At 35.0% G+C, this 144,179-nt stretch overlaps 1 protein-coding gene across 5 annotated transcripts; it reads left to right on the forward strand.

Moving 5' to 3' along the window:
- Positions 1 to 13,304: 13,304 nt before the first annotated feature.
- Positions 13,305 to 113,917, forward strand: LOC131036497 (sister chromatid cohesion protein SCC2). Of its 5 annotated transcripts, none has more exons than XM_057968395.2 (28): positions 13,307 to 13,951; positions 35,262 to 35,374; positions 47,140 to 47,273; positions 47,794 to 47,896; positions 47,993 to 48,249; positions 51,162 to 51,269; positions 51,532 to 51,634; positions 61,042 to 61,138; positions 61,261 to 61,447; positions 61,568 to 61,990; positions 62,076 to 62,608; positions 62,704 to 62,914; positions 63,032 to 63,082; positions 63,176 to 63,334; positions 63,457 to 63,624; positions 65,281 to 65,580; positions 65,698 to 65,850; positions 66,232 to 66,401; positions 71,759 to 71,879; positions 80,149 to 80,304; positions 80,433 to 80,537; positions 80,624 to 80,860; positions 81,095 to 81,228; positions 81,327 to 81,611; positions 81,727 to 82,030; positions 95,471 to 95,563; positions 95,777 to 95,902; positions 113,119 to 113,917. In XM_057968395.2, exons 1-28 carry the CDS (start codon positions 13,740 to 13,742, stop codon positions 113,428 to 113,430), a joined length of 5,355 nt encoding a protein of 1,784 aa, XP_057824378.2. In that variant the 5' UTR covers positions 13,307 to 13,739; the 3' UTR covers positions 113,431 to 113,917. The 5 variants fall into 5 exon arrangements, with proteins under 5 accessions (XP_059077704.1, XP_057824378.2, XP_057824380.2 ...); XM_057968397.2 differs by lacking the exon at positions 113,119 to 113,917 and adding an exon at positions 97,321 to 97,378 and having other exon boundaries at positions 61,258 to 61,447; XM_057968394.2 differs by having other exon boundaries at positions 13,308 to 13,951; positions 61,258 to 61,447.
- The last annotated feature ends 30,262 nt before the right edge of the window (positions 113,918 to 144,179 follow it).

Here is a 144,179-nt window from a genome sequence, read left to right on the forward strand (position 1 = left end):
GCCCTTACCTTCTGCTTTGATGTAAGCCCATACTCTATTCCAAAGCTCCCATTTTGGCACAGGTAGAGAGTACGTTGGCAAATAAAACTGATTGAAATGGAAATCTATTTGTTGCATTGATTGCATTGTGAGGATGCTTATGTATTTCATCGACAGTATAAAGCAGGAAAGGACATGAGAATATCTCCTCGGGGAGGTATTCTATGACAGCTGCGAGGTAGATGAGAGTTTCTTATGCCATTTGCTTTGTTCTATGCAGTCAAACGCGAGAACACTATTTGAATTCAAATGCTAACAATGATTGTCTTTTTAATGGAAACAAACGGGAAGGGACATCAAGGGAAGGAATGGGCCCACAACACACCTAAGCAGTCAAAGCTTAGTGTGTGTTGTTTAAGGCTGCCCCCTTAAGACATCATAATTAATTGGCTCTTCACTCCTAAGACCTTCAAAAGTCTTTAATGGCTTCATTGAGTCCTTTTGTCTTCCAAATGCACCTGCACCAACTTGAATTCTCCTTCAATGCTTGATTGCCTGTTCACTTGGAATTGAATTGATTTTATAACTAAGAGATCACTTGAATTGTAGGTAGACCCCTTCAAATGATAGGGTAGGCTTCCTTGTATACCTTATATATGTCTTGAAAGCATTTTTTCCTGATGGCTTTAAATTAAAGTACTTTCTCTTCTATCTGGTATTGGTGGAGCAGAGGTTGCATTGCATTGTCCTAGGATACATATTTCCGCAGATACAACACAAGTCAAATGTATTCCAGGTCGATGCAAAGCAACCTCTGCTCCAAAGATCACCAAAAAATAGAGAAAGAACTTTAATTTAATGCCATCAGGATAAAAGTCTTTAATCAAGACAGATAAATGGTATGCAACTGGATCTATTTGGAATGCATTACCCAAACACTGCAATCTATCAGTCACCTTTGAAAAGAAAGTGGTATGATGAAATATTTAGACATAAAATAGATGAAATGCACTCCATACTACTGTTGCACAATATTTTGGTTGATGATATTTTTAAAATAGTAAAGGAAGGTGTATGGAACAACCAAATTCTGATCATTATAAACAATGAATATTTTAAGATCCTTTTATGATATGTAAGTTGAGAATATTTTATGAAAGGTGCCTAAATGAATACACTTTAAACTGATTTTAATATACCTTGAAGTGTGCAATATGGAAGGTTTGTATTCTTAATCTCCTACCCATTTCTTAATTTAAAAGATGATATCTTTATTAAATATCTTTATTAACTTGATTTCTTCTTCAATTCTTGATGAATGCTTGATTGCATGTTCACTTGGAATTGAATTGATTTTATAATTAAGAGATCACTTGAATTGTAGGTAAACCCCTTCAAATGACAGGGTAGGCTTCCTTTTATACCTAATATATGTCTTGAAAGCATTTTATCGTGATGGCTTTAAATTAAGTACTTTCTCTTCTATCTAGTATTGGTGGAGCAGAGGTTGCATTGCATCATCCTAGGATACATATTTCCGCAGATACAACACAAGTTAAATGTATCCCAGGTCGATGCAAAGCAACCTCTGCTCCAGAGATCACCAAAAAATAGAGAAAGAACTTTAATTTAATGCCATTAGGATAAAATTCTTTAATCAAGACAGATGAAATTTGAGTTTGATTGTCATCATTTACTTTGCCAAATTCTTCACACGTAACTCCTGAATCAATTTCCTACTCACAAGAATTTTATTATGTCTCGAATATAGGGAAACAGAAGGCTTCAAATAGAAAACTTGAACATGCAACTAAATCCATTGACTAACCAGAAGAACAAAATTAAGAAACAGTTTGATCATTTGAGAGATGTTGTAGACTTGCAACTCACCAGCTAAGTTTTTGCGGGTAAGAATTTTTTTTGTTTTGGTTATGGTTGTGGTGTTTATAGGGAGACATTTACAAATTTATATCTATTTTCACTATTTAATGGTTTATGGGTTTGTAATGGTAATTTAATGTTCTTTCATATTTTTGTATATATTCTTTATAATAGCCTATTATATTGATTTGTTCTATTATGCATGATGGTGTGGGTCAAACGACTTTGTCGTCGGTGCATGAAAGCATTGAACGAGTTCTACTTTTAAAAATTACATGAAACATTTTTAATTTATTTGATTCAGTGTTATTTGCAAAAAATGATTATCAACGATGTTTCCTTTCTCCGAGAATTGTCTAGGATCTTTCCATCAGATAATATGTAACATCGAATGACTAAATCTTTTCATTACAAATGCTTATTTTATTTAATTATTATCTGAGCGTGAATTAAAATTTATATCTGTACGGAAGCAGAACATACAAGTTGAAGAGTCATGTGCAAGCAAATTTCCTAAAAGAAAGCAAGCAGGCATCATCTTGAATGACATGGAAACAAGCTCATCAGCTACCTAGAAGAGAGCAATTGGAGAATGGCAGAGGAAAGTGTTTAAGGGTGATAAATAGATAGATAGTATGCAATACAAACAAACAATGTCTGGAGTGTCTGATGTGACGTCTCTAATTTATGTTTGGAGGGACTAACTGGTTTTGGAGTTCCTGCGAAACCTATTGGCCACGCTTGGAGGAAATCAATGTGTTCATGCAAGGAGCACCTTTTTTCTATTATGAGAATGATACTTTTGCATCGAGGGATATTTGGAAGTCAATATCCAAAAATTTCTATAGTGTGGAACCAGAGTTGGCAGACTCGAAGTAATTTTCAGCTTTCAGAAGACCAAGAGGTTATGTACACAATCTCCCAATAGAAGGGCAATTTCAAGCATTACCTCTCCCCCCCATGACTATTCAGGAAGCACTTCCTTAGACAAAGGACTATTGGCCAGCATGGGATCAAAGAAAAAAATTGAAGCATAGACTCTAGACGATGTGGTGGTGTCCTTCGTGAAGAACTCTGCACTATAATTGAAATTTCATGAGGGAAACTGCAAGATAGTGAAGAGAAATACAATCTTGAAAAGTGAGAAGAATGGATCTTGGTTTGGGTGGGGCCAAGTCAGGTGGCTCCTCTAGAGGTTGACGAGATAGAAATCATATTAGGATTTGAAAAAGATCACACTCGTGGAACTTCGTGTGCGAGTGATCGATTGTGGTGTTTGGGTAATGTATTCCAAATGGGTAATGTCTTGATTAAAGAATTTTATCCTGATGGCATGCAACTGTATCTATTTGGAATGCATTACCCAAATACCGCAATCGATCACTCACACATGAAGTTCCATGAGTGTGATCTTTTTCAAATCCTAATATGATTTCTATCTAGTCAACCTCTAGAGGAGCCACCTAACTTGGCCCCACCTAAACCAAGATCCATTCTTCCCACTTTTCAAGATTGTATTTCTCTTCACTATCTTGCAGTTTCCCTCGTGAATTTTCAATTATAGTGTAGAGTTCTTCACGAAGGACACCACCACATCGTCTAGAGTCTATGCTTTAATTTTTTTCTTTGATCCCATGGAGGCCAATAGTCCTTTGTTTGAGGAAGTGCTTCCTGAATAGTCATGGGGGGGAGAGGTAATTCTTGAAATCACTCTTGTATTGGGAGATTGTGTACATAACCTCTTGGTCTTCTGAAAGCTGACAATTATACTTCGAGTCCGCCAACTCTTGTTCCACACTATATAAATTTTTGGATATTGACTTACAAATATCCTTTGGTGCAAAATCATCATTCTCATAATAGAAAAAAGGCGCTCCTTGCATGAACACATTGATTTCCTCCAAAGCGTGGCCCAATAGGTTTCGTAGGAACTCCAAAACTAGTTAGTTCCTTCGGATATAAATTAGAGACGTCACATCAGACACTCCAGACATTGTTTGTTTGTATTGCATACTCTCTATCTATTTACCACCCTTTAACACTTTCCTCTTCTTTTCTCCAATTGCTCTCTTCTAGGTAGCTGATGAGCTTGTTTCTATGTCATTCAAGATAATGCCTGCTTGCTTTCTTTTAGGAAATTTTCTTGCACATGACTCTAAAGCTTGTATATTCTGCTTCTGTACAGATATAAATTTTAATTCACGCTCAAATAATAATTAAATTAAATAAGCATTTGTAAAGAAAAAATTTAGTCATTTGATGTTACATATTATCTGACGGAAAGATCCTAGACAATTCTTGGAGAAAGGAAACATCATTGATAATCATTTTTTGCAAATAACACTGAATCAAATAAATTAAAATGTTTAATGCAATTTTTAAAAATAGAACTCGTTCAATGCTTTCATTCACCAATGGAAAAGCTGTTTGACCCACATCATCTCTCGCCGTCGGAATTCCGACGACAACTAATGGAACGTCCGACGAGGATGCTGTATATCCGATGTCACTGCCATGTCAGGCGGTTGTCGAGGAGCAATCATAACATCCGTTGGAAACCCGACGGAAATGGCATCGTCGGAAATGGCATGGTCGTCGAGGAGCAGATTTATTGGAAAACTTTCATTAGCTGACCAAGTGTGTTCTCATCAACAATTTGTGGATGACTCAATTATTATGGGAAATTCTTCTATGAAAGATTCTAGAAGCTTAAAGAAAGCTTTGGATAGATAAGGGAGTGCAACTGGTCAATTGATTAATTGGTCTAAAAGTTTTGTTTATTTCATAAACACTCTAGAGAGAAGACAGACTAAGATCAGTAATATTTTGGGTAGCCAAATTGGGAATCTCCCTACTTCCTATCTTGGGCTCCCTTTATGTCAAGTCCCTCTTGATACCTTTTGGGGTGCTTTGGTGGATAAAGTTCATAAGAAGTTAGCTGGATGGAAAGGCTCTTTGCTTAGTCAAGAAAGGTCCAGCTTCTGAAATCTACTCTTCAGAGTATCCCTCTATATGCCATTAGTCTTTTTAGAATTCCTATTAAGTTTGCAGAGGCTATTGAAAAAATTCAAAGAACCTTTCTATGGACTGGGGTTGAGGAAAAGAAGAGAATGAATTTGATTGCATGGGACAATTTGTGCAAACCAATAAGAAAAGGTGGTCTTGGTCTTAGAAGAATTAGAGGTATGAATGAGTCTCTCATGGCTAAGCAGATATGGAGAGGTTATAAAACTGAGGGAGAATGGAAACTAATATGAGATAATAAGTATAAAAGACAGCTCCCGACCCTTCATAGTTTCCTCAGGGTTGAAGATATTCTGATTCGCTCCAATATCTGGAAAAATGTCACTAGAACCAGAGATATTATTCTCAAAGGAGTGAAATGGAAGGTGGGGAAGGGTAATTTTATTAAATTTTGGGAAGACACTTTGTTGTTAGACTCTCCCATCAGTGACAACCCTGATTGGGGCAAGTTTCAGGATCAGTGTAAGGAAAATTTTGGTACTACTATGGCCGACTATTGGAATTTAGGTCAGTGGAAGGACCTATCCATTGTTGATCCTTCTCTTGAGCATTTGAATAAAGTTATGAATTCTATGGTGGTGGTTGATGACGAGGACCAGCTTATGTGGAAGCTTACTGCTGATGGTAAATTTTCTGTATCCTCTCTCTATTTTTAGCAATATTCTAATCAGGAGAGTCCTTGTTGGGCTAAGGCTTGGGTGAAAGGTCTTATTCGCAAAATTAATATTTTTTTTTGGACTGTTCTGCAAAATAAGATTTTGATGACTAACAATCTCAAAACAAGAGGCTTTTGTTTGCCTAGTATTTGTCATCTTTGTATGCAGAATGAGGAAACCATTAATCACATGTTTATCCATCGTCCTTTCTTTGCGGATATTTGGGCTAGATGCTTGGACAACTTCAATGTCAGATGGGTCTTCCCTGAAGCCATCTAAGATGTCTTCAATTCCTGGTTCCACCCTTCGAAGAACAATTCAGTTAATCTTTTATGGAAATTTTCTTTACCTCATATTTGTTGGGGAATCTAGAAAGAGAGAAATGATAGAGTGTTCAAAGATAAGGCATCAAAAGCTCAAATTATTTTTGAGAAAATCAAAAGACATATGGTGGAGAACCTATACATCATTGGTGGAATAAAGAATCCCAAAGATCAAGGTGATAACATCATTTTTAAGAACTGGAGAATAAAGGGGAGTGAAATCAAACATGCTAATCCTAGAGAAGATGTGAGATGGGAATGCCCCCCTCAGGGATGGATGAAAATTAATTTCGATGGCGCTTCCAAGGGTAATCCTGGTAATGCATGGTGTGGTGTGATATTAAGAGATGAAGGGGGAATATGTAAAGCTATCAAATGTATTACTATAGGTCACCAAACCAATCATGTTGCTGAGGCCATTGCTGCTTATCAGGGGTTGGTTCTTGCTAAAGACTCAAATTGCACTAAAGTTTGGGTTGAAGGTGTTTCTTTGAACATTATTAACTGCTTGAATAATGTTTTCCCTCCCTCTTGGTCTATACACAATGCAATCGAAACTGTGAAGGATATAAGTAAAACCTTTGAAATGTGTATTTTCACACATGCATATAGAGAAGCCAACAAATGTGCTGACTGGGCTACCAACCTGGCTTGCCATTCTGATAAAATCATCACCCTTTATGGTGAGAGTAATCTCATGTGTGAGGCAAAATCTATGTTAGAAATGGACTAGATCCAGATGAAGCAATGTGTCTTGGCTAATCATAATATCTAATGCCTTTTCCTCATATGTCTATGATTGATCACAACGATGATGAGGCTTGCTTTAATTATCATATCATATTTATTTTGCATGGACTCTGGGTGGCTCTTCATAAAAACAATAAAATTGTTAGGTTTTTTCACAAAGCTCACAGAGAAAATAATAGAGCTGCGATAAGGAAGAATTAGGAATTCAAGGATAAAATGGGGGGTAACAAAAAGAGGTTTGAACCGACTTCTTGCTCCGATTGGAAGAAAAACAATGAAGTCTGGGAGATTCTTCAAGAAGGTTGTTTGAGTGTTTTTATGGAAAGGCTTTGTGGCAAAGATCCTATGGTCACTAAGCATTTCATAAAACACTGGAAGAATGGTAAGATTCTTGTTGGCACCCAGATGATGCAAGTGGATGAGGATGTCATTACGGAAGCTACGGGTATGGTGAAAGAAGGTATGAAATTTTACAAAGACCGAAGCGTATCTGATAAGGCCATGGATAGGTTTCCTATTAGGAATGGTGAAAAAAGGAAATTGGTGAAGGCAGATAATCCTTACTATTCCCCTAAGCGTATTTGCAGGCCATGGAGGTTTGTGTTGTTTGTCACCATCAACTACATTACTCTGGACGAGAGATTCACAAGGGCTTATGGGCATCACTCTGTGTTGCTCAACCACTTTCGCCATGGTGATAAGGTTAGTCCGCCTTACTATCTTACCTGCTCTATGGATCATACTATTCGTGAAATGCATAAAGATTCTCAAAGAGATCACGCCCTACACTAGGGTTTAATGGTTTTAGTTTACAATATGTTGAAAGGGAAAATTATTGAGAAACCCATTAGCAAAGGAAAACAAATTAGGGATGATGATACAAAAAGTGAGAATAGTGGGTTTAATCTCTATTCTGAAACTGAGGGTGAGTCTGAAGATTTTAATAACAAGGAGAAGACCAAGGAAATGAGCAAGGGGACTGTTGTGGACTCTGATCTTTCGGACTCTGAGTATGAGTCCTTTGATGATAAAATCATAAAAAGTAAGAAGAGAAAGGGAATGGGTAAGCAAACCCAAAGGATCAAGAAGACTAGGAAGGGGATAAATAAAGTGAAAAGGAAGATTATTATTTCTTATGATGAGGATTCTGAGGCTGAAAAAATGGACAAGAACAAGGGTAAGGAGGAAGATGAAATGTTGGAGGGAGACCATGGGGAGAACCTGAACACTCAAAGAATGCAAAATGAGGATCAGGAGAATAACATGGGCAATCAAAATGTCTGCCAAGGTGCCATAGGTAATGATAGCATCAAGGGTTTCTATGAGGTCATTAGCAAAATGGCGAAAGAAATTGGGGACCTGAAGATTGATCTCAATATGATCAAAAGGGCAACCTTGGGTGAAAAGCCTCTCTTTGAGAACATCAAAGAACTAATGATTGCAATTAACAAGGTTGAAGCTATTGAGGCCATGGTTGGCAAAATTCTGGAAACGACAAACAAGGTGAAAGAGCTAGAAGGAATCAAAGAGGATAAAGGTCTGGAAATTAACCTAAACAACCTGGGCAATAGAGTGGACAAGATGGAGCTTACTGTGAAGAGGATTGTTGAGCAAAATTTCCAGATCCTCAAGGCCACTGTTGACCATGTTAGCATGCTGATAAGTAAATTTGAACAAATTAAAAACAAGGAAGATGAGAAGGATCAAACAGAGAAGATGGGTCATGAGAAAAGAACTAGGGCCAATTCTCAGAAACAGGTGGGCATCAAGGAAAAAGAGCTTGAGGATATGAAGAACTCTGTGGTCAATATGAAGCAGATGGTGGTCCATGCGGAAGAACTCATAAAAAATATCTAGCAGTCCTTGTCTTTGTGCTGTCTTAGTGCTGTCCAAGAGTTGTCTTCTGCTGTTTTCTTTGTCTAGTGATCCCTTTTTGTTTTTCTGGGATCTGATCGTTGTTTGGGTGTCCAGGCACTGTTATTTCTTGCAACTTTAATGCTTTATCTTTCTCCTGCTATGTAATTAAGGTTCCGGGTTCCTTCCAAAAACCTATTTTTTATTAATCAGAACTAATGAGTACTCAATGAACATTTATTTTATTTTAAAGAAAAAATAGTTTCCTCTATAGAAAGTTATTAAAGGTAGCCATTAACCATAAAATTTAAAACTAAATGAAAAATATATTTTTAAAAAATATCCAAAATTAAAGATAATATCTCTAGGTATGTGCTAATTAAATTAGATAGTATAATTTTAAAGTTCAATAAAATCAATTAACAATCTATTTTTAAAGAAATTTCTATTAATTGAATAGTATAATGAATAACTAACTAAATTGCACTCAATGATTTTTTTAATTTCATTTAAAGAAAAAATGATTTAAAAAGTTATTAAAGATATCTATCAAACATAAAATTTAAATTTAAGTTAAAGGATTTTTTTTTCAAAATATGTAAAATTAAAGATAACATCTCTATGCATGTCCCAATTAAATTAGATAGTATAATTTTGAAGTTGAGCAAAATCAAAATTTCAAAGGCAATTTCTATTAGTTGAATAGTATAATGAATAACTAACTAATGTTTGCTGGCCCCTCCTTGGGCGCTGGGTTTCCTACATTAGATTCGCTGGAGTGGCAAGCTGAGGCTGCTAAGGTTGAAGAAGATTGGATTTCAGTTAAAAGCAAACATTCTAAAAGGTCTTCGCCCTCTTTTGACATGACCCTTAGATCCCAAAAGAAGGGATCCAAAGGGAAATCCTAATGTTGGTTGTTTGCTCTAGGTTGGGGGAGCCTGTTGTTATTACCCCTTTGGGCAGCTGCTTTTTTACTGCTCATTTGTTTCTTCTTTTGGATATCGGTCTCCCTGCATATTTTCCATGTATATGCTTTTATTTGTCATGCAACTTTTCTTTTTGGAGGGGTCAGTCTTTTTCGATCCCCTTTCTTGGCTTTGTTCTGTCTCGTCTTAGCTCTATTTCGTTTAGTGGTTATTCTTGAATATCTTTAGATGTGGGTTTCAGGTTCCACCTAATTAACTTGCTTTGTACAGGGTTTCGGGTCCCTTCAAAACATGTTTTCCCTTATTCAAAAACTAACTAATTTTGTCAATGCAAATCTATTTTTTTTAAAAAAAAAAATAGTTTACTTTAAAGATATTTATTAAAGATAGCAATTGAATTAAAGATGTATTTTAAAAAAAATTCTAAAATTAAAGATGATATCTCTATGCATGTCCCTATTAACTTAAATGGTAATTTTGCAGTTCAACAAGATCAATTTATTTGATTATTTTATAAGAAAATTTCTATTAATTGAATAGTACAATAAATAACTAACTAATATATACTCCCTAAAAAATTAATTTGTTAAGAAAAAATTTCCTTTTTAGAAAGCTGTAAAGAAAAAATGATTTCCTTTATAGAAAGTTATAAAAGGTAGCCATTAGAAATAAAATTTAAAATTGACTTAAATATATATTTTTTATAAATGTAAAATTAAAGATAATATAAGTAAAATTTATTCCAAATATTAGCATGTCACCAAAATTGAACCCACCTCTTTTAAAAAAATCCTTTCTAGACTACAATTATTAATCTGATTTGTCCAACCTCAATAGTCATTGATCACTAAATGTTAAAGACGTTGTTTCTTATGAAATACAATAACAACAAAGGTTGCCTATTGATGTGAAAACCAAATCTATGGTCTGGTTGCAAGTGTTGTAGCTACAATTTGCATAATGGCAAATGGAGGAAGGTCTTGCGTGCAATTCAATTAATCAAGATAAATGTATGCATAACTATTTAAGTTTAATTAATTAGCATGTTCATTAATCATATTATTTATTGATCTATTTCCTATTCAAATATCAAAATACAATAGATTTTTATGTATTCCAAAACCACAATTAAAAAATAATCTTTTAAATTAAAATAAACAAAAATTACAAAATTTTGCTTAAAAGTAATTCATCACTTTTATTTCTACCTCTTCACATGCCCATTTCATATCTAGTTATTCATTCATTTTTAACTCCAACACATTTCATATCTAGTTATTCATTCATTTTTAACTCCAACACAGTAAAATCTTCAAAGCAATATGACAGATTTACTATTAAAGTATTCAATGAAGGAGAATTTCTCAAAATAAAACTTAACATGACTACTTTTCTTTACTCTGATGTGGCCTTTCGATACAAAATGTGACCAATTTATGGGCCAAATCGAACATCTTGCTTGAAAAAACATTGGCCATGAAATGAGTAAAAGAAGAGAAATGTTACCATCATGGATGAAATCCTTTGATTTCTTCAAGATCAAAAAGATGCTAAGGAGAATTGGAGGAGAAGCCACAAAATCTTGATGATGTGCATGAAATGCTAGGGAGGAATATAATTTATTTCTTCCATTCTTAACTTTGAATTCCACATCTCAAAACTATCATATCTTCATATCTGAAATCAAACCCTCCTTCATGATTGATTTTACCTAAAACAAGTTTAGACAATATATTGATTTACAATGTGCTATATATATAAATTTTTGCAATGACCAAATAAGAGAATTGAATTATGAAAATAAAAATCCAAATCTACAAACTTTAAAGGAAAACATGCATATCACATTAAAACGAAAAGTTGCCTAATATAACAAATTGGTTGACAACCAAATGCACACCAACTTAAATGAGTTTCATTTTTATTGATGAGGAATCTTGCATCTGTGTGTGTGAGCTTAATACGCCTCTCAGCGTAATTATATTTTTAAATCTAGATTTTATTGAGACTTCTATTTTTTTTACATCTAAATTATTTCATATTGTAAAATAAGACCCAATTCTAAAAATTATTTAAATCTAAATTTAAAAGAAACTTCTATTTAAAAAAATTATGTTTTAAAATCTACATTTAAAAGAAACTTCTATTTTTATTTCCATGCAAACCATTTCATATTCTAAAATAAGACTAAATTCTAATCAATATTAATCATATGAAATTAATTAATCTATGCTAAAGTAAAGATTTTTAAATTTGATATTTCGTGGTGTCTTCTACATAAATTTTATTATAGATATGCTAGTTAAAATTATTCAAATGTAGAACAATTGATTTATGGATTCATTGCATCACATTTGAAACTAATTTATAAATATTTTAAAACTTGATATCTCTAGATGTATTTTAATTAGATTTTTTCAAATATAGGTATGCTAGTTACTAATTACCATTTTCTTCTAGATAATTAACTAAATTTAATTATTTTCATATACATTTATTAAATAATTTTTAATTAAAAATCTATCTTCAAATCTCTCTTCAAAATTAAAATAGATACAAATATCTTTATTTGTTTTATTAGTTTATGAAAAATGACAACTTTATCAACTTTCTTTCCAATTTAAAAAATGGAAACAAATACTTTTATTTGTTTTTGTTGATTTTTGAAATTAATCACTTTGACAACTTATTTTCTTTCTCAATTTGAAAACGGAAATTAAGATAAAGAAAATAAGCTGTGCACATCTAAAAGTCATAAACTTTCCATTTTTTCCCTTCAAGGAAAGTTGCCATTCTCAATCTCTCTTATCTTCATCTCCTCTCACTCGATCTTGGCCATTCATCCTTTGGGGATGAATTCAATCTTAGCCATTGATCAATCATGGATCTTCTATTTAAACCCATCTCTTCTTTTTCAACAACTACAATAGCAACTTCAAATTATAACATCATTAAGCTTTTGTAATTTGCATTTTGTGCACACTTAAAATAAATTTCATACTCTGATTTGTTGAGAAGGGCAATAAAGAAAATGTGAGATGGATGCAACATTGTTGGTTTGATTTCGTTTATTTGTATTTGATTTCATTTTCTCCATTGATTCAATTAAGGTTTTTTTGCAATTAATATGAGTTTTGTGGTTACAAAACTCATAATTTTCTTGTTCCATAGTTTCTAAATGTTATAAGGGCATTAATTATTCAAATATGCTTCTGATTCAGCTGTGTAGAAGTTTGGTTAGAATGTACTAGATATGCCTATGCTCGTAGAGCTCTATAAACTTACTTTTTTTTGTCAAAATACTTTTTAATATCAAAAGTCTTTTATTATCTTGAAATACTCTAATAATTAAGTAATTTTATAATTGTATTGAATTTGTTAATCCATTCAAAGTTGTGACAATCTTCTCTTCGTTATTATTTAATGAACTAGTTCTTTATAATTTCATAAATATTTAAATTGTAAATCTATTGATAATTATTTTGTGAAGTCTAATATTAAGAAATAATATATCAAGTGAATGATCTATGATTGTGCATTTAAGACTAGATTTCAAGTTAACCTTTTTTAAATTTTTTTAATTTAAAAAAGTAAATTTTAAATCTCCAAAACAACATCCTACTCCTAAGCTTTGCATACAGAAATATTTATACGGAGACACAATTAGAGGTTCCTTTTATGGTCGTTTCTAAGTTTGGAAAAAAAGGAGTAAACTCAATCGCAATAATCTTTGCAAAAATATACGAGGGCAGTTTAAATTAATGATTTAAGCTCATCTTCATTTGACTTTACGCATACAAATTAAAATACTTGAACAAGTAACAAGTAATAATATAATAATAAAGCTTTCGGAACTCAAGAGACCCAAAGATATAACAACATAAAGTCCTCCATTCCAATTTCCGATAATAAAATAATTAGAGACCCAAACAAAAGGAAAAACGAAAGTCCCCTTCTCGCAGACACCTTACCTCTTTTCTTACCTTTCGGCAAATCACACACTAAGTAGGGAATGACTTGAACTCCACAGCAGTAGTCAAAATTCATACCCTAGCTCCATTTTTTTGCCCCATCTATGGCGGGACTTTACAGTTCCCGCAAATTATTAACGAAAGCTGCCAAAATCTCTACAGAGCGATTCCAAATTTGTCAGATTTGGTGAAATTTACAGTGAATTGGTGGCTGCAGAGCGAAATTTAGTGGACTCTAGGGCTTCAATTTCAGAGCAGATTTATTTGTATTTATTTTCAAACCCTCAAAAGTCGAGGTGTATTATACGGTATGGTGGTGTACAATATACGATGAGATTCGCGTGGAGGGTTTGAAAGGGAGAAAAAGTTGTGATCATGAATACGAATACGTATAGCCTCTCGAATACTACGTATTCGGAGGTTGCGCTGTCCTTGCCCTTGCCGAATTTGCCTATATGCTTCGGAGCAAACAGCGAGGAGCTTGCTTTGTTCGAGGATGGAGATGGCCGTGCGGCCAAAAGGTCAGCTGTTTTAGCGCAGGCTGGGAAAATAGCGGAGCTGTTAAAATCTACGGATATCAGTTACTTGTAAGTGTTTTTGTCGAAGTAATTGTTAAAAATGTAGTTTATTATTTTGACAATTGTTAGAAACTTTTTTATTTATTTATAGTCTGCCACGTTAATGTTATCAAAACTGAGAGATATCATGTTATTTGAACTGGGAGATATCTTGTAAATGGAATTGAGAAGTCTTAGCAGTATGGATATTTGCATTTTATTTTTAGGAAAATTATTGTCATTTGTAAAATCTTTCCTAAATTTTTTTATTTGGATTAATTTAAAAATTTTTCTGATAGAAAATTTTGTGGCTAAGATCACTTACTTTGGACGGGCTTACGGTATCGGAAGAAATCATATATTGTCAAACCTAGGAAACTTCACATCATGGATTTGTTTAGTGGACAATATTTGCCATTTTCTTTTTTACATTATTACCTTTAGAATTGGCTAATGTGAAAAAAATTGTATGGTTCTATTTGCTTCAAAATTTTCTGCCTCTTATTTATACTCGCCTTTATTAGCACTTAAACTGATTTAAAAACAAAATGTATAAGCATTGGCATGTTTGCTAGGTGTTTTTGTGCTTAAATCACCTTTGATTCTGTATCGGGAATTTCTTACTTTTTATCAGTTCAGTGCTTATCTTTGGGCTTGATCAAGAATGAATTACTGTTCCTTATTCTTCATTGCCTAAGTATATTATCTTATATGAGTGTGCACTATTTGGGCTCTGAAAGTGAACAAAGACCGTTGAATAGGAAATGAATTAAGAGTTGTAGGTTTACTTGAATGCAATTCGTTCCCATTTGTGGGCAAGTGTTGTTAGGGCCTGAAGGAAAAACAACAGACAACCAATAAAATATTTTTAACAAGAGTCAAGCCACATGTTACTTGTGATAGCTTACTAAGACATAGGAAAAGATAAGAGAAAAGGTAAATTAAATAGTTTTGTATCCGTATTTACCACTACAAAAAACAAAAACTGGGGGTGAACTTTTAACACAATTGTCAAGAAGTATAAATCGTTGTGAAAAAAAATGCCTTTCAATTTGCCATATGTTTTGGAAATTGAAAAAAGTATTGAGAAATTTTAAATTTTGATGTTGATTCACTAGTGATTTGGGAATGGAATTATGATTGTTAATAAGTAATTACCCAATAATTTTTAGAATTTGTAGGGTATGTTTTAGAAAATATACCTTGTTTTATAGTGTACAACTTCGTTTTCTTTATTAGAAAAGCATGCCTCATCTAGTGAATTTGGCTTTGTTTTGTGTATTTGTTAAGGAATATGTTCATTTTGGTAAATTTCACATCTATAATTGCATTTCTCAAGGAATTATGTTATTTATTGTGAATTTGGAATTAATTTTGTATTTCTCAAGTAAATATGTTTAGTTCAATGAATTTTGATTTATTTTTATTTCTCGTGAAAATTTCTATAAAGGATGATTAAATGATGTTTAATGAATGTTATCTAATTTTTTGGCAAGGGAACAATGTTGGAAAGCTAGTATAAAGGTTCAAAAATAGAAGAATAGCGCAGAGAGAAATATTGATATTACAAAAGAGTTTGATAAGGGGATAGGCTTAAAGAAAAGGTTTTGCAAAAAGGTTATCAGAAATTGCAATTATGAGAGATATACATTGACCCTTAATCGGCACAACATATTAGAGGTGGAAAGTAAGAATTTTGAAATTGAGGAAAATATGACAATTCAAGTATTCTCTAAATGGTGTTTAAAGGCCTTACTATATTTTATGACATATTGGTTTCTTTGCCCATGCTCATTCAAAAGTTTTGTTGGCCTTGTTGGAACTAAACTTTGGTGAAGGGGGTTGTAATCAGTAATTTAAAGAAAATTAACAAAAAAATGGTTAGATTTTGATTCATCAAGTTTTGCATCCATGATAGGGGTTACTATGACGATGACTCTGTTGGGTACGCTCCTCCCATTCATGCCGTTGTGATAATGTAGGCCACTAGGGAGGAGGCAAGGTGCAAGGCCTGAGTGATTGTTGATAGAAAAGATGTCCCTTTGATGTGGCATCTAGGTTGAATGCTAGTTTAAGCTTGTATCATGCTTACAAAAAATAGATAGAATTTAGTCAACTTGTCCCTTTGAAGTTGATATAAGCAATGTCATCTTGAGCAACATTTTGAGAAATATCAATGTTAAAGTGTATTTCTAGTGCTTGAAAAGATGTTTATTAGTGTGAAGAAGCCAATTTCTTTTTATCAAAACACTTGGGAGATAGGATGACACTAATATAATTGATGGAGTCTTGCAATTGCATGTTAGCTTGCCACATTACCTATTGTCAATGTAGCCCCCTAACTTTCTTTGTTTCTTGATTGCTGTGGACTCTAGCTCTTTACCACATTGTTCCATGTAGCCATTCTTGATTGGTTTTGCATGACGATGGGCTTCAAAGGGTTGGCCCACCACAAGGTCACAATACATTGGAATGTTGACACGTGTCTTGAGCCCACATATGATTGCTTGTTCCTCTCAAGCACCGACTTTTACTAACAGATCCACATGGCACCTTGGTACACATTCACGGGGCCAAAAAAATAGCTGACCAAGAGGCTCCGATGGTACAAGATCTTGCCAAGTGTATATATATGTTCAAAATTATAAATTATAAAAACAATGATATTCGTAAATCTATAATTGCCAATAAATAGAATATTTAAATACCTCATATTCATAATTTGCAAAGATGATAATACTTGAGTATCAAAATGTCATTACACAATGAAAATTCAAATTACAATCGATATTAAATATTCATCTTTTTCTTCATCACAAGCTTCATGGTCAACATTTGGTTCAATTTCATTTGAACCACAATCAATTGAATTGTCACTCCCACTATTTATGTCAAGGGCTAAAGTTGTGTCATCTATAGAGACCTTGGCAAGCTATGCAATTGTAGTATCTAAATCAGTACACTCAGGGTTTAGATCCCAATTCCTTGTCACACCCTCATTGTATTCAAGTTTCTTATGTGACAAGAGATGAAGGTTGGAGTGTATGTAGACCAAATCCTCTACTTTTCTGGCACCCAAATGGTTGCGCTTGACCAAGTGGATGAAGAGGTATGTACTCCGATTTCACTTAGTTGAAGAAAAACTTGCAGCTTGTTGAGTTTGCATACAAAATTTATTATTTAATTTTATAATTTAAGAATCAAAACATAAAAGCTAAACTCAAAACATAAACTTCAAAATTATATTATTATAAAATATAATATATAGCATGATAGCATCAAATGGAAAATGAGAAAAATAAAAAATAAAAATATATACTTGGGAGAGAATTTTAATTGCAAAAGGTTGCAAGAAAATGGAGCCTTCATTGTGTATATACCACCATTCATCAACACTTTTCATATATTTGTCTAAAAGAGCAGAAGCATCATGATTTTTTGAAGTTAAACTTGCCCAAGACAATACTTTGGATTTCTTCATCTTTATATAGCTTTCTAAACGTGGCCTTATAGCCAGTTACAACCTTCCCATCTCTATATGGTTCCACCCTCTTTGGCAATGAAAGTACCTCTTTGCTATAATACTTTGGCCACAAAGTAAATGCTAAGAGATGTAAGGGGGCAGTCATTTTGTTCCAAGAGTCACCAATAAACTTTTGCACAATTTCGAAAAATGTTTCTGTTGGGTCATGTTCCTTGGCTTATATTATTACTCTTGTTTTCTTCACCATGGAGCCCATGCCATTAAAAATTTCACCTAAACATGGGCGATTAGTATCAACATACCTAATCATGCTCATGATGGGCTCAATGAAATTTAAAACATATTCCACACAAGCCCACCATTCATCATATATGATAAATGCTTTTACTTTTTGGGCTCTTTTTGTGCTTGATTGCTTCCATACACTTCACAAGCTGTTGATGACCATAGAACTCAAGGCTTCTTGCACCTTCACAAGTTGTCTTAAGGCGATTGTGTGAGATGCAAGTCATGTTTCTGCAACCTAACATAATATAAAAAATACATGTCACATATCAAGCAATAAAAAAATAAACATCAAAAAATTAAAAAAATATCTAAAAATAAAATTTAAATTACCTTCAACAACTCCAACTTGAATATGGTTTGTGACAGATGATGATTAGTCACAAACATTTGAATCACCTCGGCCTCCATGTAGACTTGTTTTACGGTTACCCATTCAATTTGTGTGCCAATCATTTTGCAATATCAAAATGAGTGATTGGATTGCACATGGTGTCCAAAAAATGTGACCATATGTAGCCTCCACTATATACCCAATTGCCCTACAATTTTTAGCGTTGTTTGTTATGACTTGGACAACATTTTCAGACTCCACCATTTCAATGGATTCTATGAGGATATTGACAATAAAATTTGCATCTTTTACTTGCCCCTTATAATCTGCTGCCTTCAAACGCATCACCCCTTTAGTCGACTCTATTTTTCATACCCAAGACTAACATAATCAGGAGGTGTATTGCAAAGGGTATTCACCATATCCCGCCAATAAGGTGATCTAACAATGCTGAAAGGAAGCCCGTGGCCATAAATGCACAGAGCAATGCTTTGATCGGCAACCTCTCTCACTTCATTTTTGTAGGCCTTGTCTAATGGGCCTCTTTTTTGTGAAACTGAAGCATTCTATTCTTTCAAAGATGGTGGCATTGGCATGAAAGAATGTGGGTCAGTTAGCTGTGTGAAGCCAATAGGAGGTTTCTGCAAGCTTTTCTTGACAAGAGGATGTGCAGTAGCCTTTGATCTATTACTTCTCATGTTGGCGTCCTCTTGTTCTTTAACATAAACCGATATTAGTTCCTTTGGCAACCCTTTTTTATTTGGTCCCGATCAAACTTTTATTCCTTGTAAAGGGATGAAGCATAATTGAGCTTTCGCTCGAAAATATGAGCTCTTATACTCTTTTCCACAATGGTTACATGGCTAAAGGAAATTGCCACCACTAGGAATCTGATGAATCAAGAGGCGACACTACATCAAATATAAAAAAACTCTCTTCATTTTGGGCAACCAAACTAGTACTTCCAAGCATTTTTTATGAACCTAAAATGAAAATCATTACCAACTAAAAACACTACATTAAAAAAAAATTGGCATTATGCATTAAAAGCTCAAAAAGATGTTCAAAACTTACTAATCTTTTTAAAATAACTTGAATTTTAAAAAAAAATTGAAAAATCTTGAAAAAATTAATAAAACTTAAAAAAATGAAAGATCTACTCACCCTTGATGGCTAAATCTTTCTTGTGCAATGATTTGTAAGCTCTTGGTGTATGTCTTACTCTTTTGTAGTCTTAACCTTCGAACAAAAATGAAGCAACCTTCAAAACCCAACAATGGGCAGCGTAGTTGGCTAAGGGCTTTTGGGTTCTTCCCATATAGGTCCCAAGGTCGATTTTCGCTGGCCAGATTGAACCAATGTACATGGTTTGCAGGCGACTGCGCACATATCTAGGGGATTAGTCTCGCCTCATCTTGCCCCATTGGCACCCCAACTTGGCAAAAAGTAAGCCCAAGGCAAGGTCTGGTGGGAAATGCTGGGATGAGTCGCAGGTATACCTCTATGGCAAATGAAAAAAAACCAATGGCAGTTTGGAGAAAAGAAATGCCCTTCTTGGTGCTTTGTGTTTGTCAAATGACATGCAAACACCAAATTACAAGCACTTTAGGGTGAATGCAGTCATTGAGGGGGTACGAAATATATAATTTGTTTTTTGGTTAAAAAACCAACTTTTTTGGACGTCCCAAGCTGTGGGTTCACCTGGGTACACCAAGGGTACTGCCTGGGCTTCTTGGTACGCTGTAGGTCCTTCATAAAAGGACCTAAATGTATTGGGACACCTAGGTGGTACCTTGGACGTACCCAAACGGGGATCGATACTGGATCAGGACTCATATCATATTGGTGCGTGTACTCGGGCTTGGTTACAGGTACCTGGTAATTGTTGATTTCCCTTGCCATCCCCTAAAAAAGGCCTGCTGTTATCTGCTGTCTTGGAAACTTGTCCTCCCATTTCTTGTTGTTCACGACCTGGAAACTTCGTGTAAAATAGGAAAATATTAAATTTAAAAGTGAGAAATAAAGGCAAAAGCAAAACTGTGTGGCTGTGAGTAGGAAGAGGAGTAACAAAGAAGAGGAGTTTGAAAAACAGGAGTGATTCTGGACACTCTATGACAATGTGTAGGGATGCTGCAATAAATTTGTATGCTGCTTCAATCTTGTGTATGCTGTTATAGTTGATGCTGTTGGGTGGGAGTGAATTATGAAGTAACAACTGTCAACACACATTGTATGAATATTAACCTAGTTTTTAAATAAAATGGTAGTTTAATATAGTTCTCACTTTTTTAATATTATTTATAGTATTATAAAGTATACTCTAATATCTAAAACCTAAAATAGATATTTAAAGTGCACTTTAAATATAAAGTTTTGTATGTCAAACAATAGAATTGTAGATTGTGTGATAATACTGTGTATGTCAAACAAGGAAAGGTGCAGCAGTATGTAGTATGTACTGCTCCAAGCAAGGAAGACATTCAAGGACAAAAGTAAGACACAAATTTTACCTTTCAAAGATTTACAGTTAGATCCACTTTGTAGAATTTCACAACTCCATCCTAATTCGCTATCATGGATAGGAATACATCAATTGCAGAAAGCATTTCTAGGATTCAAGCATTACATATCTATAACATGGAAGAACAAAATCAAATAGAAGAAGATGGGAATTTTAAATTTCTTGACATATGTAAATTGGATCTTTATCTAGATAATGGAATGAAAGCTTGGATGTTGAAATGTGTAAAACAATTAGAATTGAACTTGATGGTTAAGGGAATTAGTATTGGACCAATTTATTTAACCTTTTGTCGCTGCTGAAGAGGTTAATAAATGGAAAGCCAAAGGCTATTTCCATATTCATTTTTCATACATAGATTGTATAGTCCATTTTTATTTTTATTATGATATAGGTGTAGAGTATTTGGGTTCATTGTTTGAACTTGATACTAGATGTTTTACTTGGAACCAAGAACCAAGCTATAGAGTCGCAATTTAAAGGAAAGCTTCATGCAAATGATAAAGGCTTTGTTAGATGAAACTCACTTTATCACTAGTACATTTATAACACATTCCATCTATGGCTCCATATAAAAGGTGCTATGCTTGCTCCATGATTTGTCTATGTAGCTATCTGAGATAGATGCATATTTAGGTTACTAAATACAATCTTTCTGCCCACAAATTTCCCTCAACTAGTAAGATTGCTTTCAAGCTCCAAAAATCTTAATAGATTGTCGCTGACACATTGATCATATAGGCTTCCAAATATGATTTTCAATAATTCAAAAAATAGGTAATGTTTCTGTACCTATCTTATCAAAAAATCCTTATGTTACTATGAGGAGAACCTCTACCATTAATCTATTAACTCTCTGAGATGAATCTATAGAAGAAATTACCCTTGCCAGACCACCATTTCCATTTATGGGTAATAATCAATTATCCACTGAAAGGTCAAGCATCAGTAAAAAGCCTTACACCCATTATGATTAGTTAGATCTTCCTTCCATAAATCCATATTTGTGCACATCTCCCATGGCAACCATTTCAGACCTCTGCAATAACCTCCAATTGGTGAACCTTTTCGGCAAAACAAGTTATCCTAAGGTTAGCACTCACTCAAAAGGTTGAAGAGAAGGAATAAATCGATGATTACGGATTAGAGGTGAAGTCAGTCAATGCAGTGAATAGGGAAAGAAACTTGCCAAGAAAAAGGTAGAAAAAAGAACTGAATATGAAATTCAGATAAATTACAAAAAGCAAAAGCTTGTAAGTAATGAATTAGGTAGGTTGCAAACCCTAGGCGGATTTATATTGTTAAATACAGATAAAAAACTTAGGGGAACTTATAAATCTAGGCTTTCTTTAGAAATCAGAACTAGCTAGGAAAACTCTGAAGTCTAATGAAACTTGCTAGCACAATGGAACTTGTTTGTTCAAGATAAGGTTGAACATGTAAACACCAAGTCTCAAAAAACAAGACATCATTGTCTGTAAATTTCATGCTCTAGATTCTTTCAATAGGCAGTAGATGGGGATATTTTCTTAAATTTTATAAATCTTCTATGATATAAAAAACTATTTTCTTTAATCATAATTGTAATTGATCATCAAAAGCAAGCCGATTAGATGACAATGGCAATTAAAAATGGTCAGAAGCCATTGTTAGTAGAAATTAATGATCACAAATCTACAGTATTCTGAGCTGCCTCTAAACTAGATAAACTTGGAGCATATGCTAAAAAAATCTATGTTATAGAATTGACAAGAAAACCTTGTGACCCAGTTATGGTTTGTTGCAGAATCAAGCATGATAAACTTTTTAAGGACTGGAATCGTTAGGAATTGTTGACATCCGTATCTAGGCAATTTTAGGTTGGAGGAATGATTTCCATTTAGCTTTAGCATTTCAGCATTGAACTTGCAGTAATTGGGAAAGCTGAAATCCTTTTGATGAAAGGTAGGATGCAGCCAATGTTCATTCTGATATTTTCCATCTTAATAGTGTGGGTGATGATCTCTAGAACTTAGTGGTGAAAATCATTTTGTCAATCACAAGTGTAGACATAATCTACCCTATCTGCCTACGACATGTGTTGGAATTGGTTCATGTCAGTCTAGAACTTAGTGGTGAAAATCATTTTGTCAATCACAAGTGTAGACATAATCTACCCTATCTGCCCATGACATGTGTTGGAATTGGTTTATGTTAGTTTTTTATGGTTGTCCAACTTGAAAGAAACATTCCAATTGTTCATATTCATTTGCCCAATATAGTTTTTTGACTGCTATTAGAATGCATGGGAGGGAGGAGCATGCGCAAAGGAAGCTTGATCCTCTCCCTCCTTTTTTTAAATTATAAGTTTTACCTCCAAGTTTTTGGTATTAAATTTGGAATATTTTATTTTTAAATTTATATTTTAACTATTAATTATTAATATTTTTTTAATGCCAAGAGGCATTCTACAATGGGAGCAAGGGTGGATTGTAATGGTGTGAGCTTGTTAACAAAAACATTTACCTTTTATCTTAAAATTGATGGCCATTTTCATGTAAAAATATAATATTTCTAAAATAAGTAATACATTAATAAATGATTTTTAAATGTAGATATAATAAAATTTATGTGTTTGTATAGTAAATAAAATAGTTTTGAAGTAAAAATAAATAAATTCTAAGTAACAAGAAAAACTCTAAATTGATATCTCTTAAATTTTTTTCAGATAGATGTATTTAAGATATCTACAAGTCATATTATATATATATGTTTTTTATACGGACATACCTGTAAGGCTGGAACACACCTGACCAACCTTTAAAATGTAATGTGCCCATTTTAATTCCTTAAGTTTCAAGTCCTAACACATAGAATATAAACCTGTACAATTGATTATTAATAGAAATTCCTGATTTTTAACTTGTTGATTTAATAATTATTGTCAAAATTAAATTTATTAAATTGCTTTGGATAAACAGAAATCTGCCCAGACATTTATCAGGTATTATTTTCTTTAGTATTGTCAGTTTTCTTCAAGTCTACAGTAGTTTAATGCTTTTGGTAAACAATTTCTTAATCTGTTTGAGTCGGGTTTTGTCCACAATCTCAACAAGGAAAACAAAAGGGTTTTTGCCCTTCAATTTCTGCCGTTAGGGGTTTTGTCCTCAAGTTAAATGAACCGCAGTGCCATGCTCTAAAGTATTGGAAAATTCAAGATCATCTACATTTGCACAGTGGAAAATACAAATAATGTTTATATTATTGAGAGTTACATTTGAATGTGTACAATATTGCGTTTATAAAGCATTTCAAACATAACTCCTTGAACTACCAACTTACAGGAATGTAACTAATTTATGCTGATTGAAACTGTACTATCCATTTTTTGAAATAGGATTTATTAATAATAAGTAATAATAATAAAATTAAAATATAAAAAAGGAAAATAAAATATAATATAATTGAAATTTAATTAAGTTTAATGAAGGGTCAAAAGGCATGAAATGAAGCATTGTGACTCTTAAACATTAGATATAAAAGGGAGAAAAGTTCATTTGAAAGGGGATATGGAGGAAGCAAGAAAGGATGGCACATGGGAATCAAGGAAGGATTAATAGAAGAGGAAAGGAATGGGAAGAAAATAAGGAAGTGACTCTTTTAATGGGCAGAAATGATGAAGGGTTGCAACTCTTTCAAGGGGTTGTAGTTGTGAAGGGTTGTGACTTTCAAAGGGCAGAAATGATGAAGGGCTGTACTCTTTCAAAAGGTGGTTAACTGTGAAAGGTTGTGACTCTTTCAAAGGGTGGTAATTGTGAAAGGTTGTGACCCTTGGTGAAGAGGTGTAACTCTCCCTCACATTGGAAGGTATAAAGGGGAAAAGGTTTCATTTGAGGAGGATATCCAAGGGAGATCCATTTGGAAAATAATTTATTATTCTCAAAAGGAAGCAATAGAGGGTGGTGACTGAATTCTTATGAAAGGTGGTGACCCTTTCACCAATAAAGTATAGAGGAGAAATCATTCCAAGCATTCAAGGATCACTTATCAATCATCACTCATGAATCCACAAAGCAATCACCAATTACCAAATCAAGCAAACAATTAATCAACAAATTATTTAATTAAATCAGCATTCATTCAATCATAATTCACCAGTATATCAAACCAGGATTCATTACATCATCAATCATGAATCATCTAATCAACAATCACTTAATCATCACTCGCCAATACCTCAAATCATACAATGAAAGGAATTCATTCAATCATTTAATTGCTCGTACAAATATCAATCATTCAACAACAATCCATGAAGAAGCAAGATAGAATAAATCAAGTCTTATTTGGGATTAAGTTCAGAAAAAGCAGATAAGGAGAGCAGCATAAAAGAAATAAGTGAATGAAGTAAAAAAGTAAAGAAATTTAAAGGATTAATAAAATATATCTATTATTCTGGCTTTAAATTAGAATAATAAATTCTGCATGTAGGTTTATAATATGTTATTACTTATCAAAGATGTATATTGTGATTTATGAATAAATTAGGTAAGATGATTATATTATGTGAATTTCATAACTGCAAACTAATTATAGTCTCAGTGAAATGTTTTATGTGGAATCCAAAGGAATAAAATGCAAATAGAAAGGTGTTTTGAGCCTTTCGAGTCATGAGTGGTGAGGGAGTTGCCCTACCCTACAACAAGCATGCCACCCTAAGTTGTCCTACCCTGCAACACGCACACCACCCTAAGTTGTCCTACCCTGCAACACGCACACCACCCTTTAACAATATAGATGCTAAAGAGAGTAAGAGAAAGAGAGAGGATACCCTTATTGACTCCAACAATACTCCTCATAAAGCTAGAGAAATTGTGAGAGGAAAGGGATGTTGGAAGTGAATCATGAAGATCTATCAAAATTGGAGTGGGCAAGTAAATTTGTTAAGAAGAGAAATGAATTTGCAAATTTATACTTGACTTTGAGCTTATATCACAGATTTACAACCATGAATTTATTTTTGAATCTGAAGTAAGATCTGTTTTTGTTCATAACTTTGGAGAGGGAGATAGAGGAGAAGGCAACATTAAGAAAAGTTGTGGTTAGTGATGAGTGGACAAACTCTAAGCTTTTCAAGGAAGGCATTGGAAGATGTTGAAGGAATCTTCTTGAGAAATGTGTTTTAGGTTAGGTGCTGAAAAAAATCTTTTAGTGTGAGCCAATTTTGAAAATGTTGAGAATAGTTGATTGTGGGAAATCTTATTGGGCGTTGTGTTTGAAGATAGAGATAGAGCAAAGGAAGGGATTTAAAGAGTTTTAGAAAAGAAGGAAGAAGTTCAATATATTTGTGTCATTGTGGACAAGCAATACTATATGCTTCATAGTCCTTTGCATGCACTAACTCTCTCTTCAAATATGAAGTTATTTGAGGTTGATTGCAATGAAGCTGTGGAGAAAAAAGGGGCTTATTGGCAACAATAGTTTGGTTGGTTGTTGATGAAAATGAGAAGGAAAAGGTGGTATAACAGCTTATCACTTTTAAGAATGGAGAGGTTGTTTGGTCTCAATGAGGCAAAAATGGACAAGATGAGGATGGAGCCCTATAAATGGTGGTAGACTTATGGGGTTTCTATTCTAGAGTGTTGTTTGTAACTAGGTAAGATGGGTTCGGATTGCCTTAAGGCAACATCCGAACCCATATAGGACTGGATCCTAAAAGGGGTAACCTGCTCCCAAGTTAAGGTCAGGCCCTTTAACCTTCACGCCACCCTAAAATACACCACGCCTCAATAAATAAATTGGCGCCAAAAGGAGGAAGGCTGACTTGGATTTAATAAAGGTTAAGACACATATAAAAAAAGTCAACTTGCAAATACAATCATTCACTTCATCTCTCATGCAATCAGCGAAATAGCTCTGCAATTGAAGGTGCGAAATAAAGGAGAGGATTGTGCGAACTTGTTCAAAGAGATAGAAGTCATTTGGTATTCCTTGATGAAGACTTGGTGTATTTAGAAGGGCAAATCTGATATGATAAAAGGAATCAGATCTGAAGAGTCAAGCTAAGTATTGTATTGATGCAATTAAGATTGAATACATAATCTGACCTGTGGGTCTTTAGTGCTGGGTTTTTCCTCCTTGGAGGTTTTCCCAGGGTATTTGTGTTGTTCTCTTGCTCTCTTGTTTTCATTCTTGCATCTACTTGATTATGGTTTACTTAATGCGAGCAAATAATTAAATGTTAGAAATCTGATTACTGATCTAGGTCACAAAATTAACATGGTATCAAAGCCAAGTTTTAATCAGAGGATGCCATAAGTTCATCTTTATCTCTTCAATGGGTATTTTTGAGGATGCCATATGTGAAGCATTGAAGATTTTACTTTATTTAAGAAATCATCCCGTGCTAATTCATTGCAAAAGAGGGAAGTGTCCTACAAGTTGTTTGATAGCATGCCTACGCAAAGTACAGAATTGGTGCTTGGCATCAGTGTTCGATGAATATCAACGATTTGCTGGAATAAAATCCCAAATAACAGATATGCAATTTATTGAAAGGTTTAAATTTACATCATATATAGGTCATGGTTATTCATTTACATTTCTTTATCCTTCCAGGGAATCAAATCATGGAAACTTGAGATTTATAATATACATGTCAGCAAGCCCTGTATTATAAAGTAATTTGTTTCTTGTAACATGGAGGGGTTATGATTTACCAAACTAATCATGGAAGTGGTTTAGCACTTCTGGTGTAGTATATGACCTTTACCAACATCGTAGCTAATAATCCATCAATTAGATAAAAAGGTTGGTTGACTTCACAATGCTACTAAAGTATATCCCTGGCATTTAAATTGTGCAACCAATTTGTACTTCCTACTAGTTGTCAACTGGGGCTCATAAATGGGGTTTCATTAGCAGGGAAATCAATGCCAGTTTTGGTTCCAGTTTAAAGAGACTGACTGGTTCACTGATGCCGCATGTTCCAAGTTGTGATTGAAATCCTTATTAGGGTTTCCATGTGCTTGTTCCAAACCTCGCAGTACATTCTTCTGGATTGTATTGTTCTATAACTCAAACTGAAATATATACAGCAGCGCACTTTGTATAAAGCTATTCCAAAGTGTCTTATTTAATCCTTTCAAGTCATCTATCAGCTTATGCAGCATTTTTTGTTTTCCAAATTATAGCTGCTTGGAGAGCAAATAAAAGCATGTGGTAAATAGATGAATCTGAAGAAGCAAATAAAGCATATGAGTTTTTATCATATCTCTTTTCTAGAATAGTGTAGTTTCAGATACTATTCATTGTGTGTTTTGGGTGTATGTACTGAATAACTCCATACAGACGACAACTGTGAGAAGTGATAATCCATGAGGCATTACATGTATCAAATTCTTTCCCAATCTTGAAGCAGGCTATGGGGTAGAAGGCCCCGGGTTGATTTGTTAGCAGCCTCCCCTCTACCAGCAGTTTGGATGTCATGTCTGATGGGCCCTCTCAATCTTGTATTTGCTATTTTGCTATGCCTTATGGGCCTTTTAATAAAGTTATTTTTGGTGATCTGATTTATTTTCAATCAACCCGGTTCACATTATTGCCAACTTTGACTTTTGTTCTAAAACCAGTGTCTCTCTGGGTTTACAGGACTTATTTTATTTTGTGGACAGGTTGACTATTAAAATAATATCCAATATTCACTGTTAAGACTTAGTAGTATTAGCTTTGCTCTACTCCATTTCTGAATGTTAGCCATGGTGTAAACAACATGAACAAAATTTGGCACAGTTTTCAACTTTCTGCATGTTGAAGATTAGCGTCAGTCAGTAATCTGATATGACTGAGTCATATAATAAAATAATAATGGATATACATTGTATTTGAATCAACTAGCATATGATTCGATTATTTGAGATAATCAACATACATCGATTAATATATTAATCGATTCTATGTAATGCATATTACATATGAATCAATTCATATGTTAATTGATTCTATGTAATAGTGAGAATTAATTACTTATTAATTCATGTTAACTGATGACGTGTTAATACTTGGTTCAATTCAATGATCAAACCGTATTATCTTCTTACTTTAGATGTAACCGATTTGATAGAGAGACATGATGGTTGGGAGACGTGATGATTAAGAGGGTCGTGTTGATTGGTTTGGATGTGATGTTCTTATATTAGTTCGATCTCCCTCTCTCTCTATATAAGGTTAAGAAGCAAGTTTAAGAAGGGCAGGAAAATAGAATTATAACTCTTCAGTCCCACATATATAGATATTTGAATTGTCCAGTATCATTAGCAGTTCGGATTTATTGTCATTGCTTTCACCATTCTCATTCAGTTTAAATCGAATCATCTCTCTGTCAGTCTTCACTTTAATCAAATAGATTTGGATTTCTCCTCTTGTGCCATGATAAATCTGTGTCTATCAGTTCATCTTTAAGGCAGATTGAAATTAAAATCTGATCTCTATAACTTAAGATCCAATGATGAAATGCTAATTATAGTTAGATATGTGGATGATTTATTTCTTACTGGTAAAGATGAACTTGATTTATTTCTTACTGGTAAAGATGAACTTATCATTAGATGTAAGAAAGATCTAGCTTCAGAATTTGAAATGAAGGACTTATCGTTTAATGCATTATTTCCTAGGTCTAGAAGTATGGCAAAGGTCTAACGAAATTTTTCTAAGTCAAGGAAAATATACTATTGATATTTTGAAAAGATTTAGAATGATGGATTGTAAACCTATGTCTACTCCTATGGAATCTAACTTAAAGAAGTTAAGTGTTTCTGTAGCTAATTTTGATTTTGCAGATCCATCAGAGTACAGGCAGTTGATTGGATCATTGATGTATCAGTTAACACTAGACCAGACATATGCTTTGCAATAACATGTTCATCTAAGATATTTGCGAGGCACAGTTGATGAAGCTGCTTAGGTTCAGATTGGTCAAGAAGTGTTACGGATAAGGAAAACACTTCAAGCATTCACCCACTGCGATCTCTTGGACCTACAGGGACAGTCCTCAGCTGCATTAAGTATTACTGTAGCTAAATACATTGTTGCAAGTGTTGCTTCAAGAGAAGCAGTGTGGTTTCTCAAAATTCTTGTTATGATGTTTTGATTTATTATCAGGGTTGTATAATGATGCCTGACAATTCAGTGTTTTATGGCAGGACAATCCTGTGTTGCAGATGTTCTCTTGAAGCTTGAGATAGACTTAGAGCTGTGAAGAACACCGCCTTGGTTGAGAGGGAGTCTCAACCTCAGTGATACATTGTGTTGTATCAACCACCCTCTGCGGGCAATGTAAGGTGGATCCAGTTTATGCTTGTGTGCGAGCTGGAAGACTATGTTATGTCGTTCCATTCTATGCTTATGTGCAAGATGGAAGACTACAACTTTTTCTGATTATGTCTATTCCATTTCTTGCTTGCATGCAAGATGTAAGATTATGGTGTTACATTCTTCTTTGGGAGACGACTGAGGTAAAGACAATGAATGATGGATATGTGTAATCGATGGCATGAAAAGACTCCATGTTGTGCATGAATAATTGTGTATGTATTCATGACTTGCAAGTGTACATGTTAAAGGTTGAAGTCATCCTCCACAGGCAGTAGAAGGTGGATACTATGGAATACTTGCTCTGATACTCTCTCAGGAGTATTTGAAGTTGTCAGCTAAGTTCAGACTACAATTTAAACATTGTATGCATTACTTAGGGCTGGGCCCTAATCTTGTAACCTGGTTGTAAGATCATCACCTCATTCGGGATATGGTGCAAAGAGGCACCATTCAGCTAAAGTATATTAGCACAGATGAACAGGTTGCAGATATTCTTACCAAACCCTTATCCAGAGTGAAGTTCAAATACTTCAGAGACAGACTCGGTATTGTGGAAAATGGAACCCTGGTTGAGAGGGAGCTCCAATCTCAGTGACTCTACCTGCAGCACTTTGATCATTCTTTGCTTGTGTGCAAGAATGAAATGTGTCCAATCTATGCTTGTGTGCTAGATGGAAAATTGTAATTATGTAAAGACCCACTTGTGTATTACACTTTCTATGCTTGTGTGCTAGAACCATCCTATGCTTGTGTGCTAGATCCATGCTATGCTTGTGTGCTAGATGGAACTCTAAAGGTTCAGATTATGTATTCTCTTCTTCCCTAGTTAAGAGGGAGTGTTGTTTGTAACTAGGTAAGATGGGTTCGGATTGCCTGAAGGCAACATCCGAACCCTTATAGGACGGGATCCTAAAAAGGGTAACGTGCCCCCAAGTTAAGGTCAGGCCCTTTAACCTTCACGCCACCCTAAAATACACCACGCCTCAATAAATAAATTGGCGCCAAAAGGAGGAAGGCCGACTTGGATTTAATAAAGGTTAAGACACATATAAATAAAGTCAACTTGCAAATACAATCATTCACTTCATCTCTCATGCAATCAGCGAAATAGCTCTGCAATTGAAGGTGCGAAATAAAGGAGAGGATTGTGCGAACTTGTTCAAAGAGATAGAAGTCATTTGGTATTCCTTGATGAAGACTTGGTGTATTTAGAAGGGCAAATCTGATATGATAAAAGGAATCAGATCTGAAGAGTCAAGCTAAGTATTGTATTGATGCAATTAAGATTGAATACATAATCTGCTCTGTGGGTCTTTAGTGCTGGGTTTTTCCTCCTTGGAGGTTTTCCTAGGGTATTTGTGTTGTTCTCTTGCTCTCTTGTTTTCATTCTTGCATCTACTTGATTATGGTTTACTTAATGCTAGCCAATAATTAAATGTTAGAAATCTGATTACTGATCTAGGTCACAAAATTAACATAGAGTTGCAAAAGGAATTGGTAGGGGCCAAGAAAATATCATATTTTGTGTTTTTGCATAGCAATTTATGATCATTTGAGTACTCTCTTGCAAAAGATGATAACAATCCTCTCATTGATGAACCATCCTTTTGCAATTTCCAAATTTTCTAGACCTCTCAAATGAAATGAATTTTCCAAATGTTGTAACAAAGACCTTTTATGCAATCTAGTGAAAGCACTTTACAATTTCAACCAGGCTTCACAAACTTGGTACATCAAAATAGATCCTTGATTGAAAGTTGTACTATCATTTTTAATATACATCCTAGAAGATTAGATTATGATAAAGTTAATATGGACAACTTGAACATCAATGATCACATAATTCATTAGGTACATAGACTTTTCTCCACTTTTGACTTGACAAATTCAGGTCCTTTGTATTATTGGTTTGGAGTAGCAATTTAGTAGACTAATGTGAAGCTTGAATTTGTCAAATGAAATTTGTGCGGGTGATTAAAAAGAAGATTCCACACCAATGGATAATAGTTTGAATATATTGGCCAGAAGCTATTCAAAATAGCTTTATAAATCACTCTTTTAGAATTTGGTGCACAACTCGAAACCACAAGGCTTGGTCTTGGTGTTGATGTCAACTACTTTTGTTTGTTCACAAATGAACCTAAGGTTGCTAATTGGAAAGTTGGCAAAGTGAATTTTGAGTCATGTGTAGGGTGCATTTTTGTGGCATTTGGTATGGCATTTATTGTGATTTTTGAATTTTATTGATGCTTGTTGTGCAAGATGCATAGGTGATAAAAGTCAACAATAGGACACACTCAGTTTAGGAGAATGTTTTTTGTTGGCCAACAAAAGTTATCAAACAGGTGCTCTTTAGTCCATTGTATAGTGCAGGTCAAGAGATAACAATTGTTCCTTTTAGATATCAAAGTGTGCTCAAGATATTAAAAGACTTAAACAATTCATGGTGAAGTGTGTGTTCTCTTTACTTGACAACCAATTGAAATACCAGTTGAGTTGCATTACGGTGCAATAGCTCAGGGGAAAATAAGCAACATCTCTTGGACTTGATTAGTTTGGTGTAGTCTCTTATATGATGATCAAGTGAGTTTTTGAATTTATGGAATGGTCATATTATATGTAGTTAAGGCAAAAATGTGTTTATTGGTGGTAATAACTTAGATGATAATTACGATGAAGTTATTTATTGTTTGATTTTTGGTGCTATTAGTGCATGTTGACAAGTTTAATCACAGATCGATAAAACATTGGCAAAAGCTTCTTTGGTAGAATGTAGCGGGTTGTTAGATTTCGTAGTTTGGCATGGAGATGTCTTCTTCAATAGAATATGTTGTTGTTGGATGTAGGCAATGGAGGTGCACATGTGCTATTGGTAGAGTGCATGTGGCGATGGTGGATGACAAGTATATTTCCTAGGAGATGTTTTAGATTATTGCAAGTTATTAGAAGTGATGTCTCTATTATCACAAGCTATGGCTTGGTTTTGGTTATGGCATTGTAGGAAGACATGCTCACTATTAGGTGTGTTTGATCAACAATCATTGATTAAATTGTTGCAAGAGTATATAAGTAGATGAGTTGATTGTTTAATTGGAGATGTCTTGTTAGAGGGATGTGTGGCATGATGAGATCATGGTGCAATCATGTTATGGTATGGGCATGTAATGGTTGTGTGACAATTGGTATTCCATTAGTGGTTAAAGTATTTAGTCAAATGAAATTCTAGACTAATGACTCAGGGGTACATATGGCCCATGGTGCAGATGGAATAGGTTGATGTATAGGTTGCATTTGATGATGTGATGATATTGTGTAGTGTGTTTTTAAGGTTTTGTTTGTTGTTTGCAAGTAGATTTATTGTATTTGGAGTATGTTTTGCAATTAATACAATTGCCAACTTTCTTTACTAGTGGATATGTTTCTTGAAAGGGTTTTAAGGTAAATCCTTCTGTCTCATGTGTGTGATTTAATGTTTTTTTTTTTTTTATAATTGCAACATAATCGTTATTTGGATTGCATAATCTTAAGGTTATGTAGTGCTTGGTTATTAGTCGTATCAGGATAAAATTCCCAACGCCCATTACAAAAATTGAGTTGATGAAGATCAATATAGTTGCAATGTAGACTTGACCATAGTAAAATGATTTACGACTCTTTATCTTTTTCCTTTCTATATTGTCTAGTGTTGTGGTATAATTGTTTTTTGTATTTGAATTATACATGTACTAAAGTAGAACTTTTTGATGATGATAGGATGTTGTCTAAGCCTATGGAAACAATGACACATATCATGGTAACCTAAAGAGTTTGGAGATCTGCAAATTAATTTGAAACGTGGTAATTGTGATACTAATATCAACATAATAAAATGATTAATGGCTAATAAAGATGGAGATCTCTTAACCTTAAATTGATTTGAAAGGTGGTAAATGCAACACAAATCCAAGCATAAGAAAGTGATTTATGTTTCATAAAGTTGGAGATCTCTTCAACCTTGGCAACTACAAGACCATAACGATTTGGCATACATTTTGCCAAACTCAATGCCATAGTGTTAGACATATAGTTTTTTTAGTACTTCAAGAGAGGTAATCTTGGAGTTCAAGAGTAGGTCAGCATTAGGAGAGATTATCAAGCCATTGGTCATGTGTTTAGAATTAGGGCTATTGCTGAGGAGGCTCATCATTGGTGTTCCTTAGTATTTTGTTGTTTTATAGACTCGAAGAAGGCCGTTGATTTAGTTTCTAGACATTTACTCTTCTATAGGATGCATGACATTGATATTCTTAATTCTCTTATCTGCAACCTGGTGGCTTTATGACATAGTTTTTGGACAATTATATACTTCTCATGGGCTTTTGACTTTGTAAAGTGTAGTGTTGGGGACAAACCAATGTGTTCTCTCTCAGTAACCTTCTTTGGCATTTACATTGTTAAGATGGAGGATTTTTGGTGGCATCGCACTCTAATGAATGATGATCTTATTTGAGTTGAGATGGCGTCCCTGAATTTTTTTTTCAGGCATCCCCGTCCCGGCGATAGGGGACGCCTAGGGGACTTCCCTATAAATTCTGCATATTGACAGTGAATTTTGACAATGAATAATGTAAGCAATTTGACTTTGACGATCAATTTAACACAAATTTGGCATAAGAACTCTGCTGGTTCTTATATGTTAAGGTTCTATAATGTATATGTGCATGTTTTATCCATGTTTTCATATGAATATTTTAAATTTCCCTATATATTTTAACTATACTTATTTTTATATAGCCGTCCCCTTTGCTGTCCCCAAAATTGGCAAAAAAAATTGCCGTCCTGGAGACTCGTCCTTCTGTCCCCAGCTGCCCCCGTCATGGAAACTCAGGTTAACATAGCTTTTAAATTTGATAATTGTTGTCTTTTGTTAATCTTTTGTTGCTATGCTTAATATGCAAAATAATCTTTTGATGGTTTATTATATATAAATGCCATTAACTAACTTTTAGATAGTACATTTATATTTTATTGTTGTGAATTCTTAGTACATAATTAAAAAAAAAAAGTATTTTGATTCTTAGCAGCACTGTTGTCCTAAATCTTCATTTTGTAGTTTTCTGAAACTTCTGTTTTGGATTCACTCAAGTTGAATTTTATAGCCATTTTAAAAATATGAATTGTGATGTTTTAAGTTGTTTGCAATTCTGGACCTCATCATCCGTTTGTTTCAAAAGTTGCATGAATTTTGATGTCGTATGATTTTCTAATACTTGATTTTTTTTCTATTTGCATGAAGTATTGATAAATCTGCTTATTCCCAGTTGTTTTACAACTTATGGTGTTCTGTTTTACAAATTATAGTATATTCTAACACAAAATTGGCCAGGTCTCTACGGGAAGAGGTTAGAAATGGCAAAGCTTCAATTTCAGCTGAGCCAGGGTCTGTTCTTTCTGCTGTTCTTCAACATGATTTTGAGGCATTTGATTATTCCACACCAGGTATAAAAGCGGAGCTAGATTCTATTTTGTCTTTTTTGATTTAGAATCTTATTACTTTCTTATCAATGAATGCCTATTTGGTTATTAGACTTAAAATAGAACTATATAATATAATGAGCATGAACAGATATACACGTCCAAACCAGGAAACATACACAAGAGTGACACATGGTAGAGTAATAGCTCAATATCTATTCATTTGCCAAAATATGTATGCACCTTATCACCTTATCCTCTAGAAACCATCCACCATTACTCAAGATAATTCCTTCCAACATGTGTCCAGTCTGTCTGTCTGTTGGTCTCTTTCTCTTTATAATGTAATAATATGATAATAGTGTTGATTTTAGGCAATCATATGTTAATCTAGTTACTTAAATTAGAATCAGACTGAGAATAAGCAGAAATAACAATAAAGTACACAACACAAGACACAAGTACCCTGGGAAAACCTCCCTCTTGGAGGAAAAACCTAGCATCAAAGATTCAGATTAGTTCCTTAATTTATAAGCAGAGTGCCAGTCTAGGGCAGACTAGACCAAGTATATGCAGCTGTAGTATATCTTCAGAGAGAGCAGAATATCGACACCACTTGGAGAAGGAGATCGCTGGAGTATAGACTACAACCTTGCTCAGCAAGCTGTCCAATGGATTCGCTCAAGGATCGGATAGACTTGCAGCAGCATGAAGATTTATATCGCTTTCTTCCTTAGCTGGCTGAATTTGCATAAGGCTAACGGTACTCGATGAAGATGATACATTTTTGTTTGAAGTGTAGAATGTATCTTGTTTATATACAAGATTCATGTTCAAGTTTTCCAAGTCGGCTTTAACCAAATTGCTGCTATTTTACATATTTTAGTTTGCACTTTTGGCGCCCAATTTGGGGCCTACATAACTTGCAAGTTGTAACACGTTTCCTTTTTTTTTGGGCCCAGCCCTATTAGACATGAATCACTTAACCTTATTACAATATGATAATATTTTAATTGCCACAAGGCAACATTAAAATATGATCCGAACTAGCTAACCATTTCAACAAATAGTTTTTAGCAAAAAGGGTGTGTTGATTTGAACAACCATTTAATGATCACTTGTTACACTTAAAGAAATTATTGCTCTGTTATCCTTAACAAAGAAATTATTGAAGCTCATAGAATTTAATTTACCTATTTTGTTTTTAGAAACCAAAATCGGGAAAATGCGTTGCCTTTTGTTTGAGCCTAGACCAAGATTCTTCTGGTGTAACATTCAATAAACGTTTATGGGAACTTTTATTTAGGAGATCTACTGCCATATTTACTACTTCTTCACAGTATCCATATGAGTTACCTTTGTTGTGCATCGTGCACCAGTCCATCTATGATAATTATGTTTCTCTTCTCAACCATTCTATTCTACTTAGGGGTGCATACAACTATCAGTTGTCTTTGAATACCTTCTTGTAATAGTCTTGGAATTGCTTGGAAGTGAACTTGTCTCATTATTAGACATTAGGGTCTTGTTTTGCCCGCCTTTGTGATTTTCAAGCAATGTTTTTTAACTTGGCAAAAGTTCAAAAGCAATTAAACTTTTTCTTCATTGAGAAATCATTACCAACAATTAGAAGTAATGCACATGAAGGGTTGCTGATGATATCGAGGATGGCTTACATAAATTTGCATGAATAAGATCTAAACCCTCTTTGCATGCCATGCCTATTGAGGAGGAAACAATTTATTTCTTCTTACTAGCGAAACACACTGCATGTAATGAACTGGATTAATCATATAATTAGTGATTTATAAGGTCACTATTACAGTATTAACAGACTTGACCCATCACCTTTGTAAAGACACAACCTGCTAGATATACCTCATAATTTTAATACAACTAATGTAATTCAGTTATTCTCACCTACCAGATTATATATTTCAATATATTTAATGCTTACTTGTGTACCTAGTAGGTATTCTACAAACTACAAATGGTAATTAGAGAAAAGGATCCCATTACTTGTGGTCTAGAAGAAAATTGGTAGCTTGTGGCTATGGTTGGCGACTATTTTTTTAGATTTGCAGTACATCCTTCTGATATGTGGCCAAATTCAAACAATTTACATTAATAAATAAATAAATAAATATATAGTTTATATTAACTGTGACTTGTAGTTATTTTCTCCACACAAAACTTACAATTTTTTGTGTGATAACTATTCTCTTGTTTTCTTACTTTGGAAGATCTGTTCAGTGAATTGTACTTGTTTATAGAACAGCTGATTGTGGGTCCAATTTGGTCTGGAGAAGTTTTTTGTGGCTCTCTGAGGTGTTTATCAAATTGTATGCTGACTAAACAAGGGAAGAGAACTGGTAGAGGAGAGTTGTTTTGAATTCATGGTAGAAGAAAAAGTTCTCAGGAATAAATGGTCAAACTAAAGATAAAAGTGTATTTTTTTTGTTTCTGTTTTCTTTTAATAAATCATGCAATAATTGGGTAAAAATCAGGTCAGAGTTAGGGATTTTGGAAGACAAAAAGTTTGGGTGAGGGTTTAAAAAATGAATTTTTTTTTCTTATATACATTAAAAAAGGGCCAAAATTCACCAAAAATGCAAATCACTAAGAAATGCAATTTAATCACGACTTCCAATTTATTGTGATTTCTTTGTTCAAAACTGTTGATTGTGCAATAAACAAAAAATTACAGTTTTCTAGCTCAAAATAATCCCAGGGTGATTTCTGTTTATCTCAATCTCTTGCCGATTTTTGTAACTTAAATTTTGATATGAGACAGTAGTGGGAGGAGTGCATTATGCAATTGCTGATCTTCAATGGTAGGAATCATTAAAGAAGCAGAATTCCCGGGAAGATTTGCTAAAATAAAGGCCAATGTTTCTGCCTTGACTTCAATGTTTATGGACATTGAAATCTACATTGACAAGGATGGAAAAGATGAAGCAAATCACAGTAGGAAGAGCTTGAGTCCCACCAATCATTGGAATGCATTGAACTTGGACTGTTTAGGATTTATCCACTTTTCATATTAGAGAAATTAGATGGGAAATCCCACCTCAAGTGGGGCAGGTGGGTATAAATAAAATAAGTAGTTTACTTATTGGTGCAGCTTGAAATGTAGTTCATGTTTTCTGCTTTTGTTGAAGAAGAATGGGCATGCTTTAGAGTTGGTGGGAGAGCTATGTGTAGTCTCAGAAAGCAAGCAAAAAGGCTTCCATCATAAAGTGGGATACGTTTAATAAACTGAACCAAGTTGAGTATTATACTGTTGTAAAAGTAAGATTGACATTTCATGTGGCAGACTACTGCCCAGGCAAGACCAAGGTATCCAAGAGTACATGAAATTTTGGAAGCAATCACATTTGTTGAACAATTTCCAAAACAACCCAAGAGTGCTATTGACTAACTTTCAGGGTCTGCAGAGTCATAATTCGAAGAACTTTGCCCTTTTTAATATGAGAAGAATTGCAAGAAGGATAAATAATTCATTTCAGAGAGGCCATTAGGAAAAGAACAACTGTGGTTATGGAAAAACCAGATACTAATGTTCCAGGCCTATTAGGTTATCTCTCTTTGTTAGTTTTGGGACATTAACTCCAGCAATGGATCCCTGATTGGTAACCAGCCAGCACTGTGTAGTCGAAACACTGTGTAGTCGAAACATCAGAAACCAGTGAATCTATAACCTATAATAATTAATTATTTGTTGCACTCTCTTTGGGCACTTATAAGTATGGATGTTTGACAGTTTGTTTTACTTTTAACTGTATCAATTTTATCAATCAGATGGAAGGAGTTACTTTTTATCAGAGAATATATTAGCAAATTGATGTCTTTGAAATTTCCTTCAATAAGTTTAAAATTTTTAATCTTTTGTAGAATATGAACTTCAATATCCCATGATCTTTAGCTCATGGATGGAGTTCCTACAATTAGATCAGCTCAAACTGAAATCAGGCAGGGGCAAGGGGAGAAGCCCAGGTGAATTCATACTTGATAGGCCAATGGTCAGGCCCCTCTGGTTGAAGACAGAGGCCAGGGCAAGGCTACTATCAGTTAGTGAAAGGTCACGGACCAAACATGTATCAAACTTTTTCTCATTAACATTTCCTTTCATTTCATGTCACAAAGTTCTCTGATGGGACTGCGTCAAAAACATCTTGTCCATCAATAATTTCCTTAAAAGAGTTTTGAAGTGGCCTCTAATTTTCTCATCTCTGCACTCTTCTGTGAGAGTGATAGAACTGGGTTAAATGTCAATTCGTTTGATAAGAGGTAGAACTTGAAATGAAAATCTGAAGGTTAAGATCTCTTATTGAGTAGCCTTACCTTGAATGTTATTGTCACAGTAGATAAGGATTTGGTTTCCTGAAACCTGGCATTTGGGCCAAAGCTAAACAACGTTCCCCCCTGAGGGTTCAAGGTGGTTTGAGTAAAAGGTAACAAACATTTTTGGGAATTGAGAAAAAGGTAACAATTATTTTTTGGGAATTGAGAAAGAGGAGTCAAATATCTTTGATTAGACCTGATTCTTTTGGCAGTTACATTTCTTGTTCAATCTTCTCTCAATCTGATTTCATGCCTAGATTTTGTAAGCTATTTTGCCTAGTTTACTTAAACGAAACTTGGTTTATGCCCAAGCCTATAAAAGGCCCCTTAATTTAATTTTCGGTTTTTTTCAGTACCCCTTTCAAGATATAAAGTAGGCCTTTGGGTTACCTTATAGTTAGGTTTGTATCCACAACAACTGGAATTTAACATTTAAGGCTGGCTCTATGAATGTCAAACCTTTGCATAGCACCCTTAGATCAAACCTTTGCATACCACCATTATGTTATACCCTTGCATAATTCCCTTAGATCATATCCATTATCGTTGCATTTTGAGCACCCATCCATTATCTTTGCATTTTGAGCATCCATCCATTGTTTATGCATTCTTGAGCACTCTATTTTCTTAGCATCCATTATCTTGATAATTTCATCTTGCATTTTGTTATCTTTATTTTGTTTATCTTTCATCTTGAATCTCCATTTTCTCATAGCTTTTCATAGAAGTGCATCTGATGAGAAAAAACATGAATACTTGAGGAATAGGAGTGCAATGGAGGTAAATTCCCATTGCATGCGTGTGTGTGTTAGTTTAGACATTTGATTTTTGCATGCATGTTCATTGCAGGTACTTCATTGTTGGGTGAACGATCTATCTGGATCTTCTCTCATAAGATCTCAGACAGATTTTCTCACCTACAATTGGATATTGCATGCTCTATCTTCTCCTTAGCTGATTTCATGCCTAAATATTGTAAGCTATTTGGCTTGGTTTTCCTCCAATCTTTTTTTGGAACCCCTTTCGATGTCTAAAATAGGCCTTGGGCTTACCCTAGGGAAAGTGAAATAATAATTGATTGTTATATTAACAAAGGAGAGGAATACTCCTTATATAAGCAATTACAAAAGATCTCTCCATAATGGAAACGATCAAGAACTAAAGACAAAATAGAAAGATTCTAAATACTAACCGACTGACTTACAGGATAGAAAGTTACTAAAAGCTAACTAAATGGCTTAAATGACCATTATAAGTTAAATATTACAATATTACTGTAATAACCTCCCTTAATGGTCATTATACTAACTACCATGCAGAAGACTTGTCATGATCTGCTGGTCTTTTGGCCATGAATGCATAGAAGGTTGACTGTTTGAACGTTCTACGACATGAGCCTACTATTGAGACCCTCTTTGGTTGGATTTTTGATCATACAACCATTATTTGCAGAACTTTTATCCAAAGACACAAAAAACGAGATAAAAACAGCTTCTGAAATACCTTTGATTTTTGTTGATAAAAATCAGAAAAAAAATTGAAACCCACAATATGTTAAAAAAAATAATGAAAAAAGAAAATGAAACAAATCCATGTAATGCTGTTGATGCCTACGAAAATCCTTAGGTCATGTGAGTTTAAAAGTAGCAGAAACAGCCTAGAAAGACACATGACCAAAAGCAGCTGAAAAACCCTCGACCAAAAAACCACAATTTTTATTAAAAAATTGTTCAAAAAATCTGTTGTTACAAACCCTCGATCTTCAGCAGAAAATAACCAGTGTTCCATGGCCGTTGGGGACGGGTTTCGGGGATGGGGGGACAAAGAGCCTATGTTTGGAGACGACGAGGGGACGATGGGGGGACAGCGGCGGGGTGGTGGTGCTGATATAGTTATACATATACTTACAGTACTTGAAAAACCAGTTGTGAAAAGATGTATAACAGTATAAGAATTACATTTCAAATGAAACTAAAGGAAATTAATAAAATTATAAAATAAAAAAATTTGAAATACTAAATCTAAATACAAAGATTTCCAAGTTTTTTCTCCTCTTCAGCTAGCTGGTAAAAAAATCAGAATTAGAAATGTGATGAAATCTGTAGTTTTAGTGGGTTTTGTATTGCATTGGGGGAAGGAGTGGGGCTCATGTCAAATTAGGGTTACCCCCCAACCCCCAAAAATCGTTCAAAACTTAAAAAAATAAAAATTTCAATTGCTTTTTTACATGTTAGAATGGGACTCCTACAAGTCTCCCTACCCCTCAAGAGACGCCTGGGAGTCTCCCAAGGAGTCTTGGAAATGCCTGGGAGTCTCCCAAGGAGTTTCCCAAGGATTCTTGGAGACGCCAAGACGTCTCCCAAGGAGACTTGGAGATGTCACAGCGTTTTCATGGAACACTGAAAATAACCACATGAATTTTATTCTATAAATAATCTGCCAAATAAACCCCACGATTTTTGTTTTAAAAAAAATTGATCAGGAAACTTCTAGATATCTCCTAAAAAGAAGATTTTTGTTGAAGTTCTAGGTAATTAAACCACAAATTTTTATTAAGTATTTTTGCCAAAAAACAACCTATGCTTTGATACCATGAAATAATAATTGATTGTTATATCAACAAAGGAAAAGAATGCTCTTTATATAAGCAATTGCAGAAGATCTTTCCATAAAGGAAACAATCGAACTAAAGACAGAATAGAAAGATTTTAAATACTAACTAACTGACTTATAGGATAGAAGGTTACAAAAAATTAACTAAACTTTAATTACCATTATAAGCTAAATATTACAACATCACTTAAATAGAAAGGAGTAGTACTGTAATAGTTAGGTTTGGATCCACAGCTGTTGGATTTTTAAAAGTAAGGCCACCTCTTGAAAGTCAAATTAATGTGGTTAAGAGTGGTCTCTTGAGTATTTACCTGAGCTTCCTCCTGAGAAGTTTCATAATCTTTTGTGGCAAGGGGCATATGACTTGAACATGCTCCGTCAGTATAGTATCCATTCCAAAGGAGACAAGAGTTCCTTTGTCAGCTTTCATGTCCTTCAATTTCTCTTCCGTTTGATAGTTTTTGTAGGGATGAACGAATAACATACGTAACAGAGTTCTTGGCAAACTTTTGTGAATTGTTTGCTTTCTCTTTTGTTTTATTTTTTGTGTTTCTCTTCACTTGTGTAAATCCATTCTGGCTTTTTGAAGGAAATGTAGCAGAGGGAGCACAGGCAATTGAGCTTAAGAAGGGCCACTCATATAAGGGTTTTTTTGTTTGTAAGGGTAATCTCCTCCAAGGTCACCATGTTGCTAACAGCTCTTGTATCTGAAGGGAAGAAATGAATTAGTTTAGAGTTTTTTGATTTTCCAATATCAAATCTCACTGCTGAATGTCAATGGCTTCAGAGAGAGGTAGATCACCAAGTATCAACCATTTGATAAATCTTCACTTTTCTTGAATGAAGATAGATATGCCTCTCTTGGTGCTCCCTTGTCAACTCACTGATGCCTTTGTAAAGGTTGCATTAGGCATACGATGAATTAAGGGCATAATTGGAAACCGAAAAGTTCAAGAAACAAAGACAAAACACTTCAAATCCCACGTTTTGCTTCTATGGTAAGGAATTTGCCTCTTTCTGAATACTGGTGAAAGTGTTTTCACCTCGTTCATGATGAATTTCTTAGTTTGTCAACCTTCTTTCACTTAATTCTTTGAAGCCATAACTTCTGTGTTCGGATTTGAAATGAGGTGATGTATTTTCTTTAAATTGCACAACTCGTTGAGATGAATTTAAATTTGCAATCATATTCCATATTCCACTTTCGATGCCCACTTAAGTAATGTTTCTGCCCTGAAACAGAACTACACTGACGAGGTTGGTGATGATTAGGGCTAGTCACAAGATCACATTTTCACTGCCAAGTCACGAATCAGGATCTACCATACCATCCCAAACATTTTCTAGCATATGTGACCTCCAATTCTATACTCAAGAACCTTTTTTACCAGATCAGTTGCTGTGGAATACAGTAAACTGTATCTTGAAATGTAATGCTATGATGAGGGTGAAAATACTGAAACTTTCTGCTGACAAACTCTTTTCCCTGTCTGTTCTTCCGCTTGAGTTGATTTTGCACAAGAGATTTGAAGTCTTTGAATTTGGAGAATGCTTCATCTCTGCTTTTGATGGAGTAAATTTAAAAGAATTAAAATACTCATCAATAAAGGTGATAAAATATCTGGCTCCTAAATGTGAGGGATTTTGAAGTGGTTTGCAGATGTTATTACACATGTGCTCCAGAGGTTAAGAGGTTCTATCAGTTTTGTTCTTCGGAATGGCTTTCTGATTGTATATACCTAGGCCACACCCTTCATAGACTTCACTTGGGAGGATGAATGGAAGGAACTCCTCTAATAATGTTGTGAGTGCTCATTTGCTGCATTGAGCTGTAGTTGGTGGCCCAATTTATAACATAAAAGAGAGCTCATATCATCCACCATTGTAATCGTAGCCACAATTGTTGATGTGTTGAATGATGAATTGCTATTGCCAAGTTTGTAGATTTGATCTGCCTCATCACAATACCTCGAGGCAGTTGTCTTGTAGCCATCATCCATGTCTTTCATGCCCGACTTGTCTCGCTGGAACTCAACTTTCTTGTTTGGATGAATGATGTGGTAGTTAGGTAGTTGGAAGATTAGGGACCATATTTGGTGCATGTAGCACTTTTTTAAAACATATATTGTTAATGGAGACATTACTGCTTCCAAATATATGGAGGGTAGAACCGTTCAATTCAGATTTATTTTTTCTGGATGCAGCATGGAGCAATTGGAGAGGAGGCTTTTATGACCAGTAACTTTGACTTTCTCTTGAGCAGATTGTACATTCAGTAGATGTTCTAGAATGGGAAGAAGCTTTTGTCCACCTATTTGCTTTGACTGTACTTTTGGCATTCTTTCCTATCGTGTATTTGCTTCCTGTAGTAGCTGCAATTGTGTTGCTTCCTAAAAGATGCTTCTCTTACTCAACTCATAATTTGTGGAACATACAATCAGCTTTAGTAGCCAAGGTGCGATTGATAACTGGTAAGAAATTCTTGATGTCGAAAATCATTTTAGTTGAGAGACAATGATGGTGGGGTAGATGCCCAAGTGACCTGGATATCCTATTGTTAATTTTGGCCTTGAGTTTTATTTAATCGCATCCTTTAGGAGGGAAGGGAGGGGGCATTAAATGTTTATTTTAATGGAGGGAGCCATTCAATAGTAATCTGGGCATTGTAAAGAAACAAGCTATTCTCAAAAATATTACTATTTTTGACATTCAATAAGACAAAAGACAGAAATGCTTTCTTTAGGGTGGGAATTGTTGTTCTAATAGATGTTAATCTACACTTATTCCATTTTTAAGTATCTCCATCACTATATACATTTATGTGTATAAGTCCCTCGCTTTTTAGGATGTCACCATGTATCACTTTCAGCTGTAGTTGAAATATTCTGTCTTATGTCCTCCAGGATATGAGCTCAATCAATCTCATTTGCAAATTCTATGGCTTGTGAAGATTCTGTCGACTTTCTTGTAATTCATCTTTTCCATATTGCCAATTATCATTACTATTCCAGCCATTTTAATTACTTTCTATTGTGGGCCTCTAATAATAAACGGCATGCCCTAACTACTGCACATTGTTCATATTTATGATTTCATCAGTCATTGCTCTGGTATATTATCATTTGTTCTTTTCTCCTTGTCAATACATTATTCTTGTTTACAATATCATCATTTTATTAATTATGAAATATTTGAAATTGAGTACAAACAAAGGTGGCTTCTTTCTTCTAGCTGACCTAGTACTAAATGCAGAATTTAGATTAGCTACAACACTTTGGGCTGAGTGGTGCCACATCAGCCCTACATTTCTTTAGTTGATACATGTACTCAAGAGAACAAGATTCTCTTGAATGCCCATTCCAGTCATTTATGTCCTCACAGCAAACAGTAATAACAGAAAATCTGGATTTGGAGGCAGAAAGGACTGCTGAGATCAAGCATGCAACTGGCTGACATCCAAAAATTGGTTGGACCTTTGTGGACTGTCTAATTGTTTTGTGGACAATAATAAACATGCTGCTGTTGGTTAGTCTGGCAATCTGCCTGTTAGGTATATAGTTGTTTGTAATATGTATCTATGATTCTATGTTGAATTAACTGCTTGGTTTGTGTTTGTTTTTGTACTTATTTTGAATTGAAATTCAATGGGATAGTGGCTTCTGTATAAGTTTGACTAAGAGAAGTAAATAGTGTTGAACATATGTATCTCACTCATTTGTAAATCCTTTGTAAAGGCAACTCATGGGGATAATTCGTGGAGATAATTTTAGGTAAGGGTCTATCAAGGTCATAAGAGGCACTCTGACTTGTTGAAATCCTTAGGTAAGTTTTGTTGTGAGGGTAATTTTGCCCAAAGGGTGCCATTGATTGTTTGGAATCCTCAGTCCAAGTTATTTGTGGGAATAAATTTGTATAAGGTGCAGCTGAGCTTGTTGGTAGCAATAGTGATCACTGATTTAGTTTACTTCCTTTTGTAACAATGTAGCTGCTTGCCATTGGTCTCATTGATTGTTGTGAATATTGGATTACTACATACTATTGGTGTTGTACTTGTATAAAGTGTTCCAAATCCTCAGTCAAGGTTACTTGTTGAAATAAGTTTGTAAGGGTGCACAATGGTTATTTGTGAGCCATTGATTGGTTGAAATCATTTTGTGAAGTTAATCATGGAGATAAGTTTGGATAAGCCTCAGTCGATGGATACTCATGGCAAGTTGGCTGGTTGAAATACCAAAAGGTTTCTCATTGGGATAAGTTTGGATTAAGGCTCAGTCATGGCTACTATAAAGTGATTGATTGGTTTGAATCCATAGTTGTTTATGGAGATAAATTAAAATATGAACAAGGCTCAATTGAGGTTATTTGTGAGCCATTGATTGAATGTTTTGTTGAGGTTACTCATGGGCCGTAGATTGATTGCATATTATTACAAGAAGAGTAGGTTGAATCATCAGTTTGGCTTTTTGGTGAGAATATTTGGACAGGCTATTTGAGGTTTTTTGTCGTCTACTTGCTGGTTGGAATATTCTGTTGAAGTTAATTGTGGGGATAAATTTGGGTATAGTTCAGTCAAGATTACTGGGTGGGCATTGCTTTGTGTTGCTAGTTTTTAAATTTTTTATTCCTCTTAATTTTATGGCTCCTGCATATAAGTTTATGAGTTTATAATTCAGGAAATGTTTATTGTTACTATATTTTCTGTTTCTTTTGCAGAAAACTAATATAAGGCCTTATGCAGGAATTATTGAATGAAAAATATGCTCATCTAAGCAGGCTTTCCTCTTTATGATTATGTCTTGCTTATTTAATATCACACTTGTTCAAGTTTACAGGTCTTGTTAAGGAGCGTGGTTTCCGAAATTTGTCTTCTGAAAAAAGGTCTTCTGCACAAAATATACATGGTGGAATTCTATCACAAAGTGTTTCTAAGGGGGCTTCAACAAATATTCCTGAAGGAGTGACCTCGGTATGTTTGCCTTTGCTTGGCTATGATAGACTTACTGCATTTATTACAACTTAGTATTTGTAATTGATAGCTATTGTTATATTGCTTTCAGGCACTGCAGTGTTGCAAGTGTATATTTGACTTCCTATCTTTTACCTTGTCAAATTCAGTATTGTTGAGATTTTAATCTTGGAGTACTGATGACATTGTCAATATTAGATTTTATTGCATTTATTGTGGTTATTTTTTGAATCTTGAGGAAGTGAAAAGAGTACTAAGAAAAACATTTTGATTGGTTTCTTTCTTTTATTACCAGAAAAAAGTCAAGAACAAAAATAGTGTTAGTCATATATAATTTCCAGGTTTTCTAAAATGTTTGATGCTTGACCATAAACCCTAAAATAAAAGATGATGGAAAGAATAATAAGATACACTTTTGTCAATTCTATCGGAATTTTAATTAGCCTTCCTTGTGGTAAGATTAATTATAATTGATGAATGCTGCTTTCCCTCTAAAATTAAAAATTATCATGCATTTCAGGATGTGCAAGAGCCTATGCCTCTTAGAAAATCCAGAATAAGAAGAAAAGAGGCTAGCAGAGATGTTGCAGATGATAGCAAGTCGGGAGTTACTGATCTTCAAGGTTTGCTATGTTGAATATTGTATTTTTGTGATGCTTCTCATTTTTATCTCCCTGCTTGTTACGTTACTTTCTAGGTTTGCAATATGTTATTTGCAGATGGTGGCATTGAAGGCCTTTGTGAACTGTTGGACAGTCATTTTGAAAGAACAGAAATGCCTGGGGAAAATGAAGGCGAAGAAGAGGGTGCATTGTTGCCTCTATCAGAAATCAAAATTCTCTCAAATGAAATTATGGCTGCACATTCAAAGAATACCCTTCATCTGGTTCCAGTTGACAGTATTGTGAGACTTCTAAATCTGCTTGATCGACATATACAGCATGCTCGTGACATAGCTGTTGATGAAGAGGATGATGTGAGTAACCTCTTAGGTTTTTAGTTTAGTTCCATTTGTAACATAGTTTACTTAGCAATTTTATATCCAAACTCCACCAAATATTTCTTTTGTTAATTTACTCGGAGATTGCTACTTTTAAATGGAAGTCCTTATTGGGCTAAGCAAGTGATGCTTAACGTTGTAAACATTGTTGTTCACTTTTCTTTTTGCTTGCTTGTTACAATTTTAAAGCAGTTTTTATTGGAAATTTGGAATAACAATTTCAAAACTTGTTTGGCATAGGGACAAATTTACAAAGAATGCAATAATTGAATTAAAGGAATTCTAGGTTTAGTTTCCTTATAATTATTTTAGTCAAGTCCCATTCCATCTCTTATCAACTTTACATTGATCTACAATACAAAAAAAAAAACTAAAAAATTACATTGATTGCCATAGAAATTTTGTAAAATGAAGTCTGCAATGTGTCAATAAATACTGACATTTCTGCATTTAAGGTAGTTAGTGTATCAAAACCCTGGAATATATATTCCTTGTCAGGGGCATCTAATTTTGTGTCTCAAACAGTGTATTGGTTTGCATGTAATTTTGTATCAAAACTATTTTACTTAGTGTCTTTTTGGCATCCCATTCTGTGGTATATTGTTTTATGTGTCAATTTATGTTATTGATTTTTGTCTTTTGGTGTTATTTTTTTGGTCATATTGTAGACGGGTAGCTTTTTCATCAAAATCACCCAAGGGCTGTCAAGGTCTGGTTCAACCATGGGTTGTCAATGTCATGGCGACTTAAACTAAGCCCCAAGTTCAGTAGTGTTAGTCAGAGGTTGACTGCCATAAACATGACTTGCATGTCTTTTGAGGATTTTAACCTGGGTTAGGACTTATCAACTCATTGCTTTATTCATTAAAGCACAACCTGCCTGCCAAAAAGGTTTTATGGTATACCTTAAGGCAGAAGCTTGAAAGGAATGAGGAAGGGCTTGAGTCTGTAATATGGCTATGTGCTATATTGATTCATGTTCACAAGTGCAGTCTCTATATTTGTTGCAAACATGTCCATTTGAAGCTGCTATTTAGCTCATGGGAAAGGATCCTTGTCCATATCTTTTTTGGATGTCAATAAATGCTTATTATTCATGACTACAAGACTGGATGCAATACCTTTTGTTTCTAATAGTAGCAGCCTAGTATGGATATCAAATGGCTTCTCTGGGCATCCTAAATATGAAGAAAGCAAGAACATTGCTGACCCAAATTAGAGGTAGGCCTAGACCTCCTAGACTTCTGATGCTGATGACCAACATAATCTACTTGAAGAAATAAAAGGTCATAGGTTGCATCAGATTTGCTGATCCTAGAGCTGCTCTATAATCTTTTCATAGCTCAGTTGGGAACCATAAGCTATCACTTGATTATCCGCTTATTTTGTACTAGAAGCCACACATATGTATAAACTAGATACACACCATTAATAATATCATCACTATAGTTACTTAGCACTTACATGCATGTAGTGCGTCAGATTATTTCTCACATAAGTATAGAGTGGGATTGGTCAGGCCTTGTTTTTTCTTGAGACAAGGTTGAAAGTCATGGCCACCTTTCAAATTGATATCTCCCTGTTTTTATCTGTCTAGGGTAAAATCCGAATTAAATCTTTTAGTTGTAGCATGGGACATGGTCATTGTAATACGTGGTGCAGTTGACTATTACTATATTATTTGACAATGTTCTCCACATATATGTGGACACAGAACTCTAGATTGTCCTCACTTGTGATATTGCATTGAAAATTGCTTCTGATGCTGTAAGTTGGTACTTGAGTATTCTTGAGATGTGAAAGAAGGTGTTTGTTTTTATAAGCAACATTACTATGACTTAAATATTTTAGGCTTTGGAATTAATTTTGAAGGAGAAACACTAAAAACACCTATTTTTTTTGCTGGTTCCCTCCTGTCCCCAATTAGGGAAATTTTTACACAGAAACTGTGTCTCTCATCCCTGTATCATAGAAATTCGAAAAATAACTGTTGCATCCTCTCATTGGTGAAACCTTATGAAGCGTTGATATGAGCTCTTTTGGAGGAGATGTAGCTGCACCGGGGAGTTTTTTCTGCATGTATGTTCTGGGAGGTTTTCAAAACTAGGTTGGAAGCCAAATTTGCATCTTAGAAAGAAAAAAAGAAAGAAAGAAATTCTAATAGCATCCCATGATTAATCCAGATAGGACAATGAGATTTACGAAGTGCGATATTATAAAAGAAAGAAAGAAAGAAATAGTATTAGTGCCCATGTTAATCCAAATAGGTTAATGGGACTCAGGAAATACAATCAATTACAAAAGAGAAAGGGGTAGGTGAGATTATCCTAGATTAAGAAAAGGAAGCAAACACACATTCCAAGATGAAGGTGAGAAATATGAGAGGGGTGGCAACCAAGATTGGTTAATTCCCTGCTCTGTCTATTCATGTAAAACATACTTCCATTTGTCAAATGGTGAGCTGTTCATGTAAAACTTACTTTTATTGGCATATGAACAAATGTTTTGTGTTTTGTTTGTATGCTTGTGCATGTGCAGTTTTACTACTGTTTGCATGGTATTTTTTTGCTATGTTATATTATACATGCATTGAGTATTGTTTCTGTCAGTGTTAAATGATTAATTATTACATGTCTGTTATTTGTTAGAGCCATGTATATTGTAGATACACCAACAATTTTTTTAAAAATTGATATTCGATTACCAAAAGGAGAACAAGCTGGTTACAATATATATGTGACTGGAACGTGGCAAAGCCTGGTTGCAGTTTTAATTTTTTTGATATTAGTAAACATCAAATTGTGGCAGGAAGGGGTATATATTGGCAAGAATTGTCAGGCTTGATATAAACTTTTTATAGACATGCCCTTGGTGAATTTGTTTTGCAGGTTGATTCAGATAACTTTTGTATTGTTATGTCTGCATTAGAGTCGGTTCACATAGCTCTAGCAATAATGACGCATCGGCACATGCCTAAGCAAGTTTATAATGAAGAGGTATTCTCCTTTTTAGTTTTTTTTTCCTTCTATTTGTTTGTTTCATAAGTTAAGCTATTGCAATCTTTTAAAATCTATTGTCAGTGTCAATTTGATATATTTTAGCTTTTGTCGTATTGTCAAATGAAGAATGGTGTATGATATTACCTTAAAGTTTCTTTCTCTTTCTTTTTGTTAGTACGTTTAAAAGAATTATGCTTTTCAGGTGACAAATGTGCAGCTTAATTTGTATATACTGACTGTATTTTGAGTTTGTTCTCAGATCATTGACAGGATCATCAACTTCTCAAGACAACAGATATTAAAAGCATATGATCCTTCTTATCGAATGATACATAAGGGTAGAGACCCTGATGTTTACAGGGGTAAGTACATTGGGATTGAAAAATCTTCAGTTAAATGGATTTTGGAATGTTGCTTCTGCTCATAACTCTGATTTATTTGTATGGTTGGTTTTCAATTTCAATTTAAAATTAAATTTAATACTTAATAAATGTTAATACACAAAACTCAAAAGTAGGAATGTGATGTATATGAGCTTTGATGCATTGTAGTGAGTTACATTTTTGAGGTTTACCTGCTCTGGAAAGGAGCTTGTGGCATTTTTTGGGCAGGAGATGTCAACATGTACATTGGTCTTTTTAGTAGGGTGAATTGTTACTATCACTTTTCAGCAAATTGTGGTCTGTTTGATTTGTATTCATGCTAATGGCATATCTATGTATTTTACTCTGTACGTCAAATTTTTTCATTATACAATTTATAATGACATCTGGAAAGCGAAATGGTCCATCAATTCACATTGGACTCTTTGTTATTTTCAAATTCTTGCATATGCATCAACAACAATTAGTTTTAAATAATGCCCATCAACAACATTAAAGCTGACCTAATAACTTAATGAAACTTAATATGATTTTAGAATTGTAAAAAAATACTAGTACTTTGTTCTTTAGCACATGTGACATATCTTCATGCCAACAGCTGCATAATTTGCATGTGCATTCATTGTCATGGATTTGTACAAATTTATTTGGATAATACAACCCTGGCATTAGTGTTTTATAATGTATTTCTATGGAGATGAGTGGTGCCATTTTATTTTGCTTAATTCATTTTTGATCTCTCTCATTTTGTTAGTTTGGTGGTTGTCCATAATTTATGGAAGTTTAAATTTTTTCTGGGATCTGAAGTAATGGGTTATAAACATTAATAACAGGTTTTTTTTTATTAGGGAATTTTGTCACATGAATTCAGAGTATAAGAGGTTAGGTCTTGAAACTTGTAACCCTTTCAATCACCTTGCTTGTTGGTTTGAAATACCCTAGATCGAAGTCAATGAATCAATAAATATGGAAGACCTTGTTTGGTACCAAAAGATGGTGTGGATGTATTCTAGGACTAGAGAGAAGATGTTCTGGACTGGTATGCTTGGATTCTTTATTGTGCAATTTCTGTCCTTTGCACACCAAAATTTATGCAGATGTTGTAGATGATGTGCTGAATCAAATATAAATCTGTTTTTTCCATTACATATTTCATACAATGAGAATACTAGGTTTTATCATCAAATTTCTTGTTATTTGATCTTCTTTCCAGATATAGTTAAATGTATATCGCTTTTCCTATATGTGCACGTAGATTTTTTTAATCCATTTTGGATCATCCATCTCCCAAAAGAAAGCCTTTGGTCCCTGAAAGCTTAGTTATGGAGAAGATGAGGCAAATCCTACTTCTCTTGCCCATTGAAGTACCATTTTGCCTTACTTGGAAGTTTCCCCTTGAAATTAACCTGCAAAATTTATGATTTTGTTGATTTTTTGTATCCATTGCAATAATATATCCTTAACGATTTCCTCTAGAGAATACAGTGCAAAATCCTCAATGGGATGCAATACTTGTTCTATTTATTCTCTATTCAATCTGGAAGATTCAATAAATTACAAGTTCTTGACATTGATAAATGAACATTCACTTATGTAAGAGTAGTTTGATTTCGAAGTTGTTCTGTCCAACATGCTGCTCAATCTCAAAAGGAATTGGATCGATAGAAGGTTCTTTCCTTGCCCTTGAAGCATATCTTTACCCAATTGAAGTCATACCATATCTCCTACTTCGAAATGGTTTTGTTTCCTGTTTTGCTCCCAGTGGGCCTTATGCTTGGCTTGAATTCTGGGCCTTATGCTTGGCTTGAATTCTCAAGTATTGATCTTTGGCGTATGATTTGATCATTTCAATAAACTTGGCAGCAGCTTTGGTTGCATCTGTGTTGGCTTCGCCCCATGTAGTGTTTTGTGATCCATGCTCAGCATTTAGTGGATTTTGAGTGGAATAGCCTAAGCATGTCTCAAACGGAGACAAAATAATTGATGTGTATAAATAATGTAGGCCAAACTTTTAATGTAGAAACCCTGTTGTATGAATTCTGAATCTAGGTGAAGCTTTTATCCTAATTCTTTGTAATTTTCTGGTTACTAACCGTCAAGAGCTGTCACAATGTCAGGTTTGGTACTTGCATTTTGACAGCCATTTTTGGATGAATATTGGTGAAATGCTTTAATCTAATTTCCATATTTCCTTTTACGATGGTTCAAATGTTGCCTAATAATCTTTCATGCCTATTATAAGTTATAGATTCAACCAATCCAAATAGTACCTATACACACATCTTAAACTAATGTAGCTTCATCACCCAAAATTGTCTTCTTTCATTAATTCAGGAAACATGTCTTAGGTAAAATGATTAACTGCCTATTTTAGAAGTGTGGCCTTCTTTAATCAGATGAACTCACTCTACTTGGGACATGTTGCATGGTGTCTTAAAAAACTCATCAACAATTTTGTTGATGTGTTTTTTATGACATCATGCAACATAGAATAAAATACTAAGTATTCTATCCTCTTTTGAACAAAGACCTCTCGGATGCTAAACCATGTGATCAAACGAGATGACTCTAAGGTTCTGATAGTCAGGTCTTGACTTTATATTGTGGATAGACTTAGTGATTGTGATGTGATTTTGTTGGAATCACAAGGGGACTTCCGTTTAACTTGAACTTTGCTGGAATGTGGAATCTCAAACTTAAAAAAAAGGGCAAACGGATAAAGGGTTGAGAAAGACTACACTACTTTAATAATGTAAGAAATAATTGTTGATTAGGTGAAACCAAAGCAAGCTTTGCTTCACCATACGGGATTAACTACACAAAGAAAGTGCAATCTTCTAAGGATAAATGAATAATTTTCATATCACCCATGCACACCAACATTATGAACAATGAGCATACAATGATTGAAGTTAAGCTCTTAATTAAGTTCACTTTGACCACGCATTGCAATTTGCAATCAACAAACTCCAAGTGGTATGAACATAGGTTTCGCCATTTATCAACAACAATATCTTCCATCCATCTAATCACATTAAAACAAATGAGAAGTAGAGACCATGCAAAATGTTGAATCAACACATGAAATTCACCATATCTTCAATGAAAATAATATGTTACTTGCAACAACTGAACAAAGTCTTGGCAACAATCTCCTTTTCTTCTACTCTACTCTATTTCTAATTGGCTTCTACTTCTAACTATTGTCCATTGATCCACTATTAACCTTTACAAATGAAGAGATTGAGCCTTATATAGAGAGCTCTTTACATTTCAAAGGCTCAGATTGATTCTCAAATCAATGGCCAAGATTTTGCAATAAAACCTCTATTAGGGTTTGTTACAACAAACTCTTTCTTGATCGATAAGAAAATTACAATGAATAGGACACATGTCCTCCTTTGAATGCCGACCAATGAGTGATGAGGTTAGGTACATTGAACTTTGTGCCTCCTCATGTGGTAGTTATCCTCCTCATTAGATGAGTCAAGTACATCGACTTTGGACACTTTGACTTGGAATGATGTGATTGGGTTGATAACGACTTCGCGCCACCTCAACTTGCTCATCTTGTAGATCATCAAAAAGTGGTGTGATTGAGCAATATCTCTTGATACTCAACATTCCAAATTGCTCCTTGATGAATGTGATGATAGTGGGAGATATTCTCGAATTGCATCATTTTTTTCTGATTTGATCACTTTCACCTATCCTTCTTCATACTTGGGAATTCACCTTATGATGTATTTCACCTTTCATCCTTGGAATCCTTTGCCTTGACTGCTCTTGACCTTGATCCTTGTATTGTTGTAGGGATATCTCCATGGTGTACTAGCCTTGAATCTTGGATTTCTGGAGGAAATTCAAGATAATTGCAAAATTTCCTCCTTTTCATTGCTCTATCTTGATGTGGCGAGTCTTCCATTGCATCATTGTAAAGTTCTCTCCCTGCTGATTATGAAGATAGATTTCTTTGACATGATGTTGTATTTTGCACGTCTCGTCGTTCATGCTTGTGAATCTCGACCCCTTCACCACCTTGTTGAGTCTTGCATCCAAGCATGAGCTGCATCTCTTCATTGGCTATGTTGATAATGATTGAATTCTGCTTCTAATGCTTGATGGAATCCACCAAAATGCGGCTGATCGGACTCTTATCCCTGCTCTGATTTTGTCTCGCTCTTGAAGGGATTGCATTAGATTGATGAGAAAACGAAATGCTCATCAATCATATATAGGTATTTGCATTAAGGTCATGACCTTTAGTGATTCATTTCCCAAGGCAGGCCGACTTTTTACTTGTATTTCCAAATTTAAGTTTGAAGTTAAAATGTTTTCTCTCTCAAAAAGTCGACTTGTGTGAGGTTGTATTAGCGCCACCCAAGCATCAAACAATGTTGTCATGTCACCCTGTTGAAGATATGTAGCTACGGTCGGATTCCTCTGACCGATCTAATCAAATGTCCAAGTGGCCTATCGGCCCTGGACATTTGTATTATTTACTATCACTATCCTACACTTAACTGCGGATCAGTATTCTGATTATCGATTAATATTGCTGTGTACTATTATTGATTTGCATTATGATCATTTGATTAACTATCGGTTCATATACATATCACCGATTCTATATGTAATCAGTAATAGCCATATATTACCGATTACATATATAATCGGTCATTAGTTATACCATTTGTTATTGGCTATGATTTGTTATCACTTATCAAAGATAATCGTAGACTCACATAGAGTCGCGACCCTATATGACCGTCGAACATATATATATTATTGCATATGTTCCATTTGGATGGTTGCCAAGGTGGATCGATAATATCGCGGAGAACATTCTGAGCAATAACACTGTGAAAGGAATATTGTGTACTCAGCATTAAAGAATCTGATAATTTGAACTGTGTATAATTCGCCATTTTCTGTGTATAATTTGAAATGTATTCAGAAATCAGTATTATAATAATCATTCTGCAAATTGAAATATCCAGTTTTAAGGTACATATAAAAATTAGAATTACCAGCTTTTCTAAATCTGATACAAACTTAACACACCCTAGTCAAGGAATTTGAGAAGTGACATCGTGGATTCCTGGAGGTCAAGGAATTTGAGCATAACACTTAACATCCTCTTTCCAGCTTTCTCTTATCAAAGATGTTTTGTTTGCGATTTTTGAAAATCCTCAAGGATGAATTTGGATAATACAACTTTCGCTTCACCTCACCTTCAAGCCTCAGTTGTGGATTCCTTGAGGTCAAGGAAAAAAGATCACTTCATCTTCATTCTTCACTTTCTTTTTTCTTGATTTTGCTTTATTGAGGTGTTCAATTGTTTTCATCATTTAAATCACATTGCTTGTAAACTTTAAAAATCCAAGGATAAATTGAGTTAAGGTGATTTTCATCTTTTATCTCATTCAAGACTCCTAAATCGTGGATTCCTTGGGTTAAGGAATTTGAGAAGTGACATCGTGGATTCCTTGAGGTTAAGGAATTTGAGCATTTAAGGATAACTTCTTTCTTTTTCTTCAAGATCACTTCTTTTTTCAATGTTGATTTCACCAAGTAAAAGGCGTTTGTTGCTAGTTTAATTGGAGATGAGCTCCCTTTGTTGAAATCATTAAAAGCTTCACCAAACTCATGTCTTTCACCTAAAGCTTGGAAAGTTGATCATCATGGATTTGGGCAACTCATTTAGAACTATCCTTCAAGACCTTAAGTCATGGATTCTTTGGGGAGTGATAGGTAGATTCTACTTATTTGGAGAGTTTAACAGATCAATGTGCCTTTTGTGATGTCCATAAAGAACCCCAATTTTGTGTAACTTTGTTCGTATTTGCCAAAGTATATTCTGCTCTATTAGCTTGTCTCTTTTCTGAGCATACAGTAGATATCTGCAAATTTTTGCTGCTTTCAAATTGTCAGATAACATATATACCTAATTTCATCAACCACTAGAATGACCAAGAAATATAAAATGGGGAAGAATGTTTGCTCTTCTGTTGTCATGTTGGATCAAGAGAATCTTTGTTTTGGAGATAAGGGATCAAGAATCACTGCCTTGGAAGGATATATTGTTCTATCTCCTTTGTCTCACAGCTGAAATAGTGTTGAACTAAAAGACGCTCGGTCCAACAACAATGACATGGTCTACAGACTAGTGTTTAGTTTTATTAATGTTCACAATTACTAAAGTCTAAAGGTAGTCAATGGGACTGGGAACAGCATCCAATTATGATAGGAAAGCTATAGGATGGAATGGATCCTAGGTTCTTAATACTGTCTAAATACTGAAAAGCTATGAGTAAAATGTGTAAATCTAAAAAGGCTAGATGCCAAATCATATGACCAGTTGCAAGTATAGTCAAGTGAAGGAAGGACATTCCCATGAAATGGAAGCAGGAATTAAAATGGGCCAAAGTAGGAGGCCAGCACCTCAAGCCTACATTGTCATATGTCTATAGCAAGACTGGGACTAGAGGAACCAACGTCATCATCCTCCCTCTCTATCTTGAGAGGTCTGATACAGCATCCAGTAATTCCTTGGAGAGCTGCCCAGGGCTAAAGAGGCTAAGCTGGGGAATTCGGGGACGAAGTAAGGTACTCTGCTTGAAACTTGTCACAGCTCAAGGGGATGAATATCTGGAGGTACAGAAATTTATGACCTATGATTATTTAATAATGTAATAAACAATGTTTCTTATGATGACACCAGTCTACTAAAGATATGTTCTAAGCATCATTTTGAAGTGAAGCTCAAGATGGCCTGTCATGTCTTCGTGCTATGATATTGCTTCATATCTGAATATAACTTTAATTGGGGTTGGAAATATTCCAAACCCCTAACTTGTGATGTGAAATAAAATATAGTTGTAAGAGTGCTCATTATGACCACTTGAGTGATGAAGAGTCAACAGTCCCTTTCGTGATTCATGGGTCAAAGATGTGATGAAGGGTCAATAATCCCTTTTGTGATTAGGGGTCAAAGATCTACTTGAAATGCACGACCAAGATTAGACAGATATAATTGGAACAGGAAATAACCCTAACTTGTAATTTTAAAAAAAGATATAGTTTTTGATGAGGTCATCATGCCCACTTATTGATGAAAGGATCAAATATCCATGTTATGGGATGAAGTTTCAAAGACTAGTTTGAAATGTGAGACCTAGATTGGAAAGATTCAAGTGCCTGGACATTTGAAGACAAAGATAGTTAGGAGAGAGTTAAATTAAAATTAAATTCAATTGTCATGATAAAGCTTGTGGAGCATTGAGTTGGAGTACATGATGTATGAGCGATATGATGTATATCTGTGGGTAGTGTGTCTCTTAATTGATGTGCTCCTTTTATGTATTTTATTGTTTGAATTTATGCCTATTGTATCACTTACATATCATTTTGTTAATTGTTTTGTAATATTTTGTTAATGTCAGTAAAAAAAAAATGCTTGTGCAAGCAATACAAAATTATGTCATACAATGATTTGTGATGTATACGTGAATCCTTATTAATGGATGTTATGTTGTGGTGTTAGTGTTGTAGGTAATGCAATGGTTAATTGACCAGGAAAGATTAGATGGGATGGCGAATACTTTGGTATATTATTTAATATTTTCATATGTAAATCCTTATAAAAGGATATTCGGCTGTGGTATTAGTGTTGTAGATATATTAGTTCTTGATTGACTGGGAAAAATTAGATGGGATGGAGAATACTTAAGTATACAATTTTTATTACCTACGGCTAGGTGTTGTGATGATTTATATTTGTTTTTAGTTATGTTACCAGATCTGTGAGCCAAGCTGTGGGACCTAGGTCCATTTTGAATTGGATTCAGGATTTGGTGTGGTGTGGTAGGGTGATGGAGGAGCATCCAAGGTGTAAAAGTAATCTCGCATCACCCAAAAATATTGTTTTTTTTTCAGCAAGGGCTAAAAAGGCTGGGTGGCTATTTTTAGTAAGTTTGCATTTGTGCATGTATGAACCTGAATACTTACCCAAGGAGCAAAAGTGAAAATTAAGTGAATGGTGAAAGAATCATCTGAATATCCTATGGCATTTTGAGAGATATTAAAGTTTTAGTTCTGGAAAATTTCTTCAATACAACTTCAAATGCAATTTTGAGGGCCTTATAAGTTTTGTATGGGTTTGAAAGTTGGGTAAATTCTGCGTTAGCGGAATATGGCGTTGTAGAACTCTTCGTGAGCTTTCCAACGATATATAATTATTGAAGAGCCAACCGTCAGATCGAAAGTTATGGCTCCCGGAAGTTGTTCTATTGAAATCCAAATTTCTGATTTCCAATTTTTAATAAAATATCTTCTTGAGCAGCAAAATGGACAGTTGGAGTTATGGTGTCCAAAATGGGAGTTACACTTTCCGGAGCATTCTAGGGCGGGTTACACTTTTCAAGATAAAGAAGGCAAATGTGTGATACAAAGAACAGTTCAGAGTACAGATTGTGGTTCTGACCTGCAGATTTTTGTAATAAAAAAGTCCATGTGGCTTGTACATTTTCTGAATGTTGTAATTTCATTTCATTGAGATAATAGAGAGCAGATGTTTCTTTCATGCATTTTTTGTTTGTTTCTCTGTTGTTGTGTGTTTGGGTTTGTAAGGGCATTACCCTTCATCACAGGGATCTGGTAAATTCTTGTTGCAAAGTAAGTAACACGCAGTGCTCTAGTTTCATGTCCAGCCAAACAGTGGTAGACTGAATAGAGGTTTGGGGAAAGAGCTGCAGATGAAATTTTAGAGCACTTGAATATATTGCTTTTATATTAAATTATTAATATTTGTATTAGTAATATATTTTTTTTAATATTTTTACATTTTTTAGTATGAACAAATTCAATCCAATTGTTTTTCTGTCAAATCCACGATTCGGATTGACAAACTTGAACCAAGATCCACACCATAACCAGCAACATAGGGTTTTAGCTGTATCTTTACAAATTTCAGTTGCACCTGGGCATGTTGTGGGCCTTTCCTTGCATTTTGTAATTTCTTTCCTCTGGTTCGTAAGCGTTTTGTTTCCTAGTCATCCTTATACATTTTTTCTCTAAATGTGGCATTTTCCATGACGTGTCTGTTCCAGGGCAAAGTGTTTTAACTTTTAACTTAAAACATGAATTGGAAAATATTCATGTTCATACATCGATGTGACAATACCCAATTGTAAGTTAGTGAAGTATTTTTTCTTGGTAATTTGTGTAGTCGTTATGATAATCAAATCTCTGGGTTGCTTATTAATTCTCTGTATTTGTTCGATGCTTTCAATGTTATTTCGGTATGGGTGCAGTTATCGTAAGGATATTTAATGCCATCTGCTGATAATGAAATTAATTTTCTCTCTTTTTGATTTCTTGTGAAGTTGATGAAGATGATGACGATGATGATACTGAGTATGGACCAGGGAAAAAGAGCCGTCGTAAGACTAAAGTTTTGAATAGGAAATTGAACCCGTTGAAGTAAGTAGTTTTGAAATTCTTGAATTCCAAGACCTGTTATTCAGTTTATAGACCTTGCCAACCAAATTATTGCCAGTAATAATCATATTATTGAAGTCTGTATTCTTACTATTTCTCAGCAGGGTTTCTGGTTCTGTATCCTCCATGCTTCAGAAATTGTGCAGTATTCTTGGGCTTTTGAAAGAACTGCTGCTAATTGAGCGCCTTCTTGACAGTTCTGTTCTACAACTGATAAAAACAAGCATTGCTACATTTGCCATTGATAATATACAGCTATTGCAATTGAAGGCTATTGGCGTAGTATGTGCGGTAATGCATCTCCTCTGTTTAGGCGTGTAATGAGTGAAGCAGAGTGATGTGTTTGTTTTGAATTTGATTTTCTAGACTACACTTGGATTGCTTATACTGAGAGTTATTATGGAAATATAGATTTTCAGCTCATATGTCCAGCACCGTACCATCATAATGGATGAAATCTTTCAGCTGCTTTGGAAATTGCCGTCATCCAAACGTAGTCTCAGAGCTTATCATTTACCAGATGAAGACCAGAAGCAAATCCAGATGATAACAGCCTTGTTGATTCAGGTGGTTCAATGTAGTGTTGCTCTACCTGAACTACGTGAGACAGCTAGTGCTGAACCTGACACAGCTGAACACTCTAATAGTCCAGCTAAATGTTTTGAACCTGCAGCTGAGGCTTGCATGCATTTTTGGGGAACTGTACTCCAGCGGTGGAATTCTCCAAAAGCTCAGGATGGATCAGACATTAAAGGAGTTGTTGAGAATCTTGTTGTAGATTTACTGACAACGTTGAATATACCTGAATATCCAGCTGCTGGACTTTTACTACAGGTAATGGACTGCAAAACTGCATGCCTTAGCCTACTTTCCATCATGATTTTTGTCAATAAATTGGTAATATATTTCATGTCTTCAGGTTCTTTGTCTTCTACTTTTTGGGAGTGTGGGATTGAAGTGTAAAGATGCTGTTGTACGTGGAATGGCAATAGACCTTCTTGGGCAGATTGCTGCAAGACTAAAGCATGATGCTGTAGCTTGCAGTAATGAGAAGTTTTGGATTTTGCAAGAATTGGTAGAAGATAAGTCTGAAGTTTCTGGAATGCAAAAACAGAAGTGTGCTATTTGTTTAGAAGGAAAAGCTGCAAAGTTTATGATTCATTGTGATGGATGTAAGAGATCATTTCATGGTGAGTGCATCGGTGTGACGGGATTGGATATGCTGGGTCGTGGCTGGCTTTGCCACTGTTGCCTTTGCAGGAAGCAACTTTCCATGCTTAGTTCTAACTCAAAAGGAGCTGTCAAAAATAAAGAAGGCAATCCAAAAAACAGTACAAGGCAAACAGCAGAAGTTTCACCTCAAATTTCAGGATTCGATGTCCTTCAGCAAATTCTTTTAAACTATCTGCAGGAAGCTGGATCCACAGATGATACATCTACTTTTGCTCGAAGGTATGTTAATTTTTTTGTAACATCTTGTTTCTTGAGTGGATTTTCATTTTCACTCTCTTGCATTATTTAAAAGAAGATGGACAAGTGTGATGCAGGTTTTATCTATGTCAGTGGTATAGAGATGATCCTAATGCAACACAGTTGCTTCCCTACTACCATGGAAGGTGGACTTCAAAAGCTCCTGTACAAGATTTTGGAGTTGCTCCTTTGCCTTTGTCTAGGAATGCCATTACAAAGATCTCAGCAGCATTAGGCCAACAGAGATCACTTGCTCGTGGGTTTGATAAAATACTTGATATATTGCTGGTATATACCTTGTTATATTTTTCTTTAAAAGTTTTGTTATTTTTCAGATTGTTTTTGTATGTTTATTTCTGATGCAACTTTTCTCTGCACCTAATTTATCATATCAATTTGTCACAGGCCAGCTTGCAAGAGAATTCACCAACTCCGCGTGCCAAGGCATTACGTGCGGTAAGTTAATTTACTGTGTAATTGGTAAAGTGATTATATATATCCTTTATGATATTCAACCGTGTTTGATTTGATTTATTTCGGATGTCTTAGGTTAGTGCAATTGTGGAAGCAGATCCTGGAGTATTAGGTGATAAACGTGTTAAGTCTGCAGTAGAGGGCAGATTTCTTGATTCTGCAATTTCTGTACGAGAAGCAGCCATGGAGCTTGTTGGTCGACATATAGCCTCTCATCCTGATGTAGCTGTACAGGTAAACATTGAACTTATCTGAGCATCTCCACTTATGTAAAAAAAAAATATTTCTTTTGTTTTCCTTGATGTGAAGGAATCTTTGTTAAGTAATAATATGCCATGCTACTGCAATTTTGTCAGTATTTCGACAAAGTTTCAGAGAGAATTATGGACACAGGAGTAAGTGTTCGTAAGCGGGTTGTGAAGATTATTCGGGACATGTGCATGTCCAAGTGTGAGTTCAAGCAAGCAGCAAATGCTTGTGTTCGTATGATCTCTCGTATCAACGATGAAGAAACAAGTATACAGGTATATTGCCATTTCAGTTATTTGAACTTTCACAATAGACTTAAAAAATGTGAAGTCAAAACAAAACACAGCTGAATCAAGCAGCTAGAAATTTGTTAAGATGCACATTTAGAACTGAAGGTATTAGAGGATTTTTTTTTTGGTGTCAATTTTCACAACAATACTAGTGTTGCAGTTTTTGAATATATATTTATTTACATAACACAAGCTGTCATGTAATTTTTAGCAGTATGAGTAAAACAAATCAAAGAATTACAGTTTTCTTGAATAGTTGTAATTGTTGTTCCCCAACATAATGATTATCAATTTTGAAAGATTCATTTTCTTGTTGCATGCATTTGACAAGAATCCACTGCGTTTAATGCAAATAATTGACAAGAAGCCACTCATTTAAAGCTATGTTACCGGATTCTTCTATTATGTTTCTTGTATTGCAGAAATGTGGTCCTGGTTCTGGTACAGGTTCAGGATAGTGATAGACCCATAGGGACCCAGGGTGCCGAGGCTGGACTCTTGGCGAACCCACAGGAACTGGTTTTAAAAATCTTGATGAAATCTTTGTTCCTATTGCTTAAGTCGCAAATTCACCATCTAAACCCTGCATTATACTCGTACAGATTTTTTAAACCTTATTTGAAATCAGAAATTGTATTTTTCACGTCTCAGTGTGCAAGCAGCTGCCTCTCTGCTTGAATGTCTTTAACTCTGCAATGACATTGAATGAAGCCAACATCTTTTCTGTCCTGTTGCAAACTTAAGGTTTATAATTTGTTGTTGCGAGATCCAAACTGTAGGTTTAAAAGTTAAAACTTTATCTTCAGGTTTAGAACTTCAACTTTAGGTTTATCATTTATTTGTTGAGAGATCCAAACTGTAGGAGTAGAAGTTGAAACTTTAGCTTTAGAACTTTAACTTTAGGTTTGTAATTGAAAGAAGCTTTAGCTTTATTTTTAAGAGTTAAAAGTTGAAGTTGAAATATTGTCATTCAATTTTTTAAGAGGTTTCATTTTATATTTGAATTTTTAATTTATAATATAATCATTTAGCTTTAGAAATTTCAATATGATTTATTTATAATTGTATGTTTATAATTTTATAGTTATCTTATATTCATTAATAATAAATATTAATTTTATTTTTTAATGAATATTAATATTATTTATTGTTAATTGTATTTCTTATGTATGCTTATTAATCATTATTAATATTTAAATTTAATGAGTGGAAATGGAATGGTCTCAAGTGTTAATTGTATCTGAAGATGTGAGTTTAATTGAGTAATGGCTGTAACCAGCTGTATTAAAACTAGGTTGAAAATATCTACTGTATCGCCAATCAAAACTTCTAACCTGTACCTGAACCCAAACTTCAACTGGCAACTTGGATTCTAAATGTGATTTACTTCATTTGAGTTTTTAGGGATGTCTGCTTTGTTCTACCAATTTCTATATACTAGCCTTTTCCAACCTTGCAGATCGAGTTTCGAAGTTTTCCAATTTCATTGTACTGTACAAGTCTGTGAAAATTAGTACTGTTGGCTTTAAGAGGGAAATACTGGGTGTATTTTGATTTCATGTTGAGGAGCTTTTGCCTTTCCAGATTCAAGCTTCTGTTTGTCAGAATAAGGCTCTGCTAATTGCTTGGCAACTGTTGCAGGACCTTGTTTGCAGAACCTTCTATGAGCTGTGGTTTGAAGAGTCTTCTGATACACAAACTCAAAATGTTGGGGATGGAAGTAGTATACCACTAGAAATAGCAGAGCGAACGGAACAGTTAGTTGATGTGCTGAGAAGGTTGCACACTCATCAGGCATTGGTTACCATCATTAAGCGCAGTTTGGCTTTAGACTTCTGCCCTCAGACTGCAAAAAGTATTGGTACAAATGCAGTTCAACAGGCCATTGTTCGGAAACACTGTGAACTAATGTGCCAGTGCTTATTAGAACGGATTTTGCAGGTACCAGGTTGAATGATAGTATTTATCTAAATCTAACACATGGCCTAAATGCAATGCAGATGCTTTCAAGGAAAGCATTTTGTCTCACAATTGGTTAAATTTCTGTAATTTTATCAGGCAGAAGAAACAAACAGTGAAGAATCAGAAGTTCGGGCTCTTCCATATGTGTTGGCATTACATGCATTTTGTATGGTGGACCCAACTTTATGTTCTCCTTCATCTGATCCTTCACGTTTTGTGATCACTCTTCAGCCATATCTGAAGACCCAGGTATGTTTTCAAAGGCCGATTCAATCATGGTGCATTTTGATATGTTTTGGCCTCATTCATATCTACAAATGTTATCCCAAGCAAAATGTGATGTAGGGAAGATACCATTTGATACCAAGATAATCAACAAATAAAGGGTTGCAATGCATAAAATTTTATGTACAATTGGATGAATAAGACTTGATTAGGGTTCAATCTAGATGTGCTTTGAAAAGTTTCTGAAGAAAAAATGTTTAAATTGATTTCTTTTTGATCAGTGATACTTCATTTCAAGATTATAATGCTCTACCATATGATGTGTTGTTTATTCTTTCATCAGGTATCTTGGTTGTGTTTATACTAGTGTTATAATCATCTTTTTGTGCTTGTATTATTCAACAGGCTGATAATCGAGATGTTGCACAGCTGCTTCAGAGTATTCTTTTTGTAATTGATACAGTCCTCCCTTTGCTTCGGAGACCTCCTCAGAATTTTGTGGAAGAATTGGAACGGGATTTGAAGCAAATGATAGTTCGCTATTCTTTCCTGACAGTTGTGCATGCTTGCATAAAGTTAGTCAGAATCGGTTTTTGATTTTTTTAGTATTCTTTTTAATGATATGTGAGATTTCATTACTTCAAATTTATCTTTGGATTAGCTATGGTTGGTTTCTATTTGAAAAAAAATGATTGGATGGAATTTTTGATCGGTTCCTTGATTTTTATTTTGCATGGTCACATTGTTGTCATTTTTTAGCATATTTTTAATTGTAATTCAATCAATGTGTAGTTATTCTTTAGTATACTTTTGAGACAAAAATTATCAAATTCAAAAGAGAAGATGACCATCATCAATTATGTTCTTGATAACGTCCAAAACTGAGGGTGGTTTGTGGGATTCAGAAAAATACGGATTGACATACCAACAAGAAAATGCTGTAGAATTCCATGTCAAAAAGTATCAACTGAGATTTCAGACTGATTATCTAGAACTTAGTGTGTGCTGACTGAAAGACAACGAGCAAGGAACATAATCAGCTTAGTATTGCTAGCTTCTTGATTACAACTTGAAAGCAATAGATTGGTCCTTAAATACTTTAGGAAATGGAGATGCAAACATTTACGCATGAAATTTCTGTTTTTGCCACTTCTGAAAGGTGCTAGATATAGAAGGGAGGGAAGAAAGAGGAGGAGAAAAAAAAATTAAAAATGATATTAATGTCCTTGAATAACCAAGGTCAATGGAACTGGAGAACACAAGTTACAATAACTGATGAGGAGTGCTTAAAGGTTCCTAATAACCAAATTTAAAAGACTAAGGCTAAGTCCAGGTCTTAAACCAGGAGGCAAGAGAATCAAATGAGAGGTGAAAATCCAAACAGAACCCAAGTTTAATCAATATATACAAACTTGTTTACTCTATTTAATCCTAAGAAAGGAAGGTGTCATGCTCTGAAGCTAACTGTTTCTAAGATCCAAGAGGTGAAAACTTATGGAGAGCAAGCCTCTAGTTTTGTTTGTTTTTCAATCACAATGAAAACATTGATATATTTTTTGATGAAGTATTTGAGAAGATGGCTTGGGCTAAGAGGGCCTGATTGAAAAATCTTGAGAGAAAAGCAAGGTATTCTTCATAAAATCATTCCTAACCTACATGGTTGACACCCTTTTAAGTATTGAATATTGGTAATATGTGTTTTTGCTTTGAGGCTAGGTAGTTCAGAGACTGCACACATTGGGACTTCCTGTCGATGTGTTTTGTGACATCCTACAGTTAATGTTCTTTTCTGTTAAATTCCAGCATTATATTCAGGCCATTACATCTTTAATTTCCTTTCCCTGGCTTAGTTTGAGTGGTGAAGAGTAGTTCATCCTTGACACTGTCACAAAGAATAAGCTGTTTCAGGTATCCTAGTGGCCACTTGCAGAGGGGATGTGGTATCGTGGATCTGTCACTTTCTGCCTTAGTGACTTTCATTGCTAATGAGTGTGTAATACAAGTGGCTGAAATTTGTGGAAAGAATGATTGGTTCAGTCTTTTGGCCTCAAAAGTCCCTTAAATTGCTCAATATTTTGAAATAAGTTAATCCTGTAGGTCAAGGGCAAACAACTTTGATCTATAGATAATGCAAAACATAGCAAGGGACCTCCTTGATGTCATTTCAAACATGCTACTTCCGTGGATCTATTATAGACAAGGCACCTGAAGATAAGTGGTTCTTTGATCTCTATCCCCTCTAAGAGGTCTTGATTGAAATGCAAGGAAGAAGGAAGGTTATTCCTATCAGAACTTTTCAGTTTCCTAATCTCCATGGTCTTGATGTCTTTTCAAACATGATATTTTCCTTGGATCTATTATATACAAGGCACCTCAACATAAATGGTTCTTTGATCTGTATCCCCTCTAAGAGGTCATGATTGAAATCCAAGGAGGAACTAAGGTATTCCTACCAGCACTTTTTCTAATATCCATGGTCTACAATCCTTTAGACAGAGACTAAAAATTGGTAGTGTATGTATTCCCATTTAGTCCAGACTCCAGAGTGTGAATGGTGAAGGGTTGCTCAGTCATAATGGACACCAGTGGAAAGGACACAATGTCACAGATATGTTATCATCTGCATGAGTGGCTGTGTATAAAATGGGCATTTGGCATTCATAGGGGTTGAAATACGTTGCAAGAAGGATAGAACCAATCTTCTAGCCTTGGAAGTAACTTGAAAAGCTTGATGCTTGAAAGTTTCTAATTCTAAATGTTACGTTGCTGTAAATGTACTGGACCTCCCCTAATCCAAACGTGTTTCAGGTACTGAAAAATTCTGGATTTGTGATGGAATTAGTTTAGAGGCTTCTGAAACATTGAGCAGTCCTAGGAAATTTTAGTTGCATTTTCTTGTTCTGCTTACAAGATGAAACAGCTTGTCATGGTTTTTATTAGTCAATCTAGGAGTACACACACATATCACCTTAAATCTAATCATCCATGTTCAACCCTAATTCTTATTATAACATTATATAAGCAAAATGATCATTCTTGTCTCTACTTCCTCGAACATTGAATGTCCAAGTCTGAACTGCTGAAAATGTTATCCTCCACTCAATCTGCATTTTGTGTGACAAGGAAGTGATGCAATTTTGAACAGTGAACATAGAAAGATGGAGTTTCATTCCACTTATTACTTATCCTGATCTCTCCTTCATTGCTTAAGTAGACTGCTTCAGCAGATATTTTTGATTTGTTTGACACTTTAGCTTGGCCTTTTTGAAGTCCGTATTTTCTGGACTTAAATTTCAAAGTTTCAAGTTTCTGCTTTTATTTGCATTTTGGATTTTTGATCAACTTTGTTCTTGAATTATTCTTTCTTTCAAATTTCCAAAGAATTTAAGTTTTGGTTGTTATCAAGTTTGTTGGCAATTCTAGCTTGTGTGTGCCAAAATCTGTTTTCTGTGTGCAATTGTCTGCAACATTGGCGTAAGTGCAATGAAAGGCCATAAAGGCTGTGGGATTGTTTCGAGTAGAGTTTGCAAATTGTATTTGCTGAAGATAATCAAAGGCATTTCCAGCAAGTGCAACAAGTCTGGTGTTGGTATGAGGAGCAGCAAAGCCCTACAGGAGGTTGAAAGAAAATGCTGGGCATAGGAACAGAGCAGCCAAGGTTTGAAAAGGGTCTGCTAGGTTTGATTATATATGTGTGTTTGGTCATTTGTGTAGGTTTTCGATCCAGCATTCATGGTATGTCATTTAAATCTGACCTGGATTACTTGAAGATACCGCAACTGATAATTGCCTGAATTTCTGTTGTTTAAATCTACATGCATAAGGTTAAGAATTTTATTATAAATTTTTAGGGTTAATATAAATTAGGGTTTGTTTCTTCCAGTGGAACGTTAATAAAAAATAGATTCTAAAACATCCCCTCCCTTGGTGGTACCCGAGATTGTTTTTGGTTGAGTGGGGAATTTTTTTTTGTTGCTCTTGGAGAAGACAGTTGTCGAGAAGTTTAAAGGAAGAGACATCCATATGTGGCAAGTCAAAATACAATTCATGATGATTGTAAAAGACCTATGGGATATTTCAATGTAAAAACACCAAAACTGATGAATACTGATGAGGTGATGGGATGCGTCATCAAATATTGAAAGGCTATGGCTATAACTTGTGTGCAGTTATCTCCTGCCAGGCATCATGCATATCTCATAAAAAACACTAAGGTGGTATATGATGGAATAAGCAGTCTGTTTAGTTTTCATGTAGCAAGTGCAAAACTGACTTTGAAGCAGAGTTTTTTGGTCTAAAGATGAAGGTGATAGTCTTGTGGAAAAACCAAAGAGTACACAAACCAAAGCAAACAAAAACCATATCCTTTTTGGGGATAAGGTCAGCACATTCAGAAAAGAAATATTTTGAGGTCCTTTCGGCTTAAGATTCCAGCAATTGTAGGTATGTAGGCTGATTGACTTACCATTGTACTTGGAAAAATTCTGATTTTATTGGTATTTCTCAATAGGTGGATGAAGCAGCTCGGACTACACTGTTATGGTCCAATTAAATCTCTGGAAATACTTATGAAGGAACCTTATGCCAGAAAAATGGAGGTTTAAAAATTAACATGTAAAAAATGCTAACGGAAGACTCATGGTCGGTACCGTAACAACAGGTTAATCTTTAATAAGCAAATCTAGTTGCAATATTAACAATTTAAAAGATTTTCAGAAACCAATCAGCATTAGTGACAGTGATTTGAAAACCAGAAGTTCATCATTATCTACAATGTGCATAAATCAATGTTTAGTGATGTGTAAGATTCAAAAGAACACAAGAATGGTTATAAACATAGTGCTGTGAAGATATGGAAATCACCTCAGGCACAAAATATCCAAGGGCAGTGTGGGCTCTGTATATGATGACTGCGAGGTTCCTCATCGACTTGCACAAAGATTTCAGCAAGACAGATCCTTACTCTAATGCCTTGAGTGGAAACCCATTAACTGCCTAACATTAATTATTTTATAACTGCAAGAAGTACTGGAAAAAAAGAAACTCTAAAATATGGAAAAGTGAATTTAAACAAAGAACACAAACCTTTGTTGTAAAAGCATTCGAAAACAATTTATCATCTTTAAGACTGAAATTCAGACTGTTAATATGGATACTAGTTGCAAAAGCAAAAAAGAAAGAAAGAAACATAATTGCAGTATTTATGAGCTCAGGAAGTATGCAGAAAATAAATAAATTTTCCTGAGGTGTTTTATTTTCAACTTAGGTCCTGAAACCCTCTAAATACTTTTGTTGGTGAAGAGAGTCTCCATAGACCTCTGTACATAACCACTACCACAAAGTTACATCCGCTTTAACATCTAAGATGCTAGTTAGAGCTAGTATTCCACGTTAGCTGTTCTCTATTTTGTATGCAAGACAATTAAACTACATTGAAGACTTTGTTAGTTAACACAAAATATGGTTGTCTAAATGTAAATGTTAATCATTAACTCACAAAATATATCGATGATTATCAAAGTTACTCCTGACCCACACAAAATGCCCATGACTAATATCTGGTATTGTAATTCAAAATATATCGATGATTATCAAAGTTCCTCCTGACCATCCTCAGGTATTGTAATTAATTATTATATCTGGTGGGCAAATGCATGTATCTTATGGCATCTTGAATAATGGTATAACATTTTAGAATGCATTCTCTATTCAATTTTCAAACTATTTTATTTTAATGTTATTTTTTTTTTGAAACAAAATTTCAAAAACATTAGTGGAAACTTTAACAGTGTAAATTTCAGCTTTCTGCATTGAAAAATATAGCAGTTTTGTGTCAGATATGTACATGATATTTTGAGTTTGACTTGGGTTTTGCAGTTTGCATGTATTTAATTTCATGTAAGTATATAACGGTAAAACATTTATTTTGCAGGTGTCTTTGTTCCCTTGGTAAAGTTCTTATTGATGGTGTGAAGTCATTTGAGTATCTCGTGAGAAGGTTTTATAAACATTTAGAAATTTACAAAGCACGGTTTGAGCCTAAAGACAAGTTGGTGAGTTTATCATGAATTATGAAGTTGGAGCATGTTTATAGATATGCAAATTTTTGCTTGATTACAGAGAATCTTTCAATATTCTCAGAATAAGCATGTGGTGATTTTCTATTACTTCAAGCATTTCTTAGAGTTTGATTTCTTTTTACCATAAAAGTAAATTATTAGGGATGGAAATCATTAAGAATTATGAATTATGCACCCTAACATGCCTCATTAAATACATTGTTTTCATTGTTGCATTGTAATGCCAGAGTTTGTACTGTGCCATTGTGTCGACTTAGATTTTTTATTGGTTTAACTTTACTCTGACTTACTGTTTTATTTATTTTCATTTTCACTATTTGTAATTTTTTTGTTATTTTTAATTTAGGCTTATTTGTGTTGACCTAAATCTTGTTCATTATTAACTAAATTATATTATTCTTGATAGTTTTACAACTCATATTTTCCATGGCATTCTATCAAGAATGGGGTTTAAAAATAATCCTGGTCCATAATCTTTCATTAATATTTTATTAGTACTAAATTATCGTTTTGAACTTCACACTTTAGATATTATCTTGACATTTACAATTGCTACAATTTGATTTATAAATATTAGTAATTATATAGTCTTGAGTTGGCTTATGGTGGGAGGGAACTTTTTTAGTAATTATCTGACTTTTTTAGCATGCAATATAGAATATGACATAGAACTGGTAATACTTGAGAAATTATTTTGGACAACACGTGATAAAATAGCAAGTTCCTACTGTGTATGATGTAAGGCTGTTATTGTGGTGTTGATACTGTCAATGTTCATGGTACCTTATTCACAGATTGTATCAGTCTTTTTCTTATTATACCATATTAGTATATTACCAAAGGTGTTATTGCAAATTCGCCCTGACATTGTCTGTTGACATGCATGTACCTCTGCTACTTATGTTGTGTAGAAACATCTTTGATGCATGCCTGGCCTCATATCAGCCTGCTTATTATCTATCTTAAATGTGAGGGCTTTCTGTTTAAACCATTATATTAGAATGTTATAATCTAGAGATACTAGCGCTTGTGGAAATGTGTTGGCACGATGGGAAAATACAACATGATAGAGGTGGTTATACCTAATTTCAAACAATGATCCCTTTTTCTTCTCATATTATGTGGAAAATTTAATGAAATCCTACCTTGAGGGAAAAACAGAGCGAAAAATAGAAGTGCAACAAGAAGCGAAAGGCAAATGCATTGAGTTAGTGGCAACTAGGGAAAATTCATTTGCATTTGGTAACACTGGATCAAAGCCTGAGCAGATCAAAATGTGTAAAGAGGATTCACATTTGGAAGAGATTATAATACTTTTGGCAACAGTTGAAAAATGAAATCCCTCAAGTGAAGATTGATGATCAAAAATTAGATGAGGAAGTAAAATTTCTACAAAAGTTTTCCATTAATTTATATCATCCATATTTTGTTTGGTTGTGGACAAACACAAGTAGTGAATGGAAAAGGAATGGAATGAAGAAATTCAGATTACTGTTTTTTGCTAAAAGGACACCAAATGGTCCTATTTTGAATTGAAGAGAGAAACATAATTTTGTTAGGAGTTGATGGGAGATGTATGAAGATGGAAAGTTTTCCATGGAATGAGCATTTCAAGGGAGTAGAATGAACTTGAAAACAACATAGGAAGTTCCTGATAGGAAGATGAGTATCATGGTGGAATCCATCATGCGTCCTGTTGACATCTTTTTTATGACTACGTCAAACATAGAATAAAGTTGCCTAACGGTCTCTTCACTCTCTCTTGATCAAAGTGCGATTGCGTGCTAAGATTGCAAAAAGTTCAAACAAACGACTCCAAGGTTCCTTTATGCTATGGACATGACTCAGTTGGCTGATGTGATTGCTGGTAATCCAAGGGGCCTTACATTTGCATCGTTCTTTCACTTCTTTGTTTTGGTGCCTTCATCATGCCTTGGGCGGAATTTCACTGTGGAGGAGGAATTTAATCAAATGTTGAATCCTCCATGACCCCTCCATTTTGGCGCCTTGCTGAGTGCTTGGGCGGAATTTCACTATGGAGGAGGAATTTCATCAAATGCTGAATCCTCCATGACCCCTCTATTTTGGCGCCCTGTTGAGTGTCTGGGCGGAATTTCACCGTGGAGGAGGAATTTCATCAAATGTTGAATCCTCCATGAACCCTCCATTTTGGCGCCCTGCTGAGTGCTTGGGCGGATTTTTGCCATGAAGGAGGAACTTGATGTTTTCTAGCAATTCAGGACATGTATATATATGAAATATAACATTTAAGTATAAGTGGCATCTTCAATATGTCTTTTTCCTTTCTTTGACTTTAAATTATATTTCATATATATTGTCAGGATGTTTGAGAGTGGTTTCAAGTCCCTAGGAATCATAATGCAAATTCTGGATTTTGGAAGATCTCTCAAATTTTCAGACTTAGTCAAATTTCAGGCCATTTTCAAATTAGGATGACATTGGTGGATTGATGTGAATTTCCAGACTTGGATGATTTTGAATGCTTTCCTCTTCTTGAATAGGAGTTCCAAACTTAACCCTTTTTTTGATCCAACTTGTCTACCTTCTGACTGTTCCAGATTTAGAAATGATCTTCAGGAGCGTTCAGTCTTCATTGTCTTCAGGGATGTTCAGTTTTCAGTGTTTTCCTGTGAAGAATCTGCCAAAAATAGATTTTCCCAAATAGTAAGTGTTTCAAAATGTCAAGGTTTGGGCAAAATAGGTTAGGAAAGCACTTACTAAAAATAGAAACTTACTAAAAATAGTAAGTTTGATTTTTGACAAAATTAGACCAATCTGGGAGGTAGTGAAACTTACTAAAAAAAGTAAGTGCTCAGAATTCGCTCAAATTTTATTGGAAGGTCCCTTGAAGGGTCTCGATTCCAGTTCTAAGTTCAGTTTTTCCAAAACCCTAAAAGAAACCCCTAAAATCTAGGACTGAAGGCAAAAACCTTAAAATAAACAAAACGAGTCCTAGACTTAACCAAATTTGCTCAAACGAAAAGCAGACTTGACCAATATGACCCCCAAACACTTGCAAATTTAGAGAGAGACTGACAAGACTGCTTCGAAAAAGACCCAAAAAACAGAGCCAAAAGATCGGAAGGGCCTAAAAAGTAGGGGGTCTCCATTTGCAATGGGGAGATGTGTGAAAACGTCACAACACGTCCTTAAAGAAAACTTCCACAACATATGTTGTGACAAAGAAAGTGGAGATCTCTCCAAATCACTCCCTAAATATTTATTCATTTCTTCTTTTAGTAATATTTCTTTGGATTTGGATGATGAAGCCGTTCTTTTAGATGCTCAACTCACCACAATTTGGGGCATAATACAAGTAATTGTGATACTAATAAAAGAGGGGGGTGAGGGTGGTTGAGCTTTAGAAAGAAAAACAACTTTGGATTTTGGAAAACCAAACCAAGTCCTTTTGGCCTCGAAGAGACATTGAAGGAGGGGACAAATTTTCTCAATGGAGAGTACTCAAGAAATTTCTCACAAAAGGAAGAAGAGGAAGGATTGAGCCTAAGAGAGTGTTTTTTGATTCAAAAATTCTCCGTTTCATTCATAACCACTAACTAAGGAAACATTAAATAGAGATAGCATTTTCGTCCAGCGTTGAGACTCACAGACATTAAGGGATAAAACATCAGCACAGTCACCGACCTGTTCTTAAAAATGGATATAAAGGCAGCATGTAATTAGAGGATGTGTAGACATAGTGTCAAGGCACGATGTGGAAGTTCGGATATAAGGATCAGTCAAAGATAAGTCCCTCCAATTTGCGGTAGATGTGAACAATATTCAAACAGCAATCCAACAATAAACTTTTAATCCTTTGTACCAGAAAAGATGATGGAGCAGGGGTCTCGAACTAGAAAGAAAATCTTTCCAATACCACAGTCTCCAGTCCCAATATCCACAAGTGCTCAGAAATAGTTTAAAGCAGCATCAATAATCAAACGCACAATACAAATACTTCTGCTCAGCTTCTTTTCATATTCTTAGCTCATAGATACACGCTGGACACTACCATACATGCTCAAATCAAAACCAACAAAAATTCTCGACTCTCCATAGAAAAAGATCGAAAATAATTCTACTCAAATCTACAGCACCAACTGCATTTTCCTTCAAAAATAAATACACAATGCCCAGCAATAATTAACACCCATGACCAAAGCATCATCAACTATATTAAGAACGGCTGGAGTAATTTTCAAAAAAATTGATTCCAAATGGTTTCCTTCATACACGGCACACGACACCCCAAATATAGCAAAAAAAACTTAACACAGCTCTCAAATAATATACATGAATCCAAATATAATGCACTACTCCAAATACAATTTGTCGATTTAATATGTTCTGACAGAAGAAAATCGACGCACCAATTAAACAATGGAACTTAAGAAATCTGCGATTACTCGATACTTATTTCCTCCGTCAGAAACAAAGAGGCCACATCTTAATAATTTATCGCCAGCTTCAGGAAGAATGAATAAATAAAAGACTTAATGAATTGGTTTAAAAAAGAAACGCACATTAAATTCACCCACACAATATAAACCTGAAGCCATCCAGAATTAAAATCATAGAAGTCGACCCATTGAATATTCAAATGCTGATATGGCACACTAATATGACATTTGTAATGTCCCCTACCTGATTAACATAATTAATCTATTTCAATATACTAAAATTGATTGAGAGACTAATCATGAAGCCAGTCATTAATGTTCTTCAATTTATTAGTTATAAACAAGTGCTTATTTATTTTTCTCATTAGATGATTAATTCATTATTCATAATTTTCAATATAGATATCAGACCCTGCTACTACTTCAGATTTAAGAGAGAAGGGTCTATGCATGTTACCAAAGCGCTTAGAGACCAAATACAATAGGTTCCCTCAAAGTTTACATATCCAAGCCCTTACCTATCTTGGGTCTATACCCTCAAGGCTTATGGGTTGCTGATCCCCACCCTCTCTTGGGACTTAACCTAGTGCTTGGATTTAGAATGCCCCTCTTTGGAACATCTGATTTCCATCTTTTTAAATACTGGCAGTAATAACATGGTTTAGACTATAAGCATACTAATTTCTTATGTATTATGAGTATATATATGAAATTAAGTATGACTGTCATACATATTGCAGTCCCTATTAATATTACTATTATTCTGCATAAGAACATTATCGGGCTTCATATATTAAGCATACTTATTAAACACATCCCCATGCATACCACCAAGAACAAGGATGTTACTGCCTGTAACTTAATAACAATTCTGATCTGATCTGATCCATGGTGATGTCACTGGATGCTTTTGGTTCCTTTCCTTTATATCTCTCAATGTGAGGGAGGGGTCACACCTCTTCATCATGTATGCCCTTTGGCAAGAGACACACCCTGTCACCATCAGTACCCTTTGAAAGAGTGCAACTCTTCATTATTTCTGCTCTTTGAAAGGGACACAACCTTTCACAATCACATCTGTACTTCTTATTTGAATCAGATCTGCATTTCTGATTTCCAAATTATCCGTCTCTCAAATGAGGTTCTCTTCTCCCTTTTATATCTCATTGTTGACGGAGTCACAACTTTTCCTTCCATGTCTTTTGACCATTCATTAACTTAAATTAAATTTTAATTAATTATATTTAACTATATTGTTTATATTATAATTTAATTTATAATATTTTAGTTTTATTTTTATTATTTATTATTATATTCTATTTCAAAGTGGGGACATTACAACATGGCAAAGAGGTGGACAAGTAAGCAGCTGGCAAGCAGCTCAAGTAGACACCCAGGTAGCTCAACTAGACAATCAACCACCTCAAGCAGCTCAAGCACCTCTAGCAAATTCTCTGAAATTTATACGACCTTGATCATCAACCTTTGACATCAATGACAACATACTCAACAAGAAGTACATTGACTCGGATATGAAATAAGACAATTTTTTTTCCCTAGTCATTCGGCAAAACATGTTGATCCAGCTACAACTAATTTCCATGCATCAACTATTGAAGAAAATGTGAGTATTCTTTGTTAAGAAAGATACATGCATCTTAACTTTCAATATTTGGCCAAACTCAGTAAAGCGCACATGGTTCAAGAGCTGCTTCTTATAGAATTTTTTTTTTTTTGTGTATTGGGTGTTTGTTTGGTAAACAAAAGAGGAAGCCGTTTCTTAGTAAATGTGCGTGGCATGGTAAGGGGCTGCTAGATCTCTTTTAATGCGAATCTATGTGGGCTATTGTGGAAATCTTCCACTGCATTCAAAGTAATTTATTTTCTAATGTTGGTGGATGATTTTTCAAGAAAGATGTGGGTTTACTTCATGAAGAAATTTGATTGCTTTGGTGCAGTTTTGAGGTTAAAGGCGTTGATGGAAACTTTCATAGGGCATCAAATCAAGATTCTATGGTTTGATGATGGGGAAATTCACATCCACTCAATTCAAAGAATTTTGTGAGCAAGAAATTATTCAACAACTATTGACTGCACCATACATGCTGACATGCTGTAGTAGAGTGTAGTGGTTGAAAGTTATAATATGTCTACCATGGAAATGACATGATAAATAGTAGAGTGTGCTCTATTAATTCTAGGGATAACTTGTGAACACAATGGTTCTTCTCCTAAACAGGAGCCTGTGCAAAATATCACATTGGAGGAAGCTTGGACCAGTAACAAACTTTTACATCCTTTTGTGTTTTTGGTTCAGCCATCTATACAAAGAATATACATAAGCTAGATTTCAAAAGTATCAGATATTTCTTGGCTAGCTATAGTGAACATTCTAAGGCATACAGACTCATTGATATTTATTATTTCTATTAATACAATCATTGTTAGATGGTATGCTAATGTAATAGAAACAGAGCCTCATTTTTCTATCGTTTCATAGAAAGTTAGTGAAATTTAAAAATCTAGTGATTTGGTGTTGTTGTAAGAGGAACCTTCTAGTTCCTTGTCTACTAGAGTGCATTGGGCTTCGCTCAGTTCTTCTCAACTTGTTAATTAGAGGTGCAGGACTGAAGGTTAATGCACTTTGACCGAGGTTCTGTTTGTGAAAAGTTCACATCCAATTCCCAACTGGAGCTTTACCTTCACATCATTTACCTATGGTACATTGAAGATGTAATTGGTATAATTCCACTTTAGAAGCTGTGCATGAGGATGAACTTCGACATCAAATGCACAACCTCAGAGGACAGGCAGATAAATTGATGATTCAGCAACTGAGCATATTCATTTTGCTCTTTTCAAATCTTTTTAAGGTGCCAGTTGCCATGAGAGTTGTTTGTACAGATAATTATCTCATTTTCTGCACATCTCAGGATTAGTCTACTAATTTAATGACTGACCCGCTTGATCATATCAAATTTCAGTATGACCTTGGTGTTGTTTCTAGTCTTGTGCAAACAACCACTGCTACCTATCAACACTTATAAGAGCTGCACAAAGCTGAAACAGTGTACTATTTTCATGCTAGACTTATGCAGATATTAACAGAATACATTTCCTCACTCTCCTTGTTTTCACTGCAAGGACTTATGGCATCATGATTTACTTTGGTATCATGAAAACAAACATGGAGAACTAGTCATGTGACAGGGTGGCAGAACTGTTATGTAATGCACTCAAACTCCAAATATACCTTCATAAGTTTGTTTTTTACTAAAATTCCTCCTTCACTAGCTTGAGAATTCATATGTATATTCTCATTGTGTTTGACTAATGTGATTAGTGAATCACTGAATCTACATACTAATGTGATTTACTTTGGTATCCTGAAAACAAACATGGAGAACTAGTCATGTGACAGGGTGGCAGAACTGTTATGTAATGCACTCAAACTCCAAATATACCTTCATAAGTTTGTTTTTTACTAAAATTCCTCCTTCACTAGCTTGAAAATTCATATGTATATTCTCATTGTGTTTGACTTATGTGATTAGTGAATCTACATACATAATGTTATCACACTAACAAAGTATATGCTAATTATTATTTTATAGTGACTGAATCATTTTCCCAATGAGGTTTTTATATGAAAGTCAAATATGATTTATTGATTTGTTAAAAAGCATTTAAAATGGCAATCCCAGAATCCAACTCACATAAATTCAGACTACTTTATGGAGCATAGCTAAAGTGTGAATTTGATTATAAAACTCTAAATGTGTAGAGTGAATGATTTTTAATATGTTCTTGATGTTTTGCAGAATGTACTACGCTGTCTTTTCTGTCTCGGCCTTCTTGTTCGCTATGGAGCAAATATGATTCCAAATAACAGTGAAGTTAACATAGTTCAAATTCTCTCTCTATACAAGCATTACCTGTGTTCAGATGATTTTAATATTAAGGTTCGATCTCTACAGGTAATTGTTTGTTTTCTGATTCTGCAATAATTCATTTTCTTGTATGTTTTCTTCTTATCTGTAATTTTAAGTTTTCACTGTAATTATACTTTTTCTTCAATGTATCGTGCTTTTTATACATTGTGCAGGCACTAGGATTCTTTTTTATTGCTAGACCTGAATTCATGATGGAGAAGGATATTGGGAGAATTTTAGAGGCTGCCTTGTCATCTGGTGCTGACACACACATAAAGGTACAGTAAGATCTCATTACCTTTTGATATGCCTTGCAACTCAGCTAGCTTATGAGCTAATTCTTTGGATTGTTTCACTTGATTAGATTCAAGCGTTACGCAATCTCTATGACTATCTAGTTGACATTGAGGAGCAAATGGGGATAGATGATTCTGGAAAGTCTAATAAACATGGTAACCAGCCTGAGGTGGGTCGTGCAGTACCTGTTGCTGCTGGAGCTGGTGATAGTAACATTTGTGGAGGAATAATCCAGTTACATTGGAATAACATATTGAACAGATGCTTGGATTTGATTGATCAAGTTCGCCAATCCGCCCTGAAGGTGTAATGCTAAAGAAGTATTTGATTTACATATGTTTTTCTCAGCTCTCTGGCTGTGCCTTGTTTTTTGTTTTTCTTGGTGTAATAGTCATCCATTTTTTCTCCTTGGAAACTACTTGGCAGCTAGTTTCAAATTGCATCTTCTAATTGGAAATTATTTAGCTTCTTAAAAGTTTATACTTCTGTTTTCCTGTTTTGGACATATACAAATTATTGGTTCCTTTTCTTTTCTCAGCTTGTGGAGATTGTACTTCGTCAGGGTCTGGTCCATCCAATCACATGTGTACCATATCTGATAGCTTTGGAAGTTGATCAACAAGAGTCAAACTCGAAGCTGGCACATCGCTTATTAACGCATATGAATGAGAAGTATACTGTTTTTTGTAGGTTTTTTCTCAGATTGCTTTTATTGTTTTCAGATACGTTCAATGATTTTCATTTATTTTCTAACAGAGTCTTTCTGTCAGGTACCCTTCTTTTTTTGAAAGCCGATTGGGTGATGGTCTTCAATTGTCTTTCCAATTTATCCAATCAGGTGCTTTCAGTTCCATTCAAGCACCTAATTCAAGCAAGGGATCAGCAAATATAAAAATTAAGCATGATGGGAGCACATCTGCTGCTGCAAAAGTGGGAGTTTCTCGTATATATAAGCTCATACGCAGTAGCCGTATTTCAAGAAATAAGTTTCTGTCATCTGTGATACGTAAATTTGATTTTGGAAACTGGAGCTATTCACCACTTCCATTTCTAATGTAAGTTGAAGGCAGAAAGGGGCATTTTTCATGTATGTGTTCTCATTTTGATTAGATGTCAAAGGAAATTATAAAATTGCCCTTCTAAATAGAACCTGAATTGATTATTTTTCAGGTACTGTGCTGAAGTTCTTGCTTCACTTCCTTTCACCCTACCCGATGAACCTCTCTACCTAGTTTATGCAATCAATAGAATCATGCAAGTAAGAGCAGGAAGCTTAGAGTCTGACATGAAGGCTTTGATTTCAAATAGTCCTTTGGGAGCTCTAGTAAAGGTCACTATTGAAACAAAGGAGGCTGAGAAAGACAAGGAAGGTGGAGAAGAATATAATATTGAATGTATTGAGACAATCAACAATTCATCTGTTGATGAAGATGATACTCAAGGCATTCCAGATGTATATATACAAAAACTGAAGGTAATTTGACCTATGATAATGCCTTGGTTTTTTGGTAAGGATGTAAGAAGTTATTTTGATGGCATTATGTATGTCTGCTTTATTGAAAATGTTGTACACATCCCCCTTTTTTATCACCCTGATATGCTGCCCTATATGATAACTCATTTAGCTAGAGTGATAGGAAAATGTCATTGAAATAGGGGTCATTTCTCCTTTTCTTTGATATGTCTCAGTGACAACTGGCAAGAATGTTGTTTTTGTGAGATGGGGTTGGGGACACCTGGATATGCCGAGATATCTGCTTGCATCCCCAGGAGTCTCCAGAAATGCCCTTCAGAAAGAACAGACAAAATTTTACTCTAAAAATATTTCCGAAACCTAGATTTCTTTCTTTCTACAAGGTGTCATCAGTGCCATGGCATGAGAAATTACAGTAAAAATTGACATGCAGTTCCTGATTTCAGCTGCATGTTGTTGTGTTCTTGTGTTGTAGTGCATCATTTTTGTGCAAACAGCTTTTCAATTTTGTTCATAAATGAAACTCACAAACATTTCTTCTCTAGTTTCTAGCTAATTTTTTTTCTTGGTAATACCATAACTAAAATTATTTGATTGTGGTTTTTATTCCTTTCTTAAGTTTATTGATGACTAGCATAAGAAGTAGCTGAAGAAGGATTTTGTGAGTCCAGGTGATTGTTGCTTTCTGTGAGCATTTCAGAGAGTGATTTATGAAATATAATACATAAAATGTTTGTATGTATAGAAGCTCCTGAACTAATAAAATATGATAAAATGATTGCTAGAAAGTCAAAATGGCAGTCATTTCTTCTAAATACAGCAGACTGAGGGTGAAAAGTTGCAGACTGTAGTATGATGGTTGTGCTCAAAAGTTCAGATGTTTGTTAAAGATATATCAGCTGCATAGAAATTTTGATAATTTTTAAACTATGGAAGTTCTGGTCAATTTTTGAGCAGGAAGCAAATACAGCCTTTAACTAGTGAAAGTTCTGCACACAACATCCAAAACCCAACCAGCATGAGGGAGACTGCACATCTCATGCTCAAGCTGTGGGATAAATTGTATAATGGGACATTGACAAGGATGAAGGCATATTTGATGCAAAAACGAAGAAGTAGAAGCCCATGGTGGTCATGAAGAGCAATATTGTAAATTATATAAAGCAAGAAAGAATTGAAGAAAGAAAACCTCTTCTCAGTTATGCTTTGGCCAGAAATAAAGTTTGAACAGGAACAGGAAATGAAGTAAATGTGGCGAGGAATTGCCTTGTAAGAGTCCATTAACTGACAGACAAATTCTGTTGTAGGCAATTAGGTTTCAATGGTCAAGAAACAGTTGATGGAGCCTTGGCAAGGTTTTTAATGCGAATTGGATTATATATGTCTGCTTTATTGAAAATGTTGTACACATCCCCCTTTTTTATCACCCTGATATGTTGCCCTATATAATAACTCATTTAGCTATAGTGATAGAAAAATGTCATTGAAACAGGGGTCATTTCTCCTTTTCTTTGATATGTGTCTCAGTGACAACTTGCAAGAATGTTGTTTTTGTGAGATGGGGTTGGGGACACCTGGATATGCAGAGATATCTGCTTGCATCCCCAGGAGTCTCCAGAAATGCCCTTCAGAAAGAACAGACAAAATTTTACTGTATAAATATTTCCGAAACCTAGATTTCTTTCTTTCTACAAGGTGTCATCAGTGCCATGGCATGAGAAATTACAGTAAAAATTGACATGCAGTTCCTGATTTCAGCTGCATGTTGTTGTGTTCTTGTGTTGTAGTGCATCATTTTTGTGCAAACAGCTTTTTAATTTTGTTCATAAATGAAACTCACAAACATTTCTTCTCTAGTTTCTAGCTAATTTTTTGTCTTGGTAATACCATAACTAAAATTATTTGATTGTGGTTTTTATTCCTTTCTTAAGTTTATTGATGACTAGCATAAGAAGTAGCTGAAGAAGGATTTTGTGAGTCCAGGTGATTGTTGCTTTCTGTGAGCATTTCAGAGAGTGATTTATGAAATATAATACATAAAATGTTTGTATGTATAGAAGCTCCTGAACTAATAAAATATGATAAAATGATTGCTAGAAAGTCAAAATGGCAGTCATTTCTTCTAAATACAGCAGACTGAGGGTGAAAAGTTGCAGACTGTAGTATGATGGTTGTGCTCAAAAGTTCAGATGTTTGTTAAAGATATATCAGCTGCATAGAAATTTTGATAATTTTTAAACTATGGAAGTTCTGGTCAATTTTTGAGCAGGAAGCAAATACAGCCTTTAACTAGTGAAAGTTCTGCACACAACATCCAAAACCCAACCAGCGTGAGGGAGACTGCACATCTCATGCTCAAGCTGTGGGATAAATTGTATAATGGGACATTGACAAGGATGAAGGCATATTTGATGCAAAAACGAAGAAGTAGAAGCCCATGGTGGTCATGAAGAGCAATATTGTAAATTATATAAAGCAAGAAAGAATTGAAGAAAGAAAACCTCTTCTCAGTTATGCTTTGGCCAGAAATAAAGTTTGAACAGGAACAGGAAATGAAGTAAATGTGGCGAGAAGTTGCCTTGTAAGAGACCTTTCACTGACAGACAAATTCTGTTGTAGGCAATTAGGTTTCAATGGTCAAGAAACAGTTGATGGAGCCTTGGCAAGGTTTTTAATGCGAATTGGATTCCATTACGTTTGGCTTACCCAATTCACCTATTATAACAGGTGCTTGTGTGATAAAGACATGACCTTTTTGGTTACAAAGAAACCTGGCTGTGAGAAGCTCTGTGATTTCCTCAATGATGAGGATAAATCATATCAGGAGATAGCATTGACAGTAATCAGGCTAACATGATTCATTGATCGATCTAATGTTGTGATTGACAGTTAATAATAAGATGTTCATTGACTTCTAAAGGTCATGACACATGCCAATGTCTATAACATACACCAATTTTCCTATGGGAAATTGCTTGTTTGGGGGAGAAGAACAAATTGTTTTTCAAAAACCGGCTATATGATGCCATTGAATGGTTTTGAAATCAAATGTTGTCCGTATTATTGTGGCATCAGCGCCAGTTTGCAATGCCTGCTGGTTTGTGGTTTAGAAAAAATATGGATATGTTTTGGATGCCTATTGTGTGCATGTAATGAACAAGATTGACAAATTTGATTTTAGCTGCACAGTTCACTGAAAATTGAAGAAAAACTCAGTCCAATGCAATCATCTCCACAACCATGTCATTTATTAGAAGTTTACTTGGGTGGATTTGCTCAATCCAGCTGATTCTCACGTTGACTCATCTTTCATTTGGCTAAGCTCTTGACCTTCTTTGAGTTATGAGGGGCATTATGTTCCATTTTATTAGGTTTTGCATAAGAAGTTTGGAGGTGATATTCATTGAAGCCTAAATTTGAGATGAGGGGTTTGATCCTTGATGATCAGTTTTGGGATGATGTAAACTGTGTAGGTTTAGAAATATATGTGACAATCAGAACCATAAAAAAATAGGGATCCATCTTTATACCTTTTGATATAGGCCCAAACATACCAGATAAAACGAGTCATACACACTTTACATGTGACTGTTTATAAATGCCTTGAATTTAAAATGGCAGAATATTGATATGATAAAAAATAGGCCTCTCTCCACATCGAGGTTGCTGTTTTAGGTTTGGGGCTTGTGTTCACTGGTATGTGTAAAATGGTGAGCATATAATTGCAGAATATCACACCATTATCATACAGGAAGATTAAAAAAAATATTATATATTGATTTGGAAGATTTGAGAATTGATTCAAAATATTTGATATTACATTTCATCATGGATTTATAGAGCCTTATTTTTCCAATAACCTCCCTACAGTAAATAATTTCCATCAACTAATTATTGATTAAAATCTAATTTTTTAATTTATAAACTATAAACTAATAAAAAATGATGTAATATTATTTCAACAGTATGGCGATTCTTTTCCCCTGAAGTTTTGTTAAAATAATATTAATATCTTCTATAATGGTCATCTTCTATTTTTAGTTGTGGACTCATTTAGCTTTTTAGTTAATTAGCTTTTAAGCTTAATTTAGCTTTCACGCTTTATTTAGCTTTTAGCTCTTTAGTCTTTTACTTTAATGTAATGTTCTAATTATAGAACATCGTCTTGTAACCTCTATATATACTTGTGTATATCGTTCAATGTAATCATCTGATTATTGAATCATTCATTCAATTTATTTTTCATGGTATCAGAGCAGGTAAATGGGATTCTTTAAAGTTTAGCGAATTTTTTAATAAAAATTCATGGCCTTCTTTCTGGAATATTTTCCAGATTTTTTTTTATTGTTTTTTAATAAAAAAACGATTTTGCTTTTTTGAAGGCTTTTGAGGGTTTCGAGGGTTTCTGGTTCGTGGGCGAATTTCTTTGTGCTAGGTAGCAGTTCATGGTTTTTATAGGGTTCTGGAGATTTTCGGGCTTGCAACCTGGAGGTTATTTTTTTTGCAGATTGAAAATTTTCTTAGGGTTTCTGCAATTTTCGACTAGGGTTTTGACCTTTCAGTTGAAGTCAAAATTTTATTCTGGTTGCAGATTCTTGGTGGGTTTTTTTGAAACCTCAACTGGGTCATCGTCAAATTTTTTTGGGTGCATTGTTTTTCGTGCCTCAATTTTTGAGCTGTCGGATCTGCATTCTGTTTTCAGATTCTTGGTGGGTTTTTCGAAAGATTTTTTGGGTTGGTCTCATATTTTTCTGGGTGCCTTGTTTTCCGCACCTCGAATTTTGTGCCAGCAAATTTGCCTTGGAATTTAAAAACAGTTCGCAATTTTTGCTAATTGTATGGACGTTGGGAATTTTTTTGTCTTCTGGGCACCGTTTATGCTGTTTTAAGTTTGCAGAAAAATTTAATTTATGGGTTTCTTCCAAACCTCGAAATTCGCGCCTTGGAATTCGTGCCAGAATTCTTCTCTAGGGTTTCAGTTTTTTTAGCAGCTGCTTCTATTTTGATTTTTAATTAGAATCTTCTGTCTCATTCTTTGTGCCTTCACTAGGTTGACCACGTTCAACCTCAGTTTTTGTGATGGCATCTTTGACCAACATCATGTTGGAACACAGTCAGAAGTTCAGTAGCCTCAACCACAACACTTGGAAACAGTGCATGTTAACGATATCTGAATATCGTTACCTTTATCAGATTGATTTAGGCCAGACCTTGTCTTATAGGTCCCAGGGTTTTCACGATTTTTTCCTGAAAAATTGTCTATCGGTTTTCTGATTTTTTCCTCAAAAATTGTTCACAGGGTTTATAATTTTCCCTTAAAAATTATCTCATTTGTAATCCGCGATATTCACGTAAGATTTTAATTATCTGGGTTTTATCGTTTTTTTTCCACAAAAACTATGATATGTAGCTTCAGATTTCTTGGTTTTTCGATTTTCTCCCCAAAATCGTAAATTCTCTTTTCGAGGGTTCCTATTTCAAGGTTTAGAATTTTTTCCTTTAAAATTATCTGTCATCCGCAAAGCTTGCGTGGGATTTCTAGGTTTTCACGATTTTTTCTTCAAAAATTGTTTGCTGTTTTTAACATTTTTTCCCTCAAAAATCATCTGTAATACGCGAAGTTCGTGTGGGATTTGTGATTCGCGAAGTTCTCCGAGCTTTGTTGCAGTCAGTTTGGGTTGCACCTGTCAAGGCGAACATCTGCAACTGTGGTATCTTGCAGTTAGTTTTGGAGTTGGTACTCTTCTGCAAAAGGGTTTGCTGATTTTTTCCTCAAAATCATGGTTTCAGGCTTCAGTAATTTGTGTGTGCCACATCTCTAATTCACGTGTGAAGGCTACATTACCCTGGATGGCTTTTGGTACTCTTGGTCATTTACATTCTGCAGATCTTGGGAGGGTCTCTGTAGCATTAGATGGTCTTTGCATTTGTGATCATAACACCTGCAGTGTCTTCTGCAGGGTATTGAGTACGATAACCATTAGGGAGGGTGTTAAAATAATATTAATATCTTCTATAATGGTCATCTTCTATTTTTAGTTGTGGACTCATTTAGCTTTTTAGTTAATTAGCTTTTAAGCTTAATTTAGCTTTCAAGCTTAATTTAGCTTTCACGCTTAATTTAGCATTTAGCTCTTTAGTCTTTTACTTTAACGTTATGTCCTAATTATAGAACATCGTCATGTAACCTCTATATATACGTGTGTATATCGTTCAATGTAATCATCCGATTATTGAATCATTCATTCAATTTATTTTTCAAGTTTGGCATAGCTACATTCAGCTGCACAATACATAAAAAATACTAAAAAAACCTATAGTTTGCAAAAAGATATAAATCGGATTGAAAACACAACTAATATTGATGAAGATAATTGATAATTCACTTCCAGATGTCCAATTAATAGAAATCCACAATCAATATTTTTCAGTTCACTCTTCATCGAGTGCATCACTGTCATCACTTATTTCATTAGAACTACAAGCAAATACAACACCATTTCCACTAGTTGCACAATGCAAATCTTTAGTCACACAATGGAAACATACAAGTTGGAACTCTAAGGGGTTGCATCCCAATTCCTCATCACCCCCTTTTGTACTCATTTGGCTTATGTGACTGGAGGCACAAGTTGGAATGCATAGGCTTACTTGTCTGCTGTTTTTGCAACCATTGGTTGCGCTTAACTAAGTGGATAAAGGAGTATGTACTTTAATTTTGCTCAGTTGAAGAACTCACAATTTTTTCAAATTGTAGAAAATGGGACATTTGCAATTATAAAATGTAACTACCAAAGAAAAGAGAGAAAATGAAAAATTAGAAAAATGCATACCTCTAATAAAATTTTGATTGCAAGAGGTTGTGGGTAAATAGTGTCTTGGCATAGAGTTACCATCATGTACAAGTGCCCTACTTTTCCTTGTCTTAAAGAGAATTATAACTATGATTCGTTGAAATTTGAAGGTATAAAATTGTCAAACTCACCTATGACTATGCCCTTTACATTTGGATTTGTTAATAGGCTAGTGAATGCTACCTTGTACCCATTGTTAGGACTACGTGTGCTATTCGCCTTGCAAGTCCTTACATAATTGTTTTTTTAATGTTTTTATTTCCAAAGATCATGGAATCGATCAAATGGGATGTCCATGTGTGAGTTGGAGGCACATGTGAAGTGGATTGTTCCTCTCAACAATTGGCAATATTTATTGTAAAAGGTATTGATCAAGGGGTTACATTGTTAAGGCATCCTTGGCTCCTTGTCATGTAGTGGAATGGTGTTAATGGCAACCTATGATGCTGTAAGACGTGTAAGAAAAAATCTACGATGATTTTAGAAGTTGATTGCCTTATTTGGACCTGTTTGGTTGCTATTTTGTCCTTAAGTGGCCTATTTTTGTCCACTGGTGAAGTTGGATGATCAGGTTGGTGGGACATATCAAGAATCTTCTAGAAAGATGCTTGTAAGTCTTGGACACATGTCATGTCATATCCTTGGTGGTTGCTTGGCTGGTTAACCAGCCTAGTGGTTTTGCACTTGCCCATGTTGCTATATAATGAGGGCATGAGACACCACTTTAACATTTTAGTTTGAATCAAGGTAGTGTTGCAGGTAGGAGGAGGTATCTATTGAAGGGAGAAGTTGAGTGTATTATGTATTCTTGTATTTGAGATTAAAACAAGTTTGTGCTCTCTTTGGTGGTAGATTTTGTACTAGAAAGGGTTTTCCCACATTTATTGGTGTTATTGGTTTTGTGCATGATCTTTTGGCTGTCATAATTATTCGTTGCTTCTCACATATTAAATCAATTATAAGCACTAAGTTGAGTGTTTTATTGTGACTTCTATCCTAGATCATCAATGCCTATAACTAAGTTGAACATTTCTAAATAGTGCTCCCCTTTCAGGAAAATAAAATATCTTTGTATTTTATTCTTTTGGAGTCAAAGAAAATGCTAGGGGATGCAAGGGTGCGGTAATCTTGTTCCACTAATAAAAAAGTGATTTTTTGCATCTGTTTGGAAAATGTTATTTGTTGGGTTGTTCTTCTTAGTTGTTATTATGACTATTTTTTCTATCATGGAGTCAAAGTTGTAATGTATGCCACCCAAACTTACCTGATTAGTATCAACAAACCTGATCATACTTATGACGGGCTTATTGAAACTTAAAAAGAATTCACATGAGCCAACAATCAAGGCTTTGACCTTTTGGGCCCCGTATGAATTTGTCTGGCTCCATACATTGCAAAGATTGTTGATTACTGTGGTGCTTCATGCCTTTTACTCCTTCACAAATTGTTTTAATACAGTCGTGTGTGATGCAAGTTACGTTTGAACAACCTAATCTGGTGTAAATTATCAAATCAAATTAAAAAGTAGATAATATAACTAAAATTTTATAGCAAAATTAAAGTATTTAATAAAAATAAGTATTAAAATTTCACAAATTTACTTTCAGCATCTCCAAGAGGAGAACTTGAAGATGACTTTTGATATTATGATTTGTTACAAATAATCAAATCTTGTCAACATCAGTGCAGATTTCTTTGGTTTACTCAAACTGCATGCCAAACTTCTGCATTACCAAGTTGAGCGAGTGAAAGGCAAATGGTGTCCAAAAAACGTGCTTTTATTTTGTTTCCACCAATAAATTCGTTGCCCTACAATTTTTTGCAGTGCTCATTATGACTTGGACCATCTCAATTGATTCTATCAGCAATGACTAATCCTTGATTGGCTATAATTTTGTCTTTGCAAAGCATTTTTGCTTCACCAATAAGGTGATGCACACCTTTTTATACCCTTTTTTTGTATAACTTGAGGGTGTTTGATTAATTGCCATTGTCTTCTTGGAAAGATGATGTTGCAATGAAAAGATGTGTGATAGGCAATTTTGAATAAGTGAAAGATGGCTATGTAGGTGGCTTGCATGATTGTTTCTTAGCCAAAGGGCAAGATCTTGATCTTACTCTCATGGCTGCATTATTTGCTTCTTGTTGTTTGATATATCAGAGAAATCGCTCCATTGGCAACCCATGTTTCTTTACCAAGGGACAAATTCTGACTCTTGCTTGACTATTTAAGCTCTTATACTTGTGATGGGATTGACTACAATGGCTAATATAACCCCTGTTGCTAGCAAGTTGTTCAATCATCACAAAACTTTTCCAAAGAGGTGATGCTTGGTCAAATTTGAAAGGTCTAACTATCCCTAAGCGCATTGAACAAGAAATAGAAGCCACAAAGAACTATACCTGTACTTATATAATATTATATTATTTCTATAATGGTCATCTTAGTTGTTATCTTCGGTTCTATTTAGAGTCTGTTATTAATGGTTAGTTTCTATTAGAAACATTGTCTTGTAATCTCTATTTAAGGAGCCTTAGTCTCCTTTGTTTAACATTTGATTATTTGAGCAATTTATTTTTCATGGTATCAGAGCGGGAGTCAGTATGTGTTTGACTCCCTCACGGGAGGGCTCATGATTTTGTGAGTTTTTTTTTCAAATTCGAGGGTTTTTGAAAATCGCGTGTTTGTGGTTTGCTTCTGTTTTTAGGACCGCTTCTTCTTGGTCTGCGTTTGAATTGCCAGATTTATGTTTGCAGCCACAACTAGGGTTTCCGTTGCTTTCTGCCCACACGACCTCAGAGTCTTTTGGTCGTTTTTTTACCGGGAGGATTTTCTGATAGCGAGGGTTTGGTCTGAAATTTCACATCTTCAGATTTTTTCATGCCTCTGTTTTTTGCAGACGGATTTTTGGTCTACCCATGACGGTCGCGACCTTTTGCCCGTGTTTTTGTGTCTACATCGATTGTTCTTCTAGACACAATGGCTTTGCAGTTTTTCTTCGGTTTTTTTTTTTTTTTTTTTTTTTTCTGGCATCAGGTGTTTTTTTGGCAACAACACTGTTCGTTTTCTTCCTTCTGTGATTTCCGTTTTATTTCCATGCGATTTCCGTGATTTGTTTGCTTGACAATGGCGTGTTTTCTGGTAGAAGTTTTTATTTGGGTCGTGTTTGTTTTGGATGGGAGGGTCATGTTTGTTTTTTGGCGTTGCAAGAGTTTTCCTTCAACAATTGCGACCTTTTTTTATCAGCTCGTGCACGACAGTGGTGTTATTTTCTTCTTCGTGATGGGTCTGCATTTGAAGATCATGACTGTGTTTGCTAGGGTTTTTCTGACCTTCTTTAGGCTGTGATGCCTATTTCAGTCCGTTTTTTTGTGCTTTTGGTTACGGATTCAGCTTTGTTGTTACTTGCGGCTAGGGAAAAATTATTTCTGCTCATGGGTTTTATAATTTGTCCTCAAAATATTATTTGTGGGTTTTTATATTTTTTTTCCTGACAAAAAATATTTGTTGGGATTTTTGATTTTTCTCCACAAAAATTCATGGGAGGGTTTTGCTTGATTTTTCCCACAAAAATTCATGGGAGTACCATTTTGCCGCGTGATGTCTGGTGTTTTGCTGCGTGAAGTTGTTTTTCTGGGTTTTTCTCTTCAATTCATGGCTGGTTTTGATAAAATTTTCTCCTCAAATTTCGTGCTTCATTTGTAATTTGCAAAGTTGCTTTTTTGCATGGGATTTTGTTACTTAGGGGTTTCTAATTTTTTCCACAAAAATCATGATTGTTGCAATTTGTTTGTCGCACTAGGAGTTTGTTTTGGAGTTGCTGGAGCAAACAGTGCTCAATGCTCATTTGCAAAAGTTTTTGCGATTTTTGACAAAATTGTGTTTGTTGCTCATTGGAGGGTTTGTCGGGTTTTCCTCAAAAATCTTGGTTTCAATTTTTTTTCGTCTTAGTAATTCGTGTGTGATGGTTCTGTAATTCGCATGTGAGCGTTACATTAGGTTGGATGGATTTTGGTATTCTTGATCATTAACATTCTGCAGATCCTGGGCGGGTCTCAGCAACAACAAAGTATTTTGAAGAGAAGGGGCAGCCTTCTTTGTGTTTGTGATCAAACCTGCAGTGTCTTCTTTAAGGTAGTTAGTACGATGACAATTAAGGGAGGGTATTAGAATAATATTATATTATTTCTATAATGGTCATCTTAGTTGTCATCTTCAGTTCTATTTAGAGTCTGTTAATGGTTAGTTTCTATTAGAAACACCGTCTTGTAATCTCTATTTAAGGAGCCTTCGTCTCCTTTGTTTAACATTCGATTATTTGAGCAATTTATTTTTTAGTACTTACATGTTTTAAGATAATCGAATGTAAGGAAAATCAGAAAATGTCATTTTAGGTTATATTAACATAGAGAAAACAAACAATGTAGGATGACAATTTAACACTATGATATGTTAAAAACTTAAATAATTGGAAAACAACAACAAAATATTTCAAAAACCCATAGGAAGCTTGAAATGAGTTTTTGAAAAACTTGTTTTTTTTCTTTGAATTATAAATCTCCTTGATGCAAACTATTTGATCCCCATAGGACCTATAAAAAATGCCTTTACAATCCTTCAACACTCCAAAAATACCGACAACCTTGAAAAATGACAAACAATGAGTTTTGGAAAGTTGGAAAGACAATGAGAGATTCTTTATTGTGCTTTAAGAAAAAAAATAGCAATGGAGAGGATGGAGCTATCATATGTACAAGATTTGCACAAATTCATTGCAGAAGGGATAAGCACTAGAGTGGAAGTCTTTTATGATAGTCGTGCAGAAAGGAGTCAAAGGACCCAACAGATAGGTGGCATCTTCATGGTAGTGATGGCCCCGACTAGCAGACATTTCCTATATGGTTACTTTCATAAGTATTCTTCTTTGTGTGAAGAACTGAATCACTTGAAATTTTACTCATTCATCAAAGATCAAGCAACTTTGTATAAACAAGGAAGACTCTGACTTTTTCACTGGCAGACCTAGGATATGAGTATACTTATGCAGAAAAATGGGAGGGAGAATGAGGATTTTTTTACCAAATGGCCCTATGATTTATGTCTAGGTCCTTTGGTGTCTTGACAGTAGGACCTAGAGGTTGCACATTCAAGTGATGATGGAGCTGAGCCTGGACTTGATGCATGATTCCTTTTCTGTTTCACCTGATTTTAGTTTTTTAAATTCCAACATCTGTACGTGTCAGTATGTACTCACTTTTGTGCTGACACTGGTCTTTTATTAATAAAATTCAATTAATATTACTTCACAGATATATTTATTCAATATTTTGAATTTGTATTTTTTAGTGTTGTATCATTTAATATTACTTTACAGATATATTTATGATTTTAGTATTTTGAGGTACACCCATACACATTTACCTGCATTAAAAAAATCGCTCACCTCTACACTGAGAACTTCACTTTTCTTTATTGGAAAAAATATTTGAAAGAAATATATTGAATAAACGAATTTACATTACAATCAGACATAAATTAGAAAAGAATCTGATGAATAGTACACTTTTAGATTCATGGATTTATTCTGTCAACAGCCTATTGGAAAACCATCCAGTGTCCTTTTAGTTTTAGCATAATGTTTTACAAATTACTACCCTTAATATCTGTGTCTGCATAAATTTTTCTGAGACTATTACTATTTGCTATAATAACTATTTAATACGTGTAGCTGCAAACTGGTCAAGTTTGTTCTTATGTTCTGCCTAGTTTCTATTTCTCTCTTTAAGTTGTTTCTGAAGGCTGGGGTTTATCACTTAATATACTAAATTATATGTCTGCATGTGCGGATGGAAAATGTAATGAAGCAAAAATGCTATATGCTCATAGAAAATGTTGATAAGGACTCTAATGATGTCTTGTAAAGAGAAGTACCATTGACAAGCTATCAACTAAATGCCCTTCACAAACAATGTGTATGGTGGTTAATCAGTCATCTTGATTGAACATGGCCTTACAATCTTGACAATAGATGTGACCAGCATGGAGAATGTAGCGGGTCTTTACTCATAAGATTAATCCAGAATTTCAGCTTATTAATTTCCATCTGATTTAACTTGGGAGACATGTCTTTAAACTCCATTTTCTGAAATTAGTTTTTTTCTATGTTCTGGAATCAATGATCATTTATGCCTATTGTTTGTTATTTACTCAGTCAAATAAATCTCTTTTATTCAAATTGGAACATCAGTTTAATAAAAGTTTAATACTTTTCTCTTCATTTAAATACAGTAGACATTCCAAATCGTTCTTCTTATATGAACTCATTTTTTACATTGTCCCTCTACACTAATTGGAGAATTGGATATGTGGACATACTTTTTTGTTTGGTTGTATTGTAATGTCAATTGTGATAATCCTGCATGACAGTGGTAATCCAACTTGCTAATGTAAGAAGGTGGTGATTAGGCTAATAAAAATGAAATGGATTTTATTTATGCTGGCAACATAGCATTTCTAGATCCTTGTTATTTCTGGCGAAACGAATTCTGAAAAGATGATTCGGTTTCTATTTTGAATTCAATCCAGGGTGATTGCTATGGTGCCATTACCTTGGCATTGCTGTTAAAGTTGAAAAGGCACTTGAAAATTGTTTATAGCTTGAATGATGCCCGTTGTCAGGTAAACCTGTTATGTCTTTGTATTCACTTAAAAGTGCTTTAAGATTATTGACAAGTATTCACACCTCTGTGCATACAAACATGTGCACCATCTACAGAGCACATAAACACATTGTTTTATTGACATTCTTGGCATTCAATACTTATGGGAAACACTTATTTATTTATGAATTTATTCTGGTATTCCCTTTTCCTTTCTGTTCTTCAATTTCAGGCTTTCTCCCCTTCTGAGCCAATAAAGAGCGGAGAAGCTTTTTCAAAACAAAACATACCATTTAGCATCAAGGAAACCCCCATTGAGGTTCCAAAGACTGTCTCTAAAATGCTTGCACAGTATCAGGTAAGTCTTAATTTTATCCTTAAGCAAATTATTTTGTTGCACAATAGTTAAAGTTTTCTGTACTAAATAAATTCCACTAAATAGATAGTACTATAGCTAGATAACTTCTACCTTCTGAAATCTAATTTTGAAGGATTTTGTCATTTCTAGATATGTTTTAAGTAGCAGGGATTAATTGATTGTATTTTTTTTTAATAATATCTTTTCAGCCTCATATTAATAATGTAGCTGAGTTTTAGTCAGCATGGCTTCTATAGTTAATGAAGAAAATGCTAGTTAACTTCTACCTTCTCAAATCTAATTTTGAAGGATTTTGTCATTTCTAGATATGTTTTAAATAGCAGGAATAATTGAGTGTATTTCTTTCCAATAATATATTTTCAGCCTCATATTAATAATGTAGACGGATGGTGCAGGTTTGGTTTATGCTTGTCTAATTTAGGTGCTCATTTACAGATTAGATTTCATCTTTTTTGACAATGTAAAACTTGAATTAATTCTTTAGGCTGTGGCAATGTGATAACATGTGTCTTAGTCTGTAACCATATTAAGTGTAGTAGTATACAGCTTTGCCTCTTATTAATTTTGGACTTAGATTGTACCTGAACAAAATTTATAAAAGATATATACTCCAGTAACACAAGTTTTGGATTGCGGGTTGTGGTGTTTGTTAGAGATTACATGGATTTCATGTAGACATCAACAACCCGGCACAAGGTCATTATGAGCAGTGATTTCCGTCAACAACCTTTCAGCCTTCAAAGAAACATGCGGCCATGAGAGCAAGAGAAGTCACCAGTGATTTCTGTCAACAACCTTTCAGCCTTCAAAGAAAGATTGTTATAACAAATGCATAAGAATCTGAAACTTCTGTTAACTCTATGACACTTTTGAAATGTTCCTGTTTTCTGTATTTTAGTCTTTAGATTAATTGTGCTGCTGCATCAATGAAATGTAATAAAAAGTACCTATGTGGTCTTAGGAAGTCAAGATTCAATTTATATGTCTAATAGTCGTCAGAGAATAAAATGTCACTCAAATTTAATAATTATGTTGACTCGAAGAATCTTGAAGTAAAAAATTATATTAGCAAGGAGTGCAGCAAGTCAACCCCAGGTTGGGCATTTATACGAACTTATACTACAATATGAAATTGTTGGTCATGCACTCGCATTTGGTTTCAAGAGGGTGGTAATCTTCTTGGGGTTATTAACTTAGATCATTTTCCTTGTATTTGCTTGCAACTGTCATTTATAGCCAAATTTTGTCTTTAATTTTCACCCAAATTCTTCTATCATTTTTCTACATTATTTAGTTAGGAACTTTATAGTGGCATGGGAGTTGGTTTCCTGTTAGCTTGCGAGAGTTTTTAGATAGTGGATTCAGAGGTTTACTAACATTGTTCCATGTTGTTTCAGGGCTGAGGGTTGGGAGGACATCCAAATTTGGGGACAATATGGGGAGACAGCAATGCGAAATATAATATAGTATTTTATAGTTTAGTTATAAAAAGTATATAAGAAATAGAAATTGAAATTGTAAACTATCAAACTCAATGCATTGAAAATGCTAAATGCCAATATGTTATATTCAAAATGCAATTGGCTAATACCTGAGCGATCCTAGATTCCAATAATCATCCTCAAGGTCATAGCAAACTGCTCATTGTTGGAGCTGTTGGACCCATCTAGGCCAAACTTCTCCAAACAAATATTAACCAACCTTGTTTGTACTTGATGATTGTTAATTTGTGTTTGCTCCTTTGGCTCCACGCCCCTTTGTGCTTTTGGACTCTCTTTATATGTAAGTGTGTCGTGGCCAATTTGAACAAAGTGTTATGTACAACTGCAAGCTTCTTTGCTCTCTTAGAGATCAGCTTGATTCTTTTATAGAGTGGATCAAGCTATATGTAGATTAATTCCTCTTAGTGGCAAATGAACTGGAAATTTGAGGCAAAAGGTGAATGCTAATGTAGTTGTTAATGAATGAGGTCCATGCGTAGTCCACCATAGTAGTGGGTTCTTGTATGTTATAGACTTATAGTCTCTCTATGCGACTGCCCTCTTTCGGATATCTCCTAAGTGTGGCATATTTTGTCTATTCACGATGAATGATGGTGGCATCTTCAACATTGTACATCTTTTGTGTTGCTTAAAATATTTTTTCATATCAACATCTACAATAGGAACAACTTTGCTAGGCCTTTGCATATACCATTTTAGGTTTAATGCATCATGTACAAGGGAGTATCGAGTTTCTCCCACCTTTACTAATAGGTTGAATGTTTTTGTTACTAAACTAAAAGTTGGGGTCTCTTAGTTCTACCATGTCCTTCATTTGACTAAGCATGTTACTTTTGCACTTACAAACCTTAGACCTCTTGAAGGTTTGGAGCATCAGAGAAGTTATATTTGATCATTGTGAAAATTGGAGATTTGATGGAGAAATTGTATTGGGCATTAACTCGCAAAAATAGTTGCTCTTCACCACTTCCCCTGCTTCGACTTGAAATTGGGTCACCAATTTCATTTCTATCTCATGACCATTGCTCATTCTCGTTTCATGACCATTAGTTGCAATGGATTTTACAACCCATTCATCTTCTTCAAGAGAATGAAGTACAAGACATGTATAGCTCACCATAATAGCGGGTCCTATGCCATGGTCACTCTATCCAACTTGCCTCTTTTGGATTTCCCCCAAGCGAGGCATATTTGGTCTATTCATGTCAAATGGTGGTGACATCCTGAATGCTATAAATCTTTTGAATTGCCTTCACAAAGCCTTTCTTCACCTCAACATTTGGAATAGGGACAACTTTGTTAGGTCTTTGCATGCACCACTTTAGGGTCAATGCACAAGCAACCATATACAAGGGAGTGTTGAGTTTTCCCCACCTTCGCTAAATATTAGGTTGAAATCTTGAATGTGTTCGTTATAAAACTAAAAGGTGTAGTCTTTTAGTTGTACGATGACCCTTCATTTAGCCAAGCATGTTAATACACTTATACATCCCTTGAAGTTTTGGAGCAATAGAGTTCCCACATTTGATCATTGTGAAAATTGAATATATGATGGAGACAATATATTTGGCATCAACCCAAAAGCTGTTGCTCTTTGCTACTTCCTATAGCCTCTTCCCCTCCTATCACCTATTATGGGTTGGAGTTGGGCCATCTATCCATTTCTGTCTAATGGCTATTGCCAATTCTTGTTTCATGACCACTAATTGCAATGGATTTTGCTATTCTATTATCCTCTTCAAGAGAATTAAGTATGAATCAAATTTAGTTTCAATAGATTTGAAAAATTCGTTCTTGAAGATAGTCCATAGAAGTGCATGTGATGTGTGGTGATTGTAGATAAGCATCAACACATCTTTTGCACCAAGAACAGCTTGTTTGATTAGTCTATTTTCTCAATGTCCTTGAGTGCATTGTTCATGTCATGCACATAATAAGGAGTTCCCCATGTACATATGTATGCGGCTTCAACCAACTTCCACATTGCTTTGTATAGGTTGCATTTATCCCAATATACACCACAGCTTGAAGGTTAATCTCCTCAATAGCAGGATGTGATATTGAAACTCTACAGGAAATTATGTGTGATGTAATTGATATTTTGTTACCATATGTTATGCTCGATTAATAAGGTTTCTTGTAGCAATTATTCAAATATAAAACACTGTCCTGTGATTTCCATTTATCAAAGAAAAATGTTTGTAAATATTTGAATTACATTCACCTACTTGTATCCTTGTGGCGCCTTGAACAATCAACAACCCTAAGGAATTAAGGCCCTCTTAACTAATCCATGTCAGTGTTGTATTTGCTTGTGACCCATGTAGCCTTTATTTTCTCTAGAATAGTTCTTGTCCAACATAATGGTTCATCTCCTCTGGTGGCACATATGAAGGTCTTGCTCTTATAATCTTAACTACAATCTTCTTATAATAAGGTGGAATAGAATGCCATGGGTAAAAAATATTTCTCTAGTAACATTATTTGTCTCATCTTTCATTTGAAAAATTAATATCATTCTCACTGGGTTGAGAGAAGAACTTGTCAAAGTACATTTACCCTTAGGTTTTATTGCATTAGTCAAAAAAGGAGGAATGTGGCTGAAGTGCTAGCATCCTCCATTGGCATAGTATCAAGTTGTGTGTAATGCTCATCACAAACACCAAACAATCTCAATATCTTTGCTCTCTGTTTAAGTGACAACCACATGGCCCAATGTCTTTGCACGGGATTTGAAGGAGATGTCAATAGTTAAATACCAATTTTGTCACATGAGTTTAGTTTACATGTTATCTTTGCATGGGATGTGAAGGAAATGTCAATTATAATACCAAATTTGTCACATGAGTTTAGTTTACTTGTTTGTTTATGTATTGTGGGAGCATGACCTTGGAGTTTATGATGTCCAAGGTTGTTTCATTGAATGAAAGCTCAATTGTGACAAGGCACTAAAGGATAGTCATTAAGGGGAACACAAGGGTGCTAGGCCTTAACTAGTACCGCCATCACATCTATAGATTGCCATATATATTGGAAGAGTTGGACCACCACCATTGCCCATTAGTCAACATCCATTGGTTTACCTAGCATGGTGTTAAGAGGTCTATGATGTTAGACACGAGAGAGTTTTGTAGGGTTTGAGAGACATTGGAGTTGTAGATGGAGATTGATGTAGTTTGGGGAATATGACTTGGAATGAGATGATGGGATGCTAGTATTGCTTCACTTACAAGCAACCTTGGGCTCCAACTCATAGGCCACAAGCATGGGCAAGTACACTATATAGACATATTTGACTCAGATGGAGAGATTGCTGACACTCATGTAGAGGAGGTAGGAGATGATGATGAGCTTGTAGAGGAGACATATGAAGCAGTTGTTGAGCATCCAACTCATACACCTTTGTAGGCACTATTGATAACACTTTCAAAAGTACAAAGATTCTTGTCTTTTTGGGGCTAGAGAATGGATTGGAGGTCAGAGATTTATCATTGTGATTGAAGGGGGTAGTGCCTATAATTTTACAAATGGGATTTTGCAAATAGTTTGAGTATAGGTGGAGTTTATTGGATAATGGATTCGATATGATATTTGCTGATGGTTTATCCTTTGTGAGAAGAGGGGTAGACAAAACAGTGTTTTCATAGATGAATTGCTAGTGACCACAAATGTGATCAAGGGGTCATCAAATCAAAGTATGGCCTAAGGAGGTGAGCAAGACAGTTTTCCATTGTATATGTCGGCATTTTGAGATTTTGGTGATGCCATTTGTACTCCCAAATGCTTTAACAACATTTTAGTCTTCACTGCTTGATGAGTTGGGTGTTTTGGGAGTGTCTTTAAAGATTTACACTAGTTTGTTCTAATGACATTTTGATATACATTGATCATGGGAAAGGCTACCTTTGCCATCTTGAGATGGTATTGGCATTTTACAAGAGCAATAGTGTTATGTGAAGATGTCAAAATGCCAGTTTGGTTGCATGTCCCTTTTTATGGATTAAAATAATAAATAATATGAGATAGTATTGGCATTTTACAAGAGCAATAGTGTTATGTGAAGATGTCAAAATGTCAGTTTGGTTGCATGTCCCTTTTTATGGATTAAAATAATAAATAATATTATTTAAGTTGGGCCTAGTAATTTCTAATTTTAGTGTTGACTTAATATTATTGTAATTAAAATATAATGTGTTTTTAAACACGTACTAAAATAAAAGATTTTAGATTAGTTAAAAAAATTTAAAATATTTTTTAAATAACTGGAGGGAAATTTAGGATCCAAGGGCCCAATTTGAAAAAGTATATCAAAGAGATGCCTATCTTTATTTGATCATTATTTAAGTTATTCTCCTTACTTACAATTTTCAGATTTGAGTAGTCCAATCTAGGGTATCCAGGGATGAAAGAAATTTAGGATCCAAGGGCCCAATTTGAAAAAGTATATCAAAGAGATGCCTATCTTTATTTGATCATTATTTAAGTTATTCTCCTTGCTTACAATTTTCAGATTTGAGTAGTCCAATCTAGGGTATCCAGGGATGAAAACCCTTGTGTGTTCTAATTCTGGAGATCAAGAAATCCTCTTGGAATTCATCATTTTTGGATCAAGGATGAAAATCCTTGCTTTCAGTTCCTGGTTGTTTCTGCTTTTAGAGTTTTTATGCATATTTGAGTGATGGCCTAATTTGATTTGCAAACGAATGTATTCATATTATTGTCAAGGCAAAATTGAAGAGTTTTAGAAGAATTTCCAAGAATTTTGGGTGAATTTAGAGGGATCACAAGGGTTTCAACATTCAAGCTGATTGCCATATTTGGAAAGAAGGATTTTAGCACATTTGACATCATCCTAGGGTTTCAGTACTGCCCTAAACTATTTTCAGCAAGCCAAAATCAGCAAAGTGAAGCGCCAATCCTTTTGGAGGAAAGTCTTGTTCATCCAGATCTAGGGTTCGGTCAGTCAGCCATACATGTTCCAACTAGCACAGAACAGATCAGAAGGGGAGCAAAAATAAAATAGATCAAGAAGTTGCATTTCCAGGGTTTCAACAGTAGCAAAGATCATTTCAGAAATTTCCTAGGTGGCCATATGGCATACTGAACATTAGAAGTAGTCTGTACTCACCTGCTGCAAACCCTAGCTGTACTTCTGTACAAGCCATGCAGCAGCTGGTGTGAGTGTATAAAATCTAAAAAAATCTGAATATTCAATTTGGGCATTTTGTAAATCACTAAATTGTTGTTCCAAATATTCTGGAATAAAATTACAAAAAAATTAAGGGTTTTCATTTCAAGCAGACCACCTAGGGTTTGTTATTTTAAATTTCTGATTTTATCAACAGCTAGGGTTTTGATTTTAAAATTAAAATTAATTTTCAGAACTATACATTGGCTGTTATTTCAATTATTTCATCTGAAACCGGAAGTTAAATCTGTATTTGGCATAAATCCAATTAGGGACAATACATTTGATGTGATTGAGGTATATGAAATTTGGGGCAGATTATCATTTTAGGTGGTGGATCCAAGGTAGAGAATTATAGAAGTGGCTAGTACTAGAGAGACTTACGCAGTTGAAAGGGTTCTTCAGAATGCAATTACTATAAAAGATTTTCATGAGAATTCATCATTAACAAAACCTTTGATTGAGCTTACCAAGAAAGTGGCTCTTGCATGGAATTAGTTACGTCAAATAGTCTTTGATAGGCTTAAGCAAGTGATATATGATTCGCTAGTTTTATCTTAATTTTTCCATTCCCTTTGTAGTGCAGTGGGATGCTTTAGGAGAGTGGATTGAAGGAGTATTGATATAGAGGGGTAGGCCTATTGCTTATGAGAGCTGAAAGCTAAATGTGCCTAGGAGATTATTTTCCATCTGTGGTAAGGAGATGGTGGCCATGATGTATGCCTTATCTTGATTCAGGTAGTAAAGATTCAGAAATTTACTTAACTATTCGTCCATTGAGTCGTTCTCCTGTTGCAGCAGTTGGAATTCAGCTCGTTTCTTTTTTCTGTGTGGTTGAAAGATACTTTTCATGAAATTGTTCTTCAAAGTTCAAACAACTCCCATGTTTATTCCTTGAAGACATATCCTATATGAGCACTCAAATGCTACCACCACAAGGAAGCTTCCACATCAAGTTGTAACACCTTGATGTGAGTTTTCACATTAGTGGACAGCTCTAGCAGGTCAAAAATATTTCTTCATATTGAGAAGCCAGGTCTTAGCAATGTTCCCTGAGTTCTGGGCTGTGAATGTAAGGGAACTTGTTACTTTTAAGACCCCAGTAAAAGGGCTATTTCAAGTCTTCCTTACCTCTCAGCCACATTAATGTTCACCAGATTTTGTTCAGGAATATATCCTTGATTTTCTGGTTGTTTTTGTTTATTCATTTGGTTTGGGTTTGATTTATTATTTACAGCCATCTGCATGATCATAATATCTTGAGCATTAGGGTGGAGCTGTATGGATTGCAGCACCCCCATAACACCCTGAAGTCCAGTATAGTTTGGCACATTGTTTATAGGAGGGGGTTTACCTCCTTGATTTTCTGGTTATTTTTGTTCTTTCTTTGGGTTTGGGTTATTACTCACAGCTATCTGGTGGATCACAATTTCTTGAGCATCAAGATGGGTCTGTAATGCTGTATGGATTGCAGCATCCTCCTAACACCCAAAAAGTCCAGCATTGTATGGCACATTGTTTATAGCATAGGGTTTTCCTCCTTCCCCACCCCTTACTTTTCTTGTTTTGGCCATGTTTCAATTTTCTGTAAATAGGACAAAATCTTAAATTTTTTCTTCTCATAATCCCAGACATGCTTTTGTTTCAAACAAGCATTCTCATGAGCCGATGTTTGTTGATGATGATCTCTCTACATCAATGATCAATACTTAGAGCATTAAGCTTTGGTCGATTGCTCTTAACCTTAGTAGTCTATTTATGGGGTCTTATTCTAGCTTATTCTAGCCTCCTACAATCGAGCTACCTCCCCCTTACTATTTGAAGGGCTAGCATATTCTATCCCCCTACAATTGAGATACAATCATTATTAAAATGGCATTAAATTTAGGGATGAAATCAAATGTGCTGCCGCCCAACTCCCTGCAAGTTTGCAATCTGTTGTGCCTTAAAAATGTTGTGCGATTTTTTTATTCATAAAATATTTTGCAAGTTTGGAGGGTCTCATGGGTCGGTGGGAGATTGATTAAGGTTTTAGGCACAATTTAAACGTGATTTTTATGCGAAAAAACCATTGGAAATTGTACTCAATGCTTTTTTTCTCTTTTTTTTGGGGGGGGGGGGTGGAATCGCTTGTGGGACCAATTTGCAAAATATCACGTCTAATGGATTTTTTTAAGTTTTTTGCTTCTATGGTTGGAACCATAATAGCAAAAATTGGCAATTAACTGTCCAACATCATTGATTACCGCCAAAACCAATTTCTTCAATTGAATGGTTGTGAGACAATGAAAAAATTGCACAAATGATTTAATCCTAATTTTTTGCTTTTTTTGACTAAATCATTGATTAAATTGGGAAAATTAGGGTTTTTTGTTGATTTTCATCAATTTTTTGGTCATTAAGATTAGGGTTCTAGGTTTTTTTACTTTCTATGACAAGTTTTTTCTGATTTCTCACTCCCTAATTAAAACCCTAACCCATATTTTTCAACTAACCCTAACATAATTGTAGTCCTGAAAATTTAGAAGGCTGGCATTTTGGGTTGCACTAACTCTAACCTGATTTTTTCTTTATAAATCCCAATTTTCAAAAGAATCTTTATCTTTTGGTTTGGCAATGTATTGCCAAGAAATTTTTTGCTACTATGGTTGGAACAGTGTTTGTGCCCTGAACAATCTGCTATTTTGAATTGATTAGTTTGGATCAGGGTCAGATCTTATTAGAAGTTACCAAACTAAGATATAAGGAGGACCCTGTCAGTGGTCCATCAAAGTTTGGCTACAAAAGCACAATAATTATTCTTATTCCCAGTCCCTACCCACAAAAATTTGGAAGGAAGATTCCTGATTGCACCAATTGTTTCCTTCTGCTTTGCTTAATATGCACTCATTGTACATGCTTAATTGGCACCGCAACTTGTCATCATTGAATTCAATGTTGACTAGATTTGCTTTCAATAGCAAAGGGTGGCCTCCAGTTCCACACAAACACAAGTCTGTCACCTCAATCCATGTGGGGAATTTTTTGGTATGCTGTTTTTATGATCTGCAACATCAATACTTTATAGAACACAATATGACTTGCCATGTAAGCTCTTTACGAAAGCATTGTATGGCATACCACATTATCACCCCTTTGTAGCCCTTATCATCAGTAGTGGCTTGTCACCTTTGATTTGTTAGCATTGCAATGTAACTACTATACAAACCATAATTAGAATGTTGTGTCATGTCACCTTCCAAGTAATCACACCTTGTAACTGCAGCTCTCAATTAAAATACTAAGTGAGCCAGAAAATTACCAAATTCAGCCATTTTTGAATCAAACCTGTTACCTCTTGGTTGGGAGTTGAACAACCTAAGCTAATCAAGGCAGGCCTAGTTTCAGATCATAATTTGCAGACTTTGATTCAACAAAAACCTGGTAGACCCAAAATTTGTGACTTAGCAACTTAAAAAATGCTTAAATTTCTTTAAAACGCATTTTTTTATTTTTTATTTTTGCAAAATTCATTTACAATATGTATCCAATGGGTTCATAAATGTTTACAAAAGCTGTTTCTCTTAAACTTGATTCATTTGAATGCAAATTGAGTATAAAATCACATCATCATGCAGAATCCTGATACAATTGTTAGCTGGCAGCTATTATAAATTTGCTAAGTTGCCGGTTCAGGTTTGGGCACCGGTTTGGGTTCAATAACCTGGTTTGCTGGTTCGACAAAATTTTGAAAAGGAGTTTGGGTTTGTTAGTACAAAAACAATGTATGTATATATATATATATATATATTTATATAATATTTTAATAATTATTATATATTGCAAGACTAGTTACATTTGACTGAGAATGACTCCATACAAAACATTTATAGTATTTGAATCCTGCAAGTATGAATAGGCTTCCAACAATCATGAATAGAGGCTGAGGCCAAGGAAAATGCCTTCTGCCGATGCAAATACCAAAGATTGGCATATGACTTATCTATTTTTTAGTCTCTCTCTTTCGTACACCCTATACCTTCCAAGGATGGTTGTGCTCCAAGTTACAAAAAAGCTATGCGGTGTTCGTGTAGGTTCTCTACTTGAAGTAGATAAGATGGATGCCAATGCACTATGTATGTGTGGACCACAAATGGAGGCCACTATGCCTTTGAATGTTGTATCGCCATCTGTTTCTGCTTGGAATTGAGGACCATGAGTACTAGCTATGGATGATGCTATGGCTGCTCTTGTCTTCTCCCTTTTTAGTTTTTTCTCTTCCATCAATGCAAGGTTTGTATTCATCTCTCATTTTATCTCATCTGTGGTTGTGTCACAGGGCTTGGTATCATGATGTGTAATGCTTGTAATATGGTATTTGAGGCAATTGATGCGTCCATGATATATGTTCTAGGATCTTATGCAAATGATTGTCCCAGGAGTTGATTCCTATACAACATATTCCCAAACATGTTTGTAGCTATGACGGGATGAGTTCTAGTAGCTAGTAGTGATTGGCCTGAGCCTAAGCCTAATGTTGAGTGGGAGCTTGATCCAGAGGCCAAGGGTTCTCTGTTTTCCATTGTATCTAATCTACAAGTACAAAGTACAACATATCTAATTTTTAAATACAACAAAATCAGCATAAATTCAATATAAATTACCATAAACCAACATAATTAAGCATAGATTATTATGGATCACTATAAGTTCAAGTGATTTTATTCCAAATAAATAATCAAAATAATTTGTTTGTTAAAAAATACTACTAAACCCGGGGTGCATCCCTAGTCTTGAAAACCTCGTCCCCGTATTGGGGACTTACCCTTGACGTCTTGTTTTTTGCCTAAAATCAGAAATGATGTCCCCTTTTTTAGAAACGTTGTCTCTTGACATCGGGGGCGTCTTGGCCATCCCAGGGATGTCTAGGACGGCCCCAATTGTCCCAAGGACAGCCAGATGTCCTTGGTGTCAAGGAGACTTTAAAAAAAACATTTTCAAGTTGCAAATAAAGGCATTTTTTAAATTATTTTGTGGGCCCTTACCTCCGAGGTCACGCTAAAAGTCATCAGGCAAAAGATTTTGACTCATTGATCATTTGTATGAGGGGAAAAAAAGTGGAGCAGCAAGAGGGTTTGAAGCAAGCAACCATTGAAAGAGGAGAAGCAGCAGTATAGAAGGGAAAGAGGTTGAATCTATGGTGGGATGTTGATCCCAAAGATGTGGCCCAGGTTGATGAGGAGGAGACACCAGAGGGATTGGTCGGGATTCCATTGGAGAGGTGGACATGGGCCATGACAGTGGTAGAGACTGAGAGGAGGACTTTGATTTTGATGCAGTGTTACAAGATGCAGATTAGGGGCAGCAGTGTACTTTGTTTTTTTGTATTTTCATATTGTAATTGAAAATGAAACTAAGTGGCAGCAGTGTAGCCTTTGGGCGTTTGTATGTTATTTGTTTTAATATCACAACGTATTCTGAATTATGATATCCATGTTTTCATATGAATATAATGTATATATGCATGCTTTATCCATGTTTTCATATGAACATTTAAAATTTCCATATATTTTATATAGCTGTCCCCAAAATTGGCAAATCAATCGCCGTACTGGAAACCCATCCCCTCATCCCCTTCCTAGAAACTTGGGGTGATGTAGAAAAAATATAGTGATTTCTTTAAAAAATGAGTATAAAATTATAAATCCAATATTATGGAGGTAAAATTGTAAATACTACTAAATACTGTGAAATCATGAAATGTTAACAATCTACATGCTAAATTTTAGAAGCTGAAATGAAATTATATGTTTGAAAAAATAAAAAAAAACAGTAAAATTACTAATCTGCCCTTCAAATTTGTCTAAAAATCCTTGGAATTAGCTCATATGTTTGCAAGAATGCTGTGTAAGGAAGTGAGAGGGTTATGTTGGCTTTTATATCAATAGCATTGTGGATTTTGAGCATCCCATTAGTCAATAGTGTGGACTTGACTTGCCAAGTTTTTTTGAGAAAACTTGCTATAAAAACTCAGCAAGTTACTCGATACTCCAAAATTCTGGCGATTACTCACCAAGTTTGCTTGTTATGCTCTTAATGTTATAAACACATGCTTATCTTTTTAAGGAAAAGTCAAGAGCAATCCTCACACACTATAAAGTTCAATACTTGGTCACCTGCAGGTTCACCTTTTGGTGCTCCTTTGCTGTACCAACTGCATTGTGCCAGATGTCTAACAAGATCACACCTTGTGACTTGAACGACTTAAAGACTAAGTTGGAATACCAAGTCCACTACTTACCAAAATCAGACAATGTTGGATCAAACCTGTGACCTCTCAGTTGGGAGGTAAACAACTTAGCCTAGCAGAGTAGGCCTTGTGCCTAATCTTATAGCAATGTGTCTCTCTTTTAAAGAAGAGCCAACAAGGATCTTCACAATACTCTAGTACTTGGTCAATTGCAGTACTGTCTTTTGGTCCTCCTTTGCTGCACAATCTTGTGCTATGACTGTCTGCTACACTGAAACCGCAATCCCCTACTCTGTGTGCCTCTCTTTTAAAGAAGAGCCAACAAGGATCTTCACAATACTCTAATACTTGGTCAATTGCAGTACTGTCTTTTGGTGCTCCTTTGCTGCACAATCTTGTGCTATGACTGTCTGCTACAGTGAAACCACAATCCCCTACTCTGTAACTGAAGGTCAAAGCCAAGGTAGAGGTTGTTTTTAGATCAAAGCTAAGGTGGATTTTTATTTATGTATAAGATTGTTATTATGGAATGCTGCAAGGGAATTTCTTATATATTCAAAATACAGATTATTCAAAATTCATTTCCAGGACTCAGATCCCTTTTAGTTTATTCAAAATTCTCTGCCCTGGGGTTCCAAGTTTTTTGGCCAAGATTGGGAATAAATTAAGCCTTAACAATGTACCTAAACTTGGAGTACACATCCTGCTTATCGAGTGGATGAGTGTTATTCTTTGTCTATTCTAGTCAAAAGTCTTCATAATTTTCTCATATCTTTTAGAAACCTCAAATTGTTTTTATCAGTTTTGTTTCTTTTTTCACATCTCCATGAGGCTGTTAGAATGTATAACTGTTAATGAATGGTCAGTAATCAGCAGCAGTCCACTAATGGCTAACTAGTCATCCTTCTGCTCAAACTTTACTGGAATGATATTTTGAGCTCAAGATTAAATTTTGGAAGATACTGGTGACCGGTATTTGACCAACTTGTGATCAACACACGTACACATCTGTGATTGGGATGCTATTATAAATGGTAGAAACACACCTCTAAAATGTCAAAAATAACTGGAGACCATATTTGCAAATATGCTGGCATCACTAAATCCATACTTTCTTGCAAAAAGGGACGCAATGGAACATTTTAGTATGTATGTATGCTATCTTCAAAAAAGGTCCATTTCAACTAATAAGCTTTTATCCTTTATTCTTAATAATATTACCTAAAAATATTTTTAAAAACTCATAAAGCACACACCAAGAAATAGAATCAGATCTCCCTTGTTAAATTTATTTCATGTCATGTTGGAGATCTCCAAATATGAGTGGAAACCTAAGACAAGCTAAAAGCATACTAGAGGAGAATATTTGTCATTATGAACTTACTAAACTGTATGAGAGTTTGATGCTACTGCTTAGGTGTAACCTAGAGTGGGAGCATGGTGTGGGATGTAATGGCATGAGAATGTTCAGGAAAACTTCTCACAGACAACAAAATAACGTTAATAAAAAGAATATAAAAAACTACCTTTGGCAGTCAACAAATGAAATAATGAATGGTAGCTTTTCATTAAGTATCTTTTTGGTTTCATTCAAAATAAGACTCACTTCTCTCTTCAAAGCAAAAGTATTGCTAAAAAATAAAGCATCCAACATCAAAGGATAATGAAGTGAAAAATTAAAAAGAAGCAGGAAGAATAACAGGGAAGAGCAATTAAATGTTTTGATAATAAAATTATTGCACTTGAATTGTTTGTATGGATTTATTTATTTAACTTTAGTAAACTAGCATAGATATCATAAATACATCCTAAGTCACAAAGTTCGGCAAATATCATGTTTCAAATTTGAATTTCAGCGGATTTTAAACTTTTTTTATCAAATTCGTTGGAATTCGACTATAAGTTCATACAGAAAAAGGCCCCCTTTTTTCATTTAAAAAATATCTCTAAAACTCTTTTTAGAGTTTCCGGCAGTAATTTTACGGGGTTTTTCACGTATTTTCTTTAGAAAAACATCTAACCACTCATTAAACACCACACACAGCAGTTGCAATCTGTAATGATTCATTTTTTTTGAAAAGCATGCCGCATGACGCCTCCAGTTACTGTAACAGTTCAGTGCAATGCCTCTGCACAACGTCTTCTGTGTGACTCCATTTCACACTTTCGTGGTGTTGTCTACCACTATTTTTTCCTTGCGTTAGATTTTTTTCTTTTTAGTTTAATTTGCTGATATTATTTTCTTTTTAGTTTAGGTTTGCAAAATGATTTTGAAATGTTTAATATTAATATTTAATAATATAAATTTCTAAACTATTATATAATTAAATGAAAATGTTTAGTTTCATTTAATTATATAACAATTTAAAAATTTATATTATTAATCCGAAACATATAAATATTCATAAATATAAATTAATAAATTTAATTTATTTTGTTGAACTGTTAAATTTATATTAATATATGATATAATGTTTTCATAGTATACTTTAGAAATGGTTATAGATTTATAAATTTATATGTACTTAAAATTTTTAATATTATATGTTTTAAAACTTATTGAATATAGTATCTACATTTAAAAAAAACAAAATTTATATAAGACGAATATAATGTCGAATTTTTTCTCATTTTTACCATCGCCGAATTTCATGGTTATCAGTCTCAAGGCACCTGCCATATCTCTTGGCATCATTTAGATAGAGGTATTATATTATATCTCTAGGTGTCGTTTAGATGGATGTATTATATATAGGCACCTTGACACTGATCTATCAGCATCTTTTAGACAGATGCATTCAAGATATCTATGCTAATTAATTATTCCATGCTTTATCAAAACGAAACAGTTACATGATAAAATTTTATTTTGATTGGATCTGCCTAATTTAGTGTTATGGACTTTGGATGTACTTTCTTTGACATACAAATAATAAATCTTATTTATGATTTATTGCATGTGCCATTAATAATTTTCAATATATTTATTTGCAGGACCCAGATTATTTTCTGATGTTTCAAGTTTCTGGTTTCCTTGTATGTGTAGACACACAAACATGCACCCAAAGTTTTGGTCGTTGAGCTTGTTTAAAAGTATAAGTGTAACCTTAGCCTTTGCTACCTTGTTTCTTAATGTTCTTGAGAGTTTCATTTCATAAGACATATATGGTAAATTAATAGTCAAGATAAATAATTTGCACATATTTATAGGTTCATAATTATTTTGCTTAATGAATTGTAAAGCTTCTTGTAGAAAACTGTAGATTTTTGAATTAATTTTTTTATTTTCATTTTATATAATATAATAATAATAATTGATAGAAATTATATTACAAAAATTCTTATTCCACTCATGGTAATTATCATTACTATAACAATTATAAGATTTCAATTTTATAACTAGTCTTACTGTTTTCTTGTGGTTTTTGATGTGTCTCCTTAACTCTTGTTTTCTGTCTTTCTTCCCTCTCCTTCCTTTTTAAGAACCTAGCTCGGCCATCGATTTCATTCTCCTCTTCCCAATGATGGATAATGGAGTGATCTGAAGTGTCAATTCAAAAATCTGCAGAGTTTTCTACCAGAGGCATTACAATTCATATCATGTCTTTATTTTGCTTAAGTTTTCTAAAGCTATGTAGGCTTTTGTATATTAAGTCTTTACAAGTAGGGATTTTGCATTCAAGGTATTTGATAACCTGGCGTCAAAGTTTTCTTGTTGTCTTTGTCAATGATACTTTCATTAATATTAAATATAGCTAAATCTTTAGACTGTTTTGTAAGAGCTTTTTGGAATATGCTGTGTGAATTTGTTTTCTATCAATGTTTTGGATCATACTACATGATCCATCATCATATTCTGTTCTCTACTTTCATCCTGATGATGGATCATGTAGTATGATCTGAAACATTGATGGAAAATTTTTTACACAGCGTATTCCAAAAAGCTCTTACAAATCTTCTGTGGACTGTTTTTCTTTAAAACTGCAAAGTCAAATTAAACTTACAAGTTACCCTCATGTGTGTGGAAGGTACAGCCTTGAGAATCTTATAATTGTAAGGTTTGTCATCTGATGACTGTTCTATTAATAAAAGTTTTCAGCTTATCTGTATCTATTTCTTCAGAGTTAACCGGAAAATATTTCCACTTGTGTTGGATTTCTTTACATTAATTTTACTTTGTTTATTTTCATAGGTATGTTTCTCTAGCCTCTCTATGATTGGGTTAAAATTGGAGCTAATTCATGATTGTTTACATTAATGATGCTCGTCTTACCAGGAATTTAAAAGGCTGCTGAAGGAAGATTCTATAGACTATTCTACATACACAGCTCAAATACCCAAAAAACGTCCTCGCGCTGTAGCTTCACAAACAGACACTACTAAAGGAGTTCAGACAAATGGTCATCTACCTGCAAGAAGTCTCAGAGCAAAGATTGTTACACCCTCACGTAGAATTAACAGAGCTGGTTCTGGTGAAAGTGAAAATGAGGATGATGACTATGATGATGAAGATTGGGCTGCTCGAGGGCAGAAACATCGGAGATTTAGCAATGGTGGAAGGGGAAAAGGGAGGAAGCAATCCTTGTAACATAGTCCAAATTGTCGTAGATATTGCTTCCAAACAACATGGAGCAACTAACACAATTTTGACTCTTGTATACTATAAAGGAGCCACAAGTCAACTATTCTCATGGTAGTTACCATTATGGCTCATGTATAATGTCTCAAATTTAACCAAATCCATCTTTAGAAAGGATTCTTAGGTTAGTGATTGCAGGGACTGTCCTCAACTTCAGTAGGGGACCACTGATTTGTGTAAATACATTTATGATATTGGTTACCATCTCTTTGACTTGTTTCTCTGTATCATTCAGAATTCAGAGAGGCATGACTTCTGTATTCTCTCATAAATGGCAGTCGATTTATTGCCATTGCTGTTAAAATGAATGTAGCGATTAACTGATATATGAGGCTTCCTTGTCCATCTATCCTCATCGGTTCTTACTATTGGAAGGTCTACTTTGAATGTCTAAGTGTAAGAAATTTATGTCAACTAAAACAATTCTTTACAGACACCAGACCATCTAGTTTGCCATGTTACAAAGTTCATTCAAGCATGGATATTGTTTCAACTTCCACGTCCTTGATGGAAGTTAAAATGGACATCCTATAACTACTTGTTTAGAATCCAGAAATAGTTTTCATGCATGTAATCTTATCATTTATTTTCTGAGGATATTGATGAATATAAAAGTCCATTCATAATACAAAATCAGCTTTTAAGTTTTGGATGGTTGAGAGTTCCTGCGCAAGATGGCCATGCACCTATTGTGGAAGGAACTGCGGTCATATAATGGGCAACTCTGCAAATCCCTCATCATTTCTGCAAACTGGCTGTTGTTGACGATGGCCATTATAGTTGGAGATGCAATTAAGTGCGCCTATATAACGTGCTGGAATCAAGAGGCTTTTGTTTTATGCTTAATGTTTGTTTATGATGATTTTAAAGAAAGGAAGCTTGAAGATGAAGTCAAACTTGAGCTAAAAAGTCGTTACCATCTTTATTTTGGGTGTGTTAGTAACGAATTTATGTTTACTAACCAATAATAACAGGAAATTTGTGTTAGATTTGGTGGCAACTTTTAACACAGTGATGGAGCATTTTTAATCTCAGGAAATTACATTTAGAAAGGTTTTTATTAAACTGATAAATTATTAAATTCACGTGTTAGTGTTCTCAGTTGCAGATAGGCGATCTTCCAAAGTTTCTTTATCCGTTTGTTTATTCGTGGGATCTTAAAGCGAATTCAACTCTGAATTGTCCGAAACATTGAAGTCTTGCAGTTTCATCATGTATTTTCTATCTTTTTAAAGATTGCTCTTTGTGATACTTGTTCTAAAAGTTAAATCTAAACAGTAAACAAGAATATTTGAAACACCAGGTTTATATGATATTGAAGCATTTTTCTGTGATAAATTATAGAAGTTACTTAAATGAAAAAGTAACAATTGTTACAAAAGATCTGAACTTGGGATCATATTTACAATAAAGTGAACATAAACAAGAATCACACGACTATATTGTAAGGAGGGTCAGAAGATTTTTCCCCCTCATTGTTAAAGACCTGCAACCACCTGGACATTCTCATCGAGACCATTATTATTTAGACACATCCAACGGTGGACGTGTTTTTCAAGTCTTATACCGTCATTGACTGGCATGCCATTTCTCACGAATGATCTCCAAATCTCCTATGTTGACATTAATAGCCAAAAGGTCTTGATATATGAATTCTTTTTGGTTGGAAGCATTAAGGCTATAAAGGACAATTCATATTCTGCATGGAAGCATGACGTTTCTAATGAATGATCTCAAAATCTCCTATGTTGACCCTAATACCTTTTTCTTAAGTTTTAAGCTCTAAGCTCTAATGCATACAAGGATGTGGAATAAAAAAGGAGTATCATTCACTAATTGATGTGTAATCATTATAGCATCTAAAGGATCTATGCAACCTTTGCTTGTAAGATGAAAAATACGTCCTAATTATTCTATCATGATGATAAGCGATAGGGATGCATGGGACATTTGGTTTGAGGCCAAATAAAGAATTGAATAAGCCCTTTGTCTAGGCATAAATTAGAACTAAGAAACTAGAAAATGAATAATAACTTTTGATCCATTTTGTGCCACCTTTCGTAAGTCATTTCTCGACAACCTTTTTTAAGAAGCATTGGTTCATGCTATTATAGGACATCAATATTGATCTTGATAAACACCCCTTGCCTCTTGTTTGAAGAGACTAGATAATTTGAGTATATAAAGATGTAAGTGTATAGATTTTTTAGAGCCCTTAAGTTTAGGAATAAGCCAAAAAGGTTGTACACACATTTTTAAGAATAGAGTGGGAATTCTTGGATTCTTGCACCACTTCATAAAGTTCACCTCCCAAGATATTCTAATTAATGAGAAAAGAAAGTTGAGAAATCAGCTTGGAATTTGTCTCCAATCATATTAGAAAATGTAACTTTTACTTTTCACTTTCAAGCCCTTTTTTAATAAGGGCCATATTTTGAGCTTATTAACCATTAAAGGGATGTTAGCCTGGAAATATATTACTCTTTTTTGGGACATTATCCCAAGTTAGCATGGATTACTCCAAAAACAAGAGGAAAGGATTTGATTTCTAATAAACCTTGTGAAACCCTACTATATGGGACATTTAGTTTGGTTATGCTATTTTGTAACATCCCCATTGCACAATGACTTGAAATAATTTTGGTAGTACAATCCCCCTTTCTTTAGTTTGATTCTACATTTCTATCTTCAAAACATTTCTTCATGATAAATATCATCTACCATATAAGTCAACTCTTTTTCTTAAACTCTAAGGGGTTCTTGATTCCTATGAAAATAAAATATATGAAATTTCTTCTATTCATCTTTCTAACTTCTACTCCAAGTGTAAGTGATCCTTAAACATTTTAACATTTGATTCCTTAAAGGTTCTCTTTAAAGTCTCAAATATGTGGAAAAGTAAAAACATCTTTGTGCGATGCTTCTCAGTAGAAGCAAGCAGAAGCTCTTTCGCAATCCTATCTAAAGATTTTCCATCTACATTTCAAATTTGAGTGGAATTATTCTTATAAACTAGTTCTATTCAATAACCAAGGTGTGTACAAATAAATTTGACAGCAATAAATCTGAAACAAACTAAATTGATTTATCACTATTAATCATAGACAATATTAGTCAAGATTAGAAGACTGTTCTCCTATGTGTACTCAAAAGGTGGTTTAGCTCAATTGATTTAAGATGTGTGCTCAAATTTTAAAAACATAATCTTGGGATATCAAAAGTTCACAATTAATGAGAGCTCTCAAGCTTGGAGAATGTGACAAGTGACATAATGAGATTGATTGAGGATGGTAGTTCCAAGATCATAGGAGAATTAAGATGGAGATAGGAAATGGGAAGGAGTGTAAGGATAGGATCTTTGGGATACTCTTGACCTATACCCTTAGGTGCATGAGAAAAAAGAGGATTACCCCATGCCCTAAGATATTATGACCACATTAAAAATAGAGGAATAGAAGCATCAACCATACATTGGGGTACCACTTCTAAGTACTTGGTAATGCAAGTGGATCTCATTGGAGTTTGGGTTGGTCAAATTCCAAGTTAATGATTGATTATTTCATACACAAATGATTAAAGATAATCCTAGGGTATAATGGAAGATAAAGGGTGGGTTATAGCCAGTGGATAAAACTCATTAAATTAATAAAAAATATTTAATTTTTGGAGGAAGTAGGGATATGGGCCAGGTATATAATTACAAAATAATTACTTATGAAGGGTTAGACATTATAGATGAATGGGGAAACAATTTTTGATGGGGAACAAGATAATGGAATGAGGGGAAAATATTACTTATATTGCTATTAAGTAAAAAAAGGGATAATTGATCAAATGTAAATGATCAATTTTGTGAGAAAGAACAAGGATTGTCTAAGAATCAATTTTTGTGTCTATGTTTTTCTCTTGTTTGAATTTTGTTAAAATAAAATTATTTCAAGGAAAAATAAAATATATATCACTTAAAGTTTTGTGAAGAGAAGAAGATGCCTCAATGTGAAAAGAGTAGAAAAATATGGCAGAGTGTTGATTCCCCCTTAAGAGGTTAGGTAGGTAAAAAGGACCCCAGTGGAGCTAATCGATGCTTTCACTAGAATTAGGGTGGTTCTAGGAGAAATTATGAGAATTGTTTAAATTGACAGTTAGGTAGAAGGGATGCAATTGTGTATAATAAACTAACGGTTTTGTCAAGTATGAGAAAAGGTATAGTGGTGTTTGTGTGATGAACTCAATGTACACAATGGGTAGCTCAATGGTTTTGATGAGAAGAAAAATAGGCTAAGGGGGATGAAAATGTATGCATAAGAAGAAATCAGAAGGTTTAATGGGTGGTGTGGAATATTGTTCAAGAGTGATTGCAATCACTAGAGACATGGGAAAAGAGGTTGTGGGCCTAATCCTAATTTTTTAGCCGAGTGTTTTAGAGTGGGCTAAACCAAAAGAAACGAGATTGGAGTATGTGAGTGCTTGTCATGTAAGCACATACAATAATGTTGACGATGTTCACAAATAGATGACCAATTAAGACAAGTATATTCTATTTGCCAATCAAGGAGATCATTGTGATTTTAGAGAATATGTGGAGGATTACCTAAGTGCCCATAAGGACTCAATTGGTATATACCTTAAGGACAATAGTGGACATAGTGTTGTAGATATTGTTTGGGAGGACCAATCTCCAATGGAGAGGGATGACCCTAGACCTAGATGTGGCTAAAGGATTGGAGGGAATGTTTCTATTGATCATGGTGGCTCTTATCAATGACATTGTTTCTTGAAAAGAGCGGGGCAAGCTATTCCACAATGGGTTGGTAGATTGTGTGGTGGAGATGGTGGACAATAAATAATAACTACTTAGGGAGGCTGCATATTGTCACACTTGTACAAACATCTTCACTTGGTGACATATAAAGATGGGAGTATCTTGGGACGTATAACATTGCTATAGATTTGATCTTGGGAGCATATTGTAGTTCTCCAATCAATTGGGGACAAGGTAAAGGTGGATTTTGGAGAAAATTACATGTTTGGTGAGCAGAGTATACTGCAACATAGGACTATGAGAGATATGAAGCATGGGTAGCAGGTGTTGGATGAGTTGCAGGAGGGAGATATGATGTGGATACCATATATGGAGAGAGCGGGATGGATATATTATGCTTGGTATCTTTGGTTTGCAATGACAAAGTGTTACTAGATTGCTAGATATCTTTATATTATTAAGAGGTATAAGCTTAATAGCGTTCATAGACAATTTGGACTACAATAAGATGTGGTAGCAAGGTTGCTTGTTGTTGCGTTCATAAATTGACAAGGTAGAGGCACTTTGAATATTGAGAGAGATTCAATGGGTGGATTTGGAAATAAGGTTTTAGATGTTGAGGTTACACCGATGTTTAGGCATTACTTGGGAAAGTAATGTTCAGGTAGTTTGACAGTACCATGACAGAGCACATTATAAAACATGATCATGGTAGCTATTAGGGAGGTTATAAGGTAGAGGATGAGTTATGAGAGGGGCAAGACACCATTTCTTGCAAGCAACAAAAAATGTAGGAGGGTTAGTCAATTGCATTATCTTAAAAAAAGAAAGTTAAATTCTTAGTTGTTCGATAAAAGGTCAAAAAGTTCGAATTTTAGTTGTTAGGATGTTAGCTTAGGTTATCTAGTTGCTTTCAATTTGGTTCTACGATTTAAATAGCTATGACATTTTAAGATATTTTTAAAATATTGCATTGTTTTGCATATCACATGCCTATATATATATATATCTTTGTGTTCTTTCATCTCAAACTAATCAAGTTTGTAGTAGTTTTTTTTAGAGATTTTATTAAACAATTATTGAATGTAGATATTTAACTACTACACAGATGTTCTACATCAAAGTCCTCTTTTGTGTTTAGGTTAGATTAAGTGATTCCATGAGGTGGTTGAAAACCAATAGTACCATCCCCATTTTAACCACAAAATATAACTAACTAGTTTTTTGATCTCTTCATAATAAGTGTTGGAAGACATCCAACAAGATGAAAAGTAAATATGGGTAGTAAGAAAAGTTTTTTTTTGACAATTTGAATTCTTCGTACAAAGAGAGAAACTTATTTTCCTAGTGCATTGACTTATTCTTAGGTCTATTACAACTATATGTATGTATGTATGCATGCATGTACATATGTGTATGTGTGTATATGTATGTGTATGTGTATATGTATATGTATGTGTATGTGTATGTGTATGTGTATGTGTATGTGTATGTGTGTATGTGTATGCGTATGTGTATGTGTATGTGTATGTGTATGTGTATGTGTGCGTATATATATGTATGCGTGTATATATGCACATACATACATACACACATTTGACACATAAACATACACATAAACATACAGATACACATACACATACACATACACATCCACATGCGCATGCACATGTGCATACACATACACATACACATACACATACACATACACATACACATACACATACACATACACATACACATCCACACACACACATGCACATACACATGTGCACACACATACATTACATACAATGTGGAAATAATACCATGTTTGATTTGTTTCATTTAGTGGAGATGTAGGCTAAGGGATGATAAGTTTTAGTCATCAAATGCTTAATTTTTTGCTTGGAGAGATTAGAGCCAAAAGTCGTTTCTTTGAATTTTGAGGAGATATCAGCAACAAAATGTGAGTAGACAAGACTATAATGAGCAAGATATATTCTTCATAAGAATCCCATATGTTTAGCATGGAGTAGGAGATACCCCAATGCATTAGTCATTAGCACCTAGAAGAAATTTGTGTCTTATATATAATTGCAATTGAAAGAAGTGATCCCAATTGACTCAAATGCAAGCATTGGCATCAAAATCAACATCTTTACTTGAGCACATATTTTATGGTCAACCCCAATCCATTAGAACATTTGACATTAATGGCTATAAGTTATTATCGTAAACCTTGTCAAAATCTAACTTGATCAAGAGGATATCATGAATAGACTTTTGAACTCATTCAACCATTTTTCAAATCAAAATTATTTTGTCAAAGATACATATATTATCAACAAATCTATATTATTTAAATCTAATAAGATTTTGTATCACCAACTTAATGCAAACATCTTACATTCAAACTTTAATCTTATTAAAATATCATAATAAAATCATAAAATATCAACATTAATATCTTAATTCTTAGAACTTCTAAAATGAATTTAACCAAACCTTAATTAAAAAAACCTCTCTATCGTTATCCACTACATATTAATAAAGTTTGGAAGAAGTCATCCTTGATGGGACCCTACATATTCTTATAAAACTCAAAAGGAAGGGTATAATTAACCATTGATATGCTCTTTTGAAAACAATAGTGAGATTGAATGCATAATTTGACTTGAATACATAATTAAGCACTTTATGTCATGTCCTCTTTCCATCATTCCATGAAAATAGCCCTCTTTCATTATTCGGGTCTAGACTTTACTTAAACCAAAGTATAATTTCATGAGAAGTCTTGTCTTCCCATATTAATTAAATAGACTTGAACGTTTGACAGGTGGAAAAATTGAGTCAATGACATAAATGTTAAGCCTTCGCGTCAACTAAAGAAAGGCTGAATTAAATGTATCAAACAACTTTTAACTGTAATGGGTGTTCTTGCATGTGCTTAGTGTGGAAATTTCATGTCACCCTTTATCCTTTTCCATGCAACTTTTCATTGAAATCAACGTGCACAACAGTTATTCATTAACCCTTTCTTACTATATTTGCACATGCATGAGTGCTGAATAAAGTGAATTAAGGGGCTTCCATTATTTGATATAAGCAAAGTTCAAATCAATTAGTTGCACTTGTTTCTCAAGTGTGATACTTATCATGGTCTTTTACTTGCTGTTATGCAGTTTTCCACACTACCCAAGTTCTTTTTTGTATTGTTTTGATTTTATTTTTGGGTTGCTTTTATATATATATATATATATATATATATGTATGTATATATGTACATGTACACATACATATATACTCGTCTTTAATATTGAATGTATTAAAAAAATAGATAGATATATAGATATATCATTAGGGTTTTGGAGTAGAAAGAGTAATTATTTTAATATTTTTCTTTTTAGGTATTGGGGTTAGGATTGTGGAATGGATTGAGAGTTGGTGAGTATAAGAAGTTGGACATAATACTCACCGTCTTTCATGAGGTCAAAAAGAGAAATTAGTTATACTATTTATCTAAGGACTACATCTAGAAATGTTTAGTCCTAAATGATTGAAATGATTGTGTTTATACACCATACAAGAGATACATGTTTTATTAAAAAAGATACAACTGAATCACGTACTCATTGTAGGCTAATAAATTTAAGATAAATGAGAAATGACTCTTCTTGTGGATATCCACATCTTGAGGGTTTGAGACATTCAATTTGCATCTCACATGGCAATGACAAGAAAAACATTCACTTGTTTTGAAAGAGGTTAGTAAATACCTTATTTAAACTATTGCAACAAATTGTTCACTAAAGAGGATTAAAGAAAAAATGATGGATAGACATGAGATGGGTAAGAATTTATATTTCTACTTTCTTGCATTTTACCTTATACATAAGTATCAATTTATTTATTTATCCAAACATGTAGTGGAAATTAAAAGTTAAATGACCAAACATTCACATCAAATAATTACTTTTTTAATATATTTTCAATTATAACGATCAATTTAAAATTATCATTATAAAATATATTTCATGTATTTTTATTTTCATAATCTCGTATGAAAAATCTACTCAAGTTTTTTCATTTAAAGTTGGTATGATAGTGGTGGAAATCAAATTTTTATTCACATGAGAGGTATTTGGAGAAAAGGTGGGGATATTAATAGCTAAAATGATAGGCATGCCTTTTGAAATAGGGGATAATGATATATTCATTTGTGGCTTCAAAAATTTTAATTATAGATCTTCACCTGATAATTTAATTTTAGCTTTAGTAATACATTTAAAATTGGTAATATCTAATAGATGGTTGAATAAATCACTCTTATCTAAGTTAAATATGTTCTTGCACAGATGTTCACTTAAGCACAAAAATGAATTGCATGCTACTAGATGCTTTGAATTTGTTTGCTTCACTTTCTAAAATATATATCTACAAATCTAGGTGGATTGAAGAAAATACTTGGGAGTTTTCCAAGCAAGGATCTTCTCCTTTATTGAAACTCCCTAATTCTAATTTAACAAATTTGTAATAAGAATATAAGACAACAAGTAACCATGCAAGACGACCTAAATTGTCGCTAATGCATATGTTGTGATAAAATGATGCACCATGGTGCTTCATGGGTCATAATGGGTCATAATGGGTCATAATCTGAAAATAAATTAGGGTTTATTTTTTTAGACAACAACTTAGCATATAATTTGAAATTTTTCTCACATACTTTTTTAGCTTTTAAATAATTGGCAAGGATGCTAATTGGGATCAAGATCTAACTTGAATTTAAGAGTTCTAAGGTTGTTAATTTATGTATAGATTTGACCAAAGAAAATGAACAGGAAAAGTGAGGATCATGACTAGTACTTGGTCATGTCACATATGGAAATAAGTTAGTTTAGATAATTTGCTTAATTTTATGCAAAAACATGTCACTTATATATTACTCATTACATAAAGGAGAACTTAGTCAAGTAAACCTAAAAAAAACATGCAAGGTATGCAATTCTCCTTGTTATTTTTTTGTCCTCAATTGAAATTGAATGAGAACTACCATGAATATGTGTGTGAAAATGAAACTAGCCAATATAAAAGTGAATATTTAGACACTAATTAAAATGATATAGTTAAGGATGATGATTTGATACATTATTTAATCATGAACGATCCATATTAACACTTGAAAACATATTAAAACCTAATGAGTAATATCTATGAAAATTTTGGAAAAGAAATTAACATAATTACTTAACAATGTTAATGACAATAAAAGTAAATGAGTGCGAAGCCATAAAGAAGAATGAAGCTAAAATGCCACAAATCTAGGGTGGTTCAAATCCATGAAGGCATGAAAAATTTAAATAAATGTGGCATAAATTTTTTGAAAGAGGATGACACTACTATAATCATCAACACCAAGGAACATTAATGATAATATATGCCTCTTCTAATTGGTTGTAAATATGTAAATACGTTAGCATACAAGCATGTAATAAAGTATAAGTGTGACACAAGGTGTATATGGTGAAAATGGATAACAACAATGTTGAAAGACTAAATGAATTCAACCACAAAACCCTAGCCTAACAACAACAAAGATCCACCATAACATATGAAGATTACCTAAGACAATGCAAATCAAATGAAATCACAAAGATTATACCATCACATGTCCAATAGGGTTTGGATCTCCATTCTTCCTATCTCCATTGATCTTGCTTGATATATTTGCTCTCAGATTTTATATGTGCACAAGAGCTCAACAAAGAACGGAAATGTGGTTGCAAGTAGGATCGCATATGAAAGTGCAAAGGCATAGTGTAGTCAATTGATCGAGTAGTTAGGGTTTGATAATGAAGGAAGCATCTCCTTATATAGAAGACACTATAAGAAATGTAGGGATAAGATTGAGAGGTGTAAAAGAGGTCGACTATGATTAGAGGGTAGGTAAAGAAAATAATAAAATAATGAAAGGGGTAGGTAGTGTAGGAATTAAGAGATGGATGACATGTGTCATAGGTAGAAAAGGTTAATGAATTAATTAAATAAATAAAGATTCATTTAATTAATAGAAGAAGTGGGATAATTAAATAAATAAGATATTTATTTAATTTAGGAAAAGGATAATTTAAATAAATAAATGTATTTATTTAAATGAGAAATAAGGCTAGAAGAGGATAAATGAATTAATTAAATAAATAAAGATTTATTTAATTAATAGAAGAATTAGGCTAAAATAATTAAATAAATAAAATATTTATTTAATTAGACATGACAATTTTAGGTGTCTACATTTTGCCCCTCTTTGAGACAATGCAACTTGTTGCGTTGTTTCAAAGAAGATAAGATGAAATGATACAAAGTTGCCCCAAGATGGGAATGGTATGCCCCCTCGAGAGATTGGATGAAAATGTTTGGAAAGATCGCATACAATCTCTCAATATAGAGAGAAAGGCAAGAATGGACTGACAAGAATAGGATAGAGTGACAGAGTCACGAAATAAAGAAGATTGACTCAGGAAACAAGGGCTAGGGCTAGGGCAGTCTATAAAATACACCACGAGGGGAAAACATCCTCATTGTCATCCACACATCCAAGAGATTAGAGTGCAGAGAGAGAATAGAGCAGCAACAGTCAACAACGATGGCATTGGTTCACAAATTCGATCGCGTTCACCGATTTCAGAGGCCAGCAGATGCAAGAGAGCCGATAAGTACCGCAAAACCTCCTTGTACTTTGTTGCAATAAATGTTGTCATAAATGCAGGTCAAGTAGGGTAATAAATGCATTTTAGAATATGTCAAACAAGGTCGAAAAACGCTTAGGCGTGTCTGTGTTTATGCCAGGCGCGTCTAGGTTAGCTAGGCGCGTTTATGTCTTCTAGGGCAAATCGACAGTTCTGTGATGAACATACGCTGTCAATTGGATAAGCTGTTGAGAGGATACACTCAAGCAGGTCCTCTAGGGAAGACTAGGATAGATCGAAGCACTTTGTGATGAATAGGGAGTACCAAGACATAGTACTTTGTGATGAACATGGAGTACTAGTATGAGCAACACTTTGTGATGAATAGGGAGTGCAAAAAAAATGATCAACACTTTGTGATGAACAGGGAGTGCAAAACACGTAGTACTTTGTGATCAACAGGGAGTACCACTAGGATAGAAGCAACACTTTGTGATGAACACTGAGTGTCACTAGGATAGAGTATCATAAGTACTGAGATAAAAAACAACATTTTATGATGAACAAGGAATGCCACTATGACTGACATGATTGATTTGCTTGACTTGCAGGAGGACCTACCTATGCTGGAGTCACAAGAGATATTCCCGTCGACTCAGAGTTTGCGAGCAGAGTTGACAGTTGAGGAGAGAGCAACGGTTCAGGCTATGAAGCTGTGACATATTTTGTATGTGCCTGAGTTTCGGGCGAACATGGGGTTCTTGACTGCTTTAGCTGAGAGATGGCACTCAGAGACTTGTATGTTTCATTTGCCGATGGGTGAGATGACAGTCACCTTAGAGGATGTATATAGGATTCTAAGGATACCGATTGATGGGGAGTTGGTTCCTTACGATTGGGACAGAGACAGGGATGCACTGAGACGAGTGAACTAGGATCCTGGATTGGAGATGAGGGCTAGACACGTGGCTTGGGATAGCATGACACATACAGGATTAGCACTACCAGCAGTACTAGCAGGAGTGATCAGTGGGTTCCTCTGTTCGGATAGGGTGACACGAGGATTGGCTGTGGGATGGGGGAGGACTATTCAGCGCTATACAGAGGCTGAGATAGCATTGAGGGTAGGGAGGCAGGCAATAGAGGACACAGGGGCCGGATACGCCAATATTCTACAGGTAGGGGAGGAGATAGCCTACTGGAGAGACCTGTACTATGGAGTGGTGCCACCAGATCAGCGGGCTAGGATCTTCCGGAGACCATCGCAGACTACGATGACCATTGGAGGGAGAGATAGGAGATAGGCGTCTAGCGGTGGGGTCATGGGTCCTCCACCACCACCAGATAGAGGGGGTAGGAGAGATGATCTTGGGGCAGGTCCTTCCAGAGCTCAAACTCTGTTGAGGCCAGGTGGCTCTGAGGAAGGGAGTTCATCATAGCCTTAGAGGGCTCCCTATGTATCAGGTTTGTACCATTTTTGTATGATGATGTAGACACCTTCGGGTGATTTGTAGCCATATGATTTTGAGATCATTGTATTATGACACTTATGATTATATATATATGAGAAGATTCATCTTTGCGGCAGCTATATGCATGTGTATCTATGTGATGAGATGTTTCATGATGTATGTTTCTATGTGATGCTTATGTTATGGATGCAAATATGATGCAATGCAATATTTTTTATTTTTTTATGTTTTTAATATGTTATGCATATGCAATTGTGAATGTATGAAATGTAGATGAATATGATAGTGCAAATGTAAAATGTACTAACATGTGTTGTGTGCAGGATGTGATGCAATTGTGATACCTATATGTATGTATGAAATGCTTAATATGTGGTAATGCAGGTGCAAACTACATGAAATGCAAATATTTTTGGTGTGTCATTATACTCAGTCATGTGATAGCAGGCTACACGAACTCAAGAAGGACAATGGAGGTCAATCAAGAAAGGGGGATGGAAGGTAGAAGATATGAAAGTGAAAGAGCTTCTTGTGCGTTATCATCATTGAGCTTTATTATAGCAAAATAGGTTATGACAATCGAGGCATATGTTCGACCCATAAAGTCATTGTACCCGTTTGCATGGACATAAGACAGTTGCAAACAAGGAGTGCCCTAGTTCATACTAGACTCACAGTGTCCTCATATCCTTGGACAAGTCATAGCATTACTAAGAGACAATCCATAGACAACAAAGAAAAATAGGTGATGATACCCCATCCTCTCCTTTCTAGTCAAAGACATCTTGGAGATAGAATCTCTAGTCAGAGACATCCCGGAAAAGCTAAAAGACATGTCACCAAAAAGATAAAATCAAAAGAAAACCAAGACTCGACACCAACATCCACTGTAGTCCTCAAGTTTAGTGTCTCTTGTCACTTGTATAAGTCTTTTTGATTGTGGTCACAATGTTTACTTTCACAAAAAGGATAGATAGCACTGAACCATATGTTGTCTGAGTCTGTTGAAAGATTTGATTTGTTGAAGCCCATTGTTACTATTGTGTCTCATCTGAAACTGACTGAATCCATGCAACTGATACTTTATTGTGGAGAAGACAAAACTTTATTGCGGATTGGCGATGCAAGTGTTGCTTTATTGTGGATTGTGCATGAATAGACTGAAGATAACTGGAAGAAACTGTACTCCTCAAAACATGTGATGCTCTCAGTTCCACACCCATCACGAGACATAGGATTTGTCTTAGCCACAGATAGGAGATGTTTTATTATGGATGGAAAGGGGGTGAAAAGGGAGGTTTATTATGAATGGCTAACCAATCTTGGGTAGATCAATAATAAGCCATGATGGGAATGGGTAAGTTTATTATGAATGGATATGATGTGAGTGTGTGCAAAGTGAAAGGATGAAATGGAATCCTGAAGGAGGGAGGAGCAATGTCTCTACACATGGCGCCAGTGACCCACTTTTCACCGTTGGACGAAATGTTTTTCTGTTTTTCAAAATTTTTTTTGAGTCACAAGACGCCTGTTTGCCAGGTTTTCACCAAGTAACGATTTTTTTTGGATTTTTGAAATTTTTTTATTTTTTTTTGTCTTTTTTGAATTTTTTTGGATTTTTTTGTCTTTTTTGAATTAGGATATTCTGAAGAGCTATGTGTAAAACCTACGAAGGTGCATGTTGTTGATAAGATCCTCCAAAGGTTCACCCTCTGTGGTTTAGAGCTGATATGCACCAGATCCATATGCTGCTGTGATGATGTAAGGACCAAGCTAGTTTGGTTCAAACTTGCCCTTCTTCTCTTTGTCTTGTTGATTTTTAGGATTTTCTCTGAGAACTAAGGCACCCACCTCAAATGTGTGAGGCTTAACCTTATTATTGTAGCTGCATTGTTCCTTGATTGAATTATGTGTAGCTCGAGTGACTGTCTTCCTTGATGAAGGAATTGAGATAGAATTACTAGTGTGTGGACTACACAAGCCCGTATGCATGTCACCTAAAGAAGTTTGGGCATCCCTGATAAGAAAGTCCTTCAAGGAAGTTCCATTAAAGGTCCATGATGTATCGCCAAAAGGGAAAGGATGTGTGGAACAAGTGGATGAGTGATGAAGGCTTATGATTGCGAAAATAAGTGAAAGTAGGATAGCATGATGGAGACTTAGGATCAACAAGTATGCTTTTTGACTTAAAATTGTAGAACTTTTGCCCCCAGTTATTTTGATATTAGGGGAGATCATCTCTTGCTCTTTTTTCTTCATAGGATTTTTATCCTTGACCTTGATTTTTGCAGAGTCCAATAGCTTTTGATTTTGGTTTGGACTAAAGGCCTTTTCTTTATTTTTGACTTTTAGATTTTTCTGTTCATAGCTTGATTTTTTATCTCCAATGAGTAAGGGCTTTTGTAATTCTTGTTGACCCAAGTCTAGGAGCGGAGTGGAAATGGAATGAGTGGATGAAATGATAAGGCTATGTGAGTTCTCAAGAGGGCTGGTGATATGCTCAATAGATTCTTCATTGGAACCACTCTTAGGAGTATTGATATCAAGAGGTGCTTGCACCACTAGAGGAGATTTGCATTCAAACTTAGTAGCCACAATGCTAGGTGGTTCACACCCAATTCCTTGGTCTTGCATACTGCTTATAGACTGTTCCTGTTGACTGAATGTCTTAAGAGATAGTGGGAGTTGATCAACATGAAAGATATACTCACCACATCCCAGGTCTTTAATCTTGAACTTTTCTTTGATCTTTGCCTGTTTTGATGTAGAAGCTTTTAAGGATTCTGGATCAACATATGCTAATGAAGGAACAACTTCTCGATTGACTGGTATTTTTATTTCTGATCTAGGTCGCAGATTATTGCAATATATGAATTGATTTGGGCCAGCTTTGATGATCACTTCAACTCCATTGTGTGGAAACTTGATACATCGATGATATGTAGATGGTACTGCGCTCATCTCATGAATCCATGGACATCCTAGCAATATGTTGTATGTGGGCTCTATATCAAGGACTTGACAAACCACATCCTTCGTAACTAGCCCAACTCTAAGAGGCAAGGTGACTGTGCCTTTGGATGAACGTTCTTCATCATCATATGCCTTGATGGTGATTGCATGTGTAGAATTCACAGCTTTATCTGAATATCCCAATTGTTTAATAGTGCTCAATGTACAAATGTTTATACCTGCTCCTCCATCTATCAGGACTCATTTTATTTGATGTTTGTGTAGGAAGGCTTCAATGTGTAAAGGTGCATTATGTGGCTGACTTACGGAGGCGTCATCGGCTTCTATGAATGTAAGGGAGTGTGGAACAGAAAGGTATCCCACCATGGCTTGAAACTGGTCCACGTTCAGATCAGTAGGGACAACAGTGTCTCTCAAGATTTTGTCAAGAATAGCTTTATGTGCAGGGGATATGCATAAGAGCTCAAGGATGGAGATGAGCGCGGGTGTCTTCCCCTACTGTTCTACAAGGTCATACTCAGGTTTGGTTGATGAGGAAGCGGTATTTTTAGTTGGAGCACCTTGCAAGGTGAATTTAGCTCGACAATTTGTGACATTACATTCAGAGGTAGGTTCGGAAGAAGATCCAATGCCTTTTAGGATAATCTTGGGTCTTTGGGTAGAATTCTCAGGCGTTTTGTCCTTGATGATAATAGTAGAGACATAATTATCCATCGAAATGTGATTAACAGTTGAATCATAGTTATAGGATACTCTGGTATAGTTGGTCTGCTCATCTGTGGCTTTAGCTTTTCCCTTGTCATGTTTTGGGAATGGTTCTTTAAACATTTCATGTTCTTGATTGGATGAGTGTCCTTCAATCTCAATGCCACCTCTATCAATAAGATCTTGTATGATGTTCTTCAGTCGGTGACAATTTCCTGTCTTATGACCCTTGCTCTAATGAAATTCACAATATTCATCATCATTCCACCAATTTGGTTTAACCTTTGGCTCATACGGAGGCAAATCTGGAATTGTTATTATTTTGTTTGCCACTAGCTTTTTGAAAACTGACTCAAGTGGTTCTCCCAATGGAGTGTACTTCCTTCGTGACTTTGAAGTTGTTTGAGTATTCACTTGATTGTTTGTAGAGCTTGATCCAGAAAAAAACAATTTTTGGTCATATTATATTGGCATCAACAACACCATCATTGACTGTGTTCATGTTTTTTTTCCAAAATCTTGGCTTATCTTTTCCTTTAAAGTCATCTTTGTTTTCCTTGAATATCTTAATGACTCCTTGTTCAATTAGGACCTTCTCTGTTGCAAAGCCTTTTTCAATGACGTCCTTGAAGGTGGACAAACAAGCTTTCCTTAGATCATAGCCAATGTCTTTGTTAACATTTTGGGTGAACATTTCTACCATTTGTTTTTGTGGAATTTCACAAGAGCATCTACTAGCTAGATTCCTCCATCTTTGTAAAAATGATGAAAAAGACTCTCCATCTTTTTGCTTGGTGTTGCACAAAGTAGTGACTGATATGTTTATCTCTATCTTGTAGGAGAAATGTTGGATAAATGCCTCTGCTAAGTCACCCCATGACTTAATTCCAGGTGGGAGTTGAGAGAACCATTCCATAACTTGATCACCTAAGCTTTGTGGGAATAATCTCATCAAATATGTCTCTTTTGCTGCTACCTCAATGCAAGCTATGAAAAACTGTCTTATGTGTGCCTTAGGATCCCCTTTTCTTCTATACTTATCAAACTTAGGTGTCACAAAGTGTGTAGGAAAAGGAGGCATTGGAATGCTCTTGTCAAATGAATAAGGACATATGTCTCTCATTGTGTATGTTGGCTTCGGTGTATTTATGTCCTCCATTTTCTTTTGTAAGTCCCTGATTTATTACTGCAAATTGTTCTTCGGTGGAGACCAACTTCTTGGACCATACCCCATGCCTGAACCATAGGGTGGAGGAGGAGCATGTTGCATATATGGATGATATTGATCATACACATGTTCATATGGAGGAGGTCTATAATGATGTTGCGTATATGGACCACTTGGTATAGAGTCATGTTGAGGAATGACATATCTGCTTTGTCCATGTATACCATACTCTATAGGAATGTCATGAGTTTGTTCTAGTGTGTTGCCCCCAAATTTGACATGGGGTTTCCTTGTGTCCAAATTTTGAGCATGCCTTTGAATATCCAATTGATTTGGTGGTTGATCCTTAGCATTGGTATGTGATTGAGTATATTTTTCTGCATAAGACTTCCATAATGGTCTGCGAAGGTGAGTATCATATGCTTGACCATGTGTGTATGGGACCTTTGGTTTTTGAAACAAAGATGATGGTGATTCAGGAACAAGATGTTGTCCTCTATTGCCTCCACTATTAGGCCTCCTTTGATCCATGTTGAGGTGAGGTTGTTGCGAAGGTCAATTTTCCATTATTTGAGATATGTCAAAATCATGAGGGATCTTGGCTCCACTTTGTGCCATCACTTGTAAGAAATATTGTCTATCTCTCCTCATTATTTCCTCAACCAGTCGATTGAAATGGGGATCCATAATGGTGTCTTCCACTTCTACTGAATGTATAGAAAAGTTGTCCATATTGTCATTGTGTGTATCACTATTGTTTGTAGTGTCCATGTTCTCAATATTTGGAATGTTTCTATAAGCATCCATGTCAAGTAATGTAGTATGATCAGAATTGAAAAAGATATCATTGTCATACTCATAAGAACTCATGTTTGCAGATTCTTGAGCCTCTTTAGTTTCTCTCCTAGATTTTTGGGAACGGGTTTCAACCATGAACTAGGTATTGACCAAGATGTGTGAGACAAGATGAAAATGGAAAGAGTATGGAAGACCAAGAATTGGATGGAATGTAAATGAATCTGAGGTTTACTTGCAATGTCCAAAGTGTAAGACCAAGTATGTATGCAGTAGAGTAGGTGTGGCTTCCAAAGAGATGATAGTTTCTCTTGATGAGGTAAGTTGACCTTGACTCTAAGTAAGACCAAATGAGACCCAAAGGTGATAGACCTTGATGAGGGACCACTTAGCAAAATGTTGTTGTATGTAGTGTGTTGACAAAGTAAGATGAGGACAAGCAAGTGACCTTTTGACTCAAGTTTAGACAAATATGAATGTAATGTAAGGTGTAAAGCAATGATGGACTTTGTGAGACCCAAAGATAGGTTGAATGCTAGATGAAAACCTAAAGAGATAGCTTAGGAAGCTCAAGAATTCTAAAACTGATTGCTCTTGTTTGCTGGATTGTAAATTTTTCCAATTTGTGAAGTTGTTGTTGTGACCAAATCTGAATTTTTTGACTATTTTTCGTGACAAGAGGACACAATGATGATGAAGACTCAATGTTTGCAAGTGTTTAGACTCAAAATGACTCAAAGAAAAATGTGTTATTTGATGTAAAATTGTTTTGCATACACTTGAAGACACAAAAGACACAATGTTTTAATGTTTGGTCTTGAATGTTTGATTGTTCAAAATAAGACAAGCACAATTCTTATGGCTGGCCAGGACAATAGTTGTTGATCCCACATGGGGTTTCCCCCGAGGCTATGCTATTCAGAGCGGATACTTAGATGCTTGACCCCACTAGCTCCACCCTCGACACTCACTTCTCAGGGCAGCCAAGCATCAGTTCCCACGAAAACTACTTGTGGCGAACTTTGTATCTCTACTAAGAACCGTATGTGTGTGGGCCGCTACCAGAGGTCCGACCTCTTGCCCCAACAACTAGAAGGATTTTGGCTTCTAAAACAAAAAGGTGCTAGTAAGGGCATCCGCTCGTGTGGCCATACATGTGACACTTTTAGCTCTGTAAATACTGAAGGCTCCTAGCCGGTAGGGGTTACAACAATTTTGAAAGACTAAATGAATTCAACCACAAAACCCTAGCCTAACAACAACAAAGATCCACCAGAACATATGAAGATTACCTAAGACAATGTAAATCAAATGAAATCACAAAGATTATACCATCACATGTCCAATAGGGTTCGGATCTCCATTCTTCCTATCTCCATTGATCTTGCTTGATATATTTTGAATAACTAGCTATAATTGCCAACTAATGCCATCAAAGTTCTGGTTATTCGACAAAGTCATATTTACCTGGGAGTCAAATTACACAACAATCCACTGCCAGTGAATGGAACAACAATACTCCACCACAATCAAAATAGCAAGAGCCTCCATATAGTTATTCTTGTGAAAAACTTTGTAGATATAAAATAGAAACTGGACTTTCCAAGAGCTATCACGCCCCACACCATCAATACCAGCATGCCTAGGATTAACCCTTGAAGACCCATCAGTATTAATTTTCAAAACACCAAGAGGAGGAGGGCTTCAATTACCCACTCTAGAAATCCTCCACAAAGGATGACGACACATGTTCCTCATGGGTTACTGAGCTCTTTGCACTCCTGGACAAGGAAGGGAAAAATTAAAGCAGTTACATATATCAATCTCCCCAAGAGCCACTCCCCCAACAAGGTCACACTTTGCTGAAATAGTCTCCTGAATAGAGTGCAAAATTTTCCCCCACATGTTGAAAAGATAACTTGGCATCTTGGAAAATATGACAATTCCTCTCCAAATAGATGTGCCAAATACTAAAAGTGGGACCTAAGGATCGGGTAACTTGAAGAAAAGGTGTGCGAATAGGAGCTTGGCCCCAACTGAGCTAGATAAGAAACATTCCAACATGTATGGTTCCAAGATTACCACCAGGAGTGCTAGATCCTCCTAGAGAATGAGCACTGAAAGAAAAGGTGGGAGACAGTCTCCTCATTATTAGAACAAAGAACACACATAGAAGACCCACATAAGCCATATTTACACACGTTATCCCAAGTAAGACATTGGTTCTGAACCATCAACCACAAGGAAAAATCACATTTAGGCCAAGAAAATCGATTCCATACATGTTTCCACCAAGGCACCTCTTCACCACCATAAATTTGATGAACAAGATTCATATAGCCCGCAACAACTGAATATTTCCCAGACAACTCACTACCCCATGCTAAAATATCCAGTCCCTCCAAGGAATTACAATTTCGGGAAGCAAGAATATGGGCCAACTCTTGCTAAGAATCCTTTGAACCCCCAGGCGGCCACTCACTAGGACCCTTCCATCTATAACCAACATCTAGCCCAAAATTTTGAATAGTCTTGTAATGTCCAACCAAATTCTACCCAATAGCCACAAGGCTATCATAAAGAGGTTCTAAATGAGGATACATAGAAAGAATGAGGGGATTACCATCCCAAGAATCCAACCAAAAAAAAGCCTCCAAACCCTTGTTACAAATCTAAAAGAGTCATTCTTTAATCAGTTGAGCCCCGATTTTCAGAGTATGCCAAATCATAGAACCTCTGCCCTCTAGCTAGTAGTGAGGAACATTCCAACCATGAATGGTACCCAAATATTTATGAGTAAGGATACAAGCCCACACTTGATGTTCATTGGTACACCACCTCTAGTATAAATTTTCCGCAAGAAAATGACTGTGCAAAACTGCTGAATGAAGGCCAAGGCCACCCCTCAGTTTTAGGCCAGAAAACAAAATCCCACTTAACTAAACTCCACTTAAAAGACTGCAAATGAGCAATCCAAAGGAATTGACAAGATAAGGCATCAAATTCCTTAAGGAAATATATTGAAGCAACCTAAACAAAACCCCTTTAAATAGGGAGATCCCGAATCGTAGATTGAAGGAGAGTGACATAAGAAACAATATAAAGTCACCTATGAGTCCAATGGTTAACCTTCTGACGCAACTTCTACAATAGATCTTGTAAAAAAATGCCTAAGTTGTCGACCAACTGCAAGAGGAATACCTAGATAGATGAAAGGAAGAGAACCATTCGGGAATCTCAGAATATTGGCAATTCTCCTCTGGATAGTTTCAGGGGTATTGAAAAAATAGATTGAGGACTTATGGTCATTCACCCACTGCCTCAACGAAGCTAAATAGACATCCAATGACTTCTTAAATGACTCAACCTCCTAGAGATGAGCAACCCTAATAAGAGCCATATCAACCACAAATTGAAGATGTGAAATCTTAGGTAATCCGATGTTCCAAGTCCACCCCTTGATCAAAACCTAAGAAACTTGAGACTTAATGAATCATCCCAGGCCCTCAGCCATAATGATAAACAAGGAGAAAGAGGATCACCTTGTCGTAGACACCTAGAAGCTCCAAATAATTGTGAAGGCTAGCCATTGATAAGAATAGAGAAAGAAGCAAAGCTCACACAATTTATTACCCCACTAACCTGCTCTGAATTGAAGCCAAAGGACAAGAGAGCCTTGCTAAAAAAAATCCACTTAACCCTATCATATGCTTTAGCTATATCCAATTTGATTAACATAGCTCTCTCCCTAAAAACAACCATGGAATGAATGGATTCAGAAGCAATAATAACCCCATCCAAAATTTGTCTGCCAGCCACAAAACCCCCTTGTTCATCCGAGATCAATGAAGGAAGCCAAATTTTGAGTTATTTTGCAATTAGTTTAGTGATAATCTTATACACAACATTACATAAAAGCAATGGGTCTAAAGAAATCCAGCTGAGTAGCACCCTCCTTCTTGGGGATAAGAACGAGGAAGGTAGAATTCAATGCCCAAAACATTTGCTTGCTACTATGAGATTCCTAAACAACTTTGAGCAAGTCCAACTTGATAATATCCCCAATACTGTTGAAAAATTCAATTGGAAAACCATCTAGGCTAGGAGCTTTGCCTTTATCCATCCCAAAAACAATTTCTTCTAGTTCAGACAAGGTCACCAGACGAATAAGAGACTCATTCATCATATGGATAACTAAAGAAGAGATGCAAGCTACAATTTGATTCTCATACATAGGAGCAGGGGGAATATCATCCGATAAAAGGGAAAAATAAAATTGAGTTGCCCCACGGGACATCGCCTAGAGAGAGGTCAGTTGAATGCCTTCTGAATTGACCAAAGAAGAAATAACACTTATCTGCTTATGAGCTTGGACAAACTTATGGGAAAAAGTTTTATTACAATCACTTGCCTCAAGCTAGTCAATCTGAGCTTTTTGCTTCTAGAAGATCTCCTCAAAAATCTCCCACTCCGCCAAATCCATCAAGGTTCGAGACTCAGCACAACCCAGCACATCAGTAAACCCAGAGTCCCGAATTTGGTGAGTAATAACATCTAGGCACTCTTGAGCTCTTCTTTTCCTATGAGAAAGGTTACCAAAACACAACCTACTCCATTTTTTAAGTTGGAATTTCACAAATTGTAGATTTTTGACAAAAGTATACATAGTCGTACCCTAGGAAGGGCCCCCATCACCCCACCACTAAGCCATGAGATCATAAAGATAATCATCTTGAAGCCACATGAGTGGAAACTTAAAGGGAAGATTTGTTGGACCATTAATAGAACCAAATGTAAACTTGATTGGCCAATAATTAGAGCCTTGCCAGTCTAGGATCTCTGAACTAGAAAGCACCCTATCTCCAACCCAATAGCATGAGACCAGAAATCTATCCAATCTCTTTGAAATAACTTCCTCACCACATTGCCTATTAGTTCAATTGAGGACCCCATTAGATGGATTCACATCAACTAGGCCAAGAAAATCCACATTATCCTGAAAGAGAACAAAAGAAGGGCCTAATCTAGCCAGTCCACCCCTCTTCTTAGCCAGATTCAAAACAGAGTTAAATTCACTAACTAGAACCCAATGTAGGTAAGGGACACAAGACCTAACATACCTTAGATGAGACCAAATTTGGGCTTTATCTCAGATATCAATGGGAGCATAAACGTTTGTAACCAAAATAATCTCACCCGATTCCAAACTAGAGGCATCCAAAGAAAGAGAAGACTGACTAGAGAGCCATCAAAGAGGTGCAATCTTGCACAGGTCCCAAAAGAGATCCAAACCACCTGAGCAGCCCAAGGAACCGATACACTGACACTAACAATTTTACCACATAACTAAATCACGTTGAAGCATAGGATCAACAAAAAGCTTAGTTTCCTGGATACAAAAGATATAAGGAGAATGAGTACCCACTAAATCATGAATAGATCTTTGTTGGGAGGGGCTATTCAACCCTTGCACATTCCATGACATAATTATCATTTAAGGGATTGTGAAAAGTGGGCATCAATGGGTTTAACCAATCCCGACTCCACCAACAAATCCTCTGTTAAATGTAGCTTCTAATTATTCTTTTTGTGACCAACCTTAGAAGATTACTGAGAGCATGGGAAGATTGAAGTGCCCAATAGAAAGGAAGATATGGAAAGTCATTAAGAAGAGAATTGAAGAGCTAGAAGATGGAAGAGTAGCATGAATAAATGTCCAATGAAGACCACGCGAATGTGATTAGAGTGAAGGCGCCAAAGATTAAGGCATAGAGAAAGTCCATACGAATAAGCTAGAAGATAAAAAGTGGAGAAAGTGCAAAATAGAAAAGAAGGCATTGAATAAACAAAGATGAATTGGTGGCACAATTTTTTGAAATGGGCAATATCATAGAAATTTCAAATAGAGAAAAGTTAGGATAAGGGGGATAAAAGACTACGTAGAGAAAAGATAGATTTGTGTGGGTGCACAGAAGAGGATATTAGGAATAGTGTAATGGGTGTGTAAGAAAGGAAACCCATATGACATCAACAAATGAAAATGAGAAAGAGGTGTAGGAGATTGAGTACCGACGCATGTAGAAAATGAGGGAAGTAAGGGGTGCTAAAATTTGAAGTATTGAAAAGAACTAAGGAAAGAGATTTGGGTGCATAGGGGAGAATATAGGATAAAGAAATGTTTGAGATAAAATATGGAGAAAAGGGGCTTCAAAGTGAATTTGAAAATATAGTTTAGAAATATTGATAAGTGTGGTTAGTTTGTGTGTGAAGGAGCTAAATGAGAGAATAGTATAATAGAGAATAGTCAGACAAGAGAGAATTGATGAAAGAAAAAGAAAGGAAGTGACAAAGCTCATTTTTGGAAGGTGGAATTAAAGATTGTGTAAGGGGATGTTTGTAGATTTGAATAGATGAACCAAATGTAGGAAATGAGAGAAGAGTGAAGAGTGTGATTGCAAGTAGAGGAGAATCTTAGGTTGAGTGTGGCTCTGAGATAAAGATCAAGCAATTCTTAATTTTTTAGGATGTAGATTTGAATTCATTATAAAATGAATAAATTTATCAATAAGAAAATAATTTTTTTTGTATTCATACAAGTGAAGGAATAGAGTAGGCTAAGAGATTAAGCTAATACCCAATCCCATCATAATCATTTGGCATTAGAGTTAGAAGATTGTCGGTATGGTGAAAAGTATGTTTGAGGTGTGAGAGAGTTGTGAGAGTGAGTTTGTTGCAGGTAGTACTTATCATTGAAAAGGGACATGTGAGTCTCTAAGGTATTGTTGAAGTGGAAGAAAAAATATTTGAAGAAGAGGACAAGATGGGTCATTAGAAGACTCTTACTAATTTGATTTTGGGAGCAGTATTGGGAATAATGGCAAAAAAACAGGTTTACAAAATCTTTTGTTGAAGAAGTAAAAAAGATTGATGCTAGAGTGGATGCCTTAGAGAATTATTATTCTTCTAATGATAATTTTATTGTAGGAAATGAACAAATTTAGAAATTAACAAGTTTGCAATAGAAACATGTATGCTGGAAGGCATGGAGGAAAAGAGTAAAGAAGAGAAAATGGGTGCTGCCGTGGTTGACGATGGAGACTTACAAGGAGTGATTAGTGTAGAGGTTGTAGTAGGAGTTGATATGATGTACCTTGAGCATCCTAAGTATGATAAGGTGATTGGAAAGGATGGAGAATGTCTCCTATTGGGAGAGATAAAGAAGATAGAGGAAATTTTTCAAGCAGAAGTAAGTGTGGTAGTTGTTGCAGATGACAATGTTGTTCTAGCAATAGAATTCTAGGAGGTTGCAACAAATAAAGAAGATAAAGGGGGTTTACCATCAATAGAATAAAAGTGGAATGTAAAGATTACCAATGGGGATGAGAAGACAAGCATTGTAGAAAAGGATGAGTAGATGAATATTGTATGCAATGGGAAATAATGAAAGAAAAGGTAAATTTTATTATATTTTGTAATGAAATTAATTTTACTTCATTTGCAATATTGAGCGTTGAAGAGTGTGAAGAAGAGCATATGAAGGTTTTCAAATTTTCGTGGAGCTAAAGGTGCAAATTTGTATGAAAACGTTGTAGGTTGCAATGTGGATGAAGTGAGATTTTGGTAGAGGGGGTCAAATAATGGTTGGGTTATGTCCCACAAAGGACAAGAGGACAAGAGAAAGTCTTTGGAGGAGGAGGATGATTCATGGTGAATACGCATTTATGAAAGGAAAGAAGAAGAATGTGAACACATAGAGAAGGATACTTGTTCCAACTAGGTGTACACTTGGAGAAGGATACTTGTTCCAACTAGGTGTACACTTGGAGAAGGATACTTGTTCTAACTAGGTGTTGGAAGAGAAGAAAGAACAAAAATTGAACTTGTGGTACTAGTTTCAATGACATGGATTCATTGTAGATTGTTGGCAATGTAAGAGAATGGTTCAATTATTCAACCTTGCATATCTCACAAGATTCTTATCTAGTGTGTTTGATGCAAGAGTATACTAATTAGGCATATGGTATAGTTTGGAAGAGTAACAAGGTGATAGCTAGGACTTGAAGATTATTCAGATTTTAAAATAAAGAAAAATTAGAGGGCATGTGCATCAAGATGGGGTTAAAAAATATTCCAACTTTTCTTTTCTCCAAATGAAGCCATTTGGCACACACTAAATAGGTTTGGTGTGTCAAGCGTAAGGTTTGGTCCTGCCAAACCTATTTGGTGAGTGCCAAATTTGGTGCTAGACAAATGTCTAGAATTGGATTAAATATATATATATCTCTCTTTCTTGTTTAATAGTTTGCATTGGAAAACTCTCTCTCTCTCTCTCTCTCTCTCTCCCCCCCAACAATAATATATACATGAAATATAACATTTAAGTATTTTAAGTTATATTTCATGTATATATTGGTAGGATGTTTGATATTAGTTATAATGTAGAATCTATGTTCAATAAGATGATTTAAATTTTCAAATAGTCAAATTTTAGTAATCATCAAGCTCTTATCAACATTCTCTTACTCTCTTTATCTCCCCCAAAAATATAGACCTATATATCTTTCTCTATAAATCTTCCTTTGTCCTCTCTCTCTCTCTCTCTCTCTCTCTCTCTCTCTCTCTCTCTCTCTCCCCCCCCCCCCCCCCCCCCAAGATCTAGCACTACCTCTTCACCTCTCTTGTATCATTCACTCTCTACTACATGTATCCTCTCTCTCCTTACACAACTCCTCCTCACTCCCTCACTATCTCTATTTCTCTAGGTCACTCCCACCCTCTCTCCCTTTTTACCTCACCTTCCCTCCTTACCCTCATCTCTATCCCTTCCTCCCTCTCTCTCTTCTTCTCTTTCAGTCTCTTATCGTTTCTCTCCCCTCTCTCTCCATTCTCTTGATCACTACCTCTCCCTCCCATTCTCTCTCTCTCTCTCCCCATCCCTAGGTATCTCCTTCCTAATATATCTTTACATGTCTAATTATATTTCCCTATATCATTACCCATTCTCTCCCCCTCTATCTCTTCCACCTTTATATTTCCCCCTAGGTATCTCACCCCTCTCTCCCTAGGCTCTAAGTCTCTCACCTCTTCCTCTCTCTCTAGTTATTTACCTCCCTCTCTACCTTACTCCATGTCTCCTTACCCCTCTTTCTCTCTTTGTTAACTTCTTTCTCTCCCTCACCTCTCTACCTCTCCCCTCTCTAGTTCTCTCCCACCCTCTTTCCCTCTCAACCTTTCCTTCCCTCCTTACCCCCATCTCTATATTTCCCCCCCTTTCTTCCCTCTCCCTCTCTAATTATTTTTCTCCATTCTCTCTCTCTCTCTCTCTCTCTCTCTCTCTCTCTCTCTCTCTCTCTCTCTCTCTCTCTCTCTCTCTCTCTCTCTCTCTCTCTCTCTCTCTCTCTCTCTCTCTCTCTCTCTCTCTCCCTAGGCTATAGGTATCTCACTTCCATATCTCTCTCATAGTTTTTTGTTGAACTTATCAATCAAAGAATTCTAGAAAGAGTTTGGAGGAGCCAAACCAAGAGGGAGGCCTAAATAAGTAGAGGGGAGCAGCTCAACCTTATAGCCAATTATGTTAGCAATCCTCTGCTGCCTCAACAAGGGAGTGTTGATGAAGTAAATAGCAAATTTCTACCAATTAACCTACTGGCCAATAGCAAGGGAATAAGAGCTGAGAGCATTTTTGAAGGCAGAAGCTTCACTCACAAAAGAGTATCCCAATAATATAGTATCATCAACAAACTGTTGATGAGTGCAGAAGAAATTAGCTGAAGAGGGTTGCAATCCTTTGATGATCCTTTTCTCCTTCAACTTTTGAATCAATCTACTCAAACATTCTGCCAAAATAGTGAAAAGAATGGGTGAGATAGGATCTCCTTGCCTAAGACCCCTTGAAGACTTGAAAAATATGGAAGGAGATCCATTAGCAAGAATAGAAAAATTCGGCGTAGATATCAACTCTCTAGTAATTTTGATAACCTTCTCATCAAATCCAAAGGCTTCCATGATCCTAAAAAGAACCTTCCACTCAACCCTATCATAGGCTTTTGCCAAATCCAGCTTTATGAGGAATCCCTCTTTGTTTGCAACATTAAGAGAATGGATATTCTCATGCACAAGAATTATAGAGTGCAAAATCTGCCTACCCGAGACAAATCCCTTTTGCTCCTTAGAGATAACAAGAGGAAGAACAACCAACAATCTAGAAGTCAGGACTTTTGAGATTATCTTGTAAAAAGAATTGCATAGACTTATTGGCCTAAACTTACCCATAGAATCAACTCCAGCCACCTTAGGAATTAGAGCAATGAAGGTAGAGTTGATTTCTTTAAGAATTCTTCTGGAGCCAAAGAATTCTTTGACAACATTGACCACATCAGCCCCAACAATGTGCCAATATTCCTAAAAGAAAAACATGGGGAAGTCATCTGAGCTCGGTGCCTTATCCCCTTGGAAGGAGAAATCAGCTCTTTTAATTTCATCAACTGAGGGGATGGTAGATAAAATCCTATTCTAATTAGGTCCAATAATCTTAGGAATATTTTCAACCAGATCTTGCTGCTTAACAAGGTCAAGTTCCTTGCTACCAGTCAGAAGGTTAGAGAAGAACCTTACAACTTCATTAGCTATATCATTAACAATCAATCTGGAAATTCTACTTGCCGCTTTATGCTTCATTGATGTGATATGAAATTATTTAGTATTTCTATCACCAGCCTCTAACCAAATTGTCCTGGATCTCTGCCTCTAGTAAATTTCTTCTCTTGAAATAGTGTTGTGTAATTTGGCTAGAAACTCATCTTCTTTAGCCTTGGGGACATTCTTATAACCATGTTTCTGAATAGAATTTTGAATCTGTTCTAATTCCTCCTTGAGCTTCCTTTTAGATTCAAAAATATCCCCAAAAACCTTTATATTCCAAACCTTGATGTTATCTTTGATGTTTCTTAACTTTTTTGCAACTTTGAACATGGCAGAACCATCCACAATTATATTCCACCATTTGGAAATGGAAGCTTCCAAGGAAGAGTGTGAGATCCACATTTTTTGAAACCGAAAGGGAAAGCAACGTTTGGCCTTAATAGAATCAGCAACAAAAGAAATAGGATAATGGTTTGATCCAATTCCGTTAATAACAGATAGAGAGCATCTATACTTAAGGACCCAGTCCAGAGTAATAAGAGATCTATCAAGCCTTACCTGAATAAGTTCTCCTCCTTCCCTTCGATTAGACCAAGTGTAGGAAGCTCCAGAAAGGTCAACATCAATGAGGGCATTGGCATTGATAAAGTCCATAAGATCAATCCTGCTATCCAATTGAGCTTGGGTTCCACCAAATTTTTCAATTTCTTGTAGAGGAGTGTTGAAATATCCCATCAAAAGCCAACTATCCTGGGTAAAAGTCCCTCTTTTCTGCTGGATTTTGTTCCAAAACTTACTCTGAGCATCTTTAGAGTTGGGGGCATAAATGTTGGTAACCGCCTAGTCCTGTCCTTCAACAATGAATTTGACTCTCATAGAAATGATATTACCATCTTCATCAATCAGGTCTCCATCAATAGTTTTCTTATTCCAAAATATGGCAACCCCACTAGACGCTCCATTAGAACTACTGCCACACACACCCTCAAGTTTAAAGAATTTTAATTTTTCTAGTTTTTCCTTACTCATTTTAGTTTCCTGAACCAGGATAATGTCCAGCTTATGATCTCTGATAAAATTCCTGAGCACATCCTGCTTATGGAGACCATTTAGGCCTCTAATGTTCCAAGAGATTACCTTCATTTGGGAACCTGGGAGAAAGATTCCTAAATGGTTCGTTTCCTTCCATCAGCTATATTTTGTTTGCTCTCTTGGTCCTTGTGCCACTTCATAGTTTTGCGCCCCTGTGGAAATTTGGAAAGTCCAATATCCGGCTTAGATCTGGTTCTAGTTTTAACCCCATTAGTACACCCTGTTTTCTTGTTTTTCTTTTTTCCCACTTTTATTAACTCTTCATCTTCTTCATTTTTATATGCAAACTTCTTACTATTCCAAGGTTCTCCTTTTCGCTGAGATGAGGTGGGCGAATCAGTCCCAAAGTTCTGGAATAGAGAGTTAAGGTTAACCTCGGGTGATCTAAACTGGGTCTTTTCTTCAAAGACTACATCTGGAGC

This window comes from Cryptomeria japonica, chromosome 5 (genome assembly GCF_030272615.1).
Source record: "Cryptomeria japonica chromosome 5, Sugi_1.0, whole genome shotgun sequence".
Taxonomy (NCBI): Eukaryota; Viridiplantae; Streptophyta; class Pinopsida; order Cupressales; family Cupressaceae; genus Cryptomeria; species Cryptomeria japonica.

What these genes read in the sequence shown, in the direction of transcription:
- LOC131036497 (XM_057968394.2), top strand. Translation starts at nt 13,740, where the DNA reads ATGAATACGAATACGTATAGCCTCTCGAATACTACGTATTCGGAGGTT. An exon ending in TCTACGGATATCAGTTACTT is followed by an intron (nt 13,952 to 35,261) that starts GTAAGTGTTTTT and finishes AAAATTGGCCAG; the next exon opens with GTCTCTACGGGAAGAGGTTA. An exon ending in GGGAGTTACTGATCTTCAAG is followed by an intron (nt 47,897 to 47,992) that starts GTTTGCTATGTT and finishes TGTTATTTGCAG; the next exon opens with ATGGTGGCATTGAAGGCCTT.